At 36.7% G+C, this 106,073-nt stretch overlaps 4 protein-coding genes across 5 annotated transcripts; 2 read left to right on the top strand and 2 right to left on the bottom strand.

Moving 5' to 3' along the window:
• The first annotated feature begins 1,430 nt into the window (after nt 1–1,430).
• fbp1a (fructose-1,6-bisphosphatase 1a) lies at nt 1,431–6,685 on the top strand. Its single transcript, XM_042724582.1, has 7 exons — nt 1,431–1,771; nt 2,662–2,824; nt 3,599–3,691; nt 3,757–3,897; nt 4,308–4,445; nt 4,626–4,745; nt 6,094–6,685. Exons 1-7 carry the CDS (start codon nt 1,602–1,604, stop codon nt 6,280–6,282), a joined length of 1,014 nt encoding a protein of 337 aa, XP_042580516.1. The 5' UTR covers nt 1,431–1,601; the 3' UTR covers nt 6,283–6,685.
• A 1,028-nt stretch (nt 6,686–7,713) lies between these two features.
• fbp2 (fructose-1,6-bisphosphatase 2) lies at nt 7,714–13,332 on the top strand. 2 transcript variants are annotated; one of them, XM_042724580.1, is made up of 8 exons: nt 7,714–8,030; nt 8,472–8,634; nt 9,400–9,492; nt 9,686–9,694; nt 10,090–10,230; nt 10,750–10,887; nt 12,147–12,266; nt 13,007–13,332. In XM_042724580.1, exons 1-8 carry the CDS (start codon nt 7,858–7,860, stop codon nt 13,193–13,195), a joined length of 1,026 nt encoding a protein of 341 aa, XP_042580514.1. In that variant the 5' UTR covers nt 7,714–7,857; the 3' UTR covers nt 13,196–13,332. The 2 variants fall into 2 exon arrangements, with proteins under 2 accessions (XP_042580514.1, XP_042580515.1); XM_042724581.1 differs by lacking the exon at nt 9,686–9,694 and having other exon boundaries at nt 7,716–8,030.
• A 963-nt stretch (nt 13,333–14,295) lies between these two features.
• Nucleotides 14,296–18,345, bottom strand: ctsla (cathepsin La). Its single transcript, XM_019097870.2, has 8 exons — nt 18,201–18,345; nt 16,883–17,018; nt 16,684–16,806; nt 16,442–16,594; nt 15,389–15,613; nt 15,129–15,297; nt 14,807–14,924; nt 14,296–14,721 (listed from the first exon to the last, which is right to left on the bottom strand). Exons 2-8 carry the CDS (start codon nt 17,006–17,008, stop codon nt 14,622–14,624), a joined length of 1,014 nt encoding a protein of 337 aa, XP_018953415.1. The 5' UTR covers nt 17,009–17,018; nt 18,201–18,345; the 3' UTR covers nt 14,296–14,621.
• A 1,644-nt stretch (nt 18,346–19,989) lies between these two features.
• Nucleotides 19,990–83,891, bottom strand: dapk1 (death-associated protein kinase 1). The gene is made up of 26 exons (XM_042724579.1): nt 83,722–83,891; nt 83,039–83,199; nt 56,728–56,949; nt 53,667–53,805; nt 52,722–52,851; nt 50,741–50,789; nt 50,626–50,652; nt 47,362–47,514; nt 46,521–46,566; nt 46,344–46,433; nt 45,792–45,884; nt 42,859–42,978; nt 41,502–41,600; nt 40,893–40,991; nt 40,095–40,193; nt 38,018–38,215; nt 37,606–37,803; nt 35,825–35,923; nt 31,007–31,084; nt 29,782–29,998; nt 28,096–28,281; nt 27,478–27,675; nt 26,054–26,192; nt 25,777–25,897; nt 24,249–24,437; nt 19,990–22,887 (listed from the first exon to the last, which is right to left on the bottom strand). Exons 2-26 carry the CDS (start codon nt 83,098–83,100, stop codon nt 21,619–21,621), a joined length of 4,320 nt encoding a protein of 1,439 aa, XP_042580513.1. The 5' UTR covers nt 83,101–83,199; nt 83,722–83,891; the 3' UTR covers nt 19,990–21,618.
• Between the last annotated feature and the right edge of the window lie 22,182 nt (nt 83,892–106,073).

Raw genomic sequence — 106,073 nt, 5'->3', positions numbered from 1 at the left:
GCTAACAATAGGCTAGCTATATGAACTCTGCAAAGTAGTGATTTTAATGTTGGTTTTACTAAATGTTAAGCCTTAAATGGGATCCAAAACTTTAACTAACTTTTTCTTTAGTGAGAAAAATATTCTCACTAAAATATCAATACTGTTTTGAAACTTACTGGGATTTTCAATGATGGCTGAACAAGATATCAAGCAGGAGCCTTGCTTGTAGAGATCCAGTCATGGTCAAAAGTTGACATGCACCTTGCAGAATCTGTAAAATATTAATAATTAGCCTATTATTAATAATTAACAAAATAAGAGGGATCATAACATTGCCTTTTGTTGTTTTTTATCTAGACTTTATCAGCCTGCTCTCTTGAGTAAGCACTTTCACATAAGACATTTGAATTACAGAATATCAAAATGCCCTATTTAAAATTTACATATATGATTGATTATGTGTCATTATCTGGATCATCCACTTTTTTCATCTTTTTTTTTATGATGTGGCTAATCTTGGAGGGTTGAGGTGGGATGTGTGGCTTCATGTAGGCCATTAACATTTTATACAGTATGAAAGAATTTCTAAAAATATTAAAAAGTCTTGCCAACAGCCATTAGTTCTGTATCTTGCTCTTTACTAATACATTTTAATAAGGAAATAACATATATTGGTGTGGTTTTAATGTCTATAAAGTCTATTTTAATGTCTATGTTTTTAATTATTTAAAGTTTATGAGAACAAAGTTTATGCTGAAATTTGATCATTCGTGCTTCTCCGCGAGGAAAGATGAGCTGCTATTTGAATTCAGAACAATTAATCTGGGCTGACCTCTAGTGGTTACTTTAGGTAGTTCAGTATGGATTCACAATAAAAAAATAAATCCATGAAGTACAAGGCTGTGTATCTGAAACAGCTATCCATACAAAACACCCATTACCGCATCTTTCTCGTTATGAGGCAAATGCTGATTATTCACTGCTTAAATGTTTTTGCATGTTTTCCATGTAGCTCTGACTGTAAAGCATACATGAGTAGGCTATGTATGCAAATGTCTTAAGTCTTAAGGGGAACCACTCTATTTGTGCGTTGGCCTTTTTTGTTTGTGGGGATGAATGAAAAATGAATTAGATGTAGGTGTGAGTGAATAATCTCTAAAAAGTAAAACCAGTCTGACTAGTATGAGAGTGAAGCTTAAACCAACAAACATGGCAGAGTGAAGAATGTACTTGAATTTAGTTAAACGAGTTAATAGAAGTGCCTCCATTCATCCTAAACTGCTCCCACTCGTTGTGTAGTAGCCTAGTAACTCATCTCTTCACTGGGTCAGACCCATGATCATGATGACACAGCACAGACCAGGCACGAGGGAGGCTTTCATCCACACCCCCGTTCCCGCAAAGCATTATTGTTTTGAAACTTCCACGCAGTCAGTCAGTCACACCTCTGAGCCTCTGGCTGTGCACTTCTCATTGGTTTAGCTCTCCATACACCCCTTTCCGCAGCATTTCCGCCTTCATATTTTTGTTTCCGCGACAGAATGAGTTGCACGAATTAAACATATTACTGAACAGCGAGATTTCTTTTTACATCAGCAAGAATCTTGAAATCTGCAGTCATGTCAGACCGAGGGTCTTTCGACACTAATGTTGTGACTTTGACGAGATTTCTGCTTGAAGAGGGCAGAAAAGCCAAAGGCACGGGTGAGCTGACAACCCTGCTGAACGCGATGTGCACGGCTGTGAAAGCCATCTCCAGCGCTGTCAGGAAAGCAGGTATCGCGCACCTGTGAGTATATTATAGCCTACACAGTCGACTGGGACTCCAAAAAGTTTAGGATGCAAAAAACATTAGCTGAAAAAAGAATCTATTTGTTTTATTTTTAATATAAAAACACAAGAAGCATGCAAGAAAATGTCCAGGTCAAAAAAACAAAACAAAAAAAAGTAAGTTATCAATAAAGAAATATTTTGGTTTCTTTTTTTTCTTTCAATTTTTTTCTTTTATTTATTTATTATTTTGTGTGTGTGTGTGTGTGATAAAAAATTTATACATCATGGTTGCATTTACTGTAACTTTGTTTTTTATATATTTTTGTTTGTTTGTTTTTTTTTAAAAAAAAATGTATTACCGCGTTGTTTTACTGCAGTAAAAAGAATGTATCATGATAATTAGAATCATCACTGAAAATAATGGCAATAAGTAAAACATCATATATATAAGGTAATGAGAATTATAGGCAAATTATGCTAAATTGTCCTTAAAATAATGTCACAATGTATCATGTGGTATCTTCTGCAAAATATAATTTCTTCTTTCTTTTATTTTTGAGTGAAATATGACCTGGACATTTAAACCTTGGCAGGTTTTACAGGTTTTACACATTTTGATGAAAAATGGTTTTCTTGCACAATTACTCATTTAGACTTGCTAGATCATGCTGTTTTGGGGGAGGAAAAAACTGATTTGTATCTCTAGGGCCTCTTTATATTACAAGTTTGGAAATCTTTCAGTATATCCATAGGTTATTTATGTAAACAGTGCTGTTGTACTATGTGATATTGCTTTCTATTACATATATTGCAGTTCTATGAACAAGCATTGAGAAACAACACCTAAAAAATTCTTTAAGTCCCTCTGATCTGATTCAACTCATGACTTTGGAAAATGTCTGACAGGTACGGCATTGCTGGAAGTACCAATGTGACAGGTGACCAGGTTAAGAAGCTGGACATCCTTTCCAATGACCTCGTCATAAACATGATCAAATCCTCATTCACTTCATGTGTGCTGGTCACTGAGGAACATGAAAACGCAATCATTGTGGAGCCAGATAGACGAGTAAAACATTATACACATTGTCTGAAGAATAACTATACTTCAAGTGTTTAATCACTCCAAACCATTTAATCAAGATATGTTTTGTTTAATGTGTTTGCCAAAACTTGACAATGAGTTCACAGTAACTTTTCACATTTGATTCCAAGAATGGAAAAGTGTGTGTTCTGTACAGATCATGGAGAGCTAGTCCCCTGATTCCAACTGATTTTGGCAGCTAAGACTAACTTGTGAAATTCAGAACTTTGTCTGCACTGTTGGCCAGAAACCCATTCTGAATCTAATCTGACATCTATGGAAAGGACACTGAGAGACATGTGCTAAAATGTATAATGAATAATCAGAAAAAACCTGGAAATCAAGGACATTTTTAAAGGCCTTTCCTTCCTGAATATTACACAGAAGTTAATAAACACTTAAAAATTCATGGAAATTTAATGTTTTAATAAAAAATGTTTCTAGTTCTCAACTCAAGAAAGCATTCTATAGATTGATTACAAAATCCTTGTCAAGTAATTATAAATGACTGATAAAGTCTTGGAAATATATTAATCAAAAGCTTTGGAAACCCTCTATAACTTAAAATCAGACATAAAATGATCTTGTTTTAAGGAGGAGTGATGATTGAATAAGGAGTTGGGTGCAGTAAGGTTAAGGAAAGGTCAAATGTCCTCATATAATTGAGCAATATCATCATTAATCATTAAACGACTATGACAAGATGCACCACTACTTTAGTAATATTTAATTAACCGAAGCTTCTTCCATGTGTTTAAGGGTAAATACGTTGTTTGCTTTGACCCTCTTGATGGTTCATCCAACATTGACTGTCTTGCTTCGATTGGGACCATCTTTGCCATCTACAGGAAGGTATGACTGCACATATTTAATAGATTTGCAGAAATACATTGCTGAAATGATTGCTGTGTTCACAGTGCACAGACAGTGAGCCGTCTGAGAAGGATGCCCTGCAGCCTGGCAGAAACATAGTGGCTGCTGGATACGCACTATACGGCAGTGCCACCATGATTGTCCTCTCCACTGGTCAGGGAGTCAACTGCTTCATGTTAGATCCAGTGAGTCACTTTTACTCTTCATACACAGTTATCAATTGTCGGGTCATTTAGCAATAAATCGGTCGGTACAGTTTATTCAGTCTACAAAGCAAACTAAGAACTTCATCTGTAGTAAATCATTTGTAGCTTGAAATGATATGATTCATAAAGCTAGGAGACATTGTTCGAAACAGTGTAGTAGTTTTTTTATTTTATTTTAATGGCTTCAAAATTTTAGTGTCTTGCCCTAATTTATGAAGTATATTACAGTAAATGTGTCTTCTTCTTTTTCCTCATCTTCTATTAAGGGCGAATCCGAGTTATTGCTGTGGTAAATGGCAGCATGTTCCAGCCATGTCCTGTCTATATGCAATAAGTTCTAAATAACCCCTGCATTAATTAATTTATCATGTTATTTATTGTTACATCAGGCTATTGGCGAGTTCATTCTGGTCGACAGAGATGTGAAGATTAAGAAGAAAGGCAAGATCTACAGTCTGAATGAAGGTTATGCCCTTTATTTTGATCCTGCTGTCACAGAGTACCTGCAGAAGAAAAAGTTTCCAGAGGTTCAGTATGCAATTAAATAAACTTTTTTATTTATAATAAATCAAATCATTATAAAAGCTGAACAAATGTACACATTTCAAATACACCTCAATCACATTTTCATAATCAAAAATAAATAATATTATAATATCCAGCTACTAGAGGACACATTTATAGTATATCTATTAAAATGTGTTCAGGATGGCAGTGCACCCTATGGAGCCCGTTATGTAGGATCAATGGTGGCAGATGTGCATCGAACGCTTGTTTACGGAGGAATCTTCCTTTACCCTGCAAATGTGAAGAGCCCCAAAGGAAAGGTACTTCATCTAAACATTGTTTACATTTACATGACTTTGCTTTTATATATATATATATATGTATGTATGTGTGTGTGTGTGTGTGTGTGTGTGTATGTATTGTCTAGGAGTATTGTAGTATTGTTTTAGGTCGATGGATCATTGCTCTTCAAAGATTTTGTCGTGATAAATATCTAATTCAACAGCCCAAAAAGTAGAAAGTTGCTTTAAAATATCTGAATGCATTTAATAAAATACTTTTCTGAGCCGATTTGCTGTTGGTTTTAACTAGTAAGTTCCAACGGGTTCCTCAAGTTCATACAGAGTAACCACAGCAGTTTGTCACATGATCCACTATGTTTGACTACATGTGGTAATTGATATGTACTGTTCATATATTCACTTAAAAGTGTCCATATAGTTTTAGGGACACTGTACTATTTAGTGAAGTACATGAATGAAGTAAAGAAATGTAAAGTGTGTGTGTGTGTGTGTGTATATATATATATATATATATATATATATATATATATATATATATATATATATATATATATATATATATATATATATATATGACCTTTGCTCCAGTTCTTTTGTTTGGCGTCACATCTACAGCTGTGTCAGTGTTTACTCTCTCTTACCCACATGACCTGAGCTGAAAATGGATCAGTTACAGTTACATTGTAGATTCTTTTGTAAAAACCATTGTGCCATGCTATCATTTCACAATATCATAATTCAAATACCTTGGTGAGAAGAAAACTTTATACTAGCATGTGAGTCTTCATTGAATTGATCATCACATCCACAACAAGGCCTGTAGAGGGAGCTGTAGCACCCAGTTGCTAATAGAAGGAAGCCCTATAAATGTGACCCTGGACCACAAAACCAGTCACAAGGGTCAATTTTGATTTGTACATCATCTGAAAGCTTAATAAATAACCTTTCCGTTGAAATATGGTTTGTTAGGAGAGGACAATATTTGGCCGAGATACAACTATTTGAAAATCTGGAATCTGAGGGTGCAAAAAATCAAAATATTCAGAAAATCACCTTTAAAGTTGTCCAAATTAAGTACTTAGCAATGCATATTACTAATCAAAAATTAAGTTTTGATATATTTACAGTAGGAAATTGATAAAATATCTTCATGTAACATGATCTTTACTTAATATCCCAAGGATTTTTGGCATAAAAGAAAAATCATGAATTTTGACCCATGCAATTTAATGTTGACTATTGCTACAAATATACCTGTGCTACTTAAGACTGGTTTTGTGGTCCAGGAACACAAATATTCTTGAATAAATATGGGAGGAGGCTGAAAGAGACTTGTAAAACTTTGTTTGTATTCCACCTTCTTCAGCTCCGACTGCTCTACGAGTGCAACCCCATGGCCTTCATCATGGAGCAGGCCGGAGGGATGGCCACCACAGGGACCACCAACATCCTGGACGTCCAGCCCGAGAGCCTCCATCAGCGCTTACCTGTGGTCATGGGTTCCCCTGATGATGTCCAAGAGTACATCTCTATCTTTCAGAAACATCATAAATGAAAAGCAATAGCCAGAATGAGAAATTATATAGAAGTTACACTTTACACTCCAAAATAAGATACCAAAGTATATATATAAAACCAAATGATTTTTATACACTTTATACCTCCATGAAGAGATACAAGAAGAATTTTTGAAGTTTTTTTTTTTATATCTAAACTTTACACCAGTAAAGTAGAAGATTTACTTTGGGGCCGTTATTATAGAAACGCAATGTTGTCCGCATTAGACAATCTACCTGAGTATTATTGGCAGTTGAAATTGTTGATGGCCAAAAAGACAAGAAGCAAATTCATGGCGGCAATGAGGATGACTTGAATTTAAGTTGATTTTGTTTCTGTCTGTACAGACCAAATAATCACTTTTGAGGGAAGCTGTGAATAAAGTTCTTGGTGAAACCAGACTTTGTGAGATATGTGCTTTGTTAACAACTCATACATGATTTATAATGTACAAACACTAAATGTTACAACTACTGAAATTCTGTACAATTTCAGTAAACCTCTAAGGACACAATAATTTCATTTTTGAATGAAAAATACCTAATGTACTCCTATATAAACACAGATTTTAATACAGGACATGATGTACAACAAGTTTAAGCAACCTAATGAAGAGCAGATGACCTTTTCTGTAAAGGCCAGTAGGCGCAAAGAGTCCTGCTGACATTTGAGACGCATTTTGGGGTGTTGCTCTACACGACCTTGGTCAAAATATGTGCATGCATATCCGTTTATAAATTATACTCTCATTAAAGTAAAAAAAGCTAATGATGATTAGTATTTGTAGCATACTAAGTTCAGTTTGAGTGTAGAAATGATCAGAGAAATGCTTGCCTGTGTTCAGTGATCTCTTCTCAGCTTTTCTTCTGTGAGCAAAATGTTGTCTGGAAGGTTCTGATCATAAAAGAGTTTATTATTTTGGTCTCTGTAGCAGAGGAGGCGCCCGCGTTTAGGGCAATAAGAGCAGACTGAGTGCTTGTTTGGAAATACGTCAGCCAACCTGTTGAATCTGGAGAGTGACATCTATACCAATGCTGAAATGTATTGCATAAACAGTGCTTACAATTTAAATGATGTTTTCAGAAAGCATGTTAATTGCACTTTTCAGTGCTGTGAATCAAATATAATGCACGAGCAGCATGCTGTATATCGATTTTCTTAAAACGTGTTTGATGTGTTTAGTCATGGTTACAGACTTGATTTTAAGTTATGGGGACACATTTACGTATGAATAAATACACAGTATTATTAATGAGATCCATTTAATAGACCTTCAGTATTCATTGGGACATGACTGTCATAAACAATCGTGAGCTTTGCTTTATGACCCATGACCTTCTAACCTCTGAGTATATGTCATGTGTCAAGAGTGGACATAAATAATGAGCTGAGAGCCAAGGAACGTGCTTCTGGCTCTGCTAGCATTCAGGCTACACTACTGTCACTTGATCTGCTCCACCAATATAACCTTGGCCTTCATCCACTCACTGTGTATGTAAAAAGACTGCCTAGTGGCTCTACAGTTAGTTAGTCTCTGCCTGTCCAACTGCTTGTACACTCGGACACCATAAGGATGTCGGATCAGTCGGTCTTTGATGTGGACGTATGGACCCTCACCCGCTTTGTCATGGAGATGGGGCGGCAGGCGAAGGGGGCCACCGGAGAACTCACACAGCTCATTAACTCCCTGTTAACAGCTATTAAAGCCATTTCATCTGCTGTCAGGAAAGCAGGACTCGTTCACCTGTAAGTTTCATTGAATTATTTTGCATTATGTGAATGAATATATGTTACTGTAAAATATGCTGTGACTGTATGAAATAGAAGAGGGCAAAAGTTAATTCAGCTCAGCCAATGATCAAATAGAAATGCTAGATAAACAGACAGACATAGTTTTGTTTTTTGAGAAAGTCCTAGTTACAGTTCTAGTATGGTTAGTTAAGAAATACACTTTTAGTAAGTAATGTAGTTGTTTTTGTAAAGAAATGATATCAATATATATATAATAATAATAAATAGAAATAATTAATTAGATTTGAGGCTGCTAATTTCTAATTCGTTATAATCTGTTATTCTCATGGCAGCATGACTTTTTTTCCACTTCACCATTTTAGCACTGTTTTGGCATTTGAACCTCAGTAGTTGCTTTTCAATAATATTTGTATGCTCTGGTTTCACCAAACACAGTCAAGGCCTTGCGGGACAGGTGAATGTCACAGGTGATGAGCAGAAAAAGCTGGATGTGCTGTCCAATGATCTGGTTATCAATATGCTGCAGGCCTCTTATGGCACCTGTTTGATGGTTTCTGAGGAGAACAAGGATGCCATCTACACACCTGCAGAGAAAAGAGTATGATCCTTCTCAATAGGCTTGCTTATGAATAATTTTATGTATTTATTGTTAAAGGAAAAGTTCATTATTTACTCACCTTTATTGTTCCAAACGTGTAGGATGCTCTTTCTGTCCACAAAATAGGCAGAATTTTTATGTTAGCCTACTTTTTTCATGTATTAAGTTTGAACTATCCCTTTAAAAGGTTTTTTTTTTTTTTTTTTTTTTTTTTTTTATATATATATGCATTATAATTTATAATGAACCAAATGGAAAATAATGAATTGGAGTTATTATTTGAGTTAGACCTGGTCTAACTGGTAAATATTAAGCATATGACAATGCATGCTTCTGATTTAAAAAAAAAAAAAAAAAAAAAAAAAAAAAAAGGTTATTAAATAAAAGAGAGAATAATGTGGCTTAAAATGTGTTTGCTTGAAAGGAAACAATATATATTATATCTAGAGACAACTAATCCAATACTTATTTCTGATATTTAGAATACAGTCTTTAAATTCCTGGTAGTTTCCATCACACATCAGTCAAAGTTTTCTATGTGTTAAATGAAAAGAAACTTTAAGAGTCAAGTATTTAACATAAAATCACTTGGAATAAATGAATACAACCTAAGAAACGTTCATTTAGTTTCAAACCTCTCTTTGCCAATACCTCTCTTTGCTAATGCATGTTTATTGGCGTTCATTCAGATAGTTACCACACGAGGTCGCCGTAGATACGTCTTATTTCAGCTGCATACTCACTTCAGTCTGCTGTTTGTTATAGGGGAAATATGTGGTCTGTTTTGATCCCCTGGATGGCTCCTCCAACATCGACTGTTTGGCCCCCATAGGCACCATCTTTGCCATTTACAAAAGAGTGAGTGTTTGGGCGACATTTGTTGTTTGGAGTTGCATGTGCATTTTGTGTACTTTTTGATGCACAAGCAAACAAAAAATAACACCAATAATATAATATAGCCTAATTTTATTTTTTGTATAAGATTTATGTCATGTGGTTCTGAAATGCATTGGTTTGATGTCTGGTGTTCTTGTGCTACTTTCCCATACAGACTGACGAGGTAGCTGACTGCATGACCCTGCCTGATGACAAATATTGGCTAAGCAATACATTCAATTTAACTTTTATTGTATTTTATTAAGTGCGCTTGAGTGTAACTAAAATCTTAGTTTATTGCTTCACTTGTATTGCGTTTTTATATTAGGCTATATGTAGTGCAGTAAACAAAAATGTAATCTAGATGGAGACATTGCGGTTTAACATAAGTTTTAACATTCATTTAATCACGATGAGCCGAAATTCTTTTTCTTTTTTAACTTGCATAATATGAATAAAAAAAATATACAATCAAGATGCACAACAGACATATTAATAGTTTTGGATTGACATCTTGTGTTTATAAGAGGCTTCAATGGCAGACGCCTGAATCTGTTATGTTTTTTTCTCCTGTTTCAGATCTCTGAAGGAGAACCGAACGACAAGGACGCCCTACAGCCGGGCAATCAGATCGTGTGTGCGGGTTACGCGCTTTACGGCAGTGCCACGCTTGTGGCTCTCAGTACAGGAGCTGGAGTTAACTTCTTCATGCTGGATCCAGTAAGCACAAACAGTTAAATCTGAATAAACTACAGTATCTATGCTGCCTTGAGATCAGGGTTGCATGGTCACAAATAATATTTCAAAGTGCTAGGAAACAGTTCATTGAAGACATACCTAACAATTCAAGTGAATCATTTAGGCCTACAGTTTATTCACAACTATATGAACAAAGTGCACGTATGCCAAAAAAAAAATTTTTCTTAAAAACTGCTATGTAATAAACTGTAAAACTTTCTACACTTATATAACATTGTATTTTTCACTTCTGTTTATGGTTTGAATATTTAGATTTTTTTACACAGTAAAAGGGATGCTTCAGGGGGACACTTCTCTTTTTTTTTCAATTTCGGATGAAAGTCTTGAATATTTTGTGGCTGTAGTGAGCTAGTTTTGATTCCTCATCTTTGGCCCTTTTATATTCAATTATTCAGTTTTATTACAACACTGTACAGTTGTGTGTCAGTGTAACATGAGCTCACGAGAATATATATATTTTTGAATGTTCCTCTTCTTTAGGCAATTGGAGAATTCATTCTGACAGACAGGAATGTGAAGATCAAGAAAAAGGGGAAGACTTACAGTATCAACGAGGGCAATGCTAAGTACTTAGAGCCTGCAGTGAATGAGTATTTAAAACACAAGAAATACCCAGAGGTGGGTTCTATACAGAAACATAATCAGATCTAGCCAGATAGAATTGTTTCATGATTTATCTTTATTATTTTAGGAAAGTCTTATCATTGCTAGCCATTTTTTTTTACCTAAATGTGAGTGTAAGATCAAAGCACTTAGACAGCACAAATCAAACCATCGAGTGCACACTGTGATTTGTAGTGTACCACATCATGTGATCAAGCAAACATACTCACAAGTTCATGACATGTTGTGACAGAACAGGCAAAGTTGCTTAGCTGGCCTGACGAACACTTAGTCCCAAACAAAATGTGAGTCTGAATAATGCCTACTGACAGGTCAGAAGCTTGCATGACTGCGCTCAACATCAGCTGACGTTTACACACATTGCATGCTGGAAAGTCCTTCACTTCCTCTGCAGGAATTCATGTTCTGTTTTCTGAGCTGGAACATATAGACTCAGCATATGTAACAGATTCATGTTACTCTGCTAATCACAAGCCTCAGGTGCAGTGTGATCATAAAATATGCTGAGCATGATTTTTCTGTGGGTCAGTTGGTTAATATTTAAAGTTAACTGTTTTTAGTGAATACGTGTGAGAGCTCATCTTTCTGGGTATACGTGTTCTTGTTTGTTTATTTTTAAAGATCATCTTAATCAGTCTGATGGTGATAAAGAAAAAGTAAACAGGAGTAAAGACTGAAGAGCTTGTCTTAGATAAAATAATGCATTACGAAATGGGAAACTTGCTAATCAAGTAGCCTACATCATGTTATCAGCCATGTTTTATGTGGGATATCATGTTGTTTTCTTAGAAGTGTTGTCAGAAACTTTCTATCTGTGACCTCATGACGTATTGATTTGTTTGCATATTGTGTCTGTCATTGCTTGAGGTTAAAACATTACAACTTTTTTGTAGTTCCTTTTTTGTCATTTTTACTGCTCACGTCTTTCTGAAGGAAAAGGCATTATATTAGATGACAGATGTTTGATTTTAGCTGTCCAGCTGGGTTTCAGTTTCCTAGAACTTCTTACACTACTTCCTGTTTTCCTGTCCACTTTTATTAAAGCACTTGTGACTTCTGCTCCAGACAGTTTTTTTTTTTTGATTGTTTGCCAACTTTCTTAGATATTGAGGTTTTTTTTATTCAGAGATCCAAGCCTAGAAAGATCATGTATACACAAAGAATCTCATGCAAACTCAGATATATGAAGAAGCATGGAGTTTTTGTTTATATGAATCCTGATATTATATTTGACAAATGTGATTGTCTTACAGGATGGCAGTGCCCCATATGGTGCCAGGTATGTTGGGTCGATGGTGTCTGATGTACACCGTACCATTGCCTATGGTGGCATATTCATGTACCCAGCCAATGAGAAGAGTCCAAAAGGAAAGGTGAGTCGGCTAAGTTGTTACGACATGATCATTTTTAGCTCACGTGTTTTAAGATATTCAGGGCGAACAGTGGAAACCGATCATAAAAATTAACAGTTAAGTTTTGCTTTAGTTACTATATGAGACCATGATCCACACTGACAAAAAATAGTTTATTTGACATGAATCACCAATAGGTTTCGCCTAGAGCCCTTCTTCAGAGTATTGAGCAATTCAATCCCTCCCCCACTTTTTAAAATCATTAATTATACTGTAGAATACTTTATGGTTTAGAGCAGGTACAGGCAGGTCATATTCTGATAACAGATAACCGCTCATTTCACGGCAGAGGGCTGTCGTTCCTGATAATAGGCAGTGACAAAACACATGACATGAGCCTAGACTGGAACAAATACACACTATAGCATGAAAGCAGTGAGCCAGATATTATATCTGCAGTTCATGCTGCTTTTCAGTGTACAAACTTTAGTATGTATTGCCACAGTCCAGTTTCTCTGTTCTACATAGATAAGAATAAAAATGAATCCATTCTGAATGAACTCAACATGTTCAATGCTTCTTAGCTGACCCAAATCCACAACTGATAAGAGAAAATGAAACATACTGGCTGTAAACTCGGAGGTAAAACTATGATAACTGCTCATGGTTTAGCATAAGATGGACCCTTTGAAAAATAACTTGAAATGTGAAAATTAGCATTATGTAACTTGTAAGGTTCTCACATGTTTGATTCTCTCCAGCTGAGGCTCTTGTACGAGTGTAACCCCATAGCCTTCCTGATCGAGCAGGCCGGAGGCATCGCCACCACAGGCACCCAGCGCGTCCTGGATGTTATTCCCGAGTCACTTCACCAGAGGGTGCCCTTTGTGGTGGGATCCCCAGACGATGTGGAGGAGTACTTGTCCTTTGTCAAGAAACATAAAAAGTAAAGATTTCGGTTGCGATATGATCCATTGAAAGCCCACATGACATAGATACAAAACATCAAAGTAGCTTTTTTGTTTTTAATAGTGCAAGCAATGCTTTTGTAAACAGAATCACATTAAATTTCCAGTATTTTAAATCATTTTCTTTCTTTATTTTACAAATCACTCACTCAAGATCTTGATCTCTTGTTCGAACAGAGCCCTCCCTGTTAGTACAAGAGGCAAAACCCCAATAATCTCCACTCTACAAGTCTTAGTTTGCTGGTCATGATGTCGGCCCATGTAATGGCAATGTGCCAAGAGACAGACAAATAGAACACGTTGTATTACTGGAGCAAAAGAACAGCCCTCCATGTTAATTTTCACCTCACCAGGTTACAACAGGCACAGCGAAGGAAAAATAGAACCTTTGTGGCACTTTTTTTTCCCTTTAAAACACCTATTAAAGTAATACTTTTCCTGGATATGCTGCTTAGGTTAGTTTTAGAAAGTATTACTGTAAATACAGAACCATTCAACCATAACCAGTCAACTTCCTGTTTTATGTAGGTTGGTACACTACTTTTGATTTCTGTTTGCTCATTTCACTCAACAAAACATCATCAGGTGATAGGAATAAATGTTTTGGAGCTGATATGTAAAGCTAAAGCAATATATAGTTTGGATAGTTGTTGAAAAATTTCAAGGCTACATTTATTTGATCAAGAAAAAAAAGTTTTTTTTTTTAATGTAATTTATTCCTGTGATGGCTTTCAGTGTCACATGATCCTTAAGAAATCATTCTAATATGCGGATTTGGTGTTCAAGAAACATTTCTTATCAATGTTGATAACGGTTGCTTTTTAATTTTTGTGTGTGGAAACATACATTTTTTTCTGAATACTTTGATAAAGAAAAAGTTTATTTAAAAGAACAGCATTTATTTCAAATAGAAACCTTTTGTAACAAATGTTTTACTGTCACTTTTGATCCATTTAATGTAGCCTTGTTGAATAAAAAAAAAAAAAGAAAAAAAAAATTGAACAGTAGTGTCACTAATTATGAACTGTTTTAAATGCAAGATACCAAACTTAAATTATAAATCCAAGCCAAAAACAAAACAGTTAAATTTTTAAAAGTTTTATTGATCATACAGAATGTAGAAATAAAAACACATTTGTACATTTAGACACTGAAGAATATGTATTTACATTGAGGCAAAAATCAACTAAATCAGCGGCATTACAATGACCAAAAATAAAAAATAAAATTGCATAAAATTCCCTAAAACAGTGTCACACAATATCTAGAGCTTGAGGTTTCTCTCAGTCTCAACCAGGCTGTGAGACACAGTCACCCGTGTCAGGTGACTCCTTATTCACTAAACTAGTGGGTTTCAGTTTACCACTAATGTGATCTTCTGCTACTATGTCTTGATACTGTAGGCATCTTAGACGAGAGGGTAGCTAGCAGCTGTAGCAATACCACAGTGGTTGTGTCTGTCCTTGGCCATGTAGACATAACCTTTATCACCCCAATTTTCACTCCAGCTAGAATGCACAAAACACACATTTGGTTAAAAACACTGCTTTAAACATTGCCCATTCAGAATTTGAGCGTAAATGATCTTCTTACCTGTTCTTGACAATCCAATACTTCTTTCCATCAACATCCTCACCCTCAAAACCATAACCAACGGCAAGCACACCATGATCTAGCTCCTCGCTGCTGCATTCTTTCTCATAGTAGATGCCTAACAAGAAATATACATCCATTAGAGCATCTTCATCACTCATTTCTCATAATGTCAAGAGTCATTTAGTTGGCTTAAAAGGAAAGGACATGATGTGTGGCCTATACTCAGAATTTGTGCTCTGCATTTTACCCATCCACACACACAGTGAACACACACCCGGAGCAGTTTTATTCAACAACTAATGGTGACAAATATAAATACCTGACTGGTAGAACTGGAAAGACTCGTGTCCGGCGTCAATAGCCACAGACACAGGCCCCACCGCAGCTATAGCCTTCATCAGAGCATGTTCCTTTCCACTGGGAATGTCAACGAATCCAGTGTCATTAGCTGCGCTGTATTTGGGATCATAATGGCAGGGCTGATCATCCTGAAAAATGATAAGCAGCATGTATGTTACAGTAATCCTTCATGTAATGAATCCGTATAATATCATAGGAATAAAAGGTAATGTAACTTACAGTTCCCAAATAGGGGTAGGACTCCTCTGAGTCCAGACCGTTCTGGTCCTTGATGTACTGGAAAGCCTGGTCCATTAGACCTCCATTACAGCCCTCGTTGCCTTCAGGGCGGGAGCAGTCCACCAGGTTCTGCTCACTCAGAGACACCAGTTTTCCGGTCTTCCTGAACATCTGACCCTCCATGGCTCCAGTAGTGCTGAAGGCCCAGCAAGAACCACACTCACCCTGCAAATACCACATTTCAAACCAGTTATCATCAACCAGATGGCTTCAAGAGGACTTCAAATAATTTAAAATAAGATAAAACAAGCATCAAAATAAGCTACAAGTAAAAATCTAAATATTTCTATATTGTTCCCATTGAAAACCTGGATATGAGGTAGCCTAATTTTAAATGTGTGATTTCTAGACCTAAAAAAAGTTAAAATCTTAAAACACCATGGCTATTTTATTATAAATATACACATTTTACTAGTTGTATGTAAAATATTCACATAGAATGTGTGAGTTTTTAAAAAAAAATAAAAAAAAAATAAAAAAAAAAAAATAAAAAAGCATGAAATTTAAAAATTCTTATAAATTTTAATTATATATATATATATATAAAATTTATAAGAATTTTTAAATTTCATGCTTTTTTATTTTTTTTTTTATTTATTTACAGAAGTTAAGAGATCCCATAGATTAAAACATGTTTTGAAAACTAGAGCTAGGGGGACTTGTAATATTGTTGAGCACAATGCAAGATATGGCTTATTTGGAACATGTTTCCTGGTGTACATTCGGAACACACAACTATGGTCTCACACAACTATGGTCTCACACATATACATCTATTTTCCAAAGTAGTTAGAACATGTTTCTCCCTATGGAATTTAAATACATTTACATTTATCCAAAGTGACTGGCTTTAAATTCAAGGTACACATTTTGTCAGTCCTTGCTTTCTCTGGAAATCAAACCCGTGACCTTGACATCACTATTGCCGTGCTCTATTGTTTGAGCTACAAGGAATGTTCAAAGGCATTGTTTTTCTATGGGCAACTATCTCACCTGATCTTTCACGGGAGTCACGTATCCCTTTTCCCTCCAGTCCAAACTGTTTGGGACCTCCAGGAAGTTGGGCTCCATGAAGAGAGATCCTCTGAATCGTCTCTCCTTCTTGTGTTTGTAGCCATTCATCACCTGCCTGAACTCCTCATGAGTCTGTAGATATAGAATAGTTTGATGAAAGCTGAAGGAATTTCATAAATCAATATGCAAACACCTCAAATGAAGTTCTTCTGCAGTCTTACCATATCACCAAAGCGGTTCATTCCGAGTCTGTAAGTGTGTGTGCCCATGGAGTGCTCAAGATTGTGCAGTTCGATCTTTTGCAAGTTTTTCTCCCAGACCATTCGCCTCCACCCCTCCTCCTTCTGTGTTGAAAGAGATAACACTGAGTTCCACTTCTTGCTCCTTTTTCAGCTTGTTAATGTAGATTTTTACACTTACTTCATGGTATTTTTTACCGTGCCAGTTCTTCCACTGTTCCCAATGGTTGTCTAACTGCTTGTCCAAAGTTGGAGCAGCAAATACTGCACTGAGGCACAACGCGAACGCTGCCAAAAACACCCTCATGATGAAAACACTGAGGGGAAAAACAACAACAGGTCAGACATGTTGCAACAAGTGACCATGTACCTTGGAAGCACGTGAAGATAACAGATTAAAACATGTATACAAGGGAATGCATACATCTTAGTTTTAATAGTTTCAATGGTGGCATTATTTTTAATACAAAAATTATATGGAAGCCCATTTCTGGCATTCTGGGGGATTTCAAAAAGTTTAAATAACGAAATGAAATCATAGTACTGACATTACAAATCGAAAGCATGAGACACCAAGTCATGATTGATCTCATAATTTCATTTTTAATCTCATTATTAAGATTTAGTCATAATTTCGACTTTTCCTAATTCTCATTTACTAAACCTTTTTCCAGAGCAGAAATGGGCTTCCATATATTTTATATTAACACGTCCCTAAATACTGCATAAACGTATTTGAAATGGTTTCAGGCGAAGTTTGTCACACCGCAGGAGATTGCTTAAACTGCTTGAAATTTAATGTCATGCAAGTTATTTCTTTCAGTCACTTAACTGCTGTATAATTAAACGTATATTTAAAAGAACTGGTGTATATGTATACAGTGTCATGAGATCAGATTACTGCCCCGTTATCTTTGTTTACACCGTGTTCAGAACCACTGCAGGCTGCGATAGTGTTTCGTTGTTATGAATCGTAATAAAAACCAGTGAGTAATCTAAAGGGAGAGGTATTATTCATGAAACATTCCTTGAAAACAGACGCTGACCTACAGAGCCCAACAAATACGAACCCATATAACGGTTTGTATATCTTTTAAAAACAGATCTGTTTACACGGGCCTCCGGACAGACACACGGTTGTGGACACTGAAGGGAATACGGTGTTCCTTTAGCGGCAGTCACGAGATCTGGGAGGTTGCAGCCCACAGCTTCCCAGGAAAAGAAAACGAAGACCGAAACCAGTCCACGGAAATCGAAAAAGAAACAACTGGAACTATTTTAGAGGAATGGATATGGGGGAAAAGGGCGTATTGTGTAAAATGCTCAGCTAAAGAGCGACCTAACAAGCTCCATTTTGTTTTGTATGAAGCTAAAAATCTTAAAGCAAAGACACATACAACAAAAGTACATTGAAATGTCCATATCGACGGGTTTTTTTTAACAAAACAAATGTACAAACAACTCAAGATTCCCGAAAGTTTTAAAAACTCCTGACTCACCCAGCGGAACTGAATCCAGAAGAAAATACTCTGTTTCGCAGAGCGGCCCCAGGTTTATAGCGCGTCTGAAGGCAAATTACTCAATTTCTCATTGGTCGAGATTCTTGCCTATAGATTTGTCGGTCCCGCCCCCGATACACACGTCACAGCATGTGACCCACCAGCACGTGACTGCTTCCCGGCAGATGGTGTTATTAATAAAGAAAATCATTGTTACTATCTAAAAAAAACAGCATAATCACCTTAAAATGTTGCATTTAAGTCAATAAAGGTATATTATTTGTTATTTTAAAAAGCACAAGTTAAAAGCCAATACTTTATACGAGTTAGCTACTATTTACTGCTTATCAACTACGTTTTAAATTAGAATGCAGAAACAGACGGATCGGTTTTCTTTGCAACTGTATCATTTTCTTAGCTATTTAATCCATTCACAGCACTGCCATACGAAAATCATAGACATTTCAGTTATTATACCTGTTATTAACTAGCTAGCCAGTAGTGCTTATGCCTTCCTCGGTGTTCAAATAAGCTCTTCACACAACTACAAACACATTTCAATTGATTGAATGTTGGATTTAGTCACATTTAAAACAAGTTAATGTAAAATGTTAATATATACTAAATCACAAGATTATAAAACAAAAGGGTCTCTATCACACATTCACAAGAGCACGAGTGAAGTTACATGACCCTGCTCATCAACAGACCACCAAAACCAGTGTATATTGAATTTGTTATCAGTATGTCTATATGTGAGGCCCTCAGTGCAGGTTATCTAGTTCTATAACTGTGTAACAACATTCCACATTGTTTACGTTCACTGTTAAGATTTGTGGCAGGCCAGAATCAGAGTACTGTTGAATCAACATACAAACAAAGGGGAAAACAAGACTGATTAATGGGTTTGTCTGTCACAAGAAGAACAGAAGCTATAGATGGGAAGTTTGATCAATTATCACTTAAGCCTATCAGCCCAGCGCTTCCAGCAATGATCAAAAAGGAGCAGTTAAAAGAATTGATCAAGCGTGAGCATTCATGACTCTGAAAATTCTGATTAGTGTATATGCATTCAGTATTACATTGTAACTAAATAGTAGCCTAAATCAGCATATTTTAAAGCCAAAAGTAAAGTAAACCATTTCATAAACTATAAGCTATAAAAAGAACGGAACAGGAAAGCTTATATATGTCATGTTGAAATAAAAGTGTGGTAATTCCATTTGCTGAATAATGCATGTTCAGGCATCCCACAAACTGACGCTTCAAAAAAACAGCACATGACATGATTCATCAACAGCAATGTCATCATCGTCATTTTTGATTCATTTTAGTGGGCTCTGCTTCTCACGGTTTACCCAGAATTCACTGGAGGGCACTTTAAAATGTTTGAGAAAACTTTAAAATACAATAGGCTATTATAAAAACAGATTAAGTTACAAATTACATCATTTAGACCAAAGAATCTAACATAAGGTAAAATATGCTGAAATCTTCATCACCTCTTCTTTCAAATCTCAACTAAAAACTTGTTTTTTTCAGCTCACTGCTCTCTAGTGTTTATGTAGGTTATTATTTTTTGTTTATGAATATTTGTAACTAAGGTCGTTCCATAAGCTAATATTTTCTTTGTACAGCAACACTGATCTAGGAAAAGGCACTTTATTAATTATTATTATTATTATTGTGCTAAAAAGAAGGGAAATGTAAATGCACTGTATATTGTATGAACGACAAAATATTGCATGAGCAACACTGTAAAAAAAATATTTTAAAAGAACAGAGAGAATCATTGAGTAAACAATTTATTATAAAAAAATGTAGTACACAAGTTTGAGGAAGTATTAAGGACATGGCATTCAGAGACATGCGAACATAATATAAATAGAGTAATAATGTGAAGGTCTTGTGCAAAGAGATGACTGTACAAAGTCTTAAATACACCAGGATAAACTCCCCTCTGATGTACCCTGTCTTAAGAGGGAAAATCATGAACCTTGACCACAGCTAAACAGCGAAAGAGCTCCATAATACATAGACTTAATCACAATATAAAAATGTGCCTTTTGGATTGAGAGAACACAATATGTCCAATTCCCTTTTAGAAAAGTTTGTGATTTTAAGCCTGCAAGGGAAATGATGAAAGGTTGGAGGATAGACCTGTCCCAAAATATAATATGGAACAGTTGTCTGGACTTTCAGACATTAAAAAAAGATGATGAAACTGCAACTGCCTCTAAAGAAGGAGAGCAAAAAGAGTTATAGCATGTGTTAGATGTAACAAGTTGTTGCTGCCATCTACTGTTTTCAAGTTGTCACTTCACTTGTGTCCAATATACCATATTCAGTACAATGGTTTTCCTGTAACTGAGGAATGGCATCGCTTTTAACAACATATTTTTTGACACTTTTGCCCAATTTAAGTCCCTTAGAATAGCATTTTATGATGAATTCTCCAGTGTAAAGAATATACATGACTATGTGTTTAAATACATTTCTTAAACACTCAACAACAGTGTAAATGTGTGAAACAGAACATATTAAAATAAGCTGAACAGTTGTAACAAAGATCATGCTTATCAGGACACTGCAGCAGACATCATTTTTATGAAGAGAAACAAAATCTTACTTGTCATGTAAGTGCCTGGAATATTTCACAGGTAGTCAGAACCGTAATATTTCACAAAAGTCAATGTGACAAGTAGGCTATAAGTGTGAATAAGACAAATGTGAGGGATTTTAGAAACCATACTTAAAATAATTTACCATGCATTATGATTTTTTAAGGAATGTTTAGTATGTTTATTTGTGCTTCATCATTTGAATAAAATCCTGTCTGAAAAATTATGCGTTTTAGTTGCAATAAGGAACAATCAGGTAGTAAATGCAAGTGACCCAATTTCCTATGTTTGAGAAAAAGTGTAAATCTAATAGATGTTCATTAAAAGCTTTGTAAGACAGGTAAACACCGAAACACTTGCAGAGGTGCACATCCAATTTTCAACTCTATAACAATGGCTCTTTGTCAACAGCTTACAATCTTCAAGGCACTCAATAGTTTGAGTTGTTTATTAAATAATGCTGCCAAGCACTTAGTGATCTATCATTCGGTCATCAAATTTGGCGCAATTCCCCTATAACAGCTGTCCGAATTGATAAAAGTAATAGAATTTTCTTTCAGTAAGGACATTTAAAAAAGGCAGCCTGCAGTTTCACCTTGGGAATGTGAGACAGTCAATAAAAGATTTGCAGGAAAAAAGCACATAGGCACCTTTTCAAAGACACCAAGAATGAACATTCAGAAATCACGAATTGAGTATCTGATTCAAATACTTCAGTCTCAGGACACCAGGGAGCTTGAGATTTAACAACGCTCCACCGGACAATTGCACGTTTCTCTATAGACACAAGTGACGTCCTAACGAGAGATCACGGAACTGATGGAATTGAAGGATGTGCCGCCCCCATTACACACCGGGCTGTAGGGCTCCGGCGGGGTGCCCAGTATTTCCAAGTTGACCCGGAACACGGGTGCAGCTCTAAGGAGGAAATCTGCTGCATCCCGACGGCCGAGTTCTCGCAACTTAGCGAGCAAAATGCCTATGGTTGAATCGGGTCGCTGGCTCCACTCCTGCAGGAGCATGGCTGTGGGACTGGGAAGGGAAAGGGGGTCTGCAGGCGGAGTCCCGTTTGTGCCAGAACTGTATTTAGCAGCGAGTTCGCTAAGGTTCAAGTTCATGGCAAGCAGGCACCAATCCTTTCCAAGGGCATCGGGAGGGTCCAGCAGGCGGCAGAGCTTGCGTCGAGCCAGGTGACTGACCTCCGTCACGGGCACTTCCCCACCAAGACTGCCCTGTTTGTAGACCTGGGTGCAACCTAATGCTACGATACTGACAAAGCTCTCACGATAGCCGCCCATGGTGTTCGAAAGCGCGTTCTCGCCTCGCGCCTGAGCGCGGAAAAAGTCTCTTGGTTGGTAGAGCATGACAGGGCCATGGTGTTCCCGCAGCTGCTGAGGGCTGAGATAATGTCGGGCGGTAAGCAAACCGGGTAATGTGGCAGCTAACAGACCCTCTGCCATGCCACACAATGTGTCCAATAAAGCATAGCAACGGCCGGAATCCGAGTCCGGTCCTCGTAACTGTACCTCCATGCCCTGTCCGTGGTTCACAAGCAGAACCAGTGCCTCAGCGCTGCCGAGTCCAACCCGAGCTCCCCCGCTCCACAACCTCACATCCTCAGCCTCGACCTCTGGCTTCTGCTGCCGGCTCCACCTGCACAAGTTCACTTGCAACTTATGGAAAAGTCCACAAGGGAATGGCGCCAAGTGTTCCGCAGGGACAACTCGCACGCCACCGTAAAGCAAAGTGTCCTCGCCATCGATGTCTTCCTCGTCGGTCCAGGTGTGCTGTAGGCCACCCGTGCGTATGAGGGCGGGAATGTCGACCATTCCGGGGTTGGCTAAGTCGCGGGCACATACATCCATAGCGTCGAGCACCTGGAGAAGTTCATCAATGTCACCTTCGGAGACAAGGTATTGGAGTTCTTCCACGCGGTAGCGGCCACGGTAGTGGTGAATCGCTTTCGGGGTTTCAATTGAGAGAAGCTTGCCGAGTACGTTACCACAAAGCCAGCGAGGATCTAACAGGATAACGTCCTGGACAGTCTCACTCTGCATGATGTTAATCTAGAAGAAAGAAGGATAAATAGGATTGAGTACAAGCAAATGGGTGATTGCAAGATTCCATAGACACCAAGACAAATATTCGTTGAGATAAAATTTTAATGGCTGTTGTTAATACATCTGTTCAGATGGACACGGAAATTCTAAAATGGTGTTCTTAACCTTTTTCCATAATACAAACAAGAAACTGGCCAACCAGTATGATTCATGCTTTTGATCACATCCCTAGAGCTGCTGTTGTTACATAAAATTACAAAACAACATAGTGGCACTAACAGATTATTTTGCAAAGCAAAAGTGAATAAGAGAGGAAGAATTGAGAACACGTTCTCTAGTCTCTCTACTTTGTATTTGATGTTGTGTGATAACAACCACAGTGAATACAAAATCTGAATACACTTTTGGGGCTCAACTCACTTATTCTTTTTCAAATAAATGCAAATTAAAATCATCAGTAGATGTCAGTAAAACAGTAGTTATGGGGGCGCACTTGAAATGCCTTGATTTTGGGTCAATTCATTATTCGGAGCTATTTTATGAATTCAGAAGACTTGGAATACAGCAAATTCATTTATGAAACATATGATTTATACAGTGTTTTTTGTCATTTTGGAGCTTAGCAGCCCAGATTGTCATGAACATTTTTCATTTTGATTCACACAAATCAGTCATACACACTGAATTGTTATTATTATTTTTTTTTACATAATTTTTGAAGAGACATGACATAACAGATTTTAAAAGGGCTGAGGTTAAACACAGGGGAGATGAAGCCCCTTAAACAGAGTATCTTATGTAAGTAAATGTTAATAAAGCTGAATCACAGCTTGGCATTTCAGCCCATCAACATCAAAACATTCCCTAAAATGGGTTAAAGTGTTGCTGCTGAAAACACAAATGACTAATATTGATGAGAATGACTCATTCACCTGCTCTCTCTATTGTTGAAGCTGTTGTTGTAATGGTTGTGGGTGGTCAACAGACTGCAAAGGCCCCTATTTAGTAGCTGACACCCACCAACTCATTTGAATCCACATAAAAACATGTTTGTAGATGTTCTGCATTGTATACTTTGAGTGGTTTTGAAGTAATGGATGTGGCATTAATAGCGGGGCGTGTACGATAGTATAGCATAATGTATGAAAACAATCATTTTAATTAATGATACAGAGCATCTACTTCAAACACACTTATGCTATACTCACAGCAATAGAACCATAATTCAAACATTCATACATATTTATTGATCTGCTCATCATCACACACACACACACACACTCACACACACACACACACACACACACACACACACACACACACACTCTCACACATTCACTGGGCCGCCCACACATACACACACACACCTCTCCCATGCTGTGAAGTTGTGAAGCCAGTTCCCGCAGATCCTCTTCACTGGCTAGAGGGTTGATTTGTTCTTGCACATCCACAACAAACTGTTGCAATGACATCAGCTGGTTTGGCCCGTTAAGTTTCCGCCAGGAAGGCAGAGTGGACAACAGCTTCTCTGCCAGTTGAGTCATCGGCCTGCAGGTCTGTGAAAACGACAGAGAGAAAAGCAATTTTACATCTCTGGAAAAAATGCCAATGGGGTCGCTAAGTTGTTGTGAGTGGTTGCTAGGTAATTCGTTTCCAGCCCCCCAAATATAGTCTAAATTTTCCCCCATTAACTGAAAGTAGGAGCAATAGTAGAAATCACCACTGATAAATGAAAGTCTCCTTTAACACCTCAAAGATATTGTACTATATAAAATACATATTTAAAAACTACAATAATTACTTATCTTTCCTTCATAATATACACAAAAATCCAGACACAATATAACGGCGGATGAGAAAGTAATCTGTACAGGTATGTGTAGGAGTGAGAGAGACAGAAAGAGAGATGTAGGTGGAGAACGAGCAGAATGTATTAGCGAGGGATCTGAGTGGCAGTGTTTGATATTGTGCATCTGTGTGTGTGTGTGTGTGCATGGTAAAGAAAAGAAAAGAGCTTTATTATAAAGATCAGACCCAGATCAGAATAAAAAAAGTGATAATTTAAAGGGATAGTTCACCCAAAAATTCTGTCATTAATTACTCACCCTCAGGTCGTTCCAAACCGCTAAGACCTTTATTCATCTTCAGAACACAAATAAAGATATTTTTGATGAAATCCGAGAGCTTTCTGGCCCTCCATAGAAAACAACCCAACTGACACGTTCCAGGCCCAGAAAGGCAGCAAGGACATTGTTAAAATAGTTCATGTGACATCAGTGGTTCAACCTTGATTTTATGAAGCTACAAGAATACTTTTGTGTGCAAAGAAAACAAAAATAATGACTTTATTCAACAATTTCTTGTCTTCTGTGTAAGTCTTTGACGTGTGTTCACGAAAGTAATATGATGCATGCCTATGCATTCCTCTGCTTGCGAACAAGGCACAGTGCATCTGGGTTGTACATCAGAATGTCGGCTCCTGCGTCAGCAGCACCACACGCATGCGCTGTGGAACTCTCGCGAATGTACGGCAAAGACTGACAAGGAAGAGAAGAAATTGTTGAATAAAGTCATTATTTTTGTTTTCGTTGCACACAAAAAGTATTCTCGTAACGTCATAACATTAAGGTTGAACCACTGATGTCACATGGACTATTTTAACAATGTCCTAACGACCTCTCTTGGCCTTGAAGGTGGTAGTTACCTTGCTGTCTATGCAGGGTCAGAAAGCTCTTAGATTTCAGCAAAAATATCTTAATTTATGTTCCGAAGTGGAACAAAGGTCTTACGGGTCTGGAACGACACAAGGGTGAGTAATTTTTGGGTGAATGCTACATTTAGGTAATTGAAATTACAATGTACTGGGAGGTGTAGTAGAATGGAGACCGATCTTACAGAGATGATGGTGTTGCGGAGCTCTAACAGAAGGTTTCTCAGCAGCTTAATGTCTTTGGAGTTGGACGCTCCTGCATCCATGACAAAGAGCTTCTCTGCAATATGCAGATCATTCCCAAACCTGAGAGGGAAAGATGGATTATAATCAGTTTAATAGTTTGGCTCATCCATCAAATCACTTTAATCACTATGATCTAGTCAGTCCTTCAAAAATGATCACTTAATGTACTTATAGGTCTCATAGCTTCCAACTGACATTTTATATTGATTTAATCACCTGTTTCTGACTTCTTTAAGTAGAGATCTCTCCTTGTCATAGCTGAACTCTCCCCCAAACGATCGAGGCAGATTCACAATGTCAGCATGTGTGGCCACCAGGACCACGCACAGTGGATTCCTAATCTTCCCTCCAAAGGCTGTGGATACAACAGAGAGGCAGTTTTATTGTCTATTCTTAACATATTTGATCATTATGCACAATCTCAGCTCTCAAATAAACTCAAAAATATCTGAGAACCATAGAGCAAAACTAGATTCCTAGATTAAGACTGATGCACAGACTCTCTTTTGGCATTATCCATAGCACTATGGATGTGCCTGCTACAATACTTACACAAATTCATCAACCATCATCACTACAGTGAAAGCAAAGGCAAGCCAGGCTGAAATTACCAGGGAGAGTTTGAGAGAGACAAGAATGAGAAAACTACAAACAGCATTAATGAAGCACACAGAATGGAGAACAGTGAAACACAGAGATACACAGAGAACAAAACTGCATGCATGAGTTCATTTCTATCATACGACCTTCAATTTAACTTGTTCATTCAAAACAAATATTTATATTAAAATAACGAGTTAAAAATATTTAACATTATTTACATTTTGTTCAAAACCAGTAACACAGGTAACGCATGGGGAATGCAAGGGTTCTTTCTCAAGACACGCTTTCAAAAGTAGAACTGCTTTTAACATGTCAGAGAAGAAATATATGATGCTCATGGTGTGAAAACAGCAAGACATGACACAGTAGCCAAAACATCCATCTAGTGTATATGTACACAGAAACATCAAGCTTAAAATGGAATGTGATAATGCATTCTGTGTGAACAGGTTTTGGATAGACTGACAAACTCAATGGTAAAAAAAATAAAAATAAAATATTTGCCAATGCTAGACTTGTGTTGAATGACATGGAAATAAAACAAATAATATATTGACTTCTACAGCCAGACTTTGTTATGTCTATTTAATGCTTTACTCATTTGCCACAATAACACGATAATGTGTAATTAATGCATTTAAAAATGTGTCAGTCAATTGACAGGCTATGGGTAACTTCATTATACAGTTGGTTATTGGTTTAAATACTAATAGAACATTAATATTTAAATAGAAAAACAAATATTTTGTAAAGATTCCCTTTTTCTGATATATGTTTTTGAGATTAAAAAAGAAAATAATATAACCAAATAATAAAAGAAAATAAATAAATTATGCTAGACAAAATAACTATATAGTAACCAAGTAAGAAAGATTAATTTCAATAGAGAAAAACTGTATAACTGCTACTTAGAGCACATACTTCACAGCTTCAGCTGATCCCTGTAATTACTGTAATGGAAAGCCCTCTAGAAAGGACGAGAAGAAATCCATACATTGTACACTGTAGTCTCAGGAGACACACACACTTGCACATACCGATGTTGTCCTCTGGCAGCGTGAGAGCCTTCAGACAGTTGAGCCAGAATGTGACCTGGTTCAGTTGAGTCTCGTAAGGCTCCTCCAGGCTGAATAAGACCAGATGAATGGCTGTGGTGTCATTCGCAGCAAAGTAGTCATATGAGCAGTAGTAGACAGGGTTTCCAGAGAACTCCCATATACTGAAGTCTCCAACACCTAAAGAATATTGCATAATACAATACATAAAATAAACAATATCATTCAAAAGTTTGGGAAAGATTTTTTTTTTTTTTACTCCGCAAAGATGCATTAAACAGATCAAAAGTGACAGTAAATGCATTTATAACGTTACAAACGTTTATCTATACATAAAAAAATTATAGTTTCCACAAAAATATTATTATTATTTTTTATTATTCTTGAGCATAAAAAAAATTATATTGGAATGATTTTTAAAAGATCATGTGACACTGAAGAGTAATGGCTACTAAAAATTCAGCTTTGAGTTCACATGAATACATTACATTTTGAAATATATTAAAATACAAATCAAATGGTATTAATATTGCATAGTATAACTATTTTTAATGTATTTTTGGTGAGACTTATTTAATATTTCTCATAAACGACTTTTACCATTGACATTGGCGGTCTGGATGTCGATGGCTTTGGTGGCGGTGTCGTCAGCCGTGGAGAGAGCGTTATGGACAGGACTAAAGACCTCCAGCACTCCTTTAGTCAAACTGGGCTCAAACATCATACTGCGGCTACGCACACTGACATTCTCACAGCCTGGGTACAGGTTAGAGATGCTGACAGACACTACAGGCACACAACACACAAACAGGGAAGCAAAATGAAAGACAGACTGTAAACTAGATGGAATTGACTTCTTATAATAGATAACAATGTATACAATAAGGCTATGTTTGAAGCTAAAAGATAAATTATGTATATTATTTGAGGATTTATAAAATGTAATGAAATGTTCTAAAAATGTGGAAACCCACCACATGGGGGAGCTCTTTCCTAAAGGCCTGATTCCAGCTTTCCCAGTGTTAAATCCCTTTTTCTGATATATATTTTGAGATTACAAAAAAACAAAACAACACAAAAAAACTGTTCCCTTGTGGATAAAGATATGGACTGGTAATGGACAAAGATTGTATGTAAAAAAAAAAAAAAAAAAAAAAACCTCCACAAGAGATGAGCCAGTATCACCACATATATACATAATTAAAATAGCTCAGCTGGAAAAAACCAAACTCCTGATAAAAACCACAGAAGTACTCTTTTTTTTATACCTTGCAAACGTGTTAGTCACACAGTGCTGCATATGTCTCGCACAGTCAACGCTTTCCACTGAACTTTGGTTCTTTCTAAAAACTTTTCTCATAGAAACCTAGAAACGACTTCCTCAATTTGGCAGTTACAGTAATTGTGAGAATAAAAAAGTTTGCTTCATGTCTAATGCATTACATTGATGTAATTGCACCTTCCAAGAATTGCACTATGATGTGTGTTAATCCCGGAATGAGTGAGGAAAGTGAACAAAGTTGGACCAGAAAAAGCTCTGTACTCCAAAAGGAATAGATCACCCAAAATGAAAATGTCCTCACCTCACCCTCAGGCCATCCAAGATTCGTTTCTTTTTGAATTACATCACTTGCTCACCAATGGATCCGCTGCAGTGAATGGGTGCCGTCAGAATGAGAGTCCAAACAGTTGATAAAAACATCAAAATAATACAAAAGTAATCCACACGACTCCCACCCATCAATTAACATCTTCTTGAAGTGAAAAGCTGCATGTTTGTAATAAATCTGTTTTTAACTTAAAACCATTGCTTTCTCCAATGAACAAGTCATCTTGGCTGAATCAGGAGAGAAATATGCATAGCTCAAGCATTATTTACAAGTGAAAACAGTCCAAATATGTTGGTGGATTTTGATGCGAGAGGAGAAACTGGAGAAAGCATTATTATGGATTATGGACTGGTATATTGGTCAGATATGATGATTTAAAGGTAAAACGCCTTGATAGATTTGTTTCTAACAAACAAACTTTTCACTTCATAAGATGCTAATTAATGGACTGGAATGGCATTGTGGATTACTTTTTTTTTTGTATCAGCAGTTTGGGGTCTCATTCTGACGGCACCCATTCACTGCAGAGGATCTATTGGTGAGCAAGTAATTGAATACTAAATTTCTCCCAATACATTCTGATGAAGAAACAAACTCATCTACATTTTAAAAAAAGAGCAATTCCTTAAATTTTCAGTTTTTTCTATAGATAAAGAAGGAAAACACATCACCCTACCTGCAGGTTTGGAGGTGACAGGTGAGGCTGGGTGCCGGACAGGGTTGGTCAACCTGGTCCTCCTCCTCCTGAAGAAACTCCGCAAGATGCCACACTTCAAAGACTCCACCAAAGTGCTCTTCCCTGCTCCCGAGTGGCCGAACAGCTTGAGTTTGATGCGAGGTTGGAGGGTCTGTGTAGGCCGCAGCTGCTGGATGTAAATGCTCTTATGGTTGTCCTGTAAGACCAGTCACAAAGGGTATGTAAATGAACACAATCCAGTGGCATTACAATATGACATATGGAGCAATGACATAATGTTAATGTGTCTGAGAATGCTCAGTGCATCCTAATGAGTGTAATTAATAGGCTCTTAATAGCTAGTATTCAGAGCCCGCCAACTGAGCATAATCCACTTTTTGAAGCAAAATGCAAGACGGTAAATGCCATATATTAAATCATGTATGTGACCATCAAATAAAAGACTTCCAAAATCTAAAGTCAAGTCTGTGGTTAAAAGATAAACTGTACATCTGAGCATTACATCAAATCTGAGTGACCAAAGACTTAAAGAAAAAAAAAAAGATGTAGACTGAAGGTCAAATTAGATGTGAAATATCTTAGAATATGGAAAATCTATTTTTAGTAACCTTGAAAATGTTTTCGTCACATCAAAGGACTACACAAGAGCTTCAAAACACCATCTGTGATTTTAGTGGATTAATTGGCAGATAGGATGCCATGTTTGAGAGGCTGCAAGCTTCAGTTATAATAAATACCAATGTACTGATTATTGAACCATCATATTTACCATGTTATATTCCATGGTACTTTAAGAATACCACAGTACATATCCAATAAAACATATTAAGAACATGACACTATACAGTGCAACAATGCCTATCCACTTTTAGTTCTGAATGCATTTCCCCATGCGGATTTCACAACATCTTACAAACTTTGATATCTACATGGAGTTGGATTTTGGAGCAGTGACGGTTACCCAGAATCACTAATAGCAGACCAATGGGTTAAAATATGTTCTAAGTCAAATATTTATTTCAAAAATATCAAAATCAGCATACATTTCAATGGGATAAGAGTCATAATTGAGTAAAACTGTCATCTCTTGCAGGTGTCATATAAAATACAACAAGGATCTCATAAGCCTTCACAAAGCATTCATGTAATGCAAATGAATGTCTCTTGAGTCTCAGTGAGATGAATAATAAACAAAGACTCGCACCTTTTTCAGCTTGGCCAGCAGCACTGCTACATGCTCCTGCTGCTCTGCAATCGCAAGATCCTCCGCTGTCTTCCCATCCTGTGAGAGACAATGACAGTGATGGATAAACTGCAGTGCACAGAACATTAACAGGCAATGCACGGCCCGTCAGCGTCCAGTGACACAGATGAAGGAGTAAAGTATTACCAGACCACCGCACTAATAAAGCTCTGAAAGATACAGAGAGAGTGTGTGTTTGCAGGGTAGGGTGTAAAAGAGAAAGTGAGAAGCTAACAAGAAAAAGTGAGAAAGAAAGAAGAGAGAGAATATCATCTAACAGCTCAACAGCGTGACTCACAGTACATTACAGCGGGTACAGTGATGATTATGGCTGACAGGTGCAATGCTGCCTTCAAGACATATCGGATGATTGTATATATGAAATGGGTGTAAAAAATGAAATTATCAGTCCAAAAAATTATAAGTCAGAACAAGTGTGGCTTCCTGGCACACAGTCATTCACTCATTTGCAACAGTTCCATGGGATTGCATGTGATTTCGTTCTGCCTGACTGTGGCTCTTACTGAAAAAGAGTTGTGATATAGTAGGTAATATTTTCCTTCAACGGTTCACCCACCACTTCTCACTTCTGCTGCGATCTGTCTGCCCGCCCATGGAAAAAGTCTCTTCAGCTGCTAGAAGCCTATTTAGCGCCATACAGTTCAGGTGATGTCAATTACACCACGGAATAAAATATAGCCTGGCTCTAAATATATATCCACTGACCCAAAATTGGTGTTATTTTCTAACTTCAAGTGTTTTCATATATTTTAAAATGTAATTAATACCAGTGATGACAAAGCTGAATTTCAGCAACCACTACTCCAGTCTTCACTGTCAAATGATGCTTAAAAAATTCTAATATGCTGGTGCTCTAAAAACATTTCTTATTATTATTATCAATGATGTTAACAGTTTAACTGCTTAATATTTTTGTGGAAACCATGTTACATTTTCTTTAAGATTCTTTGATAAATACAAAGTTAAAAAGAACAGCATCTATTTGAAATATAAATCTTTTTCAACACAATCAATGTCTTTAGTGTCATGTTTGTCAATTGATTGTGCCTTGGAAAAAAAAAATATATACACACACACACACACACACACACACACACACACACACACACACACACACACACACATATCAGTATTAGTCCTCAAATTAAAAATCCTAATAAATTGAAACCTGGAAGCTTTGCATACATAATACGGCACTAATGGGCTAAACCCCAGATGTAATTTATATCTAGTAACCCCCCTGGAAAATGGTACTAATTTAAGGCAGTTAATGAGAACCAACCAATCTACAATTCTCATCATTTTACTTGGTAGCACCGGAATGATAAAATACATAATGAAAGCATCAATTACACAACTAATGCACCTCCTGTGCTGTCTTGTTTCACAAGCTCTATAAAAGCTTTTTGTCTTTGTCTGGAAGTAAAAAAAAAAGAAATACAAATCTGTGTTCATTTTATTACAACCAAAATGACGCACATAGGAACGTCCCAGGAGGCTGTGAGGGCAGCTCATGTGATTGTGAAATCAGCATTAGGAGACACCAGCTGTGGAGGGGCAATGACTATCAGAGAGGGCCAGCCTGAAGGAAGTATATTCCACAGAAACGTCATGTAAAAATGCTGTAAAAAAAATAAAAAAATAAAAAACTCAAAGAGAGCATTAGAAAAACCTTGAAACTGTACATAAACCTCAGGGCAGTCTTGGTTGTCTGAAAAAATTTGTTTACCCAAAACTCAACACAGTCACAGACCTCAACCAAAACAATTAATGACTTAAGACCTCAGAATACATGTACACGATCTCACACACAGCAACACAAACCCACACCTAACACCTGGGGCCACAAGCAAACCACACAACCAGAAACAGCTGTGCTCCTCCTCAAACCGACGGGGACAAATTAACCAGCCTCCCTCTGAAAGAGAGCCCCCGCACACCCCACTCAGACGACAGCGAAAGAGGATGTGGTGAACAGAGCAGAGGTGTTAAAGCACAGATGAAAATGATACTGATGGGAAAGCTTTGCTGCACCCTAATTACACTCATCTAACGTGGCTTGATTAAACACAAAGACTTCATGAGATATGACTGCAAAATCTCCTGCTCCATTTACTTATTCACAGACTCTTTTTTTGTGTCTGTCTGCTCGTCTCCAGCTCAGCTATGTGTCCCCATGAGGATGTGCTTGAATTCATTTTATTGATTTATGGTTGTCTCCCAAAAGATGCCTAAAAATCTCAAGGATGAATGGAGCATCCTTATGTGAGGGAACCAAATCTAGTGTTTGCTTGACACATTGAGACTGCAGCTTATCATTAGCGTACTGGAAGGGAGACATGAAAAATATATGAAGAGATGACATTGCAGACAGTGAACCATCATGCTTGGGTGTTGTGCATGGGTTTCTGGCACATGTCTACATAGTTGATAAAGTGGCAATGTGATTGGTTACTGGCCCAAGTCAAAAGAGGCTCCTCCCAAGTCTCAAATATTCTGGTTCCTAGATGTTTTTTTCCCCATTTTATCATAAAACAGGTGAAAATCATAGACCGAAACCCACATACACTACTGTTTATAAGGGCACTGTTTAAGTCAGTATGTTTTTTTTTTTTGTAAGAAATTAATACTTTTATTCAGCAGGAATACATTAAATTGAATAAAAGGGACAGTAAAGACACTTATAAAGTACAAAAGATTTCTATTTCAAAATGCTGCATTTTTGAACTTTATATTCATCAAATAATCTTAAAAAAATGTATGACAGTTTTACAAAAATATTAAGCAGCACAACTGTTTTCAACACTGATAATAATAAAATAATAATAAAATAAATGTTTCTTGAGCAGAAATATTAGAATGATTTCTGAAAAATCATGTAACTGGAAATAAGGCTGATGAAAATGTAGCTTTGCCAGAACAGGAATAGATTACTTTTTAAAATATATTGAAATAGCATAAAAATAGAAAAATTGCAATTTTTACTGTATTTCTGATCAAATAAATGCAGCCTTGGTAAGCATATGAGATCATATTGAATGGCAGCGTATAGACTGACAGAACAGTGAGAAAAGGAGCAAAACAAAGTGTGAAGGCCACATTAATCAGTGGTGTCCTATATGTGAAAGCCATGTTTTTCTTTCTCAAGCTGCCGACCCATAAGCCTCTGGCAATGAATTATGGATTCTCGAAATTCCCGTGTGCTGTAACATGCATTGTGCATCAGCCACTATACAATATTAACACAGAGGAGGAGCGCTTTGAGATGGTATTGAGGCAAGGGGTGTGAGCAAGGGCCGGCCGAGGGGAGGGATGTTGGGGTTATTGATTGAAAACATACATTGTTTAGGATGAGTAGGTTGGGGGCTCACTGGGGCATGCTGTCCTTCACCGCTGCTGAAATAATGATTCTCCACTGGCACATTTTCATTAAAAACCTTCACTCTGGCAAAGAACATTTTAATGCACTAGGCTAATAACTTCCTGGAGAAGGTACATCCTTATATTACAGACCAAAGAAATGCACAAAGATCAGACAGATATATCCTCTTCATATCACCGTATGCTCTTCTGTGTCATCCGCACCAGGTGGATTAGAGGTATGAAAGTCGTTGTCAGAATACTACACGTAGAAACAGTGCATCCTTGTGGCGTGGATGATACAGAAGAGCATATGCCGCATACGGTGATATGGAGGGACACAGAGGAGACTGTTGACAAAGGAATTGTTGAATAAAGTCATTATTTTTGTTTTCTTTGCTTACAAAAAGTGTTCCCGTCATTTCATATAGCCCATATTGCACGTCAGATGGCAGACGATGACTTTCATACCTTTTATGGACCTTGACACTGTTATTTACTTGGCAGTCTTTGGGACAGTCACAGGCCTCCCGGTTTTCATCCAAAATATCTTAAATTGTGTTCAGAAGACGAACAAAGCTTTTACGGGTTTGGAACGACATGTGGGTAAGTGATTAATAACAAAATTTTCATTTTGGGGTGGAGTATCCCTTTAAGACTCAGAATGAGTTGGATTAAAAATCAGTCATTCAAAGGAGGGACAATCACATAAGATCACGCAAACCTATAGGAACCAAACACGTTCTGTGGGAGAGGCACTATATGAGGCAAGACACAGCTGACTGAAAGATTAAAGATTAAGGACAGAATGGTAATCTAGGCTGTCGTAAATGATAAATGAACACTTATTTAAAGAGATAAAGAGACTGCAATTTGATTAAAGTGCTAAGAGGGTAGGACACCGGCTCAGTGTTACACCTCAATATCTAACTCTAAAAGAAGACAGCAGCCAAACTAAACAACAAAAAGCTTTGGAGAGCATGTGAAACATATGTTACTATTTTATATAGAAAAATATTATATTCTAATATATATATATATATATATATATATATATATATATATATATATATATATATATATATATATATATATATATATATATATATATATATATTTTTATATATATATAAATATTCATAGTGAGTGACCCTTATATAGAGAAACTTTTTTTAGGATTCTTTGATGAATAGAAAGTTCAAAAGAGGAGCATTTATTTAAAACATAAATATTTGTAACAAATGTCTTTACTGTCACTTTTGATCAGTTTAATGTATCTTTGCTGAATAAAATATTTAACTAAATCTTACTGGTACTTTATATAAATCTTTACGTATAATACTGCTACAAAAGATATATTATTTATTCACATCAAAACCCTGATGGTTCTGAACTTACATTAGCGATGGCTTCAGTGTTGGCTCCTGTAACACAGAGATGACGCACCACCTCCAGACCACCGTTACTAGCTGCCAGGTGAAGAGGTGTTCTCCCAAACTACAGACAAATAGAAAGCAAACATCTATTAACACTCTTTCTGAGAATTATTTATCACAAGTGCTAACTAGAAAACAAAAGGGGAAAAAATTCCTTTGTCAGAAAATTGTTCAAGTGTGTAACAGTGCAGAATGCTTATGATTCAATTTCATATTAATATAATTCAGTTCCTCTTGACCTGTAAAGCCCTCAGTTAGAAGGAACTCAAATCGTCTTCCAGCTGTAATGGAAGTGCCATTTAAAAATTTCACACAGAATTAACAAGCATGCATAACTGGTATGTAAAAAATTCAAGCAAATTGCAACCAAGTAAATGGGTCACTTGAGGGGATTTTAAGGACTGAAAAAGGAGTGGATGATGATTCAAGACTGAAAAGAAAAAGCACACTCATTAATACTCGAATAAGACAAAGGTACATAATGGTTTTTGAAATGACTGGAGAAAAAAATCCCTTTGGAACCCAGTGGTGGCTCGTGGGTTTTAAAATAGAGGAGGCACACTTATTGTATTGGTCTGGGGATCCCTGCCGATTAATATTATTATTATTTGCTTAACCACTTAAAATTGGCTTTTTGGTTGCTTTTAGTCATAACACGTAAAAAAAAAAATGTGAATTTTATTAGCATTAAATCGTCCTCCTCCCATTTTCATCCCAAAATTTTGGGGAAGCTGTGCCTCCCCTGCCTGCCCCTACAAGCCGCCACTGTTGGAACATAAACTATGTTTACTGCATATATATCCTGAAGGTTTGCTTTAAATGCAAACATGTGGAAGCTTAAAGATTTTAGATTGTTACAAATCAAACATGTAATCGCTTTAGTATGGAAAAACATTCAAAGACCTTTCCTTTCGCAGTGGACCAAAGAGATGACTTATAACCTCGCTCTTGAAAAATTACCATATGTAACTAAAGGTAAAGCAGAGGGTTTTAAAAAATATGTACAATTTGTTAATAGGTAGATAAAGTTGTGATGACTGTAATTTAAAATTAGACATTAAATTATTATTATTCTTTTTTTTAATTAATAGTATTTTATCATTCAACCTGTATATATAAAAAAAGTTTCATTCATTTATTTCATAATTTATTTCTTTAATACTATTATCTTATATTTACTTTAAGTGCTTGTTTAGTGTTGTTTTTATGATAAATGTTGGGGTCAGAAATTGTATTCTGTAATGGTATCATGGGGGTTCATGGTGGTTCTATAACAAAATTAATAAAAACAGAGTTGAAAAAAAAAACTGGTATATAGGACAACATCAGGGTTATTCCCATTAACAAACTATTAAAACATTTGTGTTAACTGAAATAAAGCTGAAATAAAATAAAATATAAACATTAGATAAAAAAACTATAAACTAAAATAACTGAAATATGTTTGAGTTGAAGCACTAAAATTGCTGACTGGAAATAAATAAAAATTGAAATTGAAATATAAATATACTCATAAATAGCAATATTTTAAAACAAAAATACTAATAAAAATGACAAAAGAATATGACACAATTATTAAAAATCGAACTAAAATAAAAATTAAAATGGGGGTAAAAAATACAAAATATGAATAAAAATATAACATAAATAATACTAAAAAATTACTGGATGAAAACACACATTTAGAGGTCAAACAAAAGCATATTATACAGCACAGTTATACGCATCCTGTTTGAAACTCACTTTGTTAGGAATATCCAGATTGGCTTTAGCCGCACAGATCTGCATGACCACAGGCATGTTGCCGTCCTTGCAGGCGATGTGAAGGGGTGTGTTGCCGTGGCGGTCCTGGTGGTCCACATAACAGTGATGGCTGAGCAGACACTTCAGCACTTCAATCTGACATCTCCTCACAGCTAAATGCAGAGCAATGTGACCGTCCTGAAATATACAGATGCAAACAAACCATGATCAAGGGTGAAGGGTAATCAATAATTATTTTGAATGGCAAGCTATCAATGTATACAACAAAAACAGCATGCATCAGAAGAAACAAAAGAAGGTAATATTAGTTTTAATATTAAAAACACAAAGAATAAAACACCCTACCACTTCAGTTGTTAATGGTTAATATTTAATAAGTGTCTGTCCTCACCTTATCAGCAGAGTCCAAGTCCGCCCCATGCTCCAGCAGACACTCCACAATGTCCTTGAAGCCGCGGGCAGAAGCAGTGAGTAACGGGCTCTCGCCCTCACGATTCCGGGCGTTCACATCGCAGCCAGCCTCGCACAAGGCTCTGGCCACCGCTGAGTAACCGTGCCAGGCTGCACAGTGGAGAGGTGTCTCCTGCTCCTGTGGAGGCATGAAAACAGTCTTTGGCATTCAGACCAAGAGCTCATAAATAACCTTGAACACATGGAGCTAACAAAACAACATTAGTCTGTGTCAGAGACATTTCATGTGACGAATTGCTCTTAATTAGCCTGTGACCCTGACACCACCAATGAATGTGACAATTTTAAACATACTGTGTCTGCCTCCTGGGATGGCATGTGAATATTGGTTTTCTTTTGCAATATTGGCTTTCAGAGCAGGATATTAAAATAAACGCAAAAGTTGGATGGTAACCTAATACTGTGATCATGGCAAAAGTAACCACTATAAAATGAATCTGTAATACTATTAAATAATAATTTGGTTGTGCACAATATTGATTGCTGTTGTAATAATTTAACTCGCACACATTATCCTAAAATGATTTTCTTTATTGCATTTCTCTGGAGTGGTGCTTCAGGCTCATTCATTTAAGGTACAGCATGTTTTTAAGAGTGACACTTTTGCTTGAGTGGCGGGCGATTGATGCTCCCGTAAGCAATATTTCTAAAAGCACAGGAAACTATCTGCCTATGAACGTTACTGATCTGAGCCCATAGTGCTGAACAAATAAAGTGAGACATGAACATGATTTGTTTTCAGCATTCTTGTCACTTCAGCACTCGCAAAACCATTTATTACATTTACATTTCCCACTGTCATCAAAGACATCTGAGATTAAGCATTTTCTTTAATAAAAGAACATTTTCTTTTTGTCAAGTTGAAAGCATTCAAATTTAGGGGATGGTGGGGTTTTCTTAAAGAAGTCTCTTATTGGCTACTGCAGTGTATATTGAAAACTACTTTAAAGTGCCCCATTATGGATTTTTGAAAATGACCTTTCATGCAGTGTGTAACACAGCTCTAAGTGAATGAAAACATCCTGCAAAGTTTTAAATCTGAAAGTGCACCGTGTATAAAGTTATTGTCTCACAAAAGAAAGAGTCGACACTGAATCATTGAAACGAGTCGTTTTTAAAACGAACCCCGAGCCGTTTTATGTTGACGTCTACATGAAACATTATCATATTGCCCGCCCACTTGTTGTTCTTTTCAATGAAAGTGTTTTTTGACCTTGCATGCATGTCAACCTGTTGTTGGGGACTCCCAAAACCAAAATATGAACTTTTCATTACCCATAAAGGGGTACTTTAAAATAATTATGAATTGTGCAATAATGAAGTAATACTTAAAAAAAAAGATACATTAAATTTCTTCATCATTAAAAATGGTACTTCATGTGGACTCACATGAGATGAAGACTCCAGTCATATCAGAAGGCTAATAAGAGTAGCTTTATTTACATGCCTCATGGGGGCAGACATCTCATTACTGATGAAAAAACTAAGGTCACATGACCAACCCAACACTACTCTTTTTATATCTGTAACTACCCTTTAAATGTGGGTGATGAAGTATCATGTCTGCACGAGGGTGTGCAGAGATATGCAAATACATACACTGACAGTAAGGTAGGACAGCCTATCGTAATCATAATCCTTCGAACCAAGGAATATGATTGGATGAACATTTTATGGTTCTACGCCTTACATAGACAATATAAAAATATAGAAATTTATTTAGACCACTTAAGTTACTGATTGCTATCAGGATGTGAAAAGACTTTCAAGCAGCGTAACAAAAAACTTTTTTTTTTTTTTTAGAAATCACCTACCCTGCCTTTAATCGGTCATCTTTTAAAATAAATTACTGTTAATATCGCATTTGCACAATGGTAACTGAACTTTTGCGTGATGCTGCAGCTACACTGCTAAGTGTCATATTAGTCCACAGTGGCTTGGATTGTCCAGTGTGGTGTAGATCAGTTTGTGTGTGTGTGTCTGTGTTTGATACCTACCCGGTCCACTAGGTCAGGGTTGGCATGGATGCTGCAAAGGTATTGGACTACATCCACATTACCATAGCGAGCTGCCACATGCAGAGCCGTTTCTCCAGACTAGAACAAAATGTCAAACATGACTCACATTATGAATTACATGCTGACGTCTGCCCATAATTCAGTGATGACCAGGCATTTTATTAATGTGATTACACTTTGATGATCTGAAAAAAAAAAATGCAATGCCATGTGTGTGTGTGTGTACATCAGGGAAACTATCAAAACTGCTGAACAAGAAGCAGCTAAGAACTTCATTAAAGGAACTGAAAGGACTTGCGTAAACAGAATGTGACCAGTTCAAAGGAGAGATCTTTGTATGCTGAGAACTGCCAAAACCCTTCCCAAATCAGCTTTACGCTGGACTTCCTCCTGGAAACAGTTCAGGCTGAGGCGGCCGTTTAAAGAACTCGCTCTACATCTGTAATGATGAAGCTGCGGACACGCCAAGTGTGATTCTGTATGGCACTCCCGACAAACTCAACAACACTTTACCTCGCAAATTCGCTTGACTGAGCGCAATTCACTGACTAGTGAGGCAGTCAACAATTTTTTCATACAACGGTAAACCTCAGGCCAGTGAGTAACCATAGCAACTGCAAATTACCAATGGGAAGTAGAGAGGTGTGTGAACTCGGTAGGAAAGGTTTTGTGGAAAAAAGGTGCCGGATGGGGAAAGCCTTTGAAAAATCAAATCTGTCCTCTCCCTGGGGTTGTGATTGTTGAGTGTGTGTGAGAGAGTGAGAGAGATGGAAGCACCTTATCTTGGATGTCCAGAGGGCACTTCTTTTCATGCAAGAATCTCAAGGTCCCCACATGACCATGTCGGGCGGCGTAGTAGATAGCGTTGGCTCCAGTCTGAGGAAAAGAATGACATGTTGTACGCATTTTCAGCTGTTTTGGTTTCTATCATGTCCAAATTTACCATTTAAACCCTGTTAAATCTACTGTTGAAACGTATTCAGTGTCTTCCTCTAAGTTTGGCGTTGATACAGCTTTTTGAATTAAATTAATACTTTTATTCAGAAAAGACACATTAAAATGATCAATAGTATGAAGGTCAGTAACTGCTGCTGAAAATTCAGCTTTGCCATCACAGGAATAAATTACATTTGAAAACATTAAATTAATATTTATTACAATATATAAATAATATTATATACTATATTATATATTTATCTATTATATCCTTTCAATATTTAAATTTAAATATTATTTTACAATATTACAGGTTTTCTGTATTTTGAACTCATTAATTTAGTTTTGGTGAGCATAAGACATGAAAACAAAAATCATACCAACCACAAACTTTTGAATAGTACATTATTTTCTTGTACATTAATTATCTGTGGGAATGGAGTACAACACCTTATCAAAGGCTTGAATCTCTGCTCCTTTTTTCATTAGCACATCAATGATCTGGACGTTTCCACAGCCCGCAGCAATCAGGAGCGGAGGGGTTCCATGCTGAAATATGCACACACACACACACACACACACACACACACACACACACACACACACACACACACACACACACACACACACACACACAAAACAGGAATCATTTTACTGAATATAACAAGGCACTAAAAGCTCTCATAGCATTCAAAAGCGAAACCTATAATTCTGAGTCAGCATGAACATGCCAATTCAAACTAGCAAACTAGCCTGATTCATTTTTCATTGTTCGTACAGTAGTTTTAATTGGCGAAGAGCAACCACGGTGGCTGGTTAAACATTCTTGCAGGCACAAGACTTGAATTGTTTTTCAAGAATGGTATACCGCGATTAGAAAATGTCACGGTTTCAAAACTACTAATATTTTCCATTATACCGTTCCTGCGGTATGCGCTGTTTTCCATGTCTTCTCAAAGACTGAAAGAATCCCTCAGGCTGAGTGCAGTGTAGAAAGTAACACTGACCCCTCCTGCTCCTGCTGGTGCGAGCGAGCGGTCAGTCACGTGTGTGTAGGATAGCCGAACTTAAGGAGCCTTATTGCAACTCTGTTCTGGACTTGCACAAACTGCGTTGCAATGCAATCATCTTCCAAAATGTCATTTATGTGAAAATATGCAGTCTGTTAACGCCCGTTAGCACAGGCCAGCGACACTGAAGAGCGTCATCTCGTCTTTGTATAATGTTTGTTCATATTAGAGCAGTGTTTCAGCGCAGCAGCTTTGTTTATGGCGGTAACCAAGGAAACGCTGTATCTGGTGTTCCAGAGGCGCCTCCTGCTGTCAGAGAGTGAATTTGCATCTCATTCAGAGCTTCTGCTGTTTGTTTAGTTCAGGCATGTAGCATAATTTCACAAAGCTTCTCAGAACATTCTGTTATTGCTTCAAATTGGGTTATTATTAAATCAAATGATGTGTATGATTAAATTATATTAAATTATATGTATATGAATTATAAAACTGTTAAATAACTGTAATTACAGATTTAATCCTCAAGTCTCTTTCATTCTATTCAAAATTCCCCTTGTGACTATGACTATACAAAGCACAGCCTCACACAAATGGGATGAGATATGGTCCAGTGACTGTTTCTCAGTCAATCGCTGCACATCTCAGTGTCACTGCTGAAAACGACAATGTAAACTCAAGTTAACTACTATTCACTTGGAAAGAGACCAAGTCAAGCATAGACCATAAGCATGACTGTCACTCTCTCTGTTTTTTGCCATCCTCATATCACCTCTAGGAGTCTTGCTTTGTCTCTTTACCTTGTTAGGTTGATTAATATCATAGCTGGTCAGAGATCCAAGCAGGTGTTTTAGACCTGGAACATTGTCGTCGTTGATTGCATGGATTATAGCCTTCATGACAAATGAGTCCTCCTCATCCTGTCAAAAAACAAAATCAATGAATTAAAAAATACCTTTATGATTAACAGACCAAAACACACACTACAAGTACACATTACATTTATCAGAATGATACACTAACATTCAAAAATTTGGGGTCAGTATGATTTTTTTTTCATTTATTCTGCAACAATGCATTATACTGATCAAAAGTGAAAGTAAAGACTTTTATATCCTTACAAAGGATTTGTATTTCAAATAAGCTGAACATTCTATTCAAATAACTTTTGACAAAAACGGCATCAAAAGTTTCTTTAATATTAAGAATATTAAGCATGTAAAAATAGTATGCATTTAAACCGTTTTCAACATTGATAATCATAAGGCTGCTGAAAATTCAATAAATGAATAAATGAAATTTTAAAATATATTAAATAGAAAAGTTTTTTTTTTTTTCAAAACTGTAATAGCATTTAACAATAGAAATGTTTTTACTGTATTTTTAATCAAATAAATGCAGCCTTGATGAGCCTGAAAAACATCTTTCAAAATCCCCTTACTGACCCCAAACTTTTGAACAACTTTCAAGTTTTAGGTTTCAGGTCAAATTAATGATTAAATTATTTAAATGATTCATTTTTGTATAGATTTGGAATTTTTAGTGGACATATTTAGTAAAGATTTTTTGACATATAATATACTTCCATAGATCAGGCTGATCACAAGTAAGAATTAAACCTAACAATGTGAGCTACACAGTTCCAACATGTCTCTTGAACAGCTCTGATTTGATCTTTTTATGAATAAAAATAATTAACAAGCACAACTGTGATAAAAATCAGATAAAAAACTGTCAACATGACAGTATTTAGGCTACTATTCAATGAGCTTTAGAAGGGAAAAACAACAGCAAGCATCCTTTGACAGTCACACTTTGAGCAAATCCTTTTATGCTGAGTAGTACTACAGTTGGTCTTATCAGCAAATACACAGCGTGAAGTCCTAATCCTATTGAATAATGCAGACGAGGGGCGGAGCAGAGACCGCGCTTTGTCTTCACCGCTCGACCGCTGCTTTGTGTGCTGTGACCCAACCACCTCTTAACAGCATCTGACACTTCAGACGTGTGGGACAAAACACTCAAATACACAGCTATAGGGAAACTGGACTGGCCGTGAAGGAAGAAAAGAGAAAAAGAGAGTATGTGTGCTTGTGTATAATGAAGGAGTGTACTGGAACAACACCCACATACACATCTCAAACTAGACGAGTGTATCCAATTACACAGAACACACACCTGAACACACTCCACAAACAGCCACTTATGGAGCGTAAAACAAGAATTCAATGTGACTTTGTGTCACTTTATGTGAGCTTTAGGTGATTTGGGTGTAAACTCATCTGTCCCTGGAAAAAAAAACAAATATTGTGGAAAGACCATGACGCAGCGATGGTATCAGATGATAACACCATGCACTTTACAATATATAATGTGGTACTGACAGCCATATTAATTTAAAACGGAATTTAAAAAGAATTTCAAGGTATTTTCTCAATTTTCAAGAAAAACTTGCACTTGTTTAAATCATTCACATTTGGGTCAGCAAGATTATAATGTTTTTGAAAGACTAAACAATATAAAACAGCAATATTGTGAAATATTATTATTCTGTCTGAATGTCTGAAAGTGTCATTTATTTCTTTGATGGCAAAGCTGAATTTTCAGCAGCCACTACTTCAGTCTTCAGTGTCACATCCGTCAGAAATATGCCGATTTGCTGCTCAAGAAACATTTATTTTTTATTATCAATGTTGCAAATGATTCATTAATGAATAGAACGTTCTAAAAGAACAGAACAGCATTTAAAAGTCTTTGCTGTCACTTTTGATCAATTTAATGCATTGTTCCTGAATAAAAGTATTATTTTTTTCCAAACAAACAAACAGACAAAGACACTTTTGAATGGTAATGTATAGATGGATTTTTAGAATGAAAAAGGAAGTCACATCTTGATTACTGTTGCTGACACCCTTCCTGTATGAAACACACCCATTTTCTGTTCACACACAGAAACCCCAAATTTCTCACAGATTTAAGTGCACTATAAAGGCTGAAATATTTCTTAAAGTTACAGTATTATCATAATGCAAAGTAATATTAAAAATACATTTGAAGTTAAATGATCACTTCAGGTGAGGTAAAAACATTTCTTTTATGGCAATGTGTGACGTGTAAGCTACAGGTAAAAAGAGAGATAGTAAGCTGTAAAGTTTAGATAACAATTTATGTAGCACAACGGCAATAACCCTTCACTCTCCAGGCTTATCACACATCACTAAGCAAATATCTGGCCAGTATAAACACCATGCAAAACCCCACATGGCTGTACAAGTGTCAATGAATGTGCTCATATTAGGTTGGACGAGTCATCTGACTTCTTGGCAAGCTTTAATATAAACTTTCACTGCAATCAGCAATCATGTGTATTAATGTGTTAAACAGAAATCATTCCAAAACCTGAGTATTTTATTATTGTCCTAGTCAATTTTGTGTGGAGTTGCCTTGCATGTATGTGTCTGCCTCTACTCTCAGATGTGTGGGAAGCTCATTAGATCTGTTCATCCCATAAACACAGACCACGGCAGAGCTCAGGGATACGGGGGTTCCTCTGCTGTTGCCAGGCTCATCACACGTCTTTTAGGTTTTGTTATTCTTTTTTGCCAGTTCCTGCAGCCTTTTGGAAGTCTACCTCATCTTCTCAAATCCTTAATACAAGCTTTTTTAAAGGTGTAACACATGAATGCAATCTTAAGAAGTTTTTTGAATGATGACTTTAACTGTGAACCCTTACCAGTGTGTCATCACTGCGTGCCACACTCATATTGCTCCTAGACAGGAAGGAGCGGGAGAGCCGGTTACACAGAGAGATGAGACGCACCGATTGCTAAGGAAGTCAGACAAAAAAAACAAACAAACAAACAAACAATATTAAATGAGAGATAAAATTGGTGACACATTCTTTAGAATTTGTAACAGGCTTTTTATCTAAAGCATCATACAGCGATTAAAACTCCTCCTAATAGATTAAATTATATTTCAAATTATGTTAAAACTGACTTTTATTTGATTTTATGACACAAGCTTAATTCTGCGATTGAGGGCACTGTAACTTTATGCATGCTTCTTTATTGTTTCATAGCTCCAAGGCTTTGTTTTGCGTGCTTTTAACAGCGTGCATGGAAATAGCATGACTCATTGGCGTGGCACATAATGCTGATTCCTCAGAAAGCACTACTGAGGGCACAACACTGCTCACACTTTACGTCAAATAAATTTATGTCAAATATCTGAATGTTGAACATTTAAACAGAAAACAGTCAAAAGTCAAATAAAAAAAAAGCACCTTCCATTTTCTTCTGGCAGCAAACTTCTTAAATTTCTCCATATTCACTGCTGACTCCTTACGACTCAGTGCCTGCTGTGTGTCCTTTGGTAAAAGAAGACATTCACACTTGAAACCAAGTATTTAGATGATAATGTGCTTGATAACTTTTTCATATGTAGTGGTTGTTGGACAAACCTTGATCCAGGGGTGTTGAAGACTGTCCAGGATTGTCATTCTTTTTCTGTAAACATGAAAGAATAATTTTCACATGTGATATTTACTTTTTTTTAACATACAGAAAGTAATGAACACAGGCAGGCAGTTATTGAACCTCTCATTATTTAACTTAAAACAACAAGCTCCTACAAATGAGCACCTAAAAGACAACCTTCGGAGTAAACAAGAAGGCATTCAGTATACAAATCGAAAGATAATTATCACAGTGCGCATTGCGGAACACAAAGAAGGAATTGTGGTATTGGGCTCTGGAATGCTGCATATCAGCTTTCATGACAATGTTTAGACCTAAACAGCATTTATGCTGTGAATGAAGAATTTTAGTGAACTAGTTATGCAGAATTAGTTTTAGTTCTCTTTTAAATATCATCAGAAGTAAATGAGTTTCATTGTAGATAAAAAGAGCAGTCAAACTGTAGAGAAGCAACTTGGTAGACCAATATGGAACCACGTTCATGTGCAAAGCACCTGTTCTTGTTTGTTGACACAACCCACTTCCTCAGTTACTTCGTTAATAAGTGACATGATTTGTGATGCACGTTCTTCACAGGATTCACTGATTCAATATAACCACAGAAAATCAGTTAACAAATAGTTTAATGATATTTAATAGTATTTCTAAATAAAAACAAAACAATATAAATAGTGAAAAGTAAAAATAAAATAATACAATAAAATATTATCATATTATTCAGCTGGTTTCTAAAAAGGAACTGCTCAATAAAAGAAACAACTAGTGGCAAAGGTGAACCCTACCAAACCACCTAAAACCATAACAAGCTTCTTCAGTGGTTCTTACTTTGGATCTTTGAGCAGTAACCGTGCAATGAAGTCTTTGGCCAAAGCACTGGTGTTGCTGAAGTATTCCTCATCAAACTCGTAGTCCACAGCTGACACATTGGCAAGTGTCTCCTGCTTATTTTCACCCAGGAAAGGTGAGGCACCACTAAGTCTAAAGATACAGAGAAAAAAGACCATTTTATCTCCCATTTATTGGACGTGAAGGTCTTCAGTACAGCAGCATTCAACAAAGTTTACTATTTAAGTTTACTACTGAAAATTACTATTAAAGTGTGAGAAAACAGGCAAAGGTGATTTAGTGTTCAACATAAGCACTTTATTTTACAAGCTAAATTCCATTTTTTCTTTTGTGATAAAAATCTGTTATAGACCAGAGTAACATTGGGTTCAACAAGCTCTCTTTCCACTATTATAATCAAAACTTGTTGCGAATTAAAAATCTGCAGTGATAAATCTTTGCATGGCTTTTAGAAACACTGTCAGGAGAAATTCTATTAATTGTAAAGTTACAGCTGTTCTAAATTCACACTGCCAATTAATGGCCTTCCCTATGGGTGAGAAGCGGTCTCAAAAAAATGTGAGAAAAAGAAACTAATGGTGGAATAGGAATGCAAGAGGTGCGTCAGGATTAGATGTGATGATGGTGTGCGATAACTACCCGATGTGAAGCTCTATTTTTATTTGCCTATGATGAAAGGGGAGTGTAAGGAACAGCCCTGAGATAGACATAGAACTTTCCAGCTCGCTTTGGACTGCTAATTTTAGCACAGGTTGATGGACAGCTAGTGATGAACACAGATAGGATAGAGAAGAAAAGAGAGAAAAAGAATAGACATTTTTGGATCAAATGTGGCTCTAACAATCCTAAAAGTAGGCTTAATGTTCTTTATAGGGGTGCTCTGATTGATTGGGTGCTGAACACTATCGGCCGATCGCTTTGGGATGTTTAATCAGCAGTCTCTATAAAGGCTGATCTCATAAACCGATCTCAAGCTGATGACGTGCCTGCAGTCAGAGGTTTGGCATGACATAGCAGCACCGTCTCAGTCTCTGTCCGGCACAGGTGAAATAATTATAATGCTGAAGGTATTTTTTATTTCTTCAAGTAATTTGAAGACTTTCTGTGAGACATAATTTCACAGTGAGTGAATCACTGCATGCTCTCTCTTTCCATCTTTCAAAAATGCCCAAATGGCCTCAAATCAAATCACGTCTGCAAGCATCTATAAGAGTGCTGCACAGTCGACAAAGGAATGGTCACTTGCACAAGCGAGGCAGTGTCTCATCATCACTAAAGTTTATAAACTGAATTTCTTTGTAATTCTTGCCAGTGTTTAACCATTCAGCACTCGCGCACTCTCCTGGAGACTGAGCGCTCATGCACACTCGAAACGCACACACATAACGCCAGATTCACATTACTCCGTTTGCAGTGCGAATGCGGGATTTTTTTTCCGTGCTCATGTTAACGGATTAAAGCATTCACACTGCACACAGTTTCAGTCCGGCAGTGTGTTCCATTAGCGGTGTGTCTGCAGCAGTGCAGTGATTGTTTCCACACCGAGTCTTGTGCGATGCATGTACTGAATTAAAGTGACAGTGCATTGTTTGTGGTAAATATGAACATGGATTGACACAAAAAATTTTGTAATAACACCATGCATGCATATAATTTAAGTCTACTGTGTTTCACAGTCAACATATATGGCTCTCTGGTTTAAAGGAAAAGAGCACTTTTAGATAAAGCAATAATAGATGGCAATAGGGTACTGTAGGAAAACAAAGTTCTTTATGAACCGAAGGATTGCTTGTAATAAAGATTTAAATGCTAAAGAAAAGGCAGTAGAGCTGACTGTTTCTGTCAATTGTAAGTTTTAATTTAGAATGTTTGTGATAACGTAAGAAAAATAGTTTAAATGTCTTGCCACTTGCTTGAGCAACTTAATATATAAATCTAGAAGTAAATGAAGTAAAAAGCACTGAATAATGTGTTGCTTTTATTTATTGCATTTAAACACATCTATGAAATATTGTATTACTGTACTATGTAAAAAATAAATAAATAAAGATTCACAATGCTGAAAAAGCATTTTTAGTAACAATGTTACTATGTTGCTTCCCAAGGTATCGGTATCGGCTGTCAAAAAAAAACAACAACAAATATATCCGTTGACCACTAATCAGCAGATACTGATTTCTATAATCGGCTCCAATTATCCTGGTCGGAGAACCCCTAGTTCTTTATGTGATGAAATTTCTTTTTTGCCCCTCTTTTGAGCATAGTGAGAAATATGAGCTGGATATTTCCAATTTTCGTGAGATGCACCCTTATGCTGTTTATGTCAGAGACATGAGGATTTGGTTCCCATTAAAAGGAGGGTCCCCTCAAGTCTTATCACAAGCAACAGGCAAGTTCCATTGTTTATATTGCTCTGTGATATGCTTAGTTCCCTCTCACATTAACAAAAACACACACATATAGACAGAGACAGAGAGAAACCTCAGTGTTTCCACAGGAAGACCAACACAAGCTTTACAATTAGACTCTGCACTCAGAGGTTGCGCTAATAATCATTATCCATCACACTGATGGACTGGGTTATAAATTCCATGTCTTGCTCTATTTTTATATGGCAGTAAAACACTACAGTGCTTGGTATTTTTAATGTGATACTGGCATCACAAGAACTTCTGTGGAGAGAGCTCTTTTAGTCTTTTCAAGTGCTTGAATCTTTCTTTTTTTCTCAGAAATACTCTGATTTCTCTCCCCAAATGCTCATCTTTTCTCTGCTCCCCTTCGAATCTTTGCCCGTTCTACACTGCTAATCCAATTAGATTATTATATTGTTGGAAAGCTTCTAAAGTAGGGAAATGCAATTGACCAGAACTCAATGCATTCTCTATGCAGATCATGGAAACATCAATGTCTAATTTAGCACTCGGGTTACTAAGCATCCTTTTACTTCAAACATCAATCATTATGACAGTTGTTGCACAACGAGAGTTTATTCTATGATATTAGATATCTGGAAAACACTTAGTTCAACTTCATTTGCTTCATATTCAGCTATATTTGTTCGCAATGCCTTCGTTTTACAGCAGAATGTGATTACAGCTATGCTTTGAGAAAAATAATGCAATTCCGAAAATGGATGCTATTTACAGCCTAAGTGAAAATCCATAAATGCATTTAGATTTCATTTGTAATAATATAAACTATATTTACAACATCACAACAACAATGATGATTATGAATACTCACAGAATATAAGTGATCACCCCAATGCTCCTAGAATTAGACAGAAATAAAAACACATGATTAGCAAAGGAAGTGAGGTAACAGCGAGGTCAGATAATTATATGATGCTCATTCTCACCACATGTCTGCCTCCAGGCCAAGCGGCTCGTAGTTTACCACTTCTGGAGCTGCAAACCACAAAATAAAATCACTTACAATACAGTCTTACAATACAGAAGAGTTTGGGGTAAGCTGTGGCATATTTTACTTAAGAAAATTGAGAAAAGGGAATCAAATACTATTTAAGCATTAAAACAATGCTTATAACTTGCATCTCTCATAGTTATATATGGCAGCTAAATTATAAACTCTTTCTAAAAATAATGAACAGTTTGCAAGAGGAAGGGAGCAAAAACCCCACTCCCCCTAACATTAGAAAATGCCTGCAAAATGTCTAGAAATGCTAAGTCAATGTTAGTATATTTTGGTAGTTTCTCACCGTATGAGCTGTGAAATGAGTCACTGCTTTCAGAGGATCTCAATCTCTGATGTGTTAATGAGAAAATGAGGAAATAAGTCTGAGGTGGGAGAGATGCTGCTCTCAATGCCTGAGAATTGACTTAGATTTACTACTTATATTATTATGCACTAGATCTGGTCATTGACCAGGGTTGGGAGGAAGCAAGCTGTTCCTTAACCCCAAGGTTAAAAAAAAAAAATCAATGAAGTCATGCCTCAGTAATGGGCTAATAGTACTGTAGTATTGGATTGGATTAGTATCTAAAAAAACCAGGTGTCTAGCTAGACCGGCTTCTCCTCCATGAAGCCTAATCGTAACTTTGAGCACTGAAATAGACTACACTGTGGGGTAGGGCTGGACAATATATCGAACGATATGACCATGCGCATCTCGTCAGTAAAGCCGGTTCCATGATTAGCGGTAAATCCCCATCACCTGCTTTCAAATGGAGCTGCAGTTAATACACAGAGCCGTAGTTCACTGAGAAGCTACGCTATATCGAGTTCATTATTGAAGATGAATCGCCTTTGATAATGAACTCGATATAGCGTAGCTTTATTGACGAGATGCGCATGGTCATATCGTTCGATATATTGTCCAGCCCTACTGTGGGGTAGCTGATGCTTGACCGTGGCCTTTAGCATTGTGTCTCTATTAAGACTGCTGTATCATCACTGCCTGCAGCCACACTGGCTGCCACCCAGGTAGGACTGGATGTGATGCCAATGGCATAGAGGGATGGGGTGGTGTGGGTGTGCATGTCTGTGTGCTTTCTGGGATAGCTGGGGGCTTGTTCATATGAAATGTGACTGATAACTGCAGAGCTGACTCATATTGTTAAGAAAAAGCAGTAAGATTAAATGAAGGTTGTTTTGTAGTTAAAATACAAACACATCAACATACAATACCATTTAAAGACTGGATACACTTGACTGAAATAATGTTTCTCTTAAAAACCTGTTGATTTAAAAGCCTAAGTTTTAACACAATAAAATGCATGTCTATGCCATTAATTTCTTCACAAAACTGCCAAGTGTATATGTGCATTTCTTTAAAACAATTGTAATATCATAAACAAATAAGTAAAGTTGTGATTTGCTTTACATTTTTAGTTTCTAATTGATTCCAATTGGAGTTTTTGAATAGGTTAGGGGACAAATTTAGGCGACAATGCATAAAATAGTAACAAAGACATAAAAATAATATACAAATATTTAATAATAATAACAACATAAAATCAAAAATAAATATAAAACAATTTAATATATATAATTATTATATAATTGTATTTATACTATAAAATTCAATATCCACAATTAAGTAATTGTAAATAATTACTATATTATAATTTTATTTAAAGTAAAAAAAAAAAATTATTAGTATATAAAATTCATGTTTACACTTGAATGTTTATGTAACTATCTGCAGGATTCATTGGGTCACAAAGCAGTGATCCACGGTGTTTCTTTACAGTTATGTCAGGCTTGTGGTTCAGATTACACATGAAAGAAGAATAGAGAGGATTGGACAGAGGACCATAACAATAAGAGCGCGTGTAATTACAACACATCTCTATAGACTGACAGCGGATGACACTGACCTACAAACTCCGGGGTACCAAAGATGTTTTTGAAATCGTTGCCAAAATCGATCTTGTGTGCCAAGCCAAAGTCAATGAGCTTAATGCGCGGATGAGGCACACTCCGGTTCAACAGCATGATGTTCTCTGGCTGAGAGAGATGAGAACAGAGAAACAATTGGAGGGAGAATGCAAAAGAGAGAATCAGAAAGAACTAATGATAGGTACAGAACAAAAACACAGCAGGAGTGAGAGAGAGAGCAGGAAATCTGCAATAACACATGGAAATCACATGCAAAGCTACAGAAACATTCACTAGAAAGCACAGGCAAACTCAAGCCAGGTAACAGATCCCTGCCTGGACATTCCATAGAAACAATACTTCCTTCAGTGGGCTTTATTCATGCACGGACTAATCTCTTAAAAGCTCCAATGACTACAAAATATTTAACAGAAATGTTAGGGAAAGCTGTGTGGATGACTGCTCTGAAAGCAGTGGATCTAATTACATAAACGCTGTTGCTAGAGTAACACGAAGGATTAGAAATAAAATGCTAATAATGAACAACTCCTTGACAGCTTGACTATTTTATTTTATTCTTTAGGTCTCAGTTAAATTGGTTAATGTGAATGTCAGCTGATTTGAAGTTCATTTTTCAGTTAGACTGGTTATTCAGGTTAAGTGGTTTTAGTGGGAGGTAAAAACTCAATCTACATCTGAAACTTTCAAAACAAAGACTACTAGAATATTAATGCGATTCTGCAATAGAACATGCCAAAAAGTACAGTGATTGAATTTATGACCATCCCAGCTGTGGGATGCCCAGCAATTATGTAAAGGGTGGAAATAAGTGGATAACCAGCAGGGGAGATAAAAGCACCACAATTGATTTGTTGTGGCTGGTCCACAGCGATGCTAATCACCACAGTCTGCCATTGGGGTGAAACTCAAACATGTCTCAGTACCTTCAGGTCAAAGTGGGCAATCTGTTTGGAGTGTAGGTAACTGACTCCATCCAAGATCTGCTTGAGGAACTCGGTGGCCTCCTCTTCACTTAGTGACTCTTTCTCAGCTAGAAAGTCAAAGAGCTCCCCACCTGCCACCCTGTATAGAGAGAGGACAGATGTTGACACTTGCAATAGAACTGATTAGTTGATAATCTTCATTTAACCAGGATAAAACTAATTGAGAATTAAAGGGATATTTCACCAAAAATGAAAATGTTGTCATCATTTACTCACCCTCGCCACAAACCTGTATGAGTTTCTTTCTTATGTAGAACATAAAAGAAGATATTCTGAAGAATGCTGGTAATCAAACATTTGATGTTTCCCACTGACTCCATAGTATTTCTTTCTCTACTATGGGGACCAACAACTGTTTGGTTCTTCAAAGTATCGTCTTTTGTGTTTAACATAAGAAAGAAACTCATACAGGTTTGGAACAACATGAGTAAATGATGGCAACATTTTTGGGTGAACTATTCCTTTAAGCACAAGAGTGACTTGGCCAAGACAGCAGCAAAGAACACAATAACTAGTTGCATACAACTGACAAATTAGTAAATAAACATATCGCAAATTGCAAGAAAAAAAATCTAAATATTGACAATTAAAATATCAATACAACCTTTCAAATCAGTTCTACACTAACACGGGGAACAGTCAGATGTGGACCATAGATAGAAGACAACGGATAAATAGGTTAAATTCTCACTTGAGAAAAGATTTATGATTTAGGTGAGAATCATAAACCCTATAAATAAACTTTCACTGAATAAAACAGAAAGAAAAAGACAAATAAAATTACCAGAAAATTAATTTTAACAAAAAATAAACAAACAGTAATATATATATATATATATATATATATATATATATATATATATATATATATATATATATATATATATATATATATATATATATATATATATATATATATCAATCACATAGAGTGAGTCTAGCTAATTAAACAGAAGAACCAATCTCTCAAATGTTTCTGAGTGATTCACTCTGACAGAAAGGGATGTTGGCAATGCTATAATCATGGCTTCTGGGAGAGGAGCAACAGGATCTGGCCATATATTTATTCAGCAGAAGGAAGCTGCAAACCAGCTGCGCGCTGATGACATGATAACGCTTGCTGCTAATGGTGAGGTTGAGCAAGTGCAGCGATGAGCCACCCAGCTGCAAAAACACGGCAGCAGATATGTCTCTATTCCCTTCACAGAAACGGAAAGAAAAACACCAGCCCCCACCCTGAACAACAGAAGGCTTGTAGCCAGATTTCTGACTTGTCTAGTCCTCATTACAGCTTGTCCTGGCAAAGAACCAGCCACTTAATCAAGAAAAGACCATCTGAACGACATGTAAAGCAACAAACCGCCATTTAGAGTGGATCTTAGTTCTTCCTCAAAAGTGTTCATTGTATCAACCTGCTACCTTGTAATTGCGAATTTGTTTCCAGGCAAACTGATAAAAAGCCATTATCACTTTTGGAAGTTGCGTAGTGCCAGCCAATCAGATTTCAGCCAGCACTTGCCATTTTTGTATGCCTCAGACAGTCAGTGAACGGATAGTGGGCGGTCCATAAGTATGCCATCTGAGACTTAAAAAAAACAACAACACATAATAGTCTGTAACATATCACTTCACAATATTAATCCGCAACACAAAGGTTTTGAGAGGATGCCATTTGACCTGAAAATAAAACTTGACCTTCAGTTCCGAGGTCAGGATTGTGTGGTTATATCCTTAAGCAAGGTACTTAACTCCAGATGCCTCAGTAAACAAAACAGCTTCACTGATGAGTAATGTGTAACAAATATGAGCTCAGAACATAGCTGCAGGGACGCCCTTTGTCACATGGTACGAAGCAGCAATGAAAACCAGTTGGTTGAGGAGACACTTCAAGAGGTTCTGAGGAAAGACACTTCCTTCACATATTCTATGTGTAACAAAACAATTCTGCTGAAAAGGTTAAGGTTTAACATTCCAGACACTGATTCCGTTAAATACCTACTGTATTTACTAAATGGCAAAATATCAAATTAAAAAGCTCCTTAAAGTAACTGCATATTTCAAAACCTATTCTGTTAAAGATAATGAGGAATTACACACAATGTAACGATGAGTGACTCAGGGATGACTTGATTATTTTTTAATTTGTCCTTTGGGTCACACTTTAAGTTGCTTGCAGTGTTAGACGTTAATGTTAGATGTTGGTTTTCAAGTTAGACTGGTTACTCTAGGAAGTGATTCTTAAAGCACAATAGGATAATACTACATCCTAGTTTGTCCAATATATATATATGCGCACACACACACACACACACACACACACACACACACACACACACACACACACACACACACACACACACACACACACACACACACACACACACACACACACACACACACACACACACACACACACATATAAATGCTATTAAAAAATTTAACAAATGTAATATCAGTTCTATTAGCAACTCTGACACCAGTCTAGTCAGGATGTAACTCTCATCTAGAGGTTATGTAATATGACTTTTACATTTGCATTTTTTAGATAAACTGTAATGTACACTTAATGCACATATTACTTAAAATAAACTTTGCTTAATCAGTCAAAGGTCTTTGTCTTTGTCTGCCAGTATAGTTTAGACAATACAGACATCAATACATATCATTTCTCTTTGAACACATTGGCAGTAGTGTATGAATATGCACAGTACAACAGGCAAAACTGGTTCACCTACTCAATGTACTGGTTCTCCTCAACCTCCCACTGTTGACCTTGTCAAGTGTTTGATTTGCAAGTAAAGGTTGGTGCTACTGAATTCAGTGAGAAGCCCTTGAAAATTTCTTCTATACATTTATTTATACTATCATGTTCCAGAGCTCTACAAGAGCCAGCTGTTCATGCACTACAGTGTCTATTACCAGTCTGAGTTCTTAGTTTTTAGAAATACAGACTGTTAATGATTTCATGATTCAATAAATGCAAGAAAAAACAATGACTCACAGCTCCAGGACGAGAATGACCTCATTCTTGTTTTCAAACACATTGTGCAGGGTGATGACATTGGGGTGCTGGATTTCCTTCAAGATGCTGACCTCCCTCTCAATGTCCTCTTTGGAGACCCCTCGCCGACTGGATTTGCTGCGCCTTTTCTTGATAAATTTAGCTGCATACTCCACTCCAGTGCTTTTATGACGGCATTTCTTCACCACGGCAAACTGACCACTGAAAAAAATTTATAAAACAATGATTATTGTCATATTTAAGCACTAACAACCATATATTCATGAGCCTGGTTATTCAAAGCACGTGAAATATTTAACAAAATAGGACTAAATACAGTACAAACCTCAATACAAAAGTCTTAACATTAAGCAGAGGTTTGTTGTATAGAATTTCACAATAGTAATATTCAGAAAATGACATGATGCTCTAAAATTAGAAGAGAAGATGAATCTTCTATGTGTTCATTCAGTTTTACTCCTCTATAACATATTGCCAACAGGCAGGACTCCATATTCCCCTTTGACATGTTCCCATCTCGGTCTCCATAAGTCACGACATGCATTCTGAACCACTGCCAGAAACCAACAGTCACCCAAGCTGAATGGCCGCAAATCGCCAACAAAAACAAGTCAGGATGAACATCACAACCACATTTAATAATCACTATTATCAAGCTATGTAAGAATGTAAGAATTCTTCTGAATGACATGAATAAAGCCTAATATGTCAGCAGATTAAACACAAAACAGAATGATAGCTATGTTTTCCCACATGCTGTAGATATTCAGTGTTGTTCTATGGATAATTTTATCGGGGTTGATAACAATGACTCCCACGTTAAGCCATTCAAAAGCATCACAACAAACACACCAGTATAATACACAGAAGCACATTCAGGCCCCTGAGGCTTATAACTCTACCAAACAAGCAGCATATATTGTGAGGAATTTCCCAATAGGATCCTCTCAATATGTCACAGCAAAATTTCTGCCTCCTTTTTTTAATGTGGCTGTTTTACAGCTGTTGGGAGCTTTCTATCTACGGAAATAGCTAACAACAGCTTTTGGGCAAAGAAACAAAAAGCTAAACAACATGGGCAAGGAAAAGGAGTCCTTGGGATGGGGCTTTCTGATGCAAATACAAAATGCAGGGCCTCTATTCTTGCGTGCTCCACCTTTTGTCACCCAGACAGCAATCAGGCCCCACAGCAACAAGAGACAGTACATTTGCATTTTATCTGGGGCCGGAAAGGTTCAGAGAAAGCAGACATCCTCCCTGAGTAATCTTAAAGGAGTAGTTCACCCAAAAATGGAAACTGTGTCATCATTTACTTGACTTCATGCACATTTTAAATGCATTTGACTCCTATTTAACACAAAACATGAATTTCTGAAGGATACCCAGGCCACTTCCTTCCACATATTAAAAGTGAATGATGACTGGGGCTGACAAGCACAAAAAAGACCAAAAAGTACAATAAAATCAGTTTCAAAGTCATTTATTCTAAAGCGACTGAATAGCCTGTGTAACAGCTTGAGTAACAAACAGACTAAAACAACAATCATAATTCAATGCTAAACTTCACCTTCAGCAGACTTTTAAAAGGATAGCTCACACAAAAATTTAAATTCTGTCATCACTTATTCAACTTTATATGTTTTTTTTAATGGAACCTGACAGATTTTTGTCCCTCCAGTGGAAGTCCATTCCACCAAATCTATGACACTTTAAAAAAAAATTAATTGTAAAATAAATGTATAGAAATAGAATGGCGGCTCCTGCGTCATCAGCATCACACACATACCTCCTGGTACTCTCACGAACGTGCGTCTACGATTGGAATGGAATGGAAGAGATTGTTTTGTTGAGTGGTTTTTTTTGTTTTCTTTGCATACAAAAAGTATTCTCGTAGCTTCATAATATTACAGTTGGACCGCAAATGTCACATAGACATATGCCGGTATTCGGTAATGAATATGCACGGTATTGTTATCGTGGGCACTTCAAAATACAGAGAATAATTATTTATTACAAATTATTCAGAATTTTTTAATGCATTTTAAGAATATTTCCATGAATACTTCAACTGGTCACAATGCACAACACCGCTGTATGCTGCACCAAAGACACATGTGCACTCTGATGGAAACAAGCCCAACACGCATGGCGGAGCACGTGATAGACACTCTGGATGAAAGCACATTCACTTTCTGAAAGCAGATGGCGATTCATCTGCGATAATGAACGCGATATTACGTAGCTTATCAGTGATCTACAGCTCTGTCTATTAAATGCCGCTCCATTTGAAAGCAGGTGATGGCGATTTAGCGGTAATCAGGGAACCGACTTTACTGACGAAATGCCCGTGACAATCTCATGCGATATATCACCCAGCCCTACGGAAGACCACACCGGGTGCCGCTCCTGTCAGCTAAGAACAGGAAACGGGGCTACAATTCGCACAGGCTCACCAAAATTGGACAGTAGAAGATTGGAAAAACGTTGCCTGGTCTGATGAGTCTCAATTTCTGCTGCGAGATTCAGATGGTGGGGTCAGAATTTGGTGTAAAGAACATGAAAGAATGGATCCATGCTGCCTTATCTCAACTTTCTTGAACATGACCATGAGTTCACATAACTCAAATGGCAACCACAGTCACCAGATCTCAATCCAATAGAGCAGCTTTGGGATGTGGTGGAATGGGAGATTCGCATCATGGATGTGCAGCCGACAAATCTGCAGCAACTGCGTGATGCTATCATGTCATTATATATATATATAATATATATATATATATATTACATACAAGACATTGCTGCTTCTCTCATGAACTAGTGGAGGACCAGGGGTTCTCAAACCTGTCCTGGAGGACCCCTAGCCCTGCACATTTTGTATGTCTCCCTTATCAGACACACCTAATTCATGTCTTGCAGTCTCTACTAACGAGTTGAATCAGGTGTGTTAGATAAAGGAGACATACAAAATGTGCAGGGCTAGGGCTCCTCCAGAACAGGTTTGAGAACCACTGGTATAGACGACAACCAACATTGTCACAAAAAAGTCTAAAATTTCAGTCTGTTCCTCACACAAAGATATTGTATGGCTTCAGAAGAAGTAATATGGATCACTTTTATGATACTTTTTTCAGATTATTGAGCTTGACTGCACCCATCCTCATTTACTTCCATTACAGAAGAAAGTCATACTGGTTTGGAACGTTTCCATATTCAAGTACTTTACTAATTAGGGACTAGCACTGCCCCCAAAACTCTTTTTAGATTGCTTGTATTAAGTTGTACTGTTATTTTCTGTAGACTGTGATACTAAATAATAAACAAATAATATTGCACACGCTTGGGAAAATTTCATATTTCAGTAACTGAATCAAAAAGTCTGGGAAATCAGAAAGTCATCTCTCATGGTTCTGACAGCGTAGCTTTTGGCATTCAGGCATGTCTAAACGCTTTTGTCAGTGACACTCCTCAGTAAGAGCAGGGCATGGGTCTTCAGCTGTTCCAGTTTCCATAGCAGTGCTGGGGGCAGGGCAGTGGTAGGGGAGGGGGTCATGTCAGTTAGAAAGTTGGTCTGCACGGACAACACTGCAGCCGTGTCATCAACATCAACCAGCAGGGAGGTCTACTTTCACGTCGCATGTCTCAGCTTGCCCGTCATCTCCTCCTCTGGAGTCAGATGCAGCTCAAGTCCCTGTGTGGTTGTGCCGTCCACATTCCGGAGGAGCTCAATTGTGCAGCCGACGTGCTCTCAAGACAGCTCACGTTTCCCGGGCAATGGCGACTCCATCAGGAGACATTCCGGCTGATCTGGAATCGATTCGGGGAAGCCCAGGTAGACTTGTTTGCTTCCTGCAAGTCCACCGACTGCCAGCTGTATTACTCCCTGACCGAGGCCCACATTGTTGTCTATGCAAGTATGCATTTCCCCTTGTGAGCCGTTCAGGGAGGACGAGGAACAGATCTTTCTGGTTACGCCGTACTAGCTCACCCGGACCTGGTTTTCGGAACTCATGGTCCTTGCGACAGCCCCTCCCTGGCGCATTCCCTCTGATTCAGAGGGATCCCTTTGAGCTACTGGACTCAGTTAAGCTCAGTTCCTGTCTGCTAAGATATCCATATCAAGAGGGTCGGGGACCTCCAAGCATTTTTGGTGAGGAAAGAGTGCCTAGTGTTTGGGGCGGACTACTCACATTGTCCTGAGACCCCAGCCTGGATACGTGCCCAAGGTTCTCACCACGCCCTTTTGCGATTAGGTGGTGAACCTGCAAGCACCGCCCTTGGAGGAGGCAGATCCACCCTTTGCATTGCTGTGTGCTGTAAGAGCGTTGTGCATATACGTGGACCCAACCCTGAGCTACAGAGGCTCTGAGCAGCTCTTTGTCTGCTACAGAGGTCAGCAGAAAGGGAAGGCTGTCTCCAAGCAGAGGTTGGCCCACTGGATAGAGGAAGAGCCATCTGGTGTCATGCTTGCTGCGCCATTCCCCTTCACCCGGGGATGCGAGCGCCTTTTCCTCCTGCAGTAAGTTCCTCAGTCGGAGAACCATGGTTGAGTATCCTCCAGCACCCCCTGCAGTCAGACTAGGCGGAGCAGTCTGATGCCAGGCCCAGTATCGGTGTGAATTTTCCCGGGTTTCCGGTCAGCCTATTTACTGGGCTAGGTGTCCATATGGCTTGATTCCCTGCGGGTAATCCCATATGTGTATTCTTTCATGGTAAGGTTTTTCTCTCGGTGAACCCGTGTCTTTGATCTCTGCTGGCAGCTGTTCCTCCCTACTCCTAGGTAGGACCTTCCTCAGAAACCCATTCCATATGTCCCAGGCCTGGGTCAGTCCATATCAGTGTCTCCACATGATACCTCCCCTTCCCCTTTGTTACTGCCAAGCTGTAAACAATAAACAGGAAAGGCGTGAAGCACCTTTCATGAAGGTTGAAATCCCTTCTCTTAAGAAAATTTCTTTCCGTCACAGCAACAGCAGCTAGGCTATCTCCAGCAGCAATGTACTCAACTTTTGGTCCCTGAGGGCACCAAAGTCAGCAAGTTTTCGCGGGGATGTTGGGGGGGTTACAACCTTTGCATAGTATTTGTCTGACACGCGGCTGCTTATCAACATTTGCAGCGCTACTGGGTTGTGACGGGTTCAGGTTGTGGTGCTTTCCATAGAGCCCCTATGTCGTCACGACATAACTCGTAGTGATCGACAGATAGGGAATGACTTGGTTATGTATGTAACCCCCTGTTCCCTGATGAAGGTAGCGGAGACATTATGTCCCCATGCCACAACCTCGAACCATTGCTGGTTGCCAGGGACAAGTTATTGGCTCCTCAGCATAAAACCTGAAGGGTGGATGCACCTGTAGACTATTTATACCCGTATGCACAGGGAGTGGCTCAGGTATGCAAAATCCACTAGCCAAATTTCACTGGCATTTTCTCTTAAAGTCTGGGAGAATTGGGGCTCCCAAGTGAACCCCCTATGTCATCACGACATAACTTCTCCGCTCCCTCCATTAGGGAACTAGGGTTATGTACATAACCGAGATGTTTCTGTTATTAAGATTCTGTATATGATATTAGGATAGTTTTTCTCAAATGAAACGGTAAATTGCTCATGAACTGAAGTGTTTATGTGTTCATGTACTCATATTTTGAGGTGACAGAGGCTGAAAACATTGTGAGCATCACTCATGCTTCAGTATGTGTGTAGTAAATGAAACTTTTTAATTAGGGCATATAGTGGTATAGATGGTATATAGTGAGCCATCCGCCATATAGTGAAGAAAAAGCTTTTTAAAAATAATAATCTTCTGACATGACATTCCAATATTATAAGAAATATTTGCTGTATGATTAAATCACAGAAGTTTGACAGCTCTGCATTTTATAATGTTTTTACATAATTCAACGTGTGACAAACACTAAAAATTGAAAGTTGTAAATAAAATGAACATTTGTGGAGCATGTTTTATAAGAAAATACTGTTTCAGTATTTCTACTTCAAAATTTACTAGCAATTTTGGAATAAAAATTGTTTCAATTTAAATCCTACTAGGGCTGGGCGGTATATAGAGTTTGTACGATATATCGATATATTTTTATAAGTGATATGGCATGAGGCAATACCGTTTATATCGATAAACAGTAGTTTGATACGAGCGCATCTGAATAGTAGCAGTGGATATAGAGTGAGCTGCTGCGGGGAAAGTGCATAATCTAATTTCTTCTAAACATGAGACATGCTTAATATTAAAGGCTTTAAAATAACTCCTAGTTTAAAGTGGCTCGCCCCTTCAGATGCTCTGACAGACTCATGCCCTGCTGACAGATGCTACCTGCGCTGTTTAATGCTGTTTACCTCAGTGTATAACTTACATTTCACAGGTATATTCTCCAACTGTAAACGTTAAAGTAATGGAAATATTTCCATTTTGCTGTCAGGAGCCTTCTGCATGCGATTGTCCGCTAAACTTGTGCGCTAAACAAATAAAGTGCAATAATTGTTTTAAATTTGTCATTTTAAACCTACAAGTAAGTGTATTTTATGATAGCAGATAGCAGTATGCAGTAATGGGATAATCAAAAATAAAATGCAATTAATTTGTGCTCGTGTTTATTTATTTTCATTTTTAATTTAGTGAATTGAACTTCTGCTTTAAAAAGCCTTATTTTGTTTTTTTAGGTTGTAATGTTACATTGTTAGAATGTAATGTGATTTTAGTAATTTTTTCATTTAATTTTTTGCACATAATGGATAGCATAGCCTACTTTCACTATATTTGTTTTCATTGCCTTTAATATAAACATTGTTTTATTGGACAAAATTGCATGGGCAGGATGTATATATATATATATATATAAATAAAAAAATCCAAATAAAAATGTAGAGAATACAGAGATATACTGTATATTGCGTTTCAGCCAAAAAATAGCTAGATATGATTTTTGGACAATATTGCCTAGCACAAAATCCAACACCAACATTTATTTAGTGCATATAAAAGAAACTTCACAGTGTAAAAGGATGTTTTTTTTCTGAATACAAAAAGCAGCATTAGGCATCAGTAGGTGTGTGTGAACAGAAAAATCAAGAATAGTGCAGTTTTTGAGTAATTATGTTTAATAGACCAATCATGTTTGAATCCACAACAGCATTAATTGCAGTCATTGGACTTTGCCCTTTAATCTACAAGGGTTAAAACACTTTCCACAGTCATGGGAAATGCAACTACAGCACATCTCATGACCCTTTTTACATTGTGCACCAGAAGGCACAACTTCTCAGAGGGCTGATTATTACTCCTTTACAAGATAAAGATAAAGAAGGCTTTGTCAAATTAAAATCTCGAATAAATTTTCCCAGATTCATAATCAGGATTACAACCTGGGACTTGCATCACATATGAAACCGAATGAAGCACAAAAAAATAGGTCAGTAACACTATCAATGATGGATTATAAAGCTGATCCTTAATAATTAACATTTGCTTACAGTCTGGTAACAAAGTATTTTGAGGGAGTTTAAAATAAATCAGAATCTAAATCATTAACACCATCTCTTTGCAAATCTCAGATTTACTTAATTTTTCATCAAAAGACAGATATTATACAGATGTCGAGGGCAGAGCAAAGACATGATAAAGGTCTAAGACCCACTGCCAATCAGAGTATGTGATAGACCGACTGAATAGATCTTTTCACTCGCTTCAAGAGCGCTCTACCACCGCTCTATCACGAGTTCAGTTCATGCCAACTGGCCATAATATTAATTGAATATTTAGCAAGAATTCACGTTAAACATATTTAGCTAGTTTGATAGAGAAGGATCACTCAAATCAGAAAGAATGTGAAGTTTATGATGACAGCAATGGACATGTGCGGGAAATTATAATTCTATAGGAATTTGTTTGTTTCTTCTAGATACTGAATATTTTCAGGTGAAAGCAAGATTTAAACAGGTACAACAGTTATTCACACGCAATCGCTCTCTCAATAATGCATTCAAACAAATGTAATCTTACAGTGCTACTTCATCTGTATCTGATTCTGAATGAGCAGAAAGCTTAAATGCCATTCAGCAGAAAATCCTGCTCTGTAATTATTTCCATAGGATACTAAGGAGAAACCCCACATGCTTTAAATGCAAGTTACACTCCCGCTCAACCTCAATGAGGCAAAATAGCCTATCATTAATAATGACTTAATTTGCATGTTTATAACTAAAGGACACATCAAAAAAATTATGTAAACAAAGAGGGCCAGCAACTCAGTTTTTACTCCCAGACACACTACTGCAAGGGATCATGTTGTTCTTTGTTTCTTCTTTGCAAAAAGGCTTCCAACTTTTGCAGTGAAACTTGAGCCAGGTTGTGGAGGAGGGCTGGAGGGAGAGATTGTGAACAGCCTCTGTTTCCCTTTTGCGTCCTCTTTTCTGTGTACCTATTGCAGTCCAGGCCCGACTTAATAGATCTTTAGGCCAGGAGAGCCAAGAGAGAGATTTGCATTACTCAATCCACATGGGGTTGTTATGCTGATCTGAAAAGAAACACATTTGCAGAGTGTGTGTTTGATTCAGCACCACATTTATGATTTTAGGCACCTTTCTCGTGCATGCCTTTATTATAAGGATCGCTGTTAATTATTGATGTGCCCTCTCACTTGTTAAAGTCCAATCCCTCAAGCTGAGAAGCATGCATATTCTCATAGCGTCATTACACTATTTTCAATTCAGTGCTTATATTATTATTATTTTTTAATCATTTTCATCTTTTTTTCTCCTACCACAATACATAATTAAAAAATGACTAAAACAAATGCATATGCATCTAAACACATTATTAATTAAATTAATATAATGCATCATTTTATATAGCTACATTTAATTCCAAGTTATTTAAATTTCAGGATGATCATTTTGGCTGTAAGATTTCACATACTCCCAGAGGGGAGCACTTTGTTTGCAGGTACCATCTTCTGAATACTCGATACTCAAGCTTTTTGTACAAAAGTGTGTGTCAAAAGCAATTCCGGGTTGTGATGAAATCACATTTTGTATTAAATTAAGCTTTACAAGGTGTGCAAATAAGGTCAGAGATGTTCCTGTCAGATAGGAAGCCTTTATTGTGTCACAATGGGTTGAGAATGAGCATGAAAGAGCAAATATAAAAGGATGGCAGGTAAGAAACTGTCAAAAAATGAGAGATCCTTCACTAAGTGGTTGGTTCCTAATGAAAACACAATGGCAGATGCACTCAGTACCTTTAGCGTAACACACACGGACGGTCCTAACCAGCCAGCACTTCTCTGGATGAATATTTAAGTGGGTTAGCACGATCTGAATACAGATTCCCTGTGCCTGAGCAAGCTTTTCCCAGGCAAGATTTGAATGTCATTGTCAAAATCCGCAGCATTAGTCTGACCTTGTGTCATGGCAAAATCACCTATACGACTGCCAAGAAGTAATGAACATGCGACTGATGAACAGGGGGCTTAATCAAATGCCACTATCTTCAGGGCTTGTTCATTTTTCTTGGTTTTACTATTGTACATTTTGTCTTTTCTTCTATTTGATGCATTTTCTTTCAAATGACCCTCCCTCCTGTGTGCAGCTGAACACCAGTCCAGGTTGCCATTAGGATTCAGAGCACCTTTGCTGTGCTGCACAGCCATTATGCAGCATTTCATCCACTGAGAGACACACAGATGTCTCATCTCTTGCTGACCAAGGGAATATTTGTAAATGATATGTAAAGCAGATGTGCATACATTATTGCTCTATTGCATATTCATACTAAAGTCACAAGCCATAAGAAACTGATAATGTTTGATATTTTTGTCTTTATTTTATAGACAGACACATTAAAAGGATACCTTCACACTGTAGAACAAAAACGTTTCTAGTCTTGTTTGAAGGGACAGTTTATCCAGACATAAAACTTCAGTCATTATTTATTCTACCTCTTGCAGTTCCAAACTAATATTACTTTCTTCTTCCCAACGAAAGAAGATATAATGTCCAATCTGCTCTCTTCCATAAAATGAAAGTGAACGGTTGTCAAGTAAGATTTTTAGTGAATAAACACTCTGGCTTAAGAAAACTTGAAATTTAGTCCCAGGATTATTTTATAAAGCTTTTATTGGGATTTTTTATTTACTTTTTCAGCTTGACAGCTCTTGGTCTCCATCCATTTTCATTGTATGGAAGAGAGAAGCATAAACATTCTGCTAAATATATTTGATTGTGTCTCACAGAAGAAAGTCATACAGCTTTGAAACGATATGAGGGTAAGTAAATTATTTCATTTTTGAATGAATTATCCATTTAATACATTTCTGTTCATACACAGTTTAGTTATGTAAGTAGTAAGCCAGTCAGTCAGTGACTTCATGTTTTCGTTCATCATCTTGTAAGTAAACTTTTGAAAAGACTTCCAAAGCACAATGATGTCATGTCAAATGATGTAGAACTAATTCAGCTAAGATTTGACCGATAACTGAGCAAATATTTAAAGACTTCGCTGGTTATTTTGTTGGTAGAACATTTATCAATTAAATTTACTTTCCTTCATTTGATTGTGGGATGTCAAATAAAAACAGACATCTAAAATGCCTAAATCAACCAGACAAAAGCATAATACTGAAAAGGATGCCACACAAAAAATGAATTCATACCTGCCATGTTGCCTTCCTACCTCTATATATAGCTTACTAAAGGCAGTATTTGATAGCTTTTGCACACAAGTGTTGAGCGAGTCTACTTTTAAAAAAATACCTGCTTGAGTTCTAAGACTGTCACTGATTGAAGATCTCTAGTAAGAGACCTCAGATGAGCCGCCCTCCTGCTGTTCTTAGACCAGGCTCAGTGAAGCAATATGAGAAAAACGCAGCTGGAGGGCAGAAGATAGCCATCCTTCTAATCTATGTCCTCAATCCAGCTGTAATCCACATCAAAAAGAGTGATGGGCCCATCAAAACACTTTAATACCAGAGAAAATGTCAGCGTGCTGCGAACAGTGACCTTCGAACCCATTACTCAGCCTCATCTCTGACTGCTGACTCCTCTGCATGTGCCAAAGAGGAAACACTAGATCAAACCACTTTATACTGGGACCCACAATTAATTGTCCATCTTATCTGAAGCCATGTGAAATGCAAGCACACAACAGTAAATCCTAAACAGTGCATAAAATGAAACTGATATTAAATGACTGCAGATTATGGCTCAGAAAAGTGCACAATGAGACAGCTGTCAACACTTTTAAAAATGCAGAGTGTAGACATTGTCGATTACGAAGGACATCTACCAATTTTGCACGCTAGCTTGCTCATTTGAGCGGGAAATTGAAAAAGCCAAAGAAGAAACAAAGAAGCAGAAAAAAAGACACAAATTCAAGAAACAGTCCTTCTTTTCATTTTCAGAGTACAAACCACACATCGATATATTACAGACGGCGAGTATTGTATTCCTTTAAAAACCGGCAGGCCACCGACCTTGGAACAAAACAAAGCTTGTTCAGTTCACAAGAGAGATCTGTGATGCTTACTGGAAAGAAAAATATAGTGAACTTTGGCGGTGAAGAATTTTTCACCAGCAAATTCAAGACATGACATGGACTGTTGGATTTTTCCAGCCCTAGCTTCATTCCCTATGGTCTTACCTCAAGGAGTCATTATCAGGTGGATCGGGGAATGTGTTTACTCCCATTTTGCTCCCATCAGTATGTTTACACTGTGGAAACGAGATGCATTTTCACCTGGTGCCAAACCAATGTCATGCAAGCTTAGAATAGCAGCAGTGAGATGAACGCGGTCTCAAAGGCCTCCATCCACATGCATGAGGGGAAAAATCCAACCAAGGGTTTCAACTCAGCTGGGATCCAAAAAACAAAGACGAGAAACTCTCAGAATTTAACCATTTAAACATAAGAATTGCAACATAGAAGTTGTTAACTGCAGTTTTGTGTCAGTTAATAGAATATAAACATTATGATAAAAAGTCTATGATAAAAAAAAAATCTAAAAAAAATATATATATATATATATATATATATATATATATATATATATGTATATATAAAAAAGTACTGTATTTTATAAATTATTTATGTGGCTTATACATAATTTATTCTATTGGGTTTAAAAAAAAAAAAAACAACTTTTAAACCATTTTCAATAAAGGTTTGGTTTGGAATTACATGTGGTGTAATAATTAAGTAAAAAAAATGCTTACAAATACATTCTTTAAGGTAAAAAATATTTTGTTTACAAATATTATTAATTAGTAGGGATGCACCGATGCATCAGCCGCCAATATTTATCGACCGATTTTTAATTATTTTAAAGCCATCGGCATATCGGAAATAGCATAAAAAGGGCCAATACCGATGGTTTATTTATTAACTGCATGGAGACAATGAGTAGCATGTCAGTTGCATAATCCAACGTTTTTAAAAATAATTAAATACTTGCCAAAACAAAATAAAATCTGTACAAAATATAGTTTGTAAGATAGCATAGTACAGCCTGTTCAAACGTGACGCTGATGCATCCAACAAATGAAATGCCCAAGCTCATCTGTGAACTCATCATAGGTAATGCACCGGCGTTAGAGTTTATCTGAGGGTATGTCATGAACCACCAAGCATTAGGTGTAGTGTGAAACCATTTTCTTTATTTTGCAAAAGCTTTACAGCTTTGAATGATGTTTTGCTTCTATCTGTATGACTAACCAGCGTTGGTATGGCCATAAATTACAGAGTAACAGTTGGGAAAACAACGCAGTGATCGCATCGGTGCCTCACACGCACATACAACAAATTTTTGCTAATCTGACATCGCAGCCTGTTCATTATCAAAAAATAAGATACTAAAATAGACTAATTGTGTTTGTAATTTTGCTTTTATTTACCCTTATTTTATCCTACATTATTTCTAAATGTAATAAAATAATAAATCGTACAACCTAATAATTTTGGTTAACTTAACCTACTAATTTTTTTTCTGGCTCTTTTCCTGATTTGTTTTTTGTTTGTTTTTGAGTAAATTAAACACTGCACTTTATTATTATTATTATTATTATTATTATTGGCAAAGAAAAAGTTACAAAAAATAACGTTATTAATCAGAATCAAATACATACAAATATATTTAAATATAAATACATGAATAAATAACAAGGATAAATAGTAATAGTTAAATTTTTTTTTTTTCTTTAAATAATAAAGTTTTTCTTCATTATGATATCAGATGTATTAAATTTAACAAAAATATATCAAAATGAATTTTGATACAGGAATTAAAAGGCTGCTCATCATTGTATTCAAGTCAATATATTTATTAATTTATTTAATTTAATTAAATTAATAGATAGAAAAAAAAAAACAGGTCACTGACCCATAAACAAAAGACTCACATGAACACTATAGTGTACATTTCAGATTGGCCTCTGACTTGGTCTGATAATAACTACTCTGTATAATCACTTCGGCTGGGTTTCGACCCCTGCAAGCTTTATGACAAAGCAGCTTTTGTGCCGGCCCACCATTGGCTCATCAGGCTGTTCAGTGGGGTGCCTGACTGGTTAGCACAACACTGGCCCTGAGATTGCTTTCAACAACCCCCATATTATTACACCCAAAGAGCGCTGCGATAAGAGTGCCTCATAATTTAAGCCGGCCTGATCCATAAACAATTTTGGATTCTGAAAGCACTACAGTATCAGGAATACCATACATTTTATCCCACCATTTATTGAAAGCCCTGAACTTTTGAACTTCTGAGCAAAGGGAGACACACCTGGGAATATGGCGCTCTTTCAGCTTACCCTCATTTCCTCTCACTTCCTCATGTCTCCAGTCCAAGCTGTTCTTTTGTAAGACAAAGTTGCCTCCTGGCAGCAGATCTTAGAGCAGCAGGCGTTCCTGCCAAACATCTACTTTTTGAACCATAATAAAGGGATGGAGTTTAACTTGGTGTGCTTCAGATGGTGGGGCACAAAATTAGCTGTGTTGGCTGTCTGGGGCTTAATTAATTACAAAAGCTGTACAGAGAGTAGATTGAGCATGGAGTTGACTACTGAGGGGAAAACAGCATGAAAGTAACAAATGATGAAGGCACTGAGCAATAAAAGGCTGCCAGTGATTTGCCAATATCATAGAAGGCCAATGAACTCAAACCTGCCACTCATGTGCACCACACAAAACTAGAGACATGACCTGCACTGATTCTAATAGAGTTCGCCATTAGCATGTTCTAAGCCATTTCATTACTCCAGTCTTCAGTGTCTCATGTTATTAAAATGATTTTTATAGGATCATGATTTGGTGCAGAAACATTTCTTATGACTATCATTGTTGAAACAGTTGTGCTGTGTAATGCATTTGTGGAAGCCGTAATACATTCACAATGTTTCAGGATCATATGACAAAGTTTGAAAGAAGAGCATTTAAAAAAAAAAAAAATAGAAACATTTCTGCATTCAACATTCATTGCTATTTTCCACCAACTAGATCAGATCACTAGTGATGGAACAGCTTATGTGTGACTGTGCCATTCACAATCAAATTATTTCACATCGTTAACAAATGCATGGACGTTCCTACAGCAATAATCGACTGGTATAGTAAAACACCAATCTGCATTATATAGCTTTTAAAAAAAAAATGCATAGTTGAAAATACAACCTTCTATAACTTCAGTTTTCAATATGATTAATCAGCATTGTCATCCAACTGAAAAGAAAGAAGAATGATTTTAGAAATGCTGTCTATGCACATACAAACTGCTTGGGTAAACCAATGCGAATGGTGTCAGATCAATAGAGTGTAAAACAGCATGAAGATCACAGGCTAGGCCAGGCAATCTGCCAGTTTTCCAGGAACACTTTCATCGATAAGTTACATTTAGCAAATCAATTTTATCACTGTAGACTCAATGTTTCGATCTCAACTTAAGAGTTGAGACCCAAACTTGGATTAAAGATAAACAAGGACAAAATCTGACAACATTTTCTGACTAAATTTTAAAGGATTGTTTCATCCAAAAATTCTGTCATTAATTACTCCTGTCGTTCCAAAACCATAAGACCTTCATTTTTTCCCTTTGCGCACAAAAAGTATTCTTGAAGCTTTATAAAATGATGATTGCACCACTGATGTCACATGGACTATTTTATCAATTGCCTTACTACAATCCTGGGCCTTGAACGTGTCAGTTGTGTTGCTGTCTATGCAGGGTCAGAAAGCTCTTGGATTAAATCAAAAATACCTTATTTTGTGTTCCAAAGATGAACAAAGGACTTACAGGTTTGGAACGACATGAGGGTGGGTGAGTAATTAATGACAGAGTTTTTATTTTTGGGTGAACTATCCCTTTAACTTTAGCATAATCAGTTATGCCTGCATAACAAATTTGAACTTGGAGGATTTGAAAAACTACTTCAGGTTTTACATCACTACTAAAATGCCTTACATTAACAAATATTAAATCTAACAAAAAGCAAGTGGTGGCTTTGTAATTTGTAAGTTAGCTTTATTCTCAAAATACAGCGATCCTCTTTTTTTGCTGGTGAACTGAGTTTTGTTTGGGTCAGAGAATAGTCTGCTGGAAGGAATCTGGCAGAGTCTGAACTGACTTTTCTAGTCTGCTGATCCAGTCCAAGTGTAATTAAATAAGCCTTGTTGTGTCATCCCACGCAAATAAATGTGAACTGGGATTTGGAGAGTTTTTAGACTGCAACACAGACACACTGCACAAAAATCAACCTACTTTCTCAATATTTCTCCGCACTTCAGCAGAGTGAAGTGACCAGAAGCATCAACTATCAAAGCATGTCTGCACACTGATATACTTTTTTACGTGTATTTACGTTTTGTTTTGAAAGCAAACAGCGCAGCGCGGCTGACACAGAAGAGCGTACGCCATCTGCGTACTGCTCAGATTTGCCAAAATGGCACTACGCTGATTTGGAGAGACACAGAGGAGAGGAATTGTTGAAGAAAGTCATTATTTTTGTTTTCTTCATGTACAAAAAGTATTCTCGTCGCTTCATAAGTTATGGTTGAATCACTGACGGCAGATGGATGATTCTGACGATGCTTTTCATACTTTCCTGGACCTTGACACTGTTATTTACTTGGCAGTCTATGGGACAGTCTCAAGCCTCCCGGTTTTCATCCAAAATATCTTAAATTGTGTTCCAAAGACGAACAAAGATTTTACGGGTTTGGAACGACATGGGGGTAAGTGATTAATGACAAAATTTTCATTTTGGGGTGGAGTATCCCTTTAATATCCTAATGATTTTTGGCATAAAAGAAAAATCGATAATTTTGACACATACAAGGTTTTACTGGCTATTGCTAAAAATATACCACAGCAACTTAAGACTGGTTTTGTGATCCAGGGTCACATATGCTAAAAATGGCAATGGTGGGCACAGATCTATATATCTTACCACAAGAAATAAGCCCGTTTAGATGTGCATAATTTGAAATGATAATGTATGTGAGTCAGTCATATACTGGTTCATTAGTGAAAAATGAATGTGGGTGGACAGTTCAGAGAGAACAGAGCCCACTAATCTTTAGCGCCCAAACTGCACACATTATGCAATATCTCTTAGTGCCGTTGTGCCACACAGGAGTAACCAAGGAAACAGAGCTGTGGTTGGAGTAGAGCTGACACAGTCTGAGGTTTGAGCCGGAGATATTAGGGCTTTAGAGGAACATTGTCTGGGTTTGTGTGTGTACAATCTGCAGGGGCTCATAAGCAGTCCTTCTCAGAGACAGGTAACACTAATATTAATGTTTGCTTGTCAGTTCACACTGCATATACTTCTAAACATCCACTCTAAGGTGTACACAAAAGCCACATAACATCATATTTTTACCTATAGTTTTAACTATTTGAAGTTCTTCAATAAAAAAAAAAAGTCTACACTGGACACGCCACAACTGCACATTTATAATATTATATATATTTGTGGAATAATATAAAATGAAGTGGCTGAAGCTGCTTCAACATGTAAAAAAAAAAATAAGTGTCTCAACTTAGGGAGTGTTACAACCCATGTTTAATAAAACAAAACTTCTCAGAGGAAGTGAAACAAACACATTCCCACACAAGGAGAAACAAAAGGTCAACACCATGCAAAAACTATCTGCATCTTCTCTTTTTCTTCTTCTTGAGGTATATGACTAATGTCTTTTTTATTATTGTTTATTACCCCATGAGGAGAAGTGTTCACCCCTCTTCTGAAGGCTTTTTAACCAGCTCCAAACTCTTAAACAGGCTTCTTACACTTTGCTTAATTCTGAGTTATAGGTTACTCAGGGGTAAAAAAAAAAACCCTGACCTGGTGCAGGGTTTGCATGGCTTTTGCGGCATTAACCCTGCACTGCCAGACTTGCACAGTGTGAAACAATGTTATGGCTAGATGCTTAGCAACAGACACAAAATTATGTACCTCATTTTCACGTGCGTTTGGACAGTCAAAGAAACACATAATGCATATAAACAGTCGATTCAGCATTTGAGGGGAAAATGTCAGATTGTGATGGAAACATGAATTGAAGTGAAAACAAAACAAACAAAAAAAAACACAAAGAAACTAATACATTTATTCAACAAAGACACATTAAACTGCTACAAAATATTTGTTAAAAATGCTTTTCTTTTTCCACAGCAATGTTAAGAAGCCTAAATGTTTCGGCATTGATGATGATGATGATGATGATAATGATGATAATAATAATAAATATTAGAATGATTGACTGTAGTAATGACTGCTGAAAATTCAGCTTTGCCATCAGAGAAATTAACTACATTTTAAAATATATATTCAAATAGAAAACATTATTTAAATGTTATTTTAAATTACAAAAATATTTCATAATATTACTGTAGATATCTTTCCATCCACCTACTTTCATGCACATTTTGGGATATCGCATAAAAAAAACCCGCTTGTAATTTATTGTATACAAAAATTATTATGTGCCTTCTCCTACTGCAGAAAAAAAACAATTTCTTCGTGATATTTAGCGCAAGTTAATCAGGAAGAGATTATTTTGTTCCCTTCAACTCACTGGATGGAAACAATGCTTTATTTGCAAATGTTTTATGTGAGATTCCATTTTTGTGCATATGTTTAATTTGTAACTTTGGAAGGAAACAGCTTGTGTTTATTGTATTTTGATCAAATAATTGCAGCCTTGGTAAACACTGAAAAGGCCAGGGTGGGACCCTTCTTTTTCAGAAATAGTCTAGGGCTGTCATAAAGACACCTTTTTAAGGTAACAGATAACAGTGACATTTTATGCTTGGCATTCCAAAAAATTTAAAAATTAAAAAAATCTCACAGACCCTTCACGACACCATGTCATTTCTCTTTGATTTGTCATGAAAGGCATTTGACATGTCAGTGGAATGTAATGTTGTCATTTCAAGAGGATTTAAAGACACAAAGCACACATTGTGTGAGGAAACACCGGAGGCAAATGTGTACAACCAGGTCTGAAGTAACCATTACTCCTCGAGTCCTCAAAATCCAGTTGCAACACAAGCTTGCATTTGTAATTCAATCAAAACAGTGTAACGAATTAGAAAATCAGTATTGTCCGATTAATTGGCAATCTCCCATGAGCATGAAGGACTTCTTCTCTTTGTGTCACGCATTCAGTCAATCAGAACTCGTTTGGGGAAGCGTTGCTAATGGAAGAAGCCCTACAGATGACCGAGCCTAACTGATAGCTACGCCTGGAAAGAACTGGAGAAATGGGTGGTTCCCATAGCAACCCAGGGGAGGAGACTTAAAGTCTGCTGTAGGCCTTATCTTCCAAATGCCCTAATGTAGACAGAAACTGGCATTCACCTGGTTTCAACGAGTACTGCTCACTGTCAAAACTTGAGTGTTGAAAGCACATTCTGCGGCTTCGGTATTGACATCTTAACAGTAACTGAGGATACATTAACTCCATAAAAGAACAATTATGACGAAAATAAGAAAGCTTTTAGGAATGTGATTAGCCAGCATGAACTACTCTGGACTCACTTCAATAAGCATTATAAAAGAACTGTGACAAAGTATCTCTTGGCATTTTAAATAGGGTCAAATACTGTCTAAAGTGAAAACAGAGAATAAAGAGATGCAAGCAAAATGAACAACAAGGCAATGATAAAGGCTTACAAGATATGAAGTAAAGCACTTGATAGCCAGCACAGGGAGTCGAATTCCTTCCACGACATCACTTCGCCAGTAGCTTAGCAACAGCATTAACAGTGCTGCTGCTTTGAGATCTGTGAGAAGAATTCATAACATGTTCACACCAATTTTTTGCTGAATTTGAACAAATGTGCCTGAGTGAAATGCCGTTTCACAGCTCTTGGTCAAGCCACCTTTTAACTACTAAGATGCAGCAGTTTGCTATTAAGAATCATGATTCAGGAGGGGAATTCCCATTATTCATATTCATATGTTAACACTTGACATTAAATAGCCCCATCATGGCTGATGCGCGCAATCATTAGAGTGACTGCATCATAAAACCAGGCACCGATGAATGAAGAAGTGTTGGCTGTGCAAATGAAGTCGATTAATCGACTATGGTTCACTGTAGCAACACTTCCTGGACTCTGCAAGAGGTCTCTTGTGTGTATGACAACACCGTGGGACATTAACTCTTGCAATAAAACCACATTTAATGGGGAAACATAATTATACCCACAGTGGCAACAACTTTAGCAGGTGGTTAGAATATAAGAAAGGCATGATGAATGGTTTCAAAATGTAAATAAGACTATGTCATACTCATGATATAAATTAGGACATATAAACATTGTGTAATAAAAAACCTGTAATGTTATAACCATATGCTGTTCTGTTCTGTGTTAGCTGCGCCATGCAGATACGCTGTTTACCTCATTTACGCTTTGATTTGAATGGAAACAACATATCCATGTGGCGCAGCTGACACAAAACATCATACGCAATTTACGTTCAGTGTATACTCTCCAAAATGGTACTAGGGTGACGCTCACAAAAAGTATTCTTGTAGCTTTGGGTGAATTATCCCTTTAAATGAATAAAATTCAAATGTTATTAAGCTGAATATTATAACCTCACAGTCCACGCAAGTCAGCTGTCAAAGGAGTGGCACAAAAAGTAGCCAGGTTACTATGTACACATATTTAATTGTGTATAAACACTTGCCAATGCAGGCCACCAGCTGCAAGATTCATTAACTCTCCTCTGTATCCACAGCATTCTCCTGTTGACCAGGTTTCTGTTAATCACAGGAAACAAGAACCAGACACAGGCAAGGAGGTCTATAATGCCTTGAGAAATCTATTCGTTAGCATTATCATTCATCTGTGGTAGTTGCTCAGCTGGAAGCACATTTGCAAATGCTGGAGATGCCATGGGACTTTTCACTCTGAAGCCACAAATGAGGAAAATGATGGCTGGCGATGTTGATTGGTTAATGGTACTGGGAAAATGCATAGTTACAAATTTGTTTACTAGTGACTCAGACAATCCTGAGCTGTGATGTGAAAGTCTATTTGAACATTTTAAGAAAATTAGGCAAAAATTATCTCTCACAAGTAAAATGTCAACTAGAGTTGTGCCGTTAGACGATATTATCATGTATCGGCGATAGTCAGAGATATCGCCTGTGACTGATGCCTTTGATGGTATCAAGATGATGATGATGATGATGATGATTTGTATTATTATTATTATTATTATGATGATGATCAACAAAAAATATTTTAGCAAAATATATATTTTACTCAGAATTACTGCGCTATTATTCTATTGCGCTCCTTCTGTTTAGCGTGCATGCACGCAGCTGCGCTCGTTCACTTGCGTAAGCCTCTCCCACTCCTGACAGCAAAATGGTTATATTTGTGTGACCTTCTGACATTTACAGAAGAAAAATCTACCTGTGACGTCAGTTATGCACTGAGGAAAACACAATGTCTCAAATGCATTAAACAGCACAAATATGTTCGTTGTTTGCCATGGTGGACCGATTTGATCCATGTTCGCCATTAAGGGCTGCTTAAGAAGAACCATCTACAAATTAGTGAGATTGTGGGCACTTAATTTGTCGTTTATGGAACCGCTTTAGCCTTGATTGATTTGTTAGGTTATTTCAAGTAAGGTTTTGGACTTTAATCCCCACTTTCCCTCGGGTCTCCGTGGTGTTGTGAGTCGTCACATTCAATCAGCAGTGATGATGAGAGAATGCGCTTGAGAAACAGTTTAGAGGAGAGAAATCAGTCACAGATTATTGGTCACTTTCTAAATAATAAAAGTATAGCGCATCAACTAATAATTATATATATATATTTTTTTTTTTTATCTATGCAAATATGTTTTTATCGTGATACAAATGCCTACTTGTAGCCGATGCACACTTTTTAAACTGATGCATTGAACTTTTTAATGCCGATGAACCGAGCGAACTGGGGAATCTTCCCATCCCTGGTAGAGATGCAATGGTATTACTAGTCTAGTTGAAAACAATAATCCAACAGCTATTGAATCTTTTGGTCAATAACTGATGAATTAACTGATAAAATTCGTACTATTTTTCTAAATTACAAATAATGACAAAAAAACTACCATTCTAAATGCTACAAGGGAATATTTATTTTGAAAAACACTAGAACAAGCCTAAGATGAAGGCAAAAGTAATGTAAATATACGATAAGCAAGCATGCATACTTAAGAATAAATTTTTAAAAATTAAAAATGTAAAAAAAAAAAAAATTGGCCTGTAACCATAATGCATGGCATCCGTTTTTTTTTTTTTTTTTTTTTTTGGTGCAAGAAATATAAATTGCATTTTGTCAGAATACACAGCTGCTTTTGAATGGCTGTCAATTGAGAAAGACAATTTATGTCTTGCTGTTTTTGTCATTGACTAACAATGGCTCTTTATTGGCACTGATTAACAAGCTGTGTTCAGATGTGGTCGGTTTAACCTTTGTACTATACAGGAAGCCCAGTTAAGATGGTTAGTTTTGGATGCTGGTGGTAGAATAGATTTTGTATCCTCAAAAGCTGCATTCACCATGCCAAACAGAAAATGACAGACAGAGGGAAAAAAAAACTCTAACTTTCACTTGTCTTACACAAGCTTCACTGGTCAAGACTAATACTTCACAGCAGGATTGTCTTACAGTGCACCATGACCCTCCCGGCACACTCGCTCACAAATGCTCTTGATCTCATACACATTCTCACACTCTCACCCCCACAGATCTCATTAGGCTTCACAAGAGACACCCAAACTTCACCCACTGAACACACAGACGGATGAGTAGCTACATTTACGCATGAGAGCACTCAGAATGACACTATGTGTGCTAAGCCACTCATTCCATCAGATATCTTCAGCATGATATAGGTCTACAGTGACATCCAAAGTGGTAAAAATGAAGAAATTCCAGACCTACAAAATATCGATTGTTCGATATTATTAAATAAAATAAATAAATCAGCTTATATATTTTTTATATATATATATATATATATATATATATATATATATATATATATATATATATATATATATATATATATATATATATACGCACACACTGTAACATAATTACATTGTATTATATTTAGATAATATTTTATACATACACACATGCATACATACATACATATATAGGGCTCCAAACAATTTATTGTGATTAATTGCATTCAAAATAAAAGTTTGTTTACATACTATGTGTTAGTACTGCATATTTTTATTATGCATAAATAAATACACACACATACATGTATATATTAAGGAAAATATGTTAGATTTATAAAAGAGAGACATAATAATAGAGACAGACAGACAGACAGACAGATAGATAAATCACCACGGCTGTTGGGCAAAACAAAGTCTCAACTTTGTTTGACACTGGTCAAACCTCAGCACCAGCGGCCTCTGACACATTTCACAGAGGCACAAATATAGGTCAACAACAAACAACTTGCATATTTTGCATATCACTCTATGGGGTGGGGAAATGTGGTGCTCCTAAGAACTCTTTGGGATTTCTGCTTTTTGGAAGTTCTCTGGACCACACTCTTCAAAACAACACCATCAGAAGCATTGCCTCTTGAAGTGATAGTGAGATCCAGCAAAAAGCTGCTCCTCCCCTTTCACACACACAGCCAGAGCAAACAGACACAAAGGGGAACCAATTAGTGTCAGGACAGACTGGGAGCATCCAAGCTTATAGTCAGTCTAAGAGACTTAATGCAATAGAGTAACACAGATATCAGTGAACTGAAAAATGAGATGAACCCCTTATTGGTTGGGAATTCATCTTCTCTTTTAGCATTAGTGCTATAACTGATGCTCATCTTCTGAGAGTGGGCTAAAAATGATCCATACTGCATGAAACAGACAGACAAGCAGACTCCTGTTCAAAAGCTGTTCAGTGATGTTTGATGTACTTTAAATACTGTAAAGCACCTTCAAGTTTTAAGTGAGTGTGGAACTTAAGTGTTTATATGTTTAGCTATATTTCAATTAATTATTTTTAATAGTTTTAGTTAACAACAATAACCCTGATGTGGAGGAATTTGGGAAACACATCTGAAATTTTAGTCCAGTGGTATTATTGGAGTAAAAACGACACGCTTCACCTTTTAGTTACGGCAGCTCATGGTGTTAATCCATGAAAAGCAATGCCAGCCAAGTCCCCCCGCTTCAAATTTAGCCAACAGACCACTTGCTCCTCCTACTCTGAGGAGGACCACCCGGAGCAGTTCCCTTCAGAATAAAGATACCTCCTAACTTAAGAGTGTCCCTGGGCTGGAGCCTCCTATGCCCCATGAAGAGAGCCTGTGTGTTTTAACCTTACAGCCCGAGAAGCACGCAAGCACCGTCTGATGCAGGGTTATTAAACACTTCAGTGCTGGGGTGTACGTTTTACCATTCTGATCATTCTGAGGCATCAAAGCTAAGCACTGAATATTGGTGAGGAGTATAAAGAAATTAACGGCTGAATTGAGATCAGTGAATAGTGTTGTTTTGTTCTGTGGGGGAGGGAAGGGGGTACTTAAAATGTGCTGGTGGGCTTCACTGATTGGTTGTCCCATTGTTTTATTTCAAACTCTTTTTTTGTAGTCGTAGATTCCTTCAACAAGCTTTAATCCATTCATTGCTTAATGTCAATAGTGGGATTGGTAACTCATGATAGTCATACAGTCGTCATGGTGAGACCATAATATTCAAATGTTTTGTCTTCAGTACTATTCAAATAATTTTGAATATGTAAAATGCCATATTACACGTGAATATAAATGACAGCATAAACACAAAATACTCATCAAAATGATTTAAAGCGTGTCTTCAATTAAACATTCAAATTACATTGATTACCAATGAATAAAAGGACAGAGCATGCATATTAAAATAGTTAAAACACGTCACTGTCAATTAAAACCTGTCCAGACTTAAACATGAAATCAATACTTATGAATGTGCAAATTTTCAGTCTTTTACAAATAACCAATCTCAGATGCAAGAATCCCTAAGTGAAAAATAACACTGCTTCCTACCTTCTATTTAACAAAAGAAGTTTAATTTAGCAATAACTGGAGTAAGCTAGTCAGCTTTGCAGTAATTGAGTCAATTATGTAATCAGAACGACCGAAAGATGCTGTCATGCTTCAGGAGCCAATGACAAGAACATCTTCAACATTCGATTGAAAGTCCTCTCAGTACGTTTATACATTATGCAATCAATTTTACTGAGTGTGAGTGATGCATCGGTATCCTTTAGACTGTTACGTGAGCACTAACGCATTAAAATATTTTTCTTTAAATCAAAAGAGCCCAATTTCCCACAACCCACACAAGAAGCAATAGCATCCCTATCTGCGTGGTGATTTATCGCCCACACATACAGCAGTCAATGGGAATCCAAGAAACTGCATTCTCATGAAAACCAGTTCAAAAGAACATCTATCTCCTGACCACAAATGATGAACTGTTACATAGAATATTACACAGCTGATATTTCCAGACTCAAAGGACCTCCCTGTGTTAATGCAATGCGTAAAGGGGCAGTCACACTAAATTTTGAGCATGTGAAATTTCTGCAGAGAGCCAGACACTGCAACCGTGACATGATGTCACACAGTGGCGTTTTTTATTAAACTTAAACTCAACATATAAATAATAATGAATCCAAAATGTTAAAATATACAATTTGCTTAACTTATTGCAAGCACAGAAACAGAAGTGAATAAAATGAAAAGTACAGTGAGAATGATACCCTGCAAATTGAAATCAATCGCTGACTGGATGTCTTTAACAGCCAAATTATAGAGCAAAAATTTAATTGTCGTGGAATCTCAGAATAGCAGACAAACCCAATTTATCATGATCAGCCTGTCAAGTGGGACTCCCAGAAGAGAAATCTACACAGCAGACCTTCACAGCCATCTGAACCCCATTAATCAATAAATGCCATTGAAGATCATTACAACTAGGAATGCATGAACATCTGTCTAGAGTGAAACCAGTGATATTCCCGACTGAAGGAGGGTTCGGGACACCCAATAATGAGTTGAGACCACCCTGGCAACAACTCCTCCCTTTCTTTCAGTGTGACCTGTACTGTGGAGGTACCATGGTACAGTGATTAAAGATATATACCACAGTACTGAATGGTACCTGCATGGCAGCTTAAGCTGCATCAAAAAATACAATAGTATTACCATGCCGTGACAACCTAGGGTAATAACATGGTTCTTCTAGGTACTTTTAGTAGTACAGCTCACCCTGAGAGACATACTCACCACCTTATATCCCAAAGCCAACTTATGCATGCAGACTGAACAACATTAGATGGTGTATTCAGTGCTTCACTCTTCAAAAATGGAATATAAGGTTCCAAGAAGAACCTTTAACATCCATGGAAAATTTCCATTACATAAACGTTCTTTATGAAAAAAATCAGTTTATTAAAATGTTCTTTTTAGAATTAAGGTTCTTTCTAGATCCCAAAATGGTTCCTCTATGGCATCACTGTGAAAAACCTCCTTTCTGAAGCATTATTTTAATAAGTTAAACACAATAATATAGGTGTGTAAGGTGAATATATAAGGTGAATTCAGGTAAATTGGTAGACTTTATGCCATTCAGATGACTGGTAAAAAAATGTCCCACTTAACCTGAAATCGCCCCTGTGTATATAGCTAATTAATCCAAAACAACTAATTGGACGAAATAAATTTCACCTCACGCCCAAAATCTGGTGAAACCCATCACCTACCTCCCGAGCTCGTCTCCAATCTCGTAATAATCCTCCACATTCTCCTGGTTGAACACGGTCATGGTGCTCCTGGGCGCTTCCAGCTCTCTGGGATTCCCAAATCAGCAGCCCATCTCTGTCAACCCAATGACAGTTTGCGGCGAACCCCTCTCATACTCGCTCTGCGGAGAGAGAGAGAGACGCGTGAAGGCAACGCGCGTGTCGTGCGTAAAAACGCTCAGTGTCTTCACGACTCGTATAAAATCCTCTTCTGAGACCCTGACCACTCTCAGCGCATGTCAGCCAGTGTTTGTGTACGCTCAGGCTGCTTTAACCTGGTGGGTAGAAACCAGTCAAGCCCACACGGGAGAAGGTAACAGTGGATTTGTTAAGGCGTCTACGGCGCTTGGCGTTGCCAAGTGAACAGCGCTGCTTGATGTGTGTGTGAGGAACTGCTCGTGATCATACGAAACCCCTGTGTTCACTCACCAGGGCAAGATAACCGAATCACACTGAGAAGTTGGCGGTTGACACCTCACGTAGGGTGCCAATGTTTCATTAAACCTACGCCCTCCCTTGTAGCTTTCATATCGTTAGAGAAACCTGGTGTATTCCTTCATTACTCACACGGTCTAACAGAGTAAAGCATGCTCTGGCCGATAACATGCTTATTACTTCGATAAAAGCGAATAAAAGTAGCTCACCTTTATATTTCCATCGTTGTCAACGTCCAGGCGGCAGGTACGATCCAGTATGAAGCGATAAAACAGCATACCCTTCACGCGAGACATGGAAGTGTTGTGTTGCAGGAAATGGGAGGATTGTAACAATGTAGATAGTGCGGGGCTCTGGGTAATGAGACCGCCAGCAGTCCACCTGAGCGGGGCGCTGTGGAGAAACGCTCATTATAAAGCAGAATTATACAATAGTCTAGACATTTGGTCAATTTTCTTCAGATATGTTAAAATGTTACTAATACCGAAATCTATCTATCTATCTATCTATCTATCTATCTATCTATCTATCTATCTATCTATCTGTCTATCTGTCTATCTGTCTATCTATCTATCTATCTATCTATCTATCTATCTATCTATCTATCTATCTGTCTATCTGTCTGTCTGTCTATCTGTCTGTCTGTCTGTCTGTCCATTGATCTGTCTGTCTGTAAATCTTAACGCTTTTCCGCATAGACGCTTAACATATTTCTCTTAAAATGTATAGGCTGTTGTATATTTGATAATGTTCCCTGTACTCCAGCAATTATTCTATAATGAATGCTAGTGTGTCATGAAAGATTTCTAAAAATATAATTTATGCATTGATTAAAAATAAATACCTGTAATATTATATAATAGGCTATGTATTATTATATTTTATTTAAAAAAAAAAAATTCTATAATGACAGATCATTTGCAGTTTGACTATGATACACTAGCACCATCTACTGGAAAAGATATGGCCTACAATGCAGGTGCTGCTGATCTCCATGGGCAAAGACTGTAAAGATAAAACCACTCGAGTAAATCCATAGTTTAACCATGGTATTTGTAGTAAAACTGTGGTTATACAGATGGTAATCAATACGCCAAAAACATAGGCTATTACACTTGTACTACAATAATTGCATGGTTAATTTTGCGTAAGAGACATACATCCAACTATAAACATGCTCTAATAATATTTTAGATTTTATCGCATACACTGATCTTATTATACCCTGTGCTAGGTTTAGTACAAAGGCGTTTTCTTCACCAAAATAAATAAATAAATAAATAAATAAATAAATTCACTCAGTGTGTTGAATTAAACACGCCTCACAACTCATTGTTGGCAGCAGATCGCTAGTGTTAGTCTTGTATATGTTTTGATTGATGTCTGCCTTGATGAAGTATTGATTAGTAAGGTGGTTATTATCATCCCCGCATTGATGACATGTTGCACAGACTTATTAAAGAAAGTGTCAGACTTGTACTGTCGTGATAATTTGCTGTTTATATTTTGCTGTTTATAGTCTCATGTCATAACTGACAGAATAGTGTATATATGCTATAGCAACTTTGAGTATTCTATTGAGCTTCTGCAAAATAATATGCTGCAACCCTATGATTTTATATATACATCTCACATATATCTTTTTTATAGTGAACACATTTAGACAGTCCTGTCAAAGATTTGAAATAACTCTGTGGAAAAAAAAGCATTAAAAAAAATCATGTGATTTTAGTGCGCCATCTTGTGTCTAAAATAGTAAGCGCAGCGTATTAAGCCTTTTTGGCCAAGCGTTAGACAATTAAATGAAACAAGCAAGTGAAAACTCTTTTAAATGTGTGCACCCTATTTTGATATCAACGGCTTTGGTGACCGGCTGGCTCACAAAATATTCAGTCAGTCCACATTACCACCACATTCCCTATATATTCTGTTCGTAAGACTATTGTAGTGCTGAGGGATCTGTTTTCCACTGGTGCTTTTCAGTCTCTCCTCAAACGGTCATGCTGGGAGTCCTTAATGTCCTCAGGGTGAGTGTTGTGTGTGTGAGTGTGGCCTTTTCTACTTTAATTAACCTGAAGTGACAGATTCTCTCTCACACCTGCTCGGCTTGGATCTCTATCTCTCCTGTGTTCTCAGTATATTTACCTTAGGCCTGGCCTTTAAACTTGACCATTTTTTATTGCCCAAAGTTTATGATAAACCAACCTGTTTTTAATAGCCCTGGCTATACTGATATGATTATGGAGAATTGATTCACAAGTAGTTTTGAACGTATTTTGTTTGGGTAATTTACATGTTCAGACGAAGTTGCAATTTTCAGATTTTTTTTGTCATATTTTCTATTTATAATATATTCTAAAGATGCTGCTTGTCCAAAGATCTGTGAATAACTGTCTATTTAGTTTATTAATTGATTTATCTTTATTTATTTTATTATGTGTAAATATATAATAATTATGAGCTTGTCTAGTTTGTTAGTCTTGACCCCTATAGCAGTGCATATCATTACACTACATGAGGTATGTTGCAACTTCCCATTTATTGACACACACACAAAGATTTCTATATATATGTATATTTATAAGATATATATATATATATATATATATATATATATATATATATATATATATATATATAGGTATATGTATATGTATATATATATATATATATATATATATGTATATGTATATGTATTTATATATGTATATGTATATGTATGTATGTATATGTGTATATATGTATATGTATATGTATGTATATGTATGTGTATGTATATGTATATGTGTATATGTATGTATATGTATATATATGTATATGTTATATGTGTATGTGTGTGTATGTTTATATATTTTTATTTTTTTTTTATATTTTTATATATATATATATATATATATATATATATATATATATATATATATTTAAATCCTGGCCTTCTGATTCAATTTCATAGTTGCTAAAATATAGCCATTGTGATGACTTTATATTTATGCTGTTGAGTCAGTGTCAGAACACATGGTCAAATGTGATTAGAGGGTGACAGAAGGAGCTACATCATACTCAGAAGCTAAAGTGCTCCCCTGTCCTCTGTGTGGCCACCAGTGACCGTAAATCACTGGTGTTTTCACAGCTGTTCACACACATTCAGGCTTTCATGAAGGCAAGCAGGGCGACATGCACATGACCATGAGGAAACACCCACAAGCGTCTGTACCTGCACATTTTATGTCCCTTAAGTTTGTGTCTTTAATCTATGCCTCAGAGTTACACAAACAGCCATCTTGACAGCCAAATGATATGTGTAAACACATTGGCTTTAACTTGTACTTGTAAAATCCACCATGTTGAAGCCACAGGCATTTTCGAGGCTTTTGTTGACTGTTCACTCACAGTCTCAACATCTCCACCTCGCACAGAGACAGGAACTCTCTTTAAAGGAGTTATTCAGGCTCCACAGTAATAAAAATGATAGTAATAATCCATTTTCTTTTCAACCCATTTATTTTGAGAAATAAGTGTAGCTTGTATGAGTGTGAAATGCAAGGGCCATCTGTTCACTCTTTATGATCTGTTTTGTATGCAATAGTGATGACTCAATGATGGAAAAAGTAAAAACAACTGTTAAATCATATGACCTCATGCAGAAAGCATGCTAACATAACAAAAGGAATAAGTACAAAAAATTTTATTTTTATGGAAATGCCATTGGTTTTGTTACCTTAGCGTTCCTGCACAGTGTTTCAGATTAGGGTGTGGAAATGTGGAGGAACTCCAGTGCTAAACTCATCCAAGCTTTGACTGGGAACACATTTTCAATATGTTCAAGAATTTCATCTCATTTTTGCAGGCTCGATTCATCTCTTTCTTTTGGGAGAGGCCTTTAATAAATAAAGCACCTCCAGATTCCCTTTTTATTGTCTGGTGCTTTTCATCTCACAAGCATTTATAAAAAATAAAAAATAAAATAAAAAAGGTTTGGCCTGTCATGCTTACATTACAGTCAAGTCAGCTTTATAGATTTACCTCTACACAAATTCCCAAATGTGCTCACATGATCAACAGGTGTTAAAATGACTCATATGCATTGAACTAAAATAAAATGGAGGAAATTAAGTTTTTTTTAATAAGCAAAAAGAAGCCAAATCTTCAAAGCCTCTTTTCCAGCAGATTGACTCAGATAAAATGCTGGAGATGTAGGTGCCCAGCAGGGATGTGGAAGAATCGGAACACCTCCCCACTTTCTTCACCCCTACTTATATCCCCCATGGTGTTCCTGTCATGGGATAATGTGCTCCTCCCACCTCTCTCATTATGCCCACTTCACGTCAACACACATTAGAGACAAGACAGACCTTTGACCATGCTTGTTAATACAAAGAAATGAGGTGTTTACGTATCCTAAAGAAGATAAAGTGTGATGATAATGTACAAAAGTTTGTGGTTGGTGAGATTTTGTTTTATGTTTTTGAAAGAAGTCTCTTATGCTCAACAAGGCTACATTTATTTGATAAAAAAATGGCAAAAATAGTAATATTGTGAAATACTACTACAATTTATATTACATTTGTTATATTTGAATATATTTTAAAATGTAATCAATTACTGTGATGGCAAAGCAGAATTTTTAATCAGTCTTCAGTGTCACACAATTCTTCAGAAATCAGCAAACTTTTACTATTATCATAAATGTTGGAAACAGTTGTGCTGCTTAATATTTTTGTGGAAACTTTTTTAGGATTATTTGAGGAATAAAAAGTTCTCAGAAAGTTACTCTCACTTTTGATCAGTTTGAAAAAAAAAATCTTACTGACTCTTACTTTGAATTGTAGTGTGCCATGAAATATTAGAAACCCTTTAAAATAACATTCCATGTATTAACAATAGTTAACTACATTAATTAAAATGAACTAACAATTAAAATTCTACATTCAAGCAAATTCAAGCATTTATTATTCAAGCACTTAGTTAATCTTAGTTTATTTCAAAATATGCAAATATATGATTATTGTTATAAAGTTTTATATGTTCAGATTAATGGACCTGAACTAACATAACATAACAATGTACACTTGTGAGTGGCAAAATAGAATTGCTAATTTTGTCACAAAAAAAAAGTTTACTAATTTTTGAATCCATTCAAATCATCTTTCTCTGTATGTTTCTACTTAATTCCCCAGAGACTTTCTTCAGCATGAAGTCGGCCCCAAGCACCACAGCCAGTCCAGAACCACAAGCTCATGTTTTCCTCCCAAACCTAGATTAGTGAAGTCTGATCCCACAGCCACAGTTCAGCGAGCACACTGCTGGAGCAGTCCTGTACCTAATTAACTTCATTTTGCCTCTGTCAGTGATTCCAATGTGCAGGCGCAGCGTCAAGCCAAATAGGATCTGACACTGCTTTCATAAATTCTGCAATCTACTTCAGTGAACACAATGCTACTTTCAGAATCAGGCCCTGCATAACTCTGTTCCTGCCGTTTGGGTTGAGGCAGAGTGAATCTCAACAACTGCTACTGAGTCTTTTTTTTATAGGGGAGAGTGGGGTAAGACGAGCCATTTTGTTTTTAATTTACTTATGTGTTCCTCAAGATTAAGCAGAAATACAATGATAGTATCTAAAGTAATTTCAGGATGTTACCTATCATTTTAAATGATCAGAATGTATCTATGACAACATGTTCTAAAAATATGGCTTATAAAAATTTTAAAAAGTTTCTTGTGGCTCAATTTGCTCCAGGTTAGGGGTAAGTTGACCTGAGTCAGTGGGTAATTTGTACCATCTGGGTTTAAACTGTCCATCTGACTGAATCTGATTCAAACCCATGTGAAACTCTTTTAAAACTGATTTAATAATCAAATTTCATATTTGATTCTTATTTAAAAACAGTCATATTTTTCCCCCTAAAGCCAGCTTAAACAACATAAAACCAACCAAATGACTAAATTAAATTTCAATTTTAATAGTTGCATTTACAATTTGTTGACACCAAAGTTATAACCTTCCCAAGAGAGTTTGTTGAGTAAAAAAAAAAAAACATAATTAGATTGACGGAATAAATGGCCACATAGCTGACATTTTGAAAAACTAAGGCTTATATTTATTTAAATGATTTGCATGGTTTTATATGTTGCTAAATCACCTATATACATCATAACTATTTTTAGACCTGGATAAATTTGCTTTGATGTAACAGACATTACATCTGTTATTTTTGAAGTAAATGGGTGCCTTTCATTATCCCCATGTGTTTCTCCTTTTCACCGTCTGGCAGAATGATGGGTGGTTCCAAAATACAGTACATGGTCACATGACAGTAAAAGTGTTCAGTTGCCAAGATACAGGGGGTGGGTCGACTTACCCCACTCTCCCCTAACCCATGATCGTTTTAGGCTGACATATGCTGTAAATTCAGTTTTGTCTGGTTAGTGAAGCCTCCTTATTGTGAATATATGAGTGCTCAAACTTATGTTGTGGTTACACTATTTCTGGTGTAGATTTATCTGCCAATTAGTACTGAAGTATATGTGGCAGTAATGGTACCACAAACTCTTCTGAAGTGAGTGCGCTACATGTCACGATGGCACATACTACAAAGAAAGTTTGCATGTCTCTAGGCAACGTCATATTTTCTCTAAGGAAATGTTTGAGCTCAAATAAAAAGATTAAAAAGATTTAAACCATTAAATAAGGCCTCAAACTAAAACCTAAACGAGTCAGTATAACCCAGAGGTCAAGAGTTTCTCTGTGAAAGCCATTTTGGTTTCTGAGCACTTCCCTTATGATTATGAATGTTTCATTATTGCCATTATGCTATAATATTTTAGGAGAATACATATTTATATTCCACTCGATTTGCTTGGTGTGCTTTGGCAGTGTGTCCCAATCAAGGGCTCTGTTATTTTATGGGGTTTATCTCACCACAAAAGCATATCAAAGGAAATAAGAGAGAGAGCAAATTAACAGAAAGGTATTTAGCATCTAGCAGCGACCTAAATTTGAGATCTAACCAATTCATGAACCCACAATACATAATTACGGATTTTATTGCTGCATAAACTATAATGCTGCCTTGTAATTTGATGGTTACACACATAGCAATTTGGAAACCTTAGCTATGCTTTGGCTTTGTTTGTTTGCGTATTTGTGTAACAAGTTCTACTCCTCTGAAAATGCCAGTGTGTAATTTTCGAGGGGAGTGTGTTTTTTTTTTTTTTTTCCTTTAAAAAGGCACAGCCGCATGACACGTGGGTTTGAGCAGTTGTGTTATCGACGCACACCTCCAAGTGTTCACTGCACTGTAGAAGGTTGTTTTACTGGAAACCTGAACTCAGTCAAAAGACTCAGATTCTCATGGTTAATGGTTATGTGTTTATCTGTGGATGTGATCTTTCAGTGTGTTATCTGTTATCAGATTAATGATTGGATGTAACACTGAATGCATTACTTTCTGAATTCCCTGTATTTAATGATTTTTTTTGTTGTTGTAATGAAACCATATAATAAGTGGACTATAACTTTCTGGACCTTGAATGTTGTAGGACCCTCGCTGTCTATGGAGGGTCAGAAAGCTCTCGAATTTCATCAAAAATATCTTAATTTGAGTTCCGAAGATGAACGAAGGTCTTACAGGTCTGGAACGACATGAGGGTGAGTAATTAATGACAGACTTTCCATTTTTGGGTGAACTATCCCTTTAAGGGTGAGTAAACGATGGCAGAATTTTAATTTTGGTGGGAACTATCCCTTTAAGGAGAAGCTGTGGGCCCCTCAGAAAGGTCACATTTATCAGGCCTGGGGACTTTGTGCTGCCCCTTTTCTCTCCATCCCTCATCCGAACCCTCCTGGCACTGGGCAGCTGATGTTTCCTCCCAGTGGGGCCGCTATTCTTCATCAACCTGTGCACCAATCACAGTAATGGTCTTTAAGCACAGCCTAATTATTGGTCTAATTGAGGGCTCCTGTGTGCACTTGGGTACATGTCTGAGCTTCTAAACCCGTATAAAGAAAAGCATTGCAGTAATTGCCTCAAGACATGGAAGACAATGTAGAAGGAAAATTGCGTATTAAAGATATGCATGTGTATACACTTACAGTGATGCCAAAAAATTTAAAGTGTAAAAGAAAAATTGCTTATTAAAGATATGCATGATTATACACATATACAGTGATGCCAAAAAGTATTTGCACACTTAAATCAAATTGACTGAAGACTCCTCTTTTTTATCTTTTATTGGGGAAAATTCTGAGATATAGGTTCATTTTATAGTCAGTGCTTCATAGACATGTATTGTACGAGCAAAATACATGATAATAAAGCAAATGTAGTCTATACTTGTTAATTTCACTAAATTAACGTAATTTAGTGTTACACACAGATAATTTTTTTTATCGTTTGAGTACACCCTAAATTTGTTTTAATTAGTTTTTCACCACAAGAGGGCGCTCGATATAAACCATTGAGTTTAGCAATGAACGGGAGAAGTGTTGAGACCACAAAACCGTTAAGGCAGAAAGAAAGAATCCAAATTCACATAGCCATCACAGGAAGAGATCTCAGATGTAGCACTAAAGGGTCTGAAGGAATCAGCTGGTGTGGAGGAATTATGCATTCACACTCTGACTGACAAGACTCCAAAGAGACCCTAAGCCTAAAATAATGCATTCATGACATAGTTTGGCTTGGACAGCTGTTTCTCTCTCTATTAGCATCTCTGCTTGAAATGTCAGTCAGTTTACACTACCAGTCAAATAATCCTATATTATTATTTTATTTGAAATTAAAAGTCTGTGTGTTTATATATATATATATATATATATATATATATATATATATATATATATATATATATATATATATAAATTTCAAATTCAGAAATTTGTAAAAATCATACAAATGGAAGGATTCAGTGATTAAAACAAATAAATGGATAAAATGATCTTTTTTAACCATATTCGATGAGTGGCACTTGGGCACTTGTTGGCTGTTGCATAATTATGTGGTCCTATAATTGTTATTATTATTATATTATTTTTTGGCTATTAAATCTAATTGAATGTCTTAAAGCATAAGCATTTAGATCAAAATGTTTTTAAGATCATGCGAAGATCACATTTAGTCCAGTGTGTCACACTTTAACTGTCTGTGTAACTTTGATGAGGTAAAAATAAGCCTTGTTTCCAGAGGTGGGTAATTTTTGATCACTTTTCAAACTATATCTTATAAGAATTCCTTATGCTTTCTTCATTTTAGGCTGGAGATTAAAGGGATACTCCATGCCAAAATTAAAATTTTGTCATTAATCACTTATGTCGTTCCAAACCCGTAAAAGCTATGTTCGTCTTCGGAACACAATTTAAGATATTTTGGATGAAAACCGGGAGGCTTGTGACTGTCCCATAGACTGCCAAATTAATAACAGTGTCAAGGTCCATAAAAGGTATGAAAGTCGTCGTCAGAATACTCCATCTGCCATCAGACGTGCGATCTGGGTTATATGAAGCGATGGGAACACTTTTTGTAAGCAAAGAAAACTAAAATAACAACTTTACTCAACAATTCCTTTGTCAACAGTCTCCTCTGTGTCTCTCCATATAGCCACAAGGATGTGCTGATTTCTTTCAAATCAAAGCTAAATACACGTAGAAACAGCGCATCCTTGTGGCGTGGATGATACAGAAGAGCATACGCAGCAAGGTGATATGGAGAGACATAGAGGACAGTCTGTGGGACAGTCACAGGCCTCCCAGTTTTCATCCAAAATATCTTAAATTGTGTTCAGAAGGGTTTGCAACAACATGGGGGTAAGTGATTAATGACAAAATTTTCATTTTTGGGTGGAGTATCCCTTTAAGCTCGGGTCAGGTGCTGTAAACACATGTTGGCAAGCTTTAAAACCAGAAAGTCTCTTAACATCTCAGCTGTAATAATGCCTCATTTTTCTTTTCTCACAGTGGAGATTTGCCTTGCACCTGACGCATTAATGAGGCTCTGGAAATACCTCCTCTTCCTCCGCACTCACATTTTCCGTGTCAAAGCCTAATCAGACCAACTCACGCGTGAGCCGCTAATGATGCAACAAGTTCCGAAGGCAATAGCTCACTTGTTGTTTGTTTGTTTATTCGCTCGCCATCATTCCTAACATTATTCAGCTCTCCATGCATCAAGCTTCCTGTATGGGAATGATTTGTTTTAACTACACAACAGAGGTGATGTAGCGTGCTATATCAGAGCCAAATCCAAAGCCAGCCCTTAACCATTTACTTTTAAAAGCCTGTTTGTAGATGTTGAGTAGCCTTGATACCGGAGTCTAGACTGTATGATAATGATCTGTGTATGATCTCACTACAAGCCTCTGAGTGGTGAGATGGCAGGGCTGTTACTTTACTTAAACCGTCCAGCTGTTTAAAATCTGAAATGCAGCATGGGATTCAAGGAGAAGGAGTTAGACCATGATTTGGGATTGATCCCATGAGAATTAGCCACTTCACCTCAGCAGGCATTCCAGTCATTTGAGTTTCCTGTTTGGGAAAACCAGCTATAAGGGCCAAGGTAAAGAGAGAGATGAGCTTGTAGGGACAGGCCCTATGCAGCAGCTAACACAGATATCACAGGCTCTCTGACCTTTGTGATTTACTGTCCTGCAGGTGTGAATCATCAGACACGCATTGGCCATTTGACACTTTGTTTCCTCTTGTCATGATTGGTCAAAATGTTGGAATAATTATAAATAAAAGAACTGTTTTTCTATTTTAATGTATTTTAAATGTAATGTATTGTAATAAATTCTCATTATCCTTCTAAAATAATTTAATATGCTGATTTGGTGCTCCAGAAACATTTATTATTATTAAAAATGCTGCATTTTGGCTAATGTTTTTGTTGAAACTTTCAAGTTCAGAACTTTAAGCTTTTGTAATGCTCACTGAAGAATTTATTGGTCTAAACTCTGTCTGTGCTGCTTACTACATCTCATCAAGCTGGTGTGTGATTAACATTTCCTTTACTGCACCTTTAAAGCTCAGCAGACAATAAATAGCTTGCAAGGCTGACAAATTCGGGGTTTACAGAGTAAAGTGTGGGGAAACATTGCTGTTTACATGTGAATCCCACAGAACCACATCCAAATCAAAAGATGGGAGGAGGAAGAAATGAAGACGCAAGTACTAATGTGATTTAGCACTCCAAAAAATATTTATTTTTTATGAATGAATTAAGTTAAACAATGTCCCTAATTTATTTCCCCAAAAATGTTATGTTTTCAAATGCAAGATTCTTCTTCTTTGAGATTACAGATGGATAGCTGTCACATTGTCACCAAGACATTTGTCTGGCTGCTAAACTCATTTAAAGGAATTTGACAGATGTGTCTAGGAAAGTGAAACACTATAGCTCTATAACAAGTTAATTCCATTTCAGTCTTTGGGAAGAGTGCTGGTCCTTTCATTTATAGTTCAGCAGGCTTTATCACAAAGAACAACTGTTGCTTTTACAATAGCAACTCTGTGTTCAGTAAACATCCATTTATCATCATATTGTGCTAAAATGAGACACAGGGAAGTCAGAAGACCTTTAGATTATAGTTATTCAATGTTGGTGAATGGGGATTTTCATGAATGGGTTTCTGTTGATACTAGAGTCCATTGCAGAAGTATTTGTAAACTAAGATTAAGATAAGCCAGTGTAATTAGGTAAAGTCAAGCAGATCTCAACAGTATCAGATTTTATTCATTATTTATTGTTTTTTCCAAAACCAAGAGACCCTTGAATGAAATGCTGAAACAAAATATGCTGGTTCACAGAGAGTGTGAATGTTGATAATAAAACACTGTACATCGGATCATAACGTGTGTTGACCGAAAACTGAAGATAGAAAAACAAACAGTTCTTTACGCCAGATTCAATCTAAATTATACATACATAAAGCCACTGACCATACAGCGAGACAGTTGCTGACTAAAGGCTGATTGTGGGTCTCTGTTAGGTCGTCTCCACCATTTCCCCCCCACTTTAATTGCAGTAATCCCTCACAATTAGGCCTCCCGGCCTGTATGACAGCTCTGACTCCACAGTAAAATATATGGCGCCTGAGAAGGAGATAATAGTTACTCATGACCTTATGACCCTAAGCTGATCACTGGGCTATTCAAGCTAATTGGGAAGCTAGGCCTATATGAGATTTACCCTTAAATGCTGGATGTTATATAGATAATTATAATGGACTGATTAGTTTATATTGGATTAGATTATCTTCAAAGTTAGATTTTAATGCATATTTTGCATATTGTTTTTTATTTTATTATTTAATATTATTATTATTAATGTCATATTTAATGCATATTTAAATTTTTTTGTGATATACACTACCGTCCAATAGTTTGGGGTCAGTAAGATGTTTTTAAAGAAATTAATAATTTTATTCAGCAAGGATGCATTTTTCACAAAAACAATTCTACTTCAATTAAATGTTGTTTTTAACAATTCATCAGAGAATCCTAAAAAAAATATCACAGTTTCCACAAAAATATTAAGCAGCACAACTTTGTAAGCATTGATAATAATAAGAAATGTTTCTTGAGCACTAAATCAGCTTATTAGAATGATTTCTGAAGGATCATGTGACACTGAACACTGCTAAAAATTCAGCTTTGCCATCACAGAAAGAAATTACATTTTAAAATGTATAAAATAGTTTAAAATTGTAGTAATATTTCATAATATTACTGTGATTAATATTACTACAAAATCATATTAACCCCAAACGTTTAAATAATTCATGTATACAATACATTTTGCAATTGTTTTTGTAGGGGATTTTAAGAACTAAGCAAAGTTAATCTTTGAATGACTTTAATTAGTTCAATGTCATTAACAACTTAGACATACAGAAGATTGTTTAATCACTTAAACACTGATCAAGCAACCAGAACAACAGATTGAATGTACCATACATTACCATTTAATCTCAGATGTGACATTGACATTCCCCCTAAAGCGTCATCTCAGTTTCATTTGTGTCAATTTGTTATTTCTAAGTAATCTTGTGGTTGCTCTGGAGTCTTTAGGGGTTTTAAAATCATTTTCCTCCTCTTAAATATGACCAAGCTTACACACATCAAAACCTGTTATTATTGCAGATTGAATAACTGCAGGACACTGAAACAAACACGATATAGCAATTATGTGGGTATGCCACATGACATCCAAGCTTATTAAGCTACGCTGTTAAGGTTTTCAGTGACACTGCAAGATAATGCATTAGATGCTAAAATCCAAATTAGTGTCTATGTTTTTTTTTTTTTTTAATCACGTCTCAACAAAGATGCAGCTATAGCGGAACAAAATGAATATCAAATGATGAGGATTACATATGTAATTGATGCTTTATCTATGTATTTAATTGTTTTTCATGCTGTCTCATGCACATTTGTGTTCTCATTAATTTGCTAAATGAGTAATATTTTTTGCTATCAAGATTTATTTTCTGATAATTCATCTTGATATTGAGCAATGACAATATTATTATAGTTCAGGCATGATTCTGGATTAGCCAGAACTTCCCACAGATTTAACCACACTCTCAGACATGCTTAGTGAACCAAGGAGGACTATAATATCTAAAATGGGTGCCAAGAAATGAATAACTACCAGGACAATATGTGATAATGAGCATAATAACTTAAAAACATTAATTTTGCCTAGTGGTCTCAGTTGAAGAAGACCTTAAAAAGGATTCAAATCATACCCTTGTCCCTTGGCTTTTTATATTTTTCACCAACTTCATAAATAGTCTTTTGTGTCTCCTGCTTGTGCAACACTGGGGCCATATTTGGTCATATTTGGCTATGAACCCAGGGCTTGATTAGCCTCAATCCCCTTCCAATTAGCTCCAGAAAAGTCTGTTCACATACTCAGGATTGTGCTTGGCGTCAGCGCCATGCTATCTCTGCTCTCATGTGTAGTTCCGCCAAAAACATGCTAGTGTCAACGCAAGACAAATGGCCCATTAAAATGGGGTCTGTTTAAGAAACCTCACTGTATGGCCAACAGTTTACTCAGGCACCAATTAGAGCCGTTCAGAGCAAACAGGCAACATGTTGTTTGTAATGAAAATGCATCTTTAATTGGTCCCCCTTTATTCAGTACAGAAAGGTGTGTGTGTGTTACGTCAAACAGTGTGAGTGCTTTTGGTTACGCTAAACCAGTTCCAGATTTCTTAGAAGACAGAATGTTAATGGTTTGCTTGTGTCACATGATCAGCCTTCCTCTCTGCAAAGTCCATTTGGGGCTCCCGATACATTGAATTAAAAACCCTGCACACTTGCAACTCAGCACTTCAAAAGCCATTACGCCATTCATCTACACATTCAGAGCACACCATCTATTGGCCTTAACACAGAATGGATTCTTACCAGCACTTGGAGACACTGTAATTCAAAACAAAACAATCTGGATAAAAGATTTTGTTTCTTTCATCGTTTAATGTTTTGGCAAGTGATAAAAGGTCTTGGACGTCAGTTCTACGGGTGTACAATTCATATGAGACATAAAGGAAAATGAATTAAGAGCAGATGGAAAAGTGCACAGGCCCAAATCACAATTCATAAACATCTGGATTAAGAATTAAGTTTGGGAAATGTTCTCTGGTGGTGCGACAGGGTAAACCGAAATCATGATCATTGGCAGCATTTAGAAGTACAATTAAGAGGAGCTCTCCAGTAGCATTATGCATTTTGAACATGCTATTAGATATAGTCCATCCTTCTGCTTAAAATATATATTTAAAGAGAGATGGGTTCTAGTCACACATTCAATACATTGTTCATGTTTTTTGGCTCATTCTGAGTTGCAGATTCAGAGAGTTGCTGACTGAGGTTTCACGACCAGACAATTAAATCATTTTACAATTGAATCAGCCGGATCTTATGATAAAATGAATATGAATATATGAATTTGCACGATGTGATTATTATAAAAACCTAAACTTTTTATACATATATAAAATAAATAAATAAATGCAATTCCAACCAAACCCCATCCCTAAAATCAGTCATTAGTAGGGCATATGCAGATTGTATGAAAATGTATGAATGAGATTGTACAAGTTCATATCAATTTGTCAAAACATAAAAGTTGCAGTTTGCCATGAGAGAGTGTTGGGTGAATCACAAAAGCATCATTCATTACAATTTGTGAGCCAATTCAGACAGTTCTTATAAAAGAATTGGCTTGAAAAATGAGTCACTCATGAATCTGACATTGCTATCAAGTCTTAGAGCAATTCTTAATATCTTCACTTCAAAATAACAAAGAATGCGTGTTTTTTTTAAAAATTTTATTTAAACGTCTAAAAAAATCCATAATGAAACAACTTTGTTAAAGAAAAAATGTCCACCACTGAATTTACATTTATGTTACTGAGCTCTATGATGCATTGATATGCCTGCAACACGTTTCCTTGTTTTCTAGTTCACTAATGGCATATGTATACGGCAACCTGACCTCAGCCATGCACATGTATGCGCTAATGAATAATTTACAGTCATGCAGATTTCAGCCACATAAAAGTCTGCTAAGAATAGGACAACTGTTTCTCATTCTTTTTCTCTTTCTCTCTGCCAGACGTGAAGTTCAATGAAATCACACCTGATATCGCACCAAAAATCTGTCCATCGATAAAGAACAAAGAGCATGAATAAAACCACTAAACCCTTTGTTCTAATGTTGGTTATGTATAATCAGCAGAGATTAATGTTTTTTTTTTTTTTTTAAAACACTTGACACACATTAAAGCATATCCAGCACATAACAGCTTGTGTATGACTCCACATGTGCAGCAGTTTCACAGCCAGCAGTTTCCAACTGTGAGACACGTCATGAATTTTCTGACAGCAATGACATTGAAATTCAATCTGTCATATGCTAAAGTGAACAAATGAAAGCAGAAAAATCCTTGACGTACAGTGCTGCATATATATTTATACATGCAATGAATGGGATCATTTAACTCCCATTCCTGTGCACCCATTACCAGATTAACTTTACAGACAGCTTCAGGCAGCCTCGCTCTCCCAGCATCCCGCACTCTCCCTCTGTTGTGGGCTGCTGGCAGTTAGAGGCGAAGTGCACATGTTGGTGTTTATTTCCATTCTGTCATGTGTATGAATCTGATTACAGGTCACTAAGTCAATATTTAGCTTTTGCGGATGGATTGCAGGCGGTCAGTATATTTTGCTTCTTGCCACTTCTCCAGCATCTGCTGCCAGAAGCCTGTGTGTAAAAATCAAAAGTGCACCACTGTGACAAATATAAAGACAAACAAACAAGATCAGAGAGGCTGTGTAAAACAGGGTGGCATTGTGTCTGTTGGCATTACATATTGGCTCTTGTAGATAATATTTTTATAAAGTGATGACAATCTGTTGAAATAGCATTGGTTATTAGGTTTATGAAAATTAAATATTTATTATATTTTATTTTCATTTTGTTTGATAAACTCTAAAATTGAAACCTACCTACCACCCCCCTGCCCCATGATACTCTTCCTTCCCAATTTGTAAAAATGATTTTTGATACTGTTGACCCAGATATCTTGAATATTATTAACAACTGCCTTGTGACTGTCACTTCTTGCTTTAAATTTGCAACTTTGACTCCTATCCTTAAACAAACCCACACTTGATTCTGTCATATACTCGAACTATAGACCCATGTCTAGCCTGCTGTTCCTATCCAAAATTATAGAAAAATCAATTTTTATGCAACTGCAGAATTATGTGATTAAAATTTTTTATCTCCGTCATTTTTCAACATGGTTTTAAAGCCTTACACAGCATTTAAGTCTGCCCTCTTAAAAGTGTTTAATAATATTATTTATGACTACCGATACTGGCAACACTATGGCTTTAGTGCTTTTAGATTTGAGCTCTGCTTTTGACATTCATGGGATTCTCTTTTCTTGTCAGGAATTAGAGGAACTGTACTTAAATAGTTATGGTCTTACCTGTTGAATAGGAGATTTTCCATCAGACGTGGCGACCAAATTATTGAAGAAATAATTTATTCTTCAACTTGAACTTATGAATTAATAATCATAAAATCTTGACTGAATCTCAAAATGGTAACAAAAAAGACATTTAAAACTTGTTAATGATCAAAAACAGCATGTTTCTATAAGTATTTTTTTCACATGGGACAGATGAGAAGTACAAATCATCCATGTAATGTGCAAGGTGCACAGGCAAATTTTGCTACCCCTTTAACCCAACGTTGCAAAATTACAACACTGACATAATCTCAAAATCTAAAATGACTAATGCATTCAACAATACCTTAATATTTACATGATCTACACATATTAATAATCACAGAAAAAAAAAATATGTGTATTTACTCACTTGAATGTAGGTTTATCCAGTCTAGTAAAACAAGATGATGTGCTCCAAGGGAAGTTTGCAAGTTGTGTGAGTTTATGGACAGGTAAATAGGCCTATTTTTAAAATCTAGCATCCAATAGCATCACAAGGCTGAAGAATAGGACCCATTAGTTGTGTAAATGTGGTCTTAGAGAAAAAACAAAACAAAAACCTGAGCAGCTTTATTTTAGTGAAGCTGAAACTGATGTTGTAATATTGCAACAGTGGGCCTTATCAGTTTTTACAGCATCAGTAACATTTTACGTTTGTACAGTCTGTGTTGTGACTTCAAATGCTTAAGTCATTTTCTGAAAATACAAAACCACAACACAAAAAAGCCTAACATATGTTGATAATTATGTTATATAGAGACTCCTAAATAGGTGCAACACCAATTGGTCGGCAACTCAAAGAAATGTTGAAATAAGCCTGAGGTGCACACATCTTGGATGCACGCAATAAGGGCTGTTTCTGTATAACACATCATGGTTAAAGTCTGCACCAATTTAAGTTCTGGCCCTTAGGCTGAGAGGATTTAAGATTTATTAAAAATAGAGAGAGTATTTTACTTTTTGTCATGACTCTATTTCAGGGGTTCCACTGTGCAAGAAGACCACACACGCTCTGACCCATACACATGAATACAGACATATGTGAACACTGTGGCACACACACACACACACACACACACACACAAAAAATTGGAATGAAAAGGGTTTGTTTTCTTTTCTTATAGTTTTTTCAAGTCTCTTTTCCCAGAGTTTTCATTTGATTTTGCTTAGCTTCAGTAATGGCAGGTTACAAAGTGAACTAGTAAAACATTGGAAAACTCTTGAGCCTTTGGCAAACTCTATAACTTTAAAACAGCCAACTTTATTAATACTTTGCGTGAATTAATAGAAAGAACACAATGTGAATTGGATTCAAACTCACAATTGTGAGTTTGGATTTAAAGCATTTGTTCAGTGTTTAGGGAACACACTATTTGACTTTTAAAACAAGAATGCAAATCCTCCATGATTTGCTAAAACTGGTCACGAAAAATGGAAATCAATATGACAGCATTAATCAGTATTACAGTAAGAAGCCAAAGAAAACAAAGGGCTTTCAAGTGTTGTTTTCACAAAGTTTAACATTGATGTGAAAATATTTCTATATGTATATATGGTTTTTATTTATACACAAGGTTATCCCTTCACCCCCAAAACACCCTAAAATGTTCCTCAAACTCTCAACGCCTGCCTTCGCTTGCAGTGTAATAGGTGAACAACACGCAGGAAATAAGTTCAGCCCCCACCACCAACTCAATTTCACTTAAACTCACACACACATCTGGAATTCATTGTGAAGCAGGAAAAAAAATGGGGGAAATGAGAGTGAGGAGAGACGGTAGATTGTACTTCGAGTTTGGTCCCCTGCCTTACATTTCCTCTGATGCTGAGATACTGCTGTGTGCCGAAAATCTCCTGGCAGTTTGTTTGCCTTTTGACATTTTTGGAATAATGGAGGCATTTTGGGAGGGAAACAAATAAGACATTCACACACAACCCTGCTTAAAATCTGAGTTTCTGCCCAGACAGGGCTATTTTTCATAAACGGTGCACTGATTGTTTTAAATCGAAATACGGTAACAGAGGCTTGTACAGCCAGAAGCAAACCATTTCATTACGGTAATTCGACAGATGGGTGTACAGTATGTTGATGAGGCCTCTCTCATCTATGTTGTAGACCACCAAAAACGAGACATGGATTACTGTGAGATAGTATAACACACTTCCTCTGGGTCTTCTGTCAGACCATTGTAATTTAGGTACAATGTGTGTGGTTTTGTGTGTCTCAGTGAGAATTAAAAAGAAAGAAAGATACATTAGGATGTTTTTCTAATTACTTGTCTCATTAGGTTTATATCCAGCTTTTTCAGATGTTGATATCTTTCTTTTAATGTTAGAAATAACCGGAAGACTGGACTCTATATTGTCTCTCAGATGTATAGGGTCAGAGTAAATAATACCACGGTAATAGTTCAGGAAAACTGGTATTACGTTAAACAGACCAAAGGGAGAAGCATAATTGTTTGGATCTCCATTCATAATCAACAGGCCATTATGATAGAGGCTGCAAGTCTCTCTGCCATTAAGTGTACTTGGGATCAAAGCAGCTTGGTATTCAGATAAGGATGAATGAGAGCAATTTGATTGGTGCCTGATTTGGGAAGCAAACAGATTTTCTCAGTGGATAATTGGGCATGATGTCACATACCCGTCATTTTGACCACTCCCTTCTTGACCTTTTACAAACTGTTTTATTTGAAAAAAAAAAAATCATGAGGAACTAACAGAAACATGCCGTTTTGGCAGACGAATCAGTTAACATCCCTGAAGCAGAAATAGGTCCTCCTTTTTCTTACCAGTGGAATTGAAAACACAAGAAAAACCTTTTTGCTTTGTTTTCTGAAGTTTAATTTCCGTACTTTGCTCTAAGTGTTCCCAGCTGCTTTCCCCCCTTTACGTAACACTTTTCTCGGCAGGGTTCTGTCTTAACAAGGGTTCTGCACAGTCCCTGGGTCCCAGCATTTATTTTGCACACCATTCATGTCAGCATGCAAGCACTGGTGACTAAGCTCAGATTTAATAACCACAGAGCTGAGAAACAGGGTGAATCTGGTCCACACTGTTGGCTGGAATATCAGAATATATCTCTCTGCATAAACTTCAGCTCAGATTGTACTAAAATAAAAACCTGACTATGGTACAACAAATGACAGATTTGCAATGAATAAGAACTTTTTCTTAAAAGCTCGAGTGTTTCATTTCTAAAATACTAGTGCCACTAAATAGAATTCCAAAATAATGACTGCTTTCAAACAGGTTTCCAAGCACTCCCTCCACGTCAGACACCAATAGCCCCGCCACAAACTCACGCCATTGGTTGAGCCAGTGTTGCTGTTGTCAGGCGGAACCGGATGCTTAAATGCAGCAATGTGCTTTATAATGCTCAAAATAATTATATATTTAGTTATATATGTTAATAATTAGATGTAATTATATCTCCTTCTGTTGCACAGCTGAGAGATTCAGTCAGTTTGTAGGTTTACAGCAGCAATATTCTAAAGATAATTAACTCTGCCTTCCACAGCAGCTGATAAGCGTCACCACAAATTCTTTTTGCACTTGGTTTGCGAATGTGCAACAGTTTTTTGGCTGAGATTTTTCTAAATAAACCATTGAAATCCGCAGCTGCTTTGCAAGAGTCTCTACTATTTATATGTAAACTTCTGGCTTTATTAAAAATAGTAAACAAGTGGTTTTAATGTGTGACACTGGCCGTTGGCCAATGTAAATGCTTTTGTTATGATAACAGGCTAATTTCCTGTAGTTAAGATTTTTGTTTAACTTCAGGCCTATTCTCAGCCACTGCCTGACAAGGGCCTAGAGTTCTAGTTTTGTCAGTCTCTTAACCTTAGCTGTAAGGAGCATACCAGATGTGGCTTCTTTAAAGCAAATTATTAGCTGTTCTAGTACATGTAGCTTTCCAGATAAGTATTTCCATCCTATTTTTGGCAAAGGAAAGAAGATGACATTCCACTGTGGTAAGATCAGTTTTTCCCTGACAACTCGTGGTGCTTAATCATTTATCTTCATGGAATTCTTGTACTGAGGCAATTAATATAGCTTCACTCCATCTCAGCCTTCCGTGGCCTTTGCTGCTTTTAGACATCCCAAATTGGAATGGAAATATTCTGTGAGGCATATTATGCCTAGAATATTTAAGAGCTGTATGGATTCTCAACAAAGAATAAAGGCAGACTTGTTTTTAGGACACTTATGTTCTACTATAAATATATGTTATAGCCATAAATTCATAAAGCAAAGACAACAAAGCACTTGGCCATTTCAAATATAGTTGATATAAACCCCAGTAGTCTTTACCAGAAAATATCTGCTTATAGAGAAACTATATTTCGCTTAAAGTCAACATGAAATCAAAACTGATCCATTTGGTTTTTCTAATGCACATTCCTAGCCTTAATGTGAATTGTTGCATGTTATTCTGAGTAATTTTGTAATTATAATAATATATTTATTCAGATTACATAACCTTTAATTAAAAAGTGATAACCTGCTCTTCATTTGAAGTAACCTTTGGTGATGTCAGTAGGCTGAGTGGGCTTCTGAATAATGTTAACTTCAGAAAGAAAAGCAATTCCAGTTGTGACAAAAAATTATGAATGATATGGGAACAGCGATGAGGAAATTAATATCCAACTATTGTGCCAGCAACTAACCCTAAAATCTGCTTTCCCAAACAGACTTAACTTAATTTATGGATAATTTTATAATATTGGCACGTAGTGTTATACAACTTGGTAGACACCACCAAAATGAGCGACTTGCCACTGTGGATCTTCAGTTTGGTTTGTAATGAATCTCTGCCCATACAGAGAACACTGTTTAAACACTATTTTTGAGTTTTCACCCCATAAAGTCTTCCATAATGTCTTCTTCATTACTCAATTTCCTCTTGTCTGTCAACCCTCAGGACTCTGAAGGCATCTAGAATGACACAGAGCTGAGGGTGCCAGCATACTGAAGCTGATTATTCCACATCATCCTTCACTTTTGCCAAAAAGATAGCATTACCTTCACAACCATCCGCCCCTCCACCCTGTCCTTGTAATCTCAGCCGGCGGATTCGATTTCATAATCTCTCTGCACTCTCAGAAGGAGTTACAGTATGGACATTTATACTGCACATGTGGTTGCATCAGGCTGGCATAATGTGTATTGCATCTAACATTGGGGTTAATGATCTTTGTGCAGGAATGAAGGGGGCAGGGAATTCACACGTGTATCATGTTATCATCATCATTACCTTGAGGTCCTGTAGGGAGATGTTATCATTTCCAGATCCTGTGAGAGTCCAGCCCAGATCTTAACCATGCATCACAGCGTCTGCTGGGGGATTAGAGACTGATGCTGAAGATCTAATGTGATAACTATGGCAAAAGATAAAAGCTTTAGAGTTGTAAAGGTGAAGTGTGTCATTTCTGCACCACTAGTGGTGAGAAATGGAACTATGAGTTTGAAGCGGGATTTCTTTGTCCGATCAATGAAAGACATAGAGAGTGTTTAAAACCAAACATTAGAC

This window comes from Cyprinus carpio, chromosome B5, assembly GCF_018340385.1.
Source record: "Cyprinus carpio isolate SPL01 chromosome B5, ASM1834038v1, whole genome shotgun sequence".
NCBI classification, from domain to species: Eukaryota; Metazoa; Chordata; class Actinopteri; order Cypriniformes; family Cyprinidae; genus Cyprinus; species Cyprinus carpio.
This window is presented reverse-complemented; position numbering and strand designations above follow the sequence as displayed.

Excerpts from the sequence above, each read along its gene's own strand:
- fbp1a (XM_042724582.1), top strand. The coding sequence starts at position 1,602 with ATGTCAGACCGAGGGTCTTTCGACACTAATGTTGTGACTTTGACGAGA. Across the intron at positions 2,825-3,598 it reads TTGTGGAGCCAGATAGACGA|GGTAAATACGTTGTTTGCTT; the intron begins GTAAAACATTAT and ends CATGTGTTTAAG. Across the intron at positions 3,692-3,756 it reads TCTTTGCCATCTACAGGAAG|TGCACAGACAGTGAGCCGTC; the intron begins GTATGACTGCAC and ends CTGTGTTCACAG.
- fbp2 (XM_042724580.1), top strand. The coding sequence starts at position 7,858 with ATGTCGGATCAGTCGGTCTTTGATGTGGACGTATGGACCCTCACCCGC. Across the intron at positions 8,635-9,399 it reads ACACACCTGCAGAGAAAAGA|GGGAAATATGTGGTCTGTTT; the intron begins GTATGATCCTTC and ends TGTTTGTTATAG. Across the intron at positions 10,231-10,749 it reads ACTTCTTCATGCTGGATCCA|GCAATTGGAGAATTCATTCT; the intron begins GTAAGCACAAAC and ends CCTCTTCTTTAG.
- ctsla (XM_019097870.2), bottom strand. The coding sequence starts at position 17,008 with ATGAGGGTGTTTTTGGCAGCGTTCGCGTTGTGCCTCAGTGCAGTATTT. Across the intron at positions 16,807-16,882 it reads ACGGTAAAAAATACCATGAA|AAGGAGGAGGGGTGGAGGCG; the intron begins GTAAGTGTAAAA and ends CTTTCAACACAG. Across the intron at positions 14,722-14,806 it reads TATTGGATTGTCAAGAACAG|CTGGAGTGAAAATTGGGGTG; the intron begins GTAAGAAGATCA and ends TGTGCATTCTAG.
- dapk1 (XM_042724579.1), bottom strand. The coding sequence starts at position 83,100 with ATGACCGTGTTCAACCAGGAGAATGTGGAGGATTATTACGAGATTGGA. Across the intron at positions 38,216-40,094 it reads ACCCTGACCTAGTGGACCGG|GAGCAGGAGACACCTCTCCA; the intron begins GTAGGTATCAAA and ends ATGCCTCCACAG. Across the intron at positions 31,085-35,824 it reads ACACTGAAGCCATCGCTAAT|GATGGGAAGACAGCGGAGGA; the intron begins GTAAGTTCAGAA and ends TGTCTCTCACAG.